At 40.5% G+C, this 144179-nt stretch overlaps 8 protein-coding genes across 11 annotated transcripts; 1 reads left to right on the top strand and 7 right to left on the bottom strand.

Moving 5' to 3' along the window:
* Positions 1-46453: 46453 nt before the first annotated feature.
* On the bottom strand, positions 46454-65782 carry klhl4 (kelch-like family member 4). Its single transcript, XM_084668949.1, has 11 exons — positions 65086-65782; positions 58383-58550; positions 57010-57146; positions 56560-56756; positions 54150-54362; positions 53502-53688; positions 52615-52839; positions 51168-51330; positions 49824-50036; positions 49095-49266; positions 46454-48945 (listed from the first exon to the last, which is right to left on the bottom strand). The coding sequence occupies exons 1-11, from the start codon at positions 65532-65534 to the stop codon at positions 48886-48888; spliced, it is 2184 nt and encodes a 727-aa protein (XP_084525075.1). The 5' UTR covers positions 65535-65782; the 3' UTR covers positions 46454-48885.
* Positions 65783-70929: 5147 nt separating this feature from the next.
* ahnak (AHNAK nucleoprotein) lies at positions 70930-103173 on the bottom strand. Of its 3 annotated transcripts, none has more exons than XM_084668918.1 (6): positions 102924-103173; positions 95666-95730; positions 89793-89848; positions 89499-89655; positions 89078-89277; positions 70930-88973 (listed from the first exon to the last, which is right to left on the bottom strand). In XM_084668918.1, exons 4-6 carry the CDS (start codon positions 89653-89655, stop codon positions 72114-72116), a joined length of 17217 nt encoding a protein of 5738 aa, XP_084525044.1. In that variant the 5' UTR covers positions 89793-89848; positions 95666-95730; positions 102924-103173; the 3' UTR covers positions 70930-72113. The 3 variants fall into 3 exon arrangements, with proteins under 3 accessions (XP_084525044.1, XP_084525052.1, XP_084525061.1); XM_084668926.1 differs by lacking the exon at positions 102924-103173 and adding an exon at positions 97345-97462; XM_084668935.1 differs by lacking the exon at positions 95666-95730.
* An 8272-nt stretch (positions 103174-111445) lies between these two features.
* On the bottom strand, positions 111446-116578 carry eef1g (eukaryotic translation elongation factor 1 gamma). Its single transcript, XM_084668895.1, has 10 exons — positions 116507-116578; positions 115426-115584; positions 115054-115117; positions 114741-114883; positions 114071-114214; positions 113825-113954; positions 113276-113480; positions 112949-113121; positions 112505-112629; positions 111446-112040 (listed from the first exon to the last, which is right to left on the bottom strand). The coding sequence occupies exons 1-10, from the start codon at positions 116516-116518 to the stop codon at positions 111882-111884; spliced, it is 1314 nt and encodes a 437-aa protein (XP_084525021.1). The 5' UTR covers positions 116519-116578; the 3' UTR covers positions 111446-111881.
* Positions 116579-117015: 437 nt separating this feature from the next.
* Positions 117016-119695, bottom strand: polr2g (RNA polymerase II subunit G). The gene is made up of 8 exons (XM_084668906.1): positions 119561-119695; positions 119027-119136; positions 118735-118894; positions 118202-118252; positions 117923-117988; positions 117731-117802; positions 117545-117578; positions 117016-117399 (listed from the first exon to the last, which is right to left on the bottom strand). The coding sequence occupies exons 1-8, from the start codon at positions 119570-119572 to the stop codon at positions 117386-117388; spliced, it is 519 nt and encodes a 172-aa protein (XP_084525032.1). The 5' UTR covers positions 119573-119695; the 3' UTR covers positions 117016-117385.
* A 336-nt stretch (positions 119696-120031) lies between these two features.
* pld7 (phospholipase D family, member 7) lies at positions 120032-125983 on the bottom strand. Of its 2 annotated transcripts, none has more exons than XM_084668851.1 (12): positions 125663-125983; positions 125169-125276; positions 124026-124961; positions 123688-123875; positions 123245-123428; positions 123009-123123; positions 122435-122562; positions 122007-122210; positions 121649-121788; positions 121292-121457; positions 120879-120978; positions 120032-120532 (listed from the first exon to the last, which is right to left on the bottom strand). In XM_084668851.1, exons 1-12 carry the CDS (start codon positions 125753-125755, stop codon positions 120336-120338), a joined length of 2559 nt encoding a protein of 852 aa, XP_084524977.1. In that variant the 5' UTR covers positions 125756-125983; the 3' UTR covers positions 120032-120335. The 2 variants fall into 2 exon arrangements, with proteins under 2 accessions (XP_084524977.1, XP_084524987.1); XM_084668861.1 differs by lacking the exon at positions 125663-125983 and adding an exon at positions 125501-125645.
* A 7-nt stretch (positions 125984-125990) lies between these two features.
* gpr137 (G protein-coupled receptor 137) lies at positions 125991-129936 on the top strand. The gene is made up of 8 exons (XM_084668883.1): positions 125991-126121; positions 126780-127343; positions 127469-127518; positions 127990-128221; positions 128436-128585; positions 128686-128814; positions 129039-129154; positions 129260-129936. The coding sequence occupies exons 2-8, from the start codon at positions 126966-126968 to the stop codon at positions 129354-129356; spliced, it is 1152 nt and encodes a 383-aa protein (XP_084525009.1). The 5' UTR covers positions 125991-126121; positions 126780-126965; the 3' UTR covers positions 129357-129936.
* Positions 129937-129950: 14 nt separating this feature from the next.
* Positions 129951-137288, bottom strand: syvn1 (synovial apoptosis inhibitor 1, synoviolin). The gene is made up of 16 exons (XM_084668872.1): positions 136884-137288; positions 135952-136100; positions 135770-135862; positions 134820-134972; positions 134500-134548; positions 133991-134094; positions 133760-133886; positions 133547-133646; positions 133155-133220; positions 132760-132876; positions 132482-132636; positions 132144-132296; positions 131755-131898; positions 131389-131572; positions 131057-131190; positions 129951-130846 (listed from the first exon to the last, which is right to left on the bottom strand). Exons 2-16 carry the CDS (start codon positions 136084-136086, stop codon positions 130656-130658), a joined length of 1905 nt encoding a protein of 634 aa, XP_084524998.1. The 5' UTR covers positions 136087-136100; positions 136884-137288; the 3' UTR covers positions 129951-130655.
* Positions 137289-138324: 1036 nt separating this feature from the next.
* smad5 (SMAD family member 5) lies at positions 138325-143750 on the bottom strand. The gene is made up of 6 exons (XM_084668838.1): positions 143071-143750; positions 141943-142221; positions 140273-140386; positions 139751-139972; positions 139305-139561; positions 138325-139113 (listed from the first exon to the last, which is right to left on the bottom strand). The coding sequence occupies exons 1-6, from the start codon at positions 143471-143473 to the stop codon at positions 138970-138972; spliced, it is 1419 nt and encodes a 472-aa protein (XP_084524964.1). The 5' UTR covers positions 143474-143750; the 3' UTR covers positions 138325-138969.
* Between the last annotated feature and the right edge of the window lie 429 nt (positions 143751-144179).

Here is a 144179-nt window from a genome sequence, read left to right as displayed (position 1 = left end):
CAATACAGTATGCATATATTGGTGAGTATCTGATTGTGAGAGTGTGTGCGCGCATTGTGTGTGCATGTATGTATACTGGCATGCACTTTGCCAGAACATCTTATGTACACACATGTATCTTGTATATAATCTATAGGAAATACCTGCTATATAATATATATGCTTGTAAAGTCATCAGTGAGTATAGGTCAAGGTTGCTTTGAGAGAAAGCTTATATGCTTGCCAGCAGTACAATATTGATCAATGAAGCTACAGTATGTGTTGTCATGCCTTTGTAAAATATCCCATAAAAGAATATGTGAAAAAAAAAGACATTTCATATGGTGAAATGATTTTTCTTGTCATCGACTTTCACTTGAAACATTAAATATTCAGTCTTCAATGTATGGTTGGACTATCCTTGTTCAGTTTGTGAATTGGTGTCCAGTCTTTTCAAGGACACAAACATAAACACACACACAGGCACACAAACACAGGCACACACACACACACAAGATCAAGTTATTTTTCAGTATGCCTACATACAAACTTTATAGCATGGCTTTTATAATGCACAACAAACAGCACCCAGTATGTCAGCATTACTGTAATTAGACAAATTTGACTAACATTTGAATTGTGTGCATTTCCCTTGCATATACTGTAGATGTAATAGATTCTAAAAGACTGTCATTGCAGATTTGCTTTGCCATAACAGAAACACTTTGTGCAATATTAGTTAATGGGCAATATCACTGGCTCATAGCCTAGGTAGAACTAGGGTGCTATACAATACCTGTGTTATTTGAACTCCATGTTTTGCTCATTCAATATATATATATATATATATGTAACCATTTGAGTAATGCCTAACTTACGATCACGTGTAGAGCACTACAAGAGTATGATACGTGACATGGTGTCTCTTTATTGACTTATTGAATGAATTACGTCTAGAGACACAATCTGTGTGTCATTGTACAGTGCTGTTTTGTATTTTGTTTCCAACATATCTTTGTACCCAGGAAACACGCAACAATAGACCTTTGGGATTTCTTTACTCGAAGTTTATTGTGATGACCAGCTCCTCTTCAAATGATGACAATACACACCTATGCCTGAGCAGAATTCCAGTACAAGTAGGATCTACAGTAAATTTGGAGTGACATTCATACTACACTCTTTCTGTCCATCCGCTAACGAGCTAAATTGGTATTCATTATAAGCCTACTTAGTTCTCAAGGTGTCATCTGTCTTGGAAACAGGCAAACATATCGAGATTGTCAAACAGCACATTCATTTCAAATGGTAATTATACTGGCCATCAGGTACCTTGAGGCTGTTTAGTCAACAGCAGGATACTAATTACTATAAGATGACCTTTGGAATAATATCTGGTGAATAATTCATAATTGCGGAAATTGCTTTGGAGACATGAGAACGACATGCAGGGGACACACGAGTGTACACTGGATATTCGGCAGAACGGTTCAAAGTATTCCCAATCTACATCTCCTTCTTCATTTCGTCTGAACTGCAAGCCTTAAAATGGTCAATGATTGTTTGTTTGTTTTCATCTTGAAACCACACTGTAAGATATGACAATTACATCAGAGACCATTTGTACATTTTTTTTTTATTCTTCAAAGGGGACTGATTTGTAAACTGACCAGCTCGAAACTGACTTTTTTTAGCATAGACTTTTAGATTTGTAACTATTATTGTCCCTGCAGGCCAAAAACAATAGTGTACCGGTACATAATGTCACCTGAGGAAATCAAGCAAAGTGAAAGTTCATTTTAAGAAATTCTAAAAACAACGAAAATACTACCGCATAATAAAAATCATACATTTATGTATAACATCATGTACCTACAGTATGCCATTTTCATGCTGTTCTCTTTTCAGACTTACCTGTCTAATAGTTGTAAAAAATAGGATAATGCTAAACATCCCCTGCAGCAATTCTTCCTTGTAACAGAGAAGAACAGTTGACAGACATAGTGCCAGACAGATAGAGCCGATTCAAGTTCAACATCCCTATGCATCTCTCAGGTAAGCAGGTCTCCAAACCACCAGCTACTTCGATATAACAGCACACTGTGTCAGATCTTTTCAGTTGACTCAGGTTCCTAAAAAACTACCGTAAATGTGTTGTTGTGGATAACACGGTAACCAATGTTGCCATTCAGTACAGAAACAGGATACTGTATACATATTTTAATTCTCTCATCTAAGATTGAGTCAAACCTCCCCGACGAAAGCAACCTAATACAATGCGATATAATTCCAATGACATTGCAGCCATAAATAAAACATCACACTCTTAGTTGATATACAAACAAAATTGAAAAACTTTTCATTACTGAAAGTATGTTTGGTCATCTAAGGTGAAATAAAACAGAATTTCAGTGCTTCAAGCCAAAATAATATTTCTGTTGAAACAAACTTATGAAACTAATGTGTACAACATCACACACACTCCCATCTCATAAGACGAACAGCGGCTCCCTCCAAAGTAACCATTAGTTTCAAGAGCATGTGTGGAACAATACCTCAAAAATGGCAGAGATGAAAAGAGAGACAAAAGTGAAAAAATCAATTGCAATTACGTGTGCAGATAATGGACATCAAGGTGTTATTTCAGGCCACCAAAAGGAGGAGGTGACACATAGCCAATTCGAACACGGCAAACATTTCAGTGTCTCACACATGGCACGTTTCACATGGATTTAATGTCACGAAGACTAGAAAAACAAATGATGTTTTTGTATCTTTCCCTTACTCAGCCATTGTCTTAGCCATGGCTTTGAATAAATTATTTTTTTACCAATGTACTTTATTACATGCATAATATGCACCCAGCTAAAACGTAACTTGATCAGCCGGTATTGTTTTATCACAATTTTATATATATATATATGTATATATATTTTTTTAAAGGGTCATTGTCAAAGTCACAATAATAGCCAAACTGATTTGAAAAACAATGAAAATGAGATGGCCCTCACCGCCAGCAGCTTTGAAGAGGTCACCTCTGCATCCATCAAGCTCTGCAGGTGGGTCAGAGATCTGGCTGATAACTAGTGAGAGTTTAGAAAGCAGTGATTTGACAAGCATGACAATGCTCTGACAGCCCTCATTGGGCTATGATTAATGACTGACGTCCCCATTCCCCTGCCTTACCTAATGCAAATCTGTAAGTGAGAAAATTTGCCTACTATGAGCCGTAATTGGTCGCAAAAGATATCCAGTAAATGGTACAAGTATGAAGATGGACAAACAAGTTTGCCCTTAGTAGATGTATACAAATCTTACAATGATTGTATAGTATCTGACCAGACAACTTATTGCTCATTCTATATTTTTAGCAAGCAAAAAAATGTTGGCTTGCTTGAGCTGAAATGAAAACTCTTCTTCTATCTGACAGTGAAAGTTTTCATTAAAGCTCAATTTTAGAACACCTGGTAATGCTAATGAATATTCATACCAGATAACATGTACTGTCATTTGTCACACAACTCTCTTTGCTGTTTTAACCTTATGTTCTTTGCTGTTCAAGTCTTTAACAGTTTTTCAAGGACTTTTAATGAGAAGTCATTGGTGTTCCTGCAGCAGATACATACTACACACTAGATGGACACTTCAACTGAAAGTGAAAAAGAACAGGAAACAGCTTGCCACGGAACCATTGTAGTCTTGCCCTATTGTCAACATGTTTAAATGGTGCTATGTCCTCGGAATTTAAACTATTGTTAAGCTCCCAAAAATAATCTGTATAGCTTTTATCCAGCTATTACATAGACCCATTTTTGTCATTAAGACTCACAAATATAAAGTACATGAGTGGAACAGGACTGATATTGAAGGTTTCTGCACCAAGAAGGCGTACTTTTACTTTCATGTATCTTTTACCAAATACATCAGTATGGATTATATTGCACTTGTTGGTTTCATTTCTGTACTGTTGTGCCACGAGTGGTTTAGAAGAGAGCACTTGTCACTCGTTTAAACACAACTAGAAACACCATATGAATACAAAAATTGCTTTTAGAAGAAATTGTATGTTGCATGATACAACCAGTGTTGTTAAGTGTTGGATGTTACTTTGAGAGCAATGGAATGTCTGGTGCAAAGCAGACTGTTGATGCAAATGGTGTGAACAGGCATCCTATGAAAATATGCTTGCATAGTAAACTTTCATTGCAACTGTTGTGCTATATTTTTTCAGAACCACTACTTAAAGAATGTCCTAAAACTTGACCTCATGGTACTTATTGAAAAATCTCCACTGTTATGAATTTAGTGGGTATTGTCATTAGTCTTTAGATAGTGAAACCTTATAGTTATTTTGGTTCTGTTTTCAGTCCTGGTAATGTCTTATTATCTGCCATCAAACGGCTTCAAATCCATTACCCAGTCCATCATGCAGAAAGACAAGGATACCATACATAGAGTTATATTGTTTTATATTGAACTGACCTTAATCCAATCGAGTAAGGATTCTATATGATGTTGGTTTCAACAATATTTATACAGTATATGATAAAGAATACAGAACCAAGATATGACAAATATGTCACAATCCAGACACTTTAGATGCTAACTGTATAAGGACATTTCACATACAACAGGGTTTCAGATGTAATCGCTTGTTTCTTTCAAGAAATTATCAGAGATGATTGCAAGTCGTGCAACTATGAGTCAAATGGAGAATGAATCAAGAGAAAGAGCAAACTAAAATGTAGCAGAATAAAAAATGTGCAGTGGTATTAAAACAATTCTCCTCTCATGATTTTCCTTTGATCGTGAGCGCAGACTTTCAAATAGGACAAGGAAAAAAACAACTTTGTCACAAAGCGACCAGTGAAATATCACAGTAAACTGACACATTTGTACAAGTCCCTCCCTCTGGTGGGAATAAGTGTCAAAGAGGATGTTTCTTTGAAGACTTCAGTATTTCTTGGGACAAACACTCACACAGAACTACTGTATGGAATTAATTGTTTGCTACAAGTCCATTACTGTGAATCCATCAATGCTAAAATCACCAGCCCTGAACAGTTTTCTTGAAGCTTACTTATTATCTCTGATGATATAATATATATATTCAAGCAACAATATACAATTATACAAGGAAAGCAGGCTCCAATTTACAATAGAAAGTCATAAATGGCCAATTGACACTGCTGAACCAGAGGGGTTGTGTTTTAATCAAGGTTTTAATGATGAATTGAAGGCTTTCGCAAGGATAAAGGGTTTAAAATGCCTTTTTGATATGGTGGGATGTGAACATATAGTACCTTTCCATGAGACTTGAGTGATTGCTTAATCCCCCACAGCTGGATGATTGCGGAGTGAGGTCAGCTCTCTCAGCTCTGAGGGTTACTCTGATTGAGAGCTGTCTATGGCCCTGGCTGGATGGGACTGGATGGTACAAAATTGTCATCAACAGTTCTGTAAATGCTTGTTGTTGGGTCTGTCCTTACCTCTTTCACCTCTACCATTAGCTTGCAATTTCACATATTTTGAATTGTAATGCATTTAAAGAAGCATACGGTTGGTTTACAGTTTTTTCTTCAATACTGTATCATTCTTGTAAGTAAAAGTAAATTGTAAAAATGTTCTCCTAATATAATTTTTATTTTCTGATGCCATACAGCATTTTGAAATGTCTATTCTCTAGTAAACACATCCAATTGATGGTTTGCTAGTATGGCTAATAATAGGATCTGGTTATTTGTCATGCTTTGCATCGCATATGGCCACAATTGGATCACCCTTGGATCACCCAAATACCTTGGGAAAGCGGTGCACATCAAACTCAAAGTCTTCTACAAAAATATTTTTGCAAAGACATTGCTATGACAGCTGCTTGGCAACACATGGGCCTGTGCGCCACCAACTCCCTAAGCTGACTGTTCAGATCAAGAGGGAAGAGGCAGCTATTCCAAAGAGGACAAAATAGCAGATCCCAGCAGCTTTCCAAGTTGATGCTGTGAGATTTACTGTTTAAGACGATATGAGGATAAAAGGCGGGGAGATGTACTTGCAGAAAAATCCTTTGAAATGTCAGACAAATCTTCATAAAAGTCACAAGGGGCATTATGCTTCTATAATGATGAAGTTGTTCCCATAAGTGCTGGAGGACTTAGCACACCACAACATCAGCATGCATATTTGTTCGAAAATGAGCTAATTTCATCTGTTTATGCGTCACAAAATCCTCATGATTTGTTCCCCTGATATTTTGTTGCTCTAATGTCTAATTCAGAACATGTAAAACTGCCATGCAAGTGAATTGGCGCACATCATTTAATTTGTACATAAAAACCCAGATTTACAGTTTGTGTCACAAGCAACTTCGTCATTATGCAATGGTTATAATGTGGATGATTCTGAATCAAATTACTAATCATGGTAACACTTTAGATTAAGGTTAAATGAACTAACATGTTAGCATACTGTAGAAATACGATACCAATATTAACAACTTTGTAGGTACATACTTTACCTGATTCTTTAGATTATCCTTGTAGAATGTATGTAAAAGTGTTCATATATTTCCTGTACTATTGCTGGTATCATATTAGATAGAGATGCATGCTAAACACTTTTAAGCACAATAATGTAAGTTTCAATTTCACATTTTCTCAAATCAGCCACCACACATAGAAGGGGTGCAGGCTCGTTGCACTCCAGTAACTGAGCCTTTAAAGAAAGGACAGATTGGTTCCAGCTCAATGGACACTCCACATCATTTAATGTATTCCAGTCTATTACCACCTTTGTTCTGACACCTCAGTCTTTTCCACCAATATATGAGGGGTCATTCGCTAACTGACACCTCTCTTCCATACTGTGGCCACATCTCTGTTGCTGTTTGAGCATGTGTCACAGCTGTGAAGACTTGAATTTTGAGATAAATCTGCTGACAGAGCTGTCCCATCACTCCTGTACAGACTATAGGAAAAGCTCCACTGTTAGGTGCAATGGCCTGTCGCGTTTGTCGAAACCAATTGATCACACAGCAGACAACACGTGTTGTCTGTGAGATGTGTGAGAGTCAATCTCAGGAGCAAAAGAGAGGATGCTTCTATTTCAGATAAAGGGTTTGAACATCCTTCAGTCACTTCCACCGATGAGAAAGTGACATGTTCGAAGAAAAACAGTCCTTCTATGGAGCTGACAATGCTTTGGTTCCCAAAAAACCCACATTTTAAGTGGGGTATATTTTCATGAACCAAAACCCCAACGATTTTAAGCTCAGGGCAAAAGAACAGAAAACTCTTGCCACTCACCAGACAGGTTGGCCGAATGTAATATTGGCAAGAAGGTTGGCAAGCTGTCATAGTGCAGGTGCAGTGGGAATTCCATCCACACTCAAAACAAGTACACCCTGGGACTGGGATGACTCTGATGTCATTTAATATTCAAGGTTTTCCTGATTCATTAGAGACCCACCAGACTGGGTAGTTAGCGGCATCTGCTGCAAAGTTCCAGTCCTTATGTATTCAATGTCCTTCTCTAATCAAACACCACATGTGTTTTACAATGACTGACAACATTTTAAAACTGCTGAAAGATACAAGACAAATTCTGGATAACAATGTCACCCAAACACATTGTGATGTACAGAGGTGTACATAATTGAACATTCTATGATGTTTTTATCATATTTCTTATTGAAAAGACTACATTTTAAAAGCTTGTGATGTGTATTGTTCATTTTACTAACAGTTGTATCCCAAAGCAGCTGATATCATGCTACATACAGTACCAGTCTGAAGTTTGGCATTGGACACATGTGCAACCCGTTCACTGGATTTACTGACTGTGTTCTTCTCGGGTTCCAAGTATGAGTTCAATTGGAGGTTGTCATCCTAGCTTGTCCTGTCTGTACACAGGGGGACTTGCAGTGTAATTGCCAGTGCCTCTGAACTTGACACCTTTGTTCTGTTGAATGGAGGAATGATGGAGGGACAGATGGATGTGGAGATCCCCAGTGTAAATAATGACTGTGTCCCTAAGCCTACAAATTACCAGGGGAACACATACAACACAGATTACCTGTGGAGAAAAGGAGCACTTAGGTCGTTTGGAAAACGGTCAGTTGGGTTAACAATATACTAGATGTTGGAAGATGTAAAAGAGGTTACGGTAGAGGTATGGCAATTTTTGTAATCCACAGGGAGGGAAAATTGCAGCATTACAGCAGTCCAGACAAAAAGGAAGAAATCAAAGTAATATAATAATACTATTAAACAGGTTAACAATATAAAAGAATAGCATGGGGGTAAAACACATGAACCAAACATTTAACGCAGGTGAAACATATGTACATACACAAGTAATGCACAAACCATATCAATTTAATGCAGGAGACACACTATAAAATAACAAATGACATGTTAAAATACAATGAAGGAACAATGTACATTAACAACACTAATGAATAACAAGTACCATATGCCGTACCAGTGTCATGCAATCTGCTAACATACTGTAGAGCATAAACCTGCAAATTCTGCAGATGATTGTCTGTGTGTAAATACATACAAAACCTCCACCAGAGAGAGGAAAGCCTATACCTACCACAGTGAGATAAACCTAGTACTAAACAACTCAACAGTGAATTGAGGTTAGGTTAAGATGAGGTGGTTTCCAACAACACTGCCAGTGATCCCATCCACAATGAGGCATTGTAGAATCTAATTGCCAGTGGCAAGAAGGACTTTTGATAGTGCTCCTTGTCACACTGAGATGGGATCAATCTCACACTAAAGGTGCACAACTTTGCCACAACCATGTAGTGAACCTGGTGACAGGCATTGTCCATAATGACCAGCATGTTGGAAAGGGTACTTGCGTCTGACACGTCCTCTATGGTGCTGAGGTTATTCCCTAGAAGAGAGTTTGCTTTACTGATCAGTTTCTTAATTCTATTGGCATCACCTACCTTGATGCTAGCGCCCCGACACACCCCAGCGTTGAAGATAGCACAGAATCCATCTCAGGAAGTAAAACCTGCTGTTACTTTTTGGAGAGGCCATGGTGTTATCAGCCCACTCCAGCTTGTTGTCTACCTGTGGATGTAGGTATTTCCTCTCGCACCACCCGACAAAGACATCCACCAGGCCCCTGTACTCCCCCTCCTGACCCTCGCTGATTCACCCCACAACAGCAGTGTCGTCAGACAGTCTTCTGCAGATGGCAAGTTTCTGAGTTGTATCTGAAGTCAGGTGTACAGATTGAACCGGAAGGGGGACTGTACTGTCTCACTACATGGTCATACACACAGCTCTGTAGCCACACAAATTGTGGTCTGCCTCACAGTGGACCACCCAGGAGACGAAGGGGGCTTCCACATGCATCTTCCTCTTCTTCTCCCACAGCAGCCGAGGCTGTGTGGTGTTGAAGGAAATAGAGAAGTCAATAAACGTGTTCTTCACCTTTCCTCCAGCCCCATCCAGGTGGGAGTAGGCCCTCTGGAGCAGATAGATGAGGATGTCGTCCACTCCAATGAGAGGCTGGGAGGTAAATTGCAGGGGGGGGGATTAATGTACAGACCAGGTGCCTGTGGTTTAAGAGGCCTCTCCAAGGTCTTCATGATGTCAGATGTAAGCACTCTCGGTCTGTAGTCACTCAGGACTGTGAGGTGCTCCTTCTTGGGCACCGATACTGATGTCATTCATGTTAATCTTTTCTTTGTTTTTTTTTTGGGGGGGGGGGCGAAAGTGTCAGTCACCGTCTAGGCCTGTGTGTGTGTGTGTGTGTGTGTGTGTGTGTGGGGGGGGGGTGATTGAGACCAAGTGTAGGAGATTACAGCATGGTTCATAAATAATTAAAGAAAGTGACAAAGTCAGTGTTTAGCATTGCCAATTGATTATGAAACATGTCTCATTCCTTTTGCTGTAACCAATGTTTTTAAGGAATGCTTTGTGCAGTTGGCAGAATCATACAGATTGAGGGCTCTGGCAGGAATACAATGGTTGTACATGGTATGGTTATATAGACAATGGTTTTATATGGTATGATTTCTCTCTGGTTGGTTGTGCAGCATCGGGGGTGTAAATGGCTCTAGACACGGTGCCAGACACACCTCTCAAGCTGTTTGCTGAGGTCTTCTACTGCAAAGAGGGTCTACCACATGTCCAGTTTGACATGGACAAACATGCATTCATATATCGGCTGGAAATCAAATTTTTATTAAATACTACAAAGGTTTGATAGAAGATTATGTGACCGTTTTAAATTGTCTGAACTACAATAGAAATCTCAAGGTTTTTCAAGCCGAGACGTCTCAAGATCTTTCTGTCTTGTCAACCTTTATCTCAGCAAACATCCGAATCCCTACACAAAAAAGCAGAAAATTAGCTATTGATTTTCTGTTTTTCTTTTTTCTTTTTCTGACTCTTATTCCCCCACAGTATTGTCATTCTATAGTCTAATTGAAGGTCAGTGTTGGTTTCCCTGTCACAGACTGTCCTCTGAGAGACCACATAGTATAATATAAAAATCTTGATTTGATTTCTGCACAAAGGTCTTACAAGATGGAATGTTTCTCTTATCTGTAGGGATTAATTGGTTTTGAAGGGTTCAGTTTTCACTGGAACTGTTTAGTAGAAGGCAAATGTGAATGTGTAAATGATGTGTGGCTACACACATACGCTATTCCTGTTGTTGGTGCCGTGTACCTAATGAAGCTAACATGTCCTCTTCTATTCATGATGCAGGATGCTCAATATGCTCTCTCATCCCAGTCTACACTGTACAAAATGTCCCAAGGAACAGGGATACAGTATAGTTCTACCATCATCACATACTGTAACAGCCTACTACTGAAGTGTACAGCCCAATCTGCACCCACACACAACATGACAGATAACGTGTGGTTTCATTCATTCAACAAATGTTTTCTTGCTATCTTGTAGAGGCGGGTACAGATTTGTTTCTAATCCTGTCTTTCATATTACTTCAAGACACTTGGTAATCAACAGTGCAGCACTGTTGACTTCTTGTGGGAAGGTGAAGGAGCCATCCCATCGGGCCAACTCTTACTGTACTCTAGACACTTTCCTTTTGCATATTCTTAACACTTATTTATGGTTTACTGAACAGGTCACTTCCTTCGGCTTGCTTCAACAGCTGCTGCAATGTTGACCCTGTCCCCCATTCCTCCTCCTCTCAATACAGGGTTTTGAAAACGACTCCAGTGCTGCTTGCTGTCAATTTCCCTATTGCTTATGAGGCTTGGTGGTGACCTCCTGTAAATCCTTTGTTGGGGTCATATGAATAATTTATTCTTTGAATTTAGCCCGAGCTCTGACATTTAGATGTTTGATACCCAAGGGCTTACGCTTTAACAGTGTAGATAGTGTTCTTTCCCTTGGCACATCATCTGATAAAGTCAAAAGTGCAGCAAGCATGCTCGATATCAAACCCTTTTCACCAGATCTGACATCCCTTACGTCCCCTCTATATTTCTCTAGTGCATTAACACTTTGAAACTTAAAATCCAAATGATGAAAACATGAAAAATATCCTATTAACTTGTTTTGCTCACATTCTTCTACAATGAATATATTTACCATTGTTCAGTCTTTGCATTCATTACTTTAAGTTGAATAAAACTAACCTTATCATTTTTTTAACATATCAAAGTTAATTTGATGGTTGTCAGGTCGGGACTAGTTGAAAGTTGTGATGGTAGTATTGTGAAATGTGCAGTATATATTTAATCATTTATGAATAGAATAAAATCACACAACCATCCGAGGGAGATCAATAATGACCTTGGTTGATTTTCACAGTGTGGCTTTAGATTACCATCTATGTGTCTTTTGAGTAAAAAGTAACTTTTGCCAGCATGTCAGCTTTAGTAGCTGGTGTAGCTTAGTAACAGATGAAAGTTACTATCGCGGTGGATACTTCAATGACTTCATTCCATCTGACAGTTTCAATGGAAGATGATTACTCATCCCCGGTCAAGATGTGGCAGTCTTCATTACTCACCTTACATCCCCGCTACTTCACTTTATGAAGACTTTGAGGGGGAAATGTTTTACTTTAGCATTTTTCCAATAAGATTTTTTTCATGTTCTTCAAGGACATTCTTCCTGCTGCCAAGACCTGTCAAACAGGAGCATCTCAGAGTAGAGAGGTGAGAGGACACCAATTAGAAAGCCATCCTCGGCCAGGTGAGCCAGCGGCACAGCTTGCCACAGGAAGTGGGATGTCTGACTTCCTGCGTGGGGTCACAGCTGTTTGCTGGGAGGCAGCGGCTGCCAACGAATACGTGGATCGTTTAGCATTGGATGAGGCAGGGCTTATTTGAATAGAAAAGAGCCTTCTCAATGTCACCAATACATTAACATTATGCCATACAGCTGCTACAAAAGCGAGGACATTGGATGGAAATAGAAGATTATGTGGAAGGGTTAAAAGGGTTCAGCAACAGCCTTTGAAAATGTAGAATACAAAGTTTCTCTTCAAGACTATACTCACATATACTTGTCACTAGAATGGCTGAGATATACAGAAATGGTATATGTGACCCATCTGACATAACTGATACTATGATTATTTATATTCTCTTCTGACACCATCAAACATGACCTCCTAAGCAGCGTAGACTAATGTTATTAAAACATCAACTCCAAGCAGTTCCTTTGCAGGCTGGACAAAAGGATCTTCACCTGAGGTGAACAACCAGGAGTTCTAGGTATGGAAAAGTGTGATTGGCTCCTGCTATGAGCAGCTGTCTGCCAATGTCCATATTTGGCCCAAACCAATTACATTCAGTGATCCCAAGTCAGTCTGCTGCCATGCAGTCAGACCCATTAATCTCCCAGGCTGAGTGCTGTGCCATGTGTTAACAGCCAGGTCCCTTCTCACTGTGAACCCCACCAATTCAGCAAGAACCGTGCCAATCATCCTGACTTGTGTGTCCCTTGGGCACATCATGATTATGGCCTGACCTCTGACCCCACCGACCCCCCTGTGCAACAGTCACAACCCAGGTTGCCTGTAGGACAATATTGGTTCAATGAGCTGCACTATGGGATGGTGGTCAGACCAAAGTTCAGGTATGAGTCATAAACATGAATTCAGCATTTCATGGAGAATTTCTTGGAACTTCAGTAAGTAAACATCCCAACTGATCTATTCCAAAAATACTGTTGCTTTGTGACAAATATGAAAGGCACATGAAAGGTATGTGCTGTATATCTGGGAATGTTGAACCAAAGTTGTTTCTTTGTTTCAATTCCTCTGATTGGCTGGCGCCGCTGTGATTAAAAGTCATAACAAGGAGAATTAATAGAGAGCGGGTCTAATGTTAATTTTGGAGCCGTGCCTTAATCAGGGTCTGAATAACAAGGTCCCACAGTTCCAGTTTTGCAAGCCCTTTTTGTTCGCTGAGATTAAGGGAGGGTCAGACAGTCCTCCATTGTTCTGCTGGGAACAGAAACTCATTTGCTCAAATGAAGAATGTCTTGCAAGCATAAATCATGTTTCCTAATCCCTTTACTAATGGCACATAATGCAAATTGTCTACCATTTAAAGATCACACAATGGAGACAATAAGAGAAGTTCAGAGCGCTTCTCTTGGCACTGCGTCTCATTTGCCATGTGGTTAGCAACACACATTTTACCTTTGATCCTGGCTTTTGAAATGGACATAACAACTGCCTTGTTTTTCCTGTAGGTTGGGGTATGGTGTGTATTTCAAACATCCTCCAGAAATATCAATGATACTATTCCAGATGCGTGCTGAATCCAAGCTAACAAGCATCAATTTAGTGAGTGTGCCAATGCTAGGTTTCTTTTTATGTATTTTGATCTTTCCATGTTTGTTACTGATGTGTTCCAACAGACTCAGTCTCTTTTTTCTCTCTCTTGTTTAAAGACTCGCCTGACCCCTAGCATACCTCTCGAGTCTCCACTCTAGGTGTAGCTGCAGTCACAAAGCCACTGGAGACATGCTGACATTTAGCTTACAGTCTGTGTGTGTACTATTTCCATCCCCCAAATCTCTCTTATAAGTCTCTTTAGAAACATACAAACTTTTCCATGGCCGTTTGCAGCTGCTGAAAACAAACTGGAGAAAAGAAAGTGATTCTTGAACGGAATAACAATGGTTCCTATGTGTATTTCTCATTCATGAAAGATTTACTTTGACAATCTTTTGAAAAAATTCTGTATGCTAGCGTGCTTCTTTCCGTTCCCAATATCTTCATGAAGATAAACATATTTTTGATTGACCAGCATAGCTATACATATTTGGGGAGAGTTGATCATGACAGGCATAAGAATGTTTCCCACAAATACTGAGCCACTGCTTGGTTCTCTTTCACACAGTGTGACCTACTAGAGCTTGTGTGTCTACATAATGTCCTTAGTGCCCCAAAAGCTTTCTACCCAAAATAGTGTGTTGTGTGATTGTGCCTGTTTGTGTTAGGAGGAGGGCTTGTTTGTATATTTCAGTTGGTCCTGGAGGATCATATTGTTTCAGAGGACCCTCTATGTTGTTGGTTGGCACCAGTGTCTGCTTGGGGAGGGCAATCAGTCTCCTCAGAGCTGCCACATAACAAGCCATGAGGGACTTAATTCAATGAGTACCTAGAGTGAAGGCCTACAGTATATTATGGTATTGCAAAGCTTCAAACAGTCGCGTGGAGGTTCATTTCACAGCTGGCAAGAAGAACTGTTCATTTAAGTATTTTTCTATCAATAGCAGTTGAATACTAAAACAAAAATCTCACTTGTGGATCTGAAACCTGGTCAGTGATAACAGAATCCTTGATGTTTTGAATTTCAATAGCAATAGACAAATTAGCCACAGCCAAATGACACGAACAATAGGTGCCACTGTATGCAGTAAATGATAAAGGATTCCCTTTTGAACAAAACATGCAGTTTTAGTAACACTTTCTTTCATCTGCATCATATGCAGAGAGCATTGCTTTAAAGAGTGGCAAGGCAACAACACTAGGATGGCAAGGGTTAAAAAAGACACTTTCATCCACTCTTTGAATAGAAGACTGTTTTTAAATGCCCATGGCCTTTTTCCAAGCTCCTAGCCTCCAGCCTCGGGCCCTAACAAGCATGATGCTTTGAGGATTGACTTGTGATGCAAGCCAAATTTACAGCAAGATTACTATTCAGCTGTTGAGTCGAGTAGAGACGATTGGGTCTACAAAAATTGCTCCTTATTTTTACCAACAATCTTTTGAATGTCCAGAGACATAAATGCGTGTGTTTAATGGGCACCAGCTGAACTTTGATGTAATTGATAAAAGAAGCTGTTCCCCTAATCCTAATGGCACAATTCCTTATGATCCTTTATGCACAGGCTTGCAGGGGATCAAAGAAACTGAGTTTTGCCCTGGGCAATAAAAGATGTATTAAAAATGAGTTTGCCTTGAACGAAATATTAACTGGGAGAAAATCATGCAATTTATTCAATTGATAAGTCCACACATGCAATAGCTGTAGTTCACAGGGCATTTTCATCATTCACAAGTATAACTGCTCCAATAATTACTAACTTAACTGTTTGTCTTTGTGGAGAGCAAACAGCAGTTTTAAGTGACCTAATGAGGGGGGATAGCACATAGGACTGGGGATAACACCTCATGGATGTTTTAAAACTAGAAGGTTGTCATCCCCCAGCACAAGGTGATGGATGTGGTTTAGAATAATTTGATGATACACTGCATGTTTTGTTCATCCAGTTACTTTTATCACTCATCACATAATCGTACAGAGCAACTAAAGAGTTCATCTAAACAATTGTTGTCTCACCAACAATGAGGATGGTCTCATGGATTAAACAACAAATCAATTACCCCCTACACAGGCACCATGACAAAGTAGGTGTTGCTCCAGCGAAACCGAATAACACCTGTAGGATTACATAAATATGCAGCTTTAGGGTTCACTGACAAATATCACATATTTTTCAATTTTGCTATTGGAACAATTTTAACTTTACAATTTTCACTGTGTAGTTTTTAATTAGTTCACAAGCTGTAAAGAGATTTGAGCAGAGGTCTTGAGCTACATCAGAGTGCAAAAATCATACAACCCTGTTGTCTTCTTGACTGGGCGAGAGTGATTCAAGTCACTGAGGAATGGGGTGTGACAGGCCCAGGTGAAATAGGGTGCTGTTCCCTTGCAGGTGATCTATAGTTTGTCAGCACCTATCAGGCAAGAACTGGAGAAAAGTCCATTCCTCTGCTCACGGCTTATTGAAGAGGGGGCTGGTTTTGAATTCCAGGAGCCCAAAGGTCCTTTTAGAAGCACTATTGGATTGAGCCTATTTATCTTCCTCTTTATCAGTTGAGAATGCACTTTTGATTTATATGACTTGCATTCTAATCTTGAAGAATCTCACACAACGACTAGGCTACAGCATTGTTTCCCACAACCTTTAGAACAAGAATCATTGCAATGTGTCAAACTGGCAATTCAGAGCTATCAAAAGGAGGTCTCCAAAATACAACTGCAATAGAGTAGTAGCTTAAAACTTTTTAATGATATGATAATGTATTCAATACAGCAGATGACCATTAATATATTTTTTTATCCACATACAGCCATGTGACACATGCGCAGCTTCATTGTAGGGGGTCTTCAGTAGGATGTTGTGCATCGTACCTTTACCTATACAGTAGGATGTTGTGCATCGTACCTTTACCTATACAGTAGGATGTTGTGCATCGTACCTTTACCTATACAGTAGGATGTTGTGCATCGTACCTTTACCTATACAGTAGGATGTTGTGCATCTTACCTTTACCTATACAGTAGGATGTTGTGCATCTTACCTTTACCTATACAGTATGTCTGATTTAGGATCCTCGAGCCCTCGGCTACACAGTGGCATTTGAAGAAATACTCGATTTCATTCAAAACAAGGAAATTTACTGCAGAGCCATAAAAGCGAGCAGTGCCAGAGAGGCACAATGCATGTTCAATAAAACAATATGAGATCATAAATGGTGAGCAATAACGCATCTCGGAGTGAGATTAAATGAAAATCAGGGAACCAATAAGGCTTGTTATAATGCACTTTGACAGGAATGCGATAAAAGTGAGAAAGCTTGCTTGCATTTTACTACAGCATGTAGCTTATTCCCCTTTTCAGAAAGAAACAGAGACATGAGTATGTCCTAAATATTATAGAGGTCGGTATTGAGATTTTAATTACTATCTTGTACTATAAAAACGTATTGATGTTGAAATGTGGGTTTTTAAAGCTGTTTAATTTAGCATCCTTGTTTGCAAATTACAAGTTGCAAGTCCTGTTTTTACATATCACTCTTAACTTTTAAACAGGGAAGGTAAGCAGTACAGTACATAACCATGTCATTGGTTTCATTTCATTTTATCTTGTGGCTTGGCAAAAAAATAAATTCAACAGTGGCTGTGATATAGTAAGAGTATTTTCATTGAACGTAACACTCTTACAAAAGGAATTTGGATGACACTCAGAAGAAACAATCAAACAAACTGCTACTCAAGGCCCTGTTGTGCAAGTTACTGAAAATAAGTAATGCGCTCGGTTACTAATTACTTATTTAAAAAGTAATTACGTTACTTGACCAATTACTGCATATTAGTTAGTAGGGACAGTAAGTTTTGCGCTACTTTCAAATGCTTGCTTTAATAATGTTATTGATGCAAACCTTGCTACATTATATGTATGTTGTTGTGGCACAGCATGGGACTAAACAACTGTCAAATTGTATCTATCATTGGACTCATTATCACTATGATGGAAAGTTAGTAGTGAAATGATAAAACACAATAGATATGTTTTGATAAGCATGTGGAGCCTTAGAGATTCAAATAAAATATTAGTAAACGATCTCTGGAAATGTTTTTTTCATAATAGTGCAACTATGTTTATAACTTCTACAGACATATTTCTTGAAATTACACCATATACAGGTTAACATTTAAGTCAGGGACTTTGTGTATCAAGCTGGATCTACAATTCCAGTTGGCGGTACATATAATTCTTCAGACAGTCCAAGGATAAATCAAGAATACTGATGGTGTCAAAAGATTATTGTAACCATTCACTGATCCATTCTTCAAATGGAAAAACAAGTTGATTGTAGGTGTATACTGTGATGAATAAGACAGCCAATGATGTCGATCATTTACTATATCCTTTCCTTCAGAAAATATCTAAATAAATTAATACAAAGAAAGTGTAATGATTCAGCTCCTAACAAGGTCAGAGGAATGAACCATGGACTTTCGGACAAGTGGGCGATATGGCAGCCTATTCAGTGTCCGCAATGCTATGGGAATCCTTGAGACATGGTGATCAATGTTCCAATCCTGGACTCATACTTGTATTCTGTCTGAAGGTACAGTATCTCAGCCCCTTGTTGTTTCCATGGAAACTTTGTAGGCCTTACATTTTCTTTGTCACTCATATCTGTTGGTTTTGTCCATCTCACTTAATACAGCTTTCTTCCATCTGTAAGATATTAGCTTGTATAACTTGTGAAAAAAGAGGACATTGCACTTCTGTTTTTAATTGACAGGCATAATCCAATGTCAACCAGTTTATACCTTGTACAAAACACATCCAGGTGGATATTCAAAGATTGAACATTCGAATGAGGCTTTAGAATTATTCATATTTGTTAAAGAAAATAGGTAGCCTGATCATCTAACATATTGGTATGTATATCAATGTATTGTCTCAATGTAAACTCTTTCAAACTTTCACCATACATTCAACAATGTTTAGCCACAATTACAGATGATCCCAAAGTCATACTTGAAATGTTTGGGGACTAAAAAGGTTTCAGTGACTGTTTCTTCCAACAAAATGTTCACATCTTCCAAATAATGATATCACTGTCATCTACTTTAAAGAAAATGTGTATATAATATTTAAACTGCACATTCCTGGTCACTTACTAAAATCAGTCTAAAGTGTAACAAGCGTGGTCAATGTTAAACTTTGAGGTAGCATGAGTTCGCAAATAAGAACCTCTTCGCAATCATTGTCGTAAGCTCAAGGTACTTAATTGCCTTCAAACTTGTTTTTCCTAGTCAAAGAAATGTTAACAAATGTGTGCTCATTTCTTCCTTGCTATTAAATACCTGTCTGTGTGTGTGGGTACAGGAAGAATACAGGTGAGGTGATGACATACTGTAACTTTCAATCACAAAACTCCCTCACAGCGAAACATATTATTTGTTCTCATTCAGAGGACCTCTTGATGCTGATTGCCAAGTGACTCATCATTTCGGAGAAAATAGGTTGGCAGAGCAAAATTACATTCAGTTATTTTGTGGACAGACTACAGAACTTCTTAAAGAAAAGAAGCATGCCGCAGCAAGCACACTGGCCTGCTTTGTCCTTGAAGAAATTGTATATAACACTAGGATCCTTACTTATAAATCATGTACTGTAGATTTGATCATCTTTTGTTCCTAACCCAGGAGTTATTTACAAGGATCAAACCTATAGAAACCTTTGGTTATGGAACATTCATAGCACCTTTATGCCCATTACAACCCCAGGAACCATACTAGAAAGTCCCTTTCATAGAGAAAATAATATAGTTATTTTATAAATAAAAGCTTTTTTTTTGCTGCATTTACAGTACTGAGTGTACTCAATACTGTACAGGGCTGAGCCAAGTTGTCCATTTGTGGCAATGGTTACATTTACATTTACATTTATTCATTTAGCAGACGCTTTTATCCAAAGCGACTTCCAAGAGAGAGCTTTACAAAAGAGCATAGGTCACTGGTCATAACAACGAGATTGTCCCAAACATTGCAAGTAGCCAAAAACATGAAGCATACATTGTGAAAAAGCTAAACAAGTGCCAAAAGGGAAGACCAATAAGAGCATGCAGTTATACAAGTTACAAATTAAAACAACATGAACCACAAAAAGTGCAGGACTGTACCTGTAGAAGACAATCAACAGTAACATATTTCACAGCGAGTACAAGACTTAGCTTCGTTATATCTAATCTAAAAGAGCAACGAGTCATTTAATAAGAGTCATTGTGATCCTGGAGGAAACTAACTGACAAGTCCAGCCAAGAATTCTTAAGTGCCGTTGTACTCCCGGAACAAGTGCGTCTTGAGCCTTTTCTTGTTTCTTGGTTCACATAGTTTTATTCTAAACACTTACTGTTCATATGTACAAGATATATAATAACATTGGCTTATGCCAATGGAACATGGACAATATATATGAGCTGTCGACTGTAGAGAAGTTTTGGTGAATCATCTTTGTGTGGTATCATGCAACTCTACCCAACATCGCCATCACCAGCATTAGGTGCAGTACCTGAGTTATCTGTTCTTTTTTCGGAAAAAAATTGATAATGAGGAGACGTTAGGCAGTGGATGGTCTCCTTGCCTACAGAAGTTCAGTGCTCGGTAGGGGGTAGAGGGGAGTTGTGGAGGATGGGGAGAAGCTTAGGGATGGGCCCAGGCAGGGGGTCTGTTAAGCCTGGGGGGAGAGCAGAGCTCGACAGACCCTAACTCAGCTGAGGCCCACAGGGAACTGATGCTCTGTTGTTCTGGTCAATATTGTGGGTGCCTGGAACTCCTGGCTATTTGGTCATTGTATCCAAGAATCACCAAGAGGATTTGGGACTATGTAACTGTACCAGATGAACTCCATTTTGCTGAGCTCATTCACAATATTAATAGTCAATCCAGCTGTGAAATAATAATATCGACCTCAATACGGCAAAACTCTTGTTTATTACATACAGTCCAAACACTACATGTTGTACATCAACTTAATCATGCAAAGCAATATACTCTAATCTTCAGAAAGGGTTCTTGTAATGTACTTATAATCATTTCATCGTCACTTGAGGGCTATTTTGCAAATTGGAGATGACTAGCGAGGGCTAGTGAACAAGTATAAATATTTAAAATAGAAAATTCTGAATGTATTATAATCTACATAGGTTATTGTGCATAGTAGACATTCCCTGAAAAACAATTACATTTTCCCCCAGAATGCTGCTAAAATGTTACTTCGATTTCAGAATAGTCTCAATTGACATACCGTATGTTCAATCAGACTCATTATAATCCTAACCTTCAAGTTTAGGCCAAATCAGTTCAAAATCATTGAATTGAAAATCAAGTCTTTCAACAAGCCTTCCAGAGTACAGTGTCAAAAGATGATAAGCTGTACAACAGCAAGGTCTCCACAGATGCCTGGCCACTTTACAAGAAAGAGATAAATAATAGTGTGAATAATATTTTACCTTGAACTGACACGACTTTGTGAGCATATCTCACAAGATATTCTTAGTATCTTTCCAATCCATCATGCCATGCCATATTATGAAAACTGATATGTCTATGAATATTTGCTCCTCTGCGTATGTAGATGCGTATTAATGGACTTTGACAGCCCTGTGGATACTATTGATAGCAGTGTGAAACGTAATGAAAGTAAAATTACAAGGTAACAAAGGGATGGCAGTTAAGTGGTAAAAATATTCACCCACTGAGACAAGTTGGCAAGTTTAAAAAAATTACCTGCCACTGCTTGACTAAAAAGTTTAATATGCTCTCATGTACTAATTGGAAATCTATAAACATCTTCTTTGATCTGCATAAAATTGCGTGTTGGGCCAACCAATAACCAACCACGGTAAAGAAAATATAAAATCAATTATGAATGTGAAAGATTTATACTTTATTTTGACATTTTAGAAACTATTGATGAGGATTTCAAAAATAAGTGTTTCTGACAATACTTTATTTTTTCTTTTCCGTGGAATGTAACAGTGTGAATTGAAATTCTGGTCATTGCTAGCTCTCTGGTCATCATTAATTAAGACTGCTGTGTTCTGACTTATTGACCCCCGTAGCTCTGGGGATTTTGATGGGTTGTGAGGAGCTCATAGAATCTGGCCCATGGCCCAAGATCCTTCCACTTGGTCATCCACAGTGTTTGATGCGTGGCAATTTAAATCCCCTCATCTAATTAAATGTGATCTGCACTTGTGCTAAATGACTTTTTTCCCTTACAGAAGGATATCAGCTGCCTCTCACACAAGGTGACATTCCACTTCTCCATTATGCAGGATTATAACAGGTAGGCAGGAATTGTGCACAGTGGGGCTACATAGGAAGTTCAATTTTATTTCTCTGGAATAAGTAATGGTGATGTGCAGTCGGCTAGCCTGAAGGAATCGAAGGGATTTGGGGGCTTAATTCACAGCTTAGCCACCCCATCTCTGGTGTCAGCACAATGCAAAGTTCAACTCTAAATCATTAATAAAATAATGCCATCAGTCAGCCAACAATCGTCAGATGACACAGTGAATTAAACATTTTTGGTCTATACATGAACTTTCGATATCATTCATCCTTTGAACTTTCATGATCTCTTACAAGCAACTCATGCTGCACTAGAAAAAATGCATGACACACTGTAGACAGTCAGCATTATTTAATTATCACTGACTATTTTAGAGACAAAAGGTGTCACTGAATAATTGTGCAAAGGAAATGTAGACGTTGGGTTATGTAATAATTTGCTAATTGTCTGATATATGATGAGCATGAACAAAGAAAACACTTTTTTTTCTTTTAGACTGGGCAGTAATCCAGTGTTTGAAGGGGGATTGTGGAATTTGGAAATTTCTAGAAGCAGAGTATGAAGAGTATGAAGTCTCTGATGAATAACTGATTTGCATGAACAAAGTGTCATTGTGATATGTAATTGTGTCATTATAAGACTGTGACTATGTAAATTGATTTTAATCTCACATGTGCATTGATGTGTACTGGTAGAGCCATCAGCTTCTCTTTATTTATCTATATTCTAGAGTTGCATCCACATTGCACAATGTTATCTTGTTACTCCACATTTAGTCTGCTATACTATGAGTCGGAATCACATTTCTTAATTTATCCAGATATTGCACTTATACTCTGTGTATTCAAGTCTTTTATTTGTCAGGTACACAGAACAACACAAGGTCAGACTGGGCACTGACATTCTTAAGACAAGACAACGCAAGCACCTGGCATAACATAACATAGAGTACATAGAACATAATTTACATCTTTGCTGAGCTTAAATAAATGAAACTTCCTAAATATACAGATAGCAATAAATACCAACTATACTAACCCTAATACTAAAACTTCCTAAATATACAGATAACAATAAATAATACACTATACTAACCCTAAATGCACACAATACCTAATAAAATCCTAAAACTTATTCTAACCTGGGTGGAGTACAGTACAATAGTGCAAAATTGCAGATCAGTGACTACGTAAATGACCATACAGGAGCCTGATGGCAAAGTACAGTGAGGTACAGTAGTGCAATGTTACTGATAATGCAACCATTACTGAAAGTGACTGCGTACAAGTGACTAGTGTCCAGTAAATCAATGTCCATATCAGTGTCGGGTAGGGTGTTGTCCAGTCTGCGTGTGTGCGACCGGATGCTGGGGTAACGCCTGCCAGAAGGCAACGGGGTAAAGAGACTGAAGGACGGTTGGAAATAGTCTCTTAGAATCCTGCCGGCTTTCCTGAGGCAACGTGTGTGGTAGGTGTCCTATAGGGCTGGGAGCTTCCTGCTACGTGTCACCTTAACATTTGACTTTTTCTTATTGTTTGACTGTGCACACGAGGTTACCTGAACAATTGAATTTCCTTCAGGAATCAATGAAGTGAATGTAATTGAATAGAATTTAACTGCAGCGTAAAGTGTAAGGTGCACTCACTATAGGTTACACAAAATGAAATACCACCAATCCCAATGGGCATCGTAAATTCACAAAATAAATGTTATTGTTGTTTAAGAGTGTTCAGATTTCACATCTAATACCTCCTTATGAGATCACTAGGCATACATTTTTATATAACTGAAAAGTTATTTTCCTCACATAAGATTGCTCGTCACATGTTTAACAAACTACTACACAGGGCTGCCTGAGGCTAGAGTATATAATAGCCTCTGGTTGACGAGACGGACATCTTTGCTCATTTTGAAAGCTTCATCTATTTGTTTAAATGGGTGAAGTTTATTGATAAGGAGAAAACCCCAGCCCTCTATAATATGTTGATATCTCTGCCTGTTTTTGTCCAGCAGGCATACAGTTATGACTCAAAGGCTGCCCTATTTTGATAGGGGCATCTTAAAAATGAACACACTGCCTCTTGTCTTTAGAGAACAAAAATATGCTGAAGTATGGTTTCATTCCACATACTTCAGTTCTCACATATGACAAACACACAGTAGGCCTGACAGTAAACATCACACACGCAAACAAATCATCAGCCAAACTTACTGGATTCAAGGAATTTCAAAATGCTGGCAGGGTAAGAACAATTCACAGTAACTCAAGTCCAAATTAATGTGTTAGATTGTGAGGCTATATTTGTCAAAAAACACTTATAGTTTAAAGTGTGCTTCATTTCACTGCCAATTTAGAAATGAATACCACTCTTAGTGGCTGATGGGTACTCACAACAAACAAAAAAAGGTTTGTGAGTGAGTAATTGGCTGTATTACTTGCAAAATTGGGTAAACATGATCTATCACTAGGTAGAAAAACATAAACAATATCTTCAAGTGTATGTCTGGTATTACGGAAAACTATACCAGATAGCATTTTAAGCATCCATTCATGACAACTGCACTCAGCACTTAAAGTTTCATCCTAGATTGACTTTCATGTATGGACTTCCTACCAACTGTATTTTAAATCTTTTAAAACTAGTTATTACAGAGTGGGAATGATTGGACGCTGTCTTGCATGCATGCTAATGTGATTAAGAACCCTTTTGAGAGTCCAGACTTGATTGCAATATGTATTTTGATTGCCATGTATTTCAGTATAGACTCAACTGACTTTTGCCCCATTATAAATTCAGATGTGTTAGCCATTGTTACTGCCATTATGACAGTTTAAAACCTCAAAGGTGGGGGTGTAAATGCAGACAATGTAGGTAGTCAGGGTGCACTGGGGCCCGTCGGCTATAGAGAGACCAGACCCTCAATGTGTTGGTTCAGATTGAAAAAACACCTATGTTCAAAAAACACCTAACTCAATCAAAGCTGCAGTAGGAGACATAAATTCAAATCCCGTACTCCCTTTTAATCAACTCTCAGAGGATCTTATTGGGTTACACAACATGTTTATAGGGGACATAACTGATTTTGTTAAAGCAGTGTGTGCCATCATACCAAATCATGGTTTTCATCAATGTTTATTATTTATTGTTATATGCCTTATGGTGTGTGTGTGTGTGCGTGCTTCATAACTTGTATCTAACGTGCACTTAGGCCGTCATAATAGCGTGCACAAGGGCCCGTCATAACTACCTTATTCCACTGCTCAGAGGGATCCATATCCGCATTGAATAGCCCAGTGAAAGAAAACAAATTGTTCTAATTCTAACAAATTGATACAACCCAACAGGTCTCTTCCCAGAGGTTCCTTTATAAATTGGGACATAACGCGACCGTAAGTCAAGGCATCCCTCATTTTTTATGGGGCCAACTCCATGATGGGTGGAAGGAGCTGGCCACACACTCACCAGTATAGTCTGCTCATGTGGGAAAAATAAATGGCCGGCAGCAGATCCATTCCCTGCGGGAACATAGCGATAGCAAAGCAAGTTCAAGGTATAATCTCGGTTGGCCCATGAAGAGGACTAATGAGTGACTGGGAAGAGGGAGGAAGATGATTATACTTTACATACTAACCTTGGCAACTGGGCCTGTCCTTTAATGACAGCATAATTCAGCGTTCACCTTGGGAGTCTGCCATGGATTTTGGTTTATGAGGTCACCTAGGTAACCTCAATCATTCAAGTGCATGCTCTGTCTTTGCTTCAGTGACTCCCACACTCTCCCAGTGTTGCAGTTACAGTATGCTGCTGTTGGTGTTGGTTTGACTGGGGTCATCTATCTGTTTTTCCTTTCTCAGAGAGCTCAGCTGGGTTGCTAAGTTATTTTATGTTGACATATGGTCCACATATTGAATTTTCTTTCAATATTAAATGACAAAAGTAAAGAGCCCAACTTTAGCATTGACACATTGTTTTATGTGTTTTAATCCTTTGCAGTGGTGCATTTCCCACAAGGCCCAATCCCCCCCCTCCCCCAACACCACCAAGACAGAATGTTTGAGTATAGTTTTCAGCATTAAGTCCTGTTACAAAACCTAGACTCCATTGCGCTAAATTTGGTACTTTAGATGGATTTAGTTACCTTTAGTAGCATCTATTCATAACACTGTGCCCTAGCTGTCCTGTTGAAGAGGGGCCTAATTGATACTGGATCCTATTATGTATTGATCAACGTCGGCTGGTTCACATCCGAGAACATGGTCTAATTAGATGATGTATATTTCATACTGCCTCTTTTGCTATACAATACAACACAGTCATGTATTAAAATGTCCATTATTTATAACACACGCCAATATTTTTGACATATTTATTTGCAGTCCACAGTGGTCTCTAAAGTCATTTGAGAGGATGCACACTCTGACATTAATTTCTTAGTGCATTGTGCAGATGAGACAGGGTGGCTCTTGGGTTTACATTATTAAAGGCCTTAGATGTGTTTTGCTTGTTTTCAGACAGTGCACATACAGTATATCCTCATGCAGTCTGTGAAGAGGTGGAGAAGCACAAAGACACATTAAAAGCTCCTGTCTGCTGCACTGCAAAGCGTGGACGGAACATACTTGAGTTGCCCAAGTCACACAACATAACATCACACAGTCATTTGCACCAGAGAAGAGGGGAAACGCTTGTGTGTCTGCAAAACAACTAAAGCAATTCTGGATTGCTGCTGTTCAATGAAAAACGATACCAGGGGCGTAGCCACGGGTAGGCCTGGGTAGGCACAAGCCCACCCAATTTGTTCTAAGGCCTACCCAAAAACTAAAACATCTCCGAAAAATTATGCACCGGGTGCACATCGCAAAGTAAATAAGTAAAAAAAAACTGAAAAGATACCTATCCATACTTTTCTAGACCTACCCAAAAATATTTTTTTCTGGCTACACCCCTGAACTATACATCTACACAAACTTACGTATACCTTTATGTATTTGTCATGGCTGCAAAAATGAACAGACATTTTCTGATAGTGTTTTTCATAGTGTGGAAAAGTGTTTGCTTGTTGAAAAACTTGCATCAGGTGTCCACCAAGCAATACAACATTATGTTTTTGTACCAAAATGCAACTATATATATAATGCAATGGCCTTTCAGTTATTTATTTTTAATAATTGGCAAAAATGTACATTACATAGAACTGAATGTATTCACTTATCAAATATGGCTGTGTTGGCTGGATGTTGTAGTTGCGTTGCATCTGTGAAAGCTTTTACCATAGAGGAGCATGAGAATCCCATTTATCCCAGTCCTTAGATCTGCCACCTTGTTTCCACCTGGAATAGATATTTTAGAGTTGATGCCATTGTCAGTTTTTGATTTGTGTTCCTTTAAGGGCAACTTTCAACTCCTCTTTAGAAATCACTGAAAGCTTTGACGTTTGCCAGTTCACCTCCCATTCCAGGATCTGTCACTTTTCCTGATTCAGGAGATGAGACAGAGGCTCTTAGTAGACAATCCTCAAAGTCAGCCATTTGGGACGGGACACAATAATGACCATCATTTCAAATAATCTCTAAACATTATTACCATATTGCCGGAGACAACTTCAAATCTTAAGGTTTGTACGAGATTATTTTAGATCCTTCTATTTATAATTGTCCTGCTAAAGTTGGATACCATTTTGTAAATAACGGTTCCTCAGTGAACGGTTATACATTTTTGGATGGACAGTGACTGCAACAGTAGTGATAATAGTAGGTGATGTTTGCAATTGTGCAATAATTACCTTTAAAAAAAAGTTTCACAAGCAAACAGATGCATATTATGCACTTTTGAAGATGTTCTCATCCAATATCTCAGACATCCTGTGTAGATTAGTTCCCAAACATCCTCCTATTCATCAGTATCATCAACTTAACTCAAAGGTGTGAATCTTCATTCAGAGTTTGAATGTGGCTTAATAGAGTCAATGTGTTTTATGTTACCATATTGCCACCTAGTGATACCATTTAAAACACTCACTTGATTCTGGAAGGATAGAATATGTTGAATGATGGAGACAGCTTTGAGCAGTTCTCCACTCTGGGCATAGGTTACCTTGTTTTCTTTCAACTTTAGTTTGTATTTAAAAAACATCACGTTTATGATAACCGAGACCAGATTTCCTGACATTGAATACATAACGGTTAAGGATGAGATTCCAGCCATAGGAAACATAATGAATGAATCCTTATAATAAGTAGCTGCATGTGATTGTATAAAAGAAGCCTTGATTATCTTGGTCCTGGCTAGTGGGATCTCTTTGTTTGTTCTATACAATATGATGTTTTGATAGTAATGATTGCACTCAAACTATAAACCTACAGTTTCCATGAAGAAATATACATCTGGCTGTGGTAATTAGATAAATAAACATGTAGCATAACACATTTCTCTTGAACAAGTATGGAAAATTGCTCCATTCATTAGAATTGTATCCAGTAGTGAAGCATTTAGAGTGAAAACAGGCTTCACGTTGTTGAGACTTCAATGGAGGACAGACAAATTGAAATTACTTAGAACAGCTTTTAACAGTGAAAAAAAGCAGCCTGAGTCAGATTCCCTTTGCATTTGACAGAGCAATAACACAGTTATTGTACAAGCTGTTGATGTACAAGCAAGTAAAGGAGAGATCTGAGGCATTCCCATCTGAAGGGGAAAATAAGAGGACTCCTTTTTTGCTTTCTTTCTGCTACCACGCAAATGAACCAATACTGAATCTGTACTGGCCCCACAAAAGCCAGACTATTGGATCTGAAAGACCCATTTTTGGATGTACCAACCTGTAGCTGTGGATGTTTATGTTTATATCATGCTGTGGCTCTTGTTATGCATTCTGGAACCATGGTGAAGAGAAGATGCAAATGTGGTCTGGACTATGGTAGCTATAGAGGCTTTATCAGAAACCAACTGTGATATTTTAGTGATAATAGTTTTTTTTGCAACAGATCTTGAGTTCATGTGAGTTTACAGACACTCTGAAGTGATTAACTAACCTTACATTTTTTCCCCATTCAATACATACCCAATAAAAACAGTTCTTCAAAATAAATTGCACACTTCTAGCATCTCATGTATGTCACGTTGTTCTTTGATGGTGGCTTGTCTCAAAACCACAAAGACATTTGAATAACTGTCAGTTTAACAGAAATGTGCGATGGGACTGTTAGAACAACCCAATAAGTTAAACAGCAGGAGCTAATTAGGGATGGGAAACTAGACCATAATTGTTAATGGCCTCCAGAGATTGCTTTTGTCTAAGGACAAGCTGTAAGGACTTTTTATCTTAGCTGTGATCATACTAGCTTCACAGAAAATGACCCACATAAAAATAGCTAGGTTAGTTATTATCAAAAAAAATATTTACCATTACTATTACTTATTTGTGTTTCCTGAGATGGATAAGACTTCTATGAGTTAGCCTGTTGGCTGTAGACGAACGAAAAATGCAATGGAGAACAATTTTCCCAGTTTAGATAGATCTGCATTTTAGTTTGACATGTTTAAATTCAGGTTTAATGTGTTCAATTCAGAGCATCAAAAAAGGAATGTGACTTGACAGTCAGCACATATTTTAGCAATCCATTGAAAAACGTTGTTCCTATAGACATGATGTAAGAACATCTGGTTTTCAACGGGTGCTTAATGATTTTACATTCATCTTCTTCTAAATGGCTAAAGTGAATGTAATTATATTTTTAATGAGCTTTGAATCTCTTTCTGTCAATTGCAGTGATTCATCATTCTTCTATGAAATATAAAGTGTCAGGTTACACAGGATGCATTCATTCAAATGTGTTCAAATTAAAGAAGTCTGTCTCATGTAGCGTTTTTATATTTATTTTTGTCTGCTACAGAAAAAAATCCTTAATACTGTTTTTGTGTCTATTTTCTCAAAGTTAACAATGGGGATGACTATTCAGGAAGTGAAATCAACAGACTAGAGGCATGTTTCATAAGTTTACTACTGCAAACCCATCCACCAACAACTCAGAAAACAAAAATGTCTCTTCATGGTCTCATCTGAATACTGTGTAACACTTCTGACTTCATAAAGACCTTTTAGACTCCTGGATGCAGTGCTGATGCCCATTTTTCTCCCAAATCACTAATACCTCATTAGAAATGATGAGCTTCTTCATCACCTCTCTTTGGAAAAGGTTAGGCCTCTGCCCAGAGGAGCAGTGATGGGGCCTTTTCTTCAATCTTGCCAGACGGCTTCACAGGCCTTTTGCTATTGATTAGGAACTTCATGTTGCCTCTTCACCAGTGTGGTCTGCCCTGAGGCATACTAAGCTGATGTAAAATCAGTGACTCGTAATACAGCCTGTCTGCACAAACTTACAGTAGCGGTCTAATATGCCATTTTGTTTCAGAAAGAAAGTAGCATTGCCGCATCATTAGTTGTAGTATAGGGTTTGGTCAAAACTTCCATTTGAAATTCCGCAAAACAATTGCTGATTTGTCTGTCGTGTTCCCAGCTAAAAATTGTACGTTCCAAGAACGTTCCCAGAACGTTCCCGTTGGTGTAATGGACGTCGCCTCATAACATTCCCAGAAGGTCCCATATTGGTCTCAATGTGGAGTTCTTTAAAGGGTAGGAGGACGTTATTTCGGGGCCTTTCAGGACGTTCTGGGAACGTTTAAGGGAACCATTATAGGACCTTTCCTCTGTATCAATGCTAACCTTTGCAGAACCTTTTAGTGACATATCAAACCTTCAGGGAACCAACTTATAATATGTTTTCGGTCCTTATCCCGTTACCTGAACCACTATTGGAACAATATTGCTTCATCTTTATAGAAAATGAACACGTATAGGCTACATCAACTTTGATAGGAATATAAGGAGACCACCATGGGCTATTAGGAGTATTGTAGCTACTTGATTCAACCTGGATTTTTGTGTGTGGGTATTAAAATGATAATAATAAGCAAATTAGGAGTTCCAAGCCATTCATCCAAGGATTAGTGGATAAAACATTGTTCTTGTGCAGAAGTTAGTTTAGAAGGTACACAATGTTTTATTTTGTATTTAATTTAACATAATTCTAAATGACATTCCCGAGACAAAGCAAAGTCATTTCCACGCTAGGGTACTAACCCACTGAGGAACGCAATTCTAACGTCTGTTAAAACCTCAGGAACAGTTTTAACGTTGATGTTTTCATTTTATGTTTCATTTTTTCATTTACAATAGTTACAATAGTAGTCTTTACAACTTAAACAAATACGGGCTAGTGTGTGATTCAATCTGCAGATTTTGGGCAATTGTAATAGGATCGTAGACGACGTTACATCCATTTCCATGTAAATGTTTGCATTTTGCTCTTTCCAAAACCTCTGTTTTGAGACTCCCCCTGGAATCTAAGTCTAGCTAATAACAGATGCGAGACATGGCCTATCCATGCACTTGGACGAGTAACAGCTCCAATGTGTCCTCCTCCACCTCTTCAGGAGCTGTAACTAGATGCGTGAGCACACTCCCGGGGCCATGTTTTCCAAGCATTTAATCCAGATAGAAACGACGCCGTGTTGAAATGTCGCCAGAGTCTCGCCCATCAGGATCCGTCTCTGCCAAGAGGGACATTTGCTCACCCTCAGTCTGTGTTTAAACTTTGCGGTGTGTCCAAATTAGAATACAATGATGCGTTTCGCCTTGAAGAAATTCTGTAATGGTGTGGTAAGAACATGTACAGTGTGTGTGTGTGAACTGATCAGTTCATTCCGTTTTTCCATTTAACTAAGTGATCAATAAACAAAAGGCCAATCAATAGTCAGGACAAGTTTATTCGTCAACCTTATGTTCCAGTACACAGTTTTTAACACTTGTTGTGAATCCCTCCCATTAGACAGTGTCTAATGGAAGGAGCCTAATCCCACACATCAACACCAGATCTTTACATGTAAAGAAAATCTGTCCCCCTATGGGTAAACTTCAAGTGAACACCATTAGCATTGAAACCCTACATGTGTCTGCCCTGTAGACAACCACACATCCATTAGTACAGTATTAATTACAAACGGGAGATTATTTTATTCATCAATCAGACAATTTCCCCTCCACTTGTCAAAAAGTAATTTAATGACACAATGAACTGGGCTCAGTCTGTTCTGTTAACAACCTCATTGTGTTGACAGACGCTGCATAGAAAGGATCTGCCTCCTGTTTCTTCCCCAGTCACACACCGCGGCGCCACCCCGCTGAGCAAAGGTTCGTACAGGCGCCTCAAATAAAGCAGACGCAAATTATCATGTCAAGGTAGATTAATTGCAAAGATTACTAAGAGAAACAATCTTGCTGCTGTCAAAATGCATACAGTTAATAATATACACAATAATAGAAACAGTGTTTACAAAGCCACGCTCAACATGTGCTGGGTGTTTTTCTCCAGCTAGCCTAAGATGTTTACCTAATGGAGATCCAATGACAGTGTTCCTATACAGTAAAGTCCATTATCAATAGAACAAACTCCTCTAATGGATACTGTGTCGCATATCACTGTAACATTATCATTATCATCATATTAGAATGTGTTATTCCATTGTAAGTGTATAAAACCACTCTACAGTAGATAGAGACAAAAAGGTGTCGTACCTAACACAGTATTGTCGTTATGACGTGTCTCCTCATTAAACACAGAGCAAAGCAGTACATTACAGAAAGCTTGGAATTATTTCTCCAAGTTAATTCTTCAGTACATTGCAATGGCCTTTCCTATGAATGCAACAAAGACAGGTTCATAAAATTCATGGTTGGGAAGCAAGCTGTTTTGACGTATGACAGCGGAATATCTCCTGAAATGTACATCATAATGGAAAGTCTATTCTCTACCATAGGTCATAAACAATACTGAACAGCTCCCAGTCCTGCATATTTTTGGTGGTAAGCCACCTGACTCAGAAAAGTCAAAGTGGTTAACAGCATAGGAAGCTTTGGATTCCCAGTGCTGTGATATGAATATCCTCCATTGATTGAGAATACCCTGTAGGCTTAAGCCGGATGACAAAGGCAAGAGTAAACATTTCTAACTTGTCTGGGCTCTGCACCACATCCAGGTTCAGTTCAGACAGCGGCCTTTTGTGAATACTGCGTATGATACCATTGACACAGATTATTGATTTTTACCTGTTGGAAAATGCAGAGTGTGGAGTCGGAAAATGTCAGGCGTCGAACAGAGGGGGAAGATTTACTGGGAATTTATAGATCACCAACAGTATTCTCTTAGGAAGGTAAAAGGAAAGGAAATAGAGAGAGATAGAGAACCCTATGCAGCTCCTCAGAATGCAACCACTGTTTCCCAGTTTGCCTCGAGCAAGGACTGATATCTGGTAAATTTGCATATACATGTATTTGCACAGATTCAATCAAACATCAAGGTGCAGATACAATTCGGGGATTCAAAGCAGAATACCAACTAGTGGTGGTTTGGCTATTACTAACACCCAGAAGCCTTCCAACAGAGGAGTAGGGGTGGGGGAGGAGGGAAAGGAAGGGAGAGGGCGTCATCTTTTATCTTCCTAACCGATAATATTAAAACCACAGATAACTTTACAGCAGCAACCGGACTGTATTGTAATGCCAGTCGGATCACGGTCCCATTGCGGAGCAACTGGAGAAAGTGTCAGGCAAGAAGAATTGATACAGTACTGAACCACTGCAACTAATGCAACAACTGTGCACCTTCCGCTTTCAGCCAACACTCATGGGTGATGCATACGACACAATCTGCAACTTAATGAATGAGAAACCAGTTTTTATTATGTATAGCTGTATGTCATATCTGCATTATTATAAGCCATATTCCAAGATAGTGTTGGTTTCTGCATCATAAATGTAAATACATTTTCATCCTAGCAATCGGACCCACAGCCTAGTTGTACATCCTTTCATTCAATAAACATCAACAGATAAACAATTCAAATCCCCTTTCTCTCAGAGGTGCAACCTATACAACATTAAAAACCAAATGACCCGGTAATATAATACCTTTGGAAGAACCAGATAAGTTAACTGAGCATGTGTAATTATTGATGAAATACATTCTCATGCCCACATCAACAGGTGCATCTAGGAATCTCTGCCTTGAAGACCTTGAAAAAAACGATGTCATGTTCATTTCGTGGTGGGTATAATTGCCCCCAACTGTGTTCTTCTTCCAACAGCTAGAGTATCTCCAGAATTACAAATATCTCTTTAAAAAATGTGGATACTCAAATTCACGTAATGCCGGTCTGTTACAATTTCCCACATCTCTTATCTCCAGAATAGTTGAACTCTGCTATAATTAAAGTGTAGAAAATACAGAGAGGAAATAAAGAGCAATGGAATATATTAAACAGCTGAAAAGGAGAGAAAATGTTCATCATTCGAAGGCTTCAGAATGCGTTATTAGGGAACAATTTCAACAGGCTCTTAGTACCTCTCATTAGATGGTGTATCAAACCAGAACAAAACTCCCTTCTCCTAACTATAGGAAGGAAGTGGATTGGAAAATTAAATGGAGAAAAAGGGAGGATAGTGAGCAGCCTTTGCCATGGTCTTCTCTCCACATCTCCCTGCTCCCACTAACAAGTCTGTTCTCTCTGCTCAACTCCTAGTTAAATTCATTCACATGGTCTCTAATTTCTCATCATTGATTGAAGTTTTAAGCTTTGAATATAGCAGTCAGGTATTAAGATTATCTCTATATTAAACCAAGGTACGAACATTTGTTAAATTGCGGCCTGGTCAAGCCTGACATTTTCAGATTGCAATATTGCTTCTGAAAAGTTTATTACTGACTCCACAATCGAAAATCAAGCTGAATTTACACTTGATGGGTCGACTTTGTATCATTCCAAAAATAATGAAACTTAAGGAATGGATTTACCTAATTTAAGCAGAATGATGGAAAATATTTGAGTATACTTTTTGATCAGTAAGAACAGCATTTCATTTATCTTGACAGCCTGCTCCTGCCTAGATAGCAGATACAGAGGACACAGCTGTCGAAATAATAAACACGCTCATCGTTTTTCACTTTTTGCATCCTTTGTATTGTTTTTGCTGGTACACCCAAAGACCCCGCTACATCTGTCAACAGACCGTGATTTGCATAAACATCAAACTCTTATTTCTGTCTTTCTGTCAGACAGCTTTTAAAAACATGCAACATATTAGCATATCAAGGTTGGGATTATGTTGAGACAATGGCAAATTTGAATATAATTTAAGTATACATTATTTCATTATACAAAGCATAAAAAGTCTGTGTTTTCCTTTCGTTCAAGGTTGTTTTTGTCTGAAGACAAATACAAATACTTGTACTAACCACCTAATCTTTGTGAGTAATGCCATTTTAAGAAAGATGCAGTGCATTCATTTAGACAAAAACAAAGAAAGAAGTATTATTCTAGGATATCAAACACTGATCAATACTGAAATAAACAGACGACCAGCAAACCAGCCTCTCATGAGCTCTACATGGTTGACCATGGCTGAGGAATACATTCGGAGCAGGGGATAAAGAAATCAACAGTGCTGGGAAGTATAAACACTATTCCATTTCAATTCACTCAACAACGGGCACTGCAATCACATATTGAAATGGAAATTACAGTTTACAGAAGTGCAAGGCTGTTTTATGGATTACTTCTGGCCTGATTGTATATGTCTCGTGTAGTCGGACAACTTCAACATTATGGGACTGCTGTTAACAGTTAAGGTATGGTAATGTCAGTGCAGATTGGGTGTGTCGGTTGTTGCGGCTTTTGAGAGTGGCCAATGGAACACTCAGATCCCATTTGCATGATTTTAGTTGCTATTACAAATCAACATGCTCATTTTGTACCCTGGGATTGAATGTTGGGTCTGAAATGACAGTAATAGACAGAATAGATGACTAAACAACCATCCTTCACATTGGACAAGCTGTAAGACTGGATGGAAAACTGGAAGGAAATAGGAAGGCCAGACAAAACTAGGCATAAGCCTGCCACTTTACATAGGCCAGACATAAACATGGCTTTCCAAAAAATATTTGTGCAAGCACATTTTTACCAACATAAGTTTAACAATGACAAAAAAAGATCTAATTATGTTAAGTGTTATTTATTCCAATTAGTCACACATTAACACATTTTTGGGGGGGATAGATTGGACAGTTGATTAAAGCTATACTGATCATTATAACATCATCGGGATTCTCAAGATTTGCAATAAGGTGGATTTATCCCATATCTCCATAGATACACAAACACTCTCTCTCACACACACACACACACACACACAGACACACACACACACACACGCATGCAATATAGTCTGGGAGGTATTTTACTTTGGTGCTGTTGCTTGATCAATACTCTATGAATTTTAAAAGCTCATGTCTACAGAGAACATACTGACACTTTACACTATACTGATTTAAGCTCAAACTTGGATGTTTGTAAACATTGTTTAAACAAATTGCACTAAATTTTATTTTGTGGCAGAAGATGATGATGAGAGATGTCAAAATGTCCATTAAGACTGTTGCTTTCAAGATGATCAATTTGCCTCTGCTGTCCATCTGTCTGAATCTTTGCAATAGATGCAGTTTGCATGCAAAAATAATGATTTGGCAGGAACAAGCAGGTCTGATGTTTCTTGGAGTGATACCGACTGATCTGGGCTCCGTAATTGCATGTTTTGCACTTTTCTCTCACATTAAAATTATACTTTTGTGCTGACAGCATAGCCCACTCTAGTGACTTGAGTCACGTCGGGAGAGAGCTGTTTAGAAACCCGTACACGGATTTGAATGTTACGTTTGTATGCAATGAAGCCGTTCAGGTGTTGTGTTGTCAGTTATTTGTGGACACATGACCTTTGATAACTGGAATTCACGCTCCTTGACTGGCAGGTGGCATAATTTTATAGAACTGTTGTAAATGATTTATAGATGTAGCAAAAATGGGACTACATTTGTTCCATCTTTCCCCTCACCTATTCAAATCGAAACGTAAATATTGGGTCTCAAGTTGTGATATCTCGGTGCGGTCCAATCTTTTTTTAAATATTGAAGGTTGACATGGCCAACTGAGGAAAATTTACTTTCGACCCACTATTGTTTAATTCATACAAAAATCAGCAAAAAATGTCATGGAGCTCTGTAAATTTGGTATCTGTATTGGCGTAAGCCCAAGCAGACAACCAAAGGCACCCAAATGTGGAACTCTCTGTTAGCATCAAAGGATTTAAGTAAACTCTGAAACAGTGCTTATTGCTCTGTTATCCACTTCTGCGTTAATGAAAAGCATGTCCTGAATCTGTCAAGGGAGATTAGGGGAATATGATTACTATTGTCCTTTTGCCAATGTAGATTTATATCCACAGGGATTACAGTCATACCTATTCGGGTGTGTATTACCTTTTCTCTGCCAGGACAACTTGGGAAAGGTTGAGTCGGTGATAAGAAGTTGAAATAAAGTGTCATCATCATTTCAGCGGTTGAGCTGTATGAAAGTAATTCTTTTTCGACCACACCAAAGCAGTATGAACACACAAATGAGCTTTCACCAAGTTGTCTCTCATCTTTTAGGATCTTTTAGGGATGTTTAAATTTGCATTTCTTAATACTACTTTAGTTGAGTTATCTGTCTTGAAGGGTGCTTATGGAGAGGAAACGTTTTCAGACTTGTCTTGAAAGTTGGCAAAACATTCATCATAATCATACTCTCATTCACCTGTTCACATGTTCCCTCAACTGCATCATACCCCTCAGCTCTATTCAGAACCTTTGGATTGATAGAGGGCTTCAAGGGTATTTGTCGAATACATTCACTTTCAGTAGCACTATAATACCTGCAAAGTGATTGCACTGAACGTCAAATGAAAAGATGATGCCATTGGAAAATATTCACCAAATAACAGGTAAAGGACTTGAAAACCAAACGCAACAATCAAAATAGATCAAAGGCATCCTCGAGATTGATCTGAAGTATTCAGTTGATCGTTTATTCAGGCCTTAATCACAGATGCTGATTAAAATGAGTCATGATGCTCCCAGAAGAGGATCTCGGGCAGGTGGAGGTACTTGATGAATAATCTGATAAAACATTTATACAAATCGTTCATTAAAGTCCATGCTTAAAAGAAAGAAGAACTGTGTCAATGTCAGTAGACTCATTCTCGATCTTCCTTTCATAATTTTATTTTCCTTATTTTGCCTGTTCGTCTGGAACTTAAGAGTCATGGAGTGACTTCGGCATTAACCTCAGCTCAATGTGTAGGGGGAAAGAGAAATATAGCATGGTTTTTTAATTAGCTTCATCTGAGGAATTATCAACCACTAATATAATGGCTCGATTCATCTCTCCCACCATCTGGTGTGAAAGGAGTGCACCTCTGGAGTTGATTGCCTTCCCCCCGGTGCGGTGTGGAGGTAATAGGCTGTTCAAAGCCTGCTCTGCCATGGACAGCTGAGCAGAGGTGGGGCACAAGCAGCTGTGGCAGCCTGGCTCTGTCACCTGCTGCTTGTCAAAGTCTTTGCACCTTACTTCCGAGTCAACTTCAGGCTATTTCACCCAGCTAGCCATGTGCCAGACCCAGACCAGAGTAGACCATTCCCCCGAAGTAGCAGTGTGCATCATTAGAGCAACATCTGGGAGTGGCAGGATGGGGGATGGACAAGTAGATGAATCATTTGCATACTTAAGTTGGTGTGCACCTCTGTCTTTATATGAGGTCTGTATAAGAGACATAAACTTGAACTATGCTTTTAGACTTCAAATGTTTTGTGCATAAAGCTATAAACGATGTATAATTGGAGTGTATCAACTTAAATCCACCTTTAAAAGTTAGGTATCACGATCCCAGTTCATGAACTGTATTCTACCCCGCAACCTCAATGGCGTCGAGTATGATTGAATTGTAAATACATGGCTCCAAAGAGCATTTAGCGATGTGTACAATATATGCTTCATTTAACCAATGTGTAACCATGACCGAATCCTTCATCATACAGTGCTCTCCACCACAATTAAACAAGGCGACTTTCACAAGGGAACTCATTTTCCCTGGCACGCAAAAATGCACTCACACACCAGACACAAAATTCATGTTTCTTAAAACTTGCCATGCATACAGAGCACATTATCATTTGATATCAATCCAGAGTTCTCAATTAAAATTGTACAGAGGTTGCGTTTCATTACTTGAGCTCTGGGGCACTTTGCAGGCCATTAAGTCCCTACCTGTAACAGTGGAGATGTTTTAGAGGTGAACATCTGGGTTTGGGGAGACAGAGCATGAAATGAAACGCCTCCAGCTCCCACCACTGCCTTTTGTCCAAGAGGCCAGGGCTAACAGAACACCCTGCATAGTGAAGAGTAAGTTACTGGAAATGCGACAAATTGAGTCCACCACTAAAATTTGAGGAGGGAAGATTACAGTGAATCTGCCCTTTCTTTGTCACCCAGAGACAAACTCACAGTGTTTCAGATAATCCTGTACATTCGGTATGATGCCGAACTGTAGGCTACACGGCCTACTATTCACATTTTAAAGAGTGATAAAAACATACTTTTTCCCCATTTCCTTATTCACACATACTGTGTGTCTGATCTTTATTACAATATTACTTCTGTCTTTCTGAAAGATTTTGATGTGAATTATGTACTAAACAGTAGACTTTTTATACTAGATCCTCCCACACTGAATCTGAAAACAATCAACGATCATGGCTTCTGAATCACTGTGGCTGGAAATCTTACACCAAAGTATCTTACAACCGGGGTTGGACTGGCCGTCGGGAGAGTCGGGAGATTTCCCGAACTGCCGGTCAAACAGCTGTGGCATAATGCAAAAAAAGGAATATATAATAATAAACAGTTGTAGTCCGGTCTGCGTTTCAGTCCCGGGCCGTTTTTCAGTCCCAGTCCAGACCTGCTTACATTTAGTCGACGCTCTTTTCCAGAGCAACTTACGGTAAGTACAAGGACATTCTCCCCGAGGCAAGTAGGGTGAAGTGCCTTGCCCAAACGTGCACCGGCCGGGAACCGAACTGGCAACTTTCAGATTTTTAGCCCGATGCTCTACCCGCTCAGTCACCTGACTCCACTGCTTACAACTGTATACTCCGTAGCCCTGACAGCTTATATAATTTCAGATATGGATGTAAAATAAGCATCCATTGTTATGCAGGTTACCGCCTTATGATGGATGATAAGCTCTCAGTTGGTCAATTTCGAGAGATGCTCATTGTATTCCAGCCTCATTATGTGAGAGCGCTTTCACTGTAGACGTAAGTCCAAGTCTTGTAAAATGCAAAACGTTCCACCTGGAATAGAGCAATCAGAAAAGATTTCTCCTGATATAATATAATTGGTTGTTGTGCCACGGAATAATAAAATCAGATCATGGATTTACTATACTTTGGAGAATCCTCTATTCCTCTAACAGACCCTCCATCAGGCTTCATTTTGTGTTTGAGTCAAAGCAATTTATTAAAATAAATGGTAAGTGACAAACTGTATCAGTCAAATATAATTGCATTTGTAGACTTTTACAAGATGTGCCACCTTTTAAAACTCTTGGTGACATTGCTATGCAACAATACAAATCCTGAGCACTTTTTTCCTACCGTATGTGAAATGAGTTACTATAACAGTCTCTGTAATTTGTTGCCAGACATGCGCAATGAACAATTTGATCATTTTTGTGTTGCTACCTAGGCATTCCAGTTAGACTTAATGATTCCCCTTGTGTTGTTAAGGTCAGGCATTACCTTGTAGTTGGGGATTGACACAAATGAAAGTAGCACAGAAAAAAGAAAGAAGTTCAGGAGTGTTGCATTGCAAGCAGCTCAGACAGTTAATATTCAAACAGGCTAGACTTAGTTTAGTTTGGCCTTTTGGTGATATGTAGTATTTTGCGTGACTGAGTTATGGATATATTCAGAGACCTCTTATGATACCTGGAATGGTTGGCACTGGTTTAGTAATGTATAGTCAAGAAGTTAGTTTAACAGAAAGCATTATCCTTGCTGGTCAGCCTAAATATCAGAGGTTGTAAAGTACAACTTCCATAATACACTCCACATATTTCACTATTTTGATAAGCATTTCTCATTACAGCTGACAGTTAGTTGTCAGACAAGAAATTGCTTTTGACACATTAAGGTGCCAATGCAATATCTATGCAAAGGATGTTTCATCCAGTGCAGTTGGGCGGTGCTGTATGCCATGTAGTATGGCCCCCAGTATTTCTCTTGAAATAAAGAAAAACTATACAAGTTCAATGCTTCATACAATGTCATAAATGGTTGAGTTATATCAAAATCCATACTGTAAATAAAAATGTGTCTTTGTGTTTGATTATGTGTCCTTGCTACTGGGTGTTCCAAATAATTTTGCTTGTGACAACCTGAAATGTCTTTCAGTTTTTCAAATAACTGGAAGAGCCTAGTACTTCTGCACAAATACCCTGATCATTTTCCCAGGCCATTGTAAGTCTGCTATGTTACGAAGCCCGTCTCTCTTCATGTCTGTTATCATACTCTGGCAGTATTGAGAATCTCACTGGAGATTTAGGCGGTACAAGTTGCATGCTGGATGATATGCAGTAATCAGGCCCTTTGAGTCTCTCTCCCTCTTCCCTTCTCTTCTCCATAGCTTGTGCGCATAACTCACTTGTGTCTTCCTGTTACATCATTCTCCACATGGCACACTATTAAGCTTTTGGGGGGCTGGAAGACAGCCAAGCTCCTCAGATTTGTCATAGCAGACGAGCTACATTGTTGCCCTGAGCAGATGAATCGAACACCAACCAAAATCAACGTAAGCTGGGAGGAAATAATTTATGTACAGTTTTTGAAGTACAGAGCACGTCCTTAGAGTTGACATGCCTCATTTTGCTCTGATCTCATCCCCTTCTTGTCTAACATTTGTGACACATGTTTATTCAGTGAGGGGCATGGGGTTTCCAAAGTGAATAGGAAAAGAGGGGGAAGGTAGATCGTTGCCATGTTACTTTGAGTTTTTTTTTTCTTCTCACTACCACGTCCCGTAAAATATTCTATCCAGGTACAGTGTCATGGTGAAGCTTAGTTACGGGGTGGAATTTATTGTCTGCACTGCGGCAGATTACCATTGCTTAACATGCCACACAGGAGACTTAAAGAGGCAATATCCTTCATGGAGTAGCATCTTACCCGCTGGCTCTGGCCATGTGCATTATGTGAACCACTTTTCAACATGCTCAAAATCTCTTGGAAGGCCTGACAGGGACAAAGAAGGAACAGACTGAACATACTGAAGGTCACCTTACTTTCTTAGGCAATAGCCTATTTACATGTATGTCTTACCTAACAAAATATACTGTAGGGCTGCATAAATGCACATAGCCCAATCAATGATTGCTTTGTTGGTTCACTTCGCCATCAATTGATAATAGATGGACATGCTTCATACTTTAGAAAGTTGATCTAATGGTCCCACAATCCCATTTATCCTGCTTCTCTTCAATAGACTTAGGATAGAAACCTTGGGGTTTTGTTAAAATTCTATAGAGCTATCTATGAAAAATACCAATGCTTGTTAAATGATTGAAACATACTTCTGTCTGGCTTTTTGGGGGGGTTAGAGCTCAAAGATTAATTTGAAAGGGAAACCTCTTTACAAAGCTAAAGGCTATGAAACAGAGTTATAGCAGGGCAAGGCCTACCTACAAAACGTAAAAAAATTGAATTAATCTTTGAAGTTGTAAGCTGCGACTATGCCTCATCCTATATTCAGATACCTGGGATATAGTGGGATAAGAGAGGTTCAATCTTCCTCAGACTTTGGCGTTCCTCTCGGCAATATAGCTGCTGTGTGGGTATAGTCCCTGTGATGCCGTTTGCCTGGGGTGATGCAAGAAACAAAATGTTCCAGAAATTGATTAAATCAAACCGGTGTGCTACTGCTCAGATCCAACCAGCTGGTAGTTTTAAACTCTTGCCCAAAGCAATCCTTCTCTTACCTGAAACCTTACTGTTACTTGTTTACATCATTCTCGTGAGTAATGTATGGACTTAATATTTGCCTTTACTGAACCTGTTATACATGGCTGTTCAATTTGAATACCACTGTTACACTTAAACAAGGATGAGAACACTGCTCATCTTTACAACTACAATTATCACCTTTTATTAGATTTTCTTCCTATTTTACATGGTTTATAACATAAGCAAGTATATTTTAAAAACGGGACGCAAACAAGATCAACCTTGAGGTAAAATAAGGTTGATATACTGTATATTTCGAATCACTTTCGCATTAATCATTTGAATCGCTTCATGTTGATGTCTAACACTCTTTTCAACAGAAGTAATTGCCCACTGCTCTAATTGCTGAAGGTAGTTCCTCTTAACTTACAAAAGCAGTCAGAAATGGTTATTAAAAAAAGAAAGCCAAACACTATGACAAAGGAAGTAATTTAGTCCCTTGTGTGGAATGGTAACAGAATGTAGTTGAGGGAATTGATCATGCTGGGGACAGATTTATGTTAGGTAACTGCTATCAGACACAAAAGATGTACAAAAGTAACAATGGTATTGGACTATCCTTTGAAAATCTACTGAAAGTTAAGCCATTCCGTCCTTGAAGAAAAAATGACACAGTACATTATTTAGGTGAAAGTGATGTTCTTTGAATCAGAGAAGTCAAAAGAAGTTTGGCTTTGAAACTAAGCTAGAAAATAAACTCTTGTTCACAGAATAGCAGTCAATCTAAGCAGTAAAAAAAAATAACGGCCATTCAAGATGAAGTTTACAACAAAATATTAGTGCTTTAACAGGATATTGAGCTGGACATATACTTTTCATTCTAAAAAGAAGGCATCTTTTCATTTAAAAAACATAATAGCTTTTTTGCTTCTCCTCTACAGACCTTACTTCAAAGAGGGGAAGCTCTTAATTGAAAAATATATCACTGATGGGCTAATGGTTTGCTGTTTACAATAGAAGACAAAACTAAAAATGTGTGTGTAGTTTTATTAGTGTCCCCTAGGAAAGTTGAAGCCCATTAAAATGATAGATGTTTTACACCCACAAAACTGTCTAATTGCATTCATTCCTGAGAGAAGTTGTTGAATGTTGAATTTAGGTTTTCAGGCATTTTGGCAGCAAGCTCAAAGCGAGAGAAATGTAAATCTTGACAAACAGAAAGCCAGTGTCCATACCACCTCATGCTGTCTGACAGGCTTCCCATGCATATATTCAAAGCTGGTAAAAAAAACAACATATTGCTGGATTCATTTTCATTTCATACCGGTCGTGCACATCAACAATTATATTTTAGTGCACTCCAGTATTCTATAATGTTTCAGTTCATATCAGCCCATGTTGTCTTCATTCAAGATCCATTCAAGTAAAACGGGTACAATGAAAATGTGCTTATATATCCAAAGATAATAAAGGTTCAAAATGCATCCATCAAGTCATTGGAATAATTTGTTATTTGTGAAACCAATGTCCATTTGTTGTTTACCAGTGTGTCATTCCAGTCAATACTGAATGAAGATGAGTGGGCTGCACAGCATAGCTCTCACTCCACATGATAAGATGATCATTTTCTCAGCCAATCTCAGAGCTTGTATCATGGCGAGAAATGGGCCGCCTGTTCATACTGGAGGTTCTCTTTGTCTTTATACAGTAGATAATGAGATAGCAGTGTGTTCAACTTATCTTAGAAAGACAGAATTAGACAGAGAGAGAAAAGGGGAGAGAGACAATGGAGATGGGGGGGTTCAAAATGTTCAACAACACTTATCCACTGTCTTTGATCAGGACAGAAAAGCAGCTGTCACTTCAGTGGAACCATGAGAGCTTACTATCCTATCACATCACTGTGTTCATTGATAGCATTTGCAGACCTCTCATACAGACCATTTCCATCATACCTCGACAGACAGTTGAGGAGGAACACGCCTGCCAATACTGACGTCTCAACCCTGTTGTTCTTCATGTTAACTTTGAGGATTCCTGAATCCAAAAGACCACCAAAATCAAAAGATAATGAAATATTCAACATTTTCACAATTCTTTGTTTTTTGTGTCTAAGAAATACATTTTGATCATAGTCCCACGAGATAGGCTTCCCCTTTCTTCCACTCACTTCAACATCTCACAGACGTTCCTATGAGAAGGTCTATCACCGGCTTTGGTACACAGAGATCCATCTGTTCCATCTGTTAAGAAGCTGAGATGATCCCCAAAACACTGGTTTTCATTCTTACTTCTACTTGTTACACATTCTTTTGACGCATGAACAACATACTATACTGTTGTTAAATGATCATTCTAAGATCATTAATTTCCACTTATGTCTTCAGTTGTATTTATTATTTATGTATATATTATGTGGAGATAATGTCATGATCTCAGGAAAGTATATAACTACGCATGAAGCAGGGATACTATGTTCCATGTCCTCCTTAAAGACAAACTACTGGATGTGTAATGTGTTTGGCAAAGTCACTATAAGTCTTGATGTACTATCTACTCTCTTGGCTTTGTTGTACACTACGTTTATAACTCAGCAAGATGCTTATTTAAAAGGAAATGTTTTAACTTTCAATTTCCTAATATTTCATCATCAAGGTTATTAGCGCAAGTATTTGTCCTTGGCATTCTTAATACATGTTGACATTTATTGTGAACAGCAATAAAAACTGAGTTATAAGATTTTTATGTTTGTCTCACTGGTGACTTCTGCAATCCAACAGTGCCCTCTGTTGCTCATTTACAATGTTACACCATGAAGTGTTCATACAATCACGAGTGATAGAACAATGTTTGGAGAGGAAGAGCTGAGCATCCAAACAACTTGATCTCACAGGTTTTTGTTGACATGCATGTGACATAGTAGGAAATTAGCAAACTAGTAACCATACATGGAAAGTCAGTGGGAAGGTACTGCACAGCAAGCTTTGTTTTCATTTACACTGTAGCCATGCTCTCGATTCAGTATGGGTTGGGAAGTAGGGCAAGCAGATGGGAGAACAATCAGCTATTCCACCTCCATCCTCATCACCCCTACCTCCTCACCTTGTCTTCATGCAGGACTGTGTTTTCAATCTTTTGACATGTTCCACTATGCAACAGGGACCTGCCTACCGTGCATCAAGGGGAATGCCACTGCTTAGTCGAAACAGCAAAGACAAAACTTAAAAGTTAACCACTTTAGAGCTTGCTGGGACATGAACAGATCTTCAATGTTCTGGCATAAACGTTTTGGATCGGTATGGGTAATATGTTTTTCATGTTTTAGTCAGTTAGATAGCATATATTTATTACATTCCTTTTGTTTATTTGTTTGTTGGCAATAGTAACAGTATCCGTAGTGAACAAATAACCAAAAAAGTATTCATACATTGTATCATGTTGAATTCACCATGCAATATAAAATCATGATAGAAATCAATATTTTGGCTTAAAGCGTGTCATTATTATTGTTACAAATCATCCTACTCAGAAAGAGTTTCATCATTAATGTTCAACTTTCACAATCACAATGTCTTTCAGTAAATACAAAAAACGATCCTATAAACTAATTCCTGGAGGAATTATGGCCTCTGATGCCACAACACTTCAAAATAGTATAGGTCAGTATAATGGGTAGTTACTCAAAAATTACCTTCTACATAGAAGACCCAAATTACCTGGGGAAAGTAGCTATACTGTAGTTCCGTAAAAGACGAGTTGTTCTCAAAACATGATTTTGTGACTGACAAAACTTTTGAAATGACCTATTTTGACCGTTTTTGGGACACTGTTTAGTTGATTTGTGGAGCCAAGAATATTAATAATATCGAATAAGTTATGAAAATTGTTATTTAATTGACAAGGCTACTTATTTTCAGAAATCACTTATCAAGCCATTGTCATTCCATAACACACCCATACTTCTAGGCTATGTAACTGTAGCCTGGTTCATAATGTATTTATTGCCTACAGTACTAAGCATTTAGGCTGTATCAATTTAGACAGATTTTTTCTGTTTTTGGAGATCATTGGAAAGTTATGGATTTCTTATATTTCTAGTAGTCTGTAACAAGATAAGAATAACAAGAATTCCAAATAAAAAATAAACGTCACTGTTGTTGTTTCTTCATACATATAGACATGTAAAGTCATGTTTGATAGTAAGGGTTAGCATCAAAAGTAGAGCCAAAAGCTTTTCACTCAGTTTGTGTAATCCGGAGATTCATCTGTCCTCCACATCTCCCCCACCACCTTCACAGCATTTGCTGTTTTGTACACAATGTCTCCCATTTGCGCACATACTGTGTGTCCAAGATGGAACATGCTCTGAAACTTAACCATGTTAAAATAGCATCAGCAGTTTGAAGGGAAATGTGAATATAATTGAATTTAACACAGCAGACGTTTTTGTAAATAGGTTGTACTTAACCTAAGGGTTCTGGTTTTGATCCCAGTAAAGTGCTAGCGATTTAGTTTCGCTATTGGGTCCTGGAGTTATTCTAACCTTAGAAACCCTCACCAACTGTAACCCTTACTCTAACCAAACAGACAGTGTAATGCCTAGTTGTAACCACAGAAGCTTAATACCTAAGTGTCATAACTAACTTTCTTCATTGAATCAAAATTACATTATAGGTTACTGTTATTTTGTTCCAATGGGTGACAACAATTTTGACTAGTGTGATTAAATTTTTGGACTTCATGACCTCATGACCAACTGCTAGCACATAACGGGGATAGAAAAGTACAGTGTGTTTATCATTGAATATGTTCCCAATGAAATAAACTGTACATAAACTCATTCCTACACATAGCTTGTGTTTAATTCCTGATAATGGTTTAATGTGTTGCCTCTAACCCTACCAGGCAGGCCCAGCTCTAGAAAGTGTATAAATATGACGTACTTTTGGCAAGCTTGCAAATAACTTTAAATATCAATATGATATACTGCATTTCTTATCCCCACGATTGTGTAAAAGTTTTTTAGGTTTACATGACTAATACAAGCTAATTACTTTGGTGTTATTTAGCTACAACTTCCATCAAGAAACATTTTAGTAAAAGTCCGTTAGGCCATTATTTACAGACTAAAAACTAAGTGTTGAGCAGAGTCCTGTGCATGAGCAATTTCCTCCAATTGGAGACACAAGTAGTGCAATAGCAAACTTAACCATTACAGTGTTCACAGTGGTCCTTCAAAAACACTTAATTCAAGAATAAAAAAAGAACGTATTCACAGAGCATCAGCTAATGAACTCAAATGAAGTAAAGTCAATTCAATCATTTACAGAAGCTTCAAATGTATTAAAATTACACATACTTTCCAAGTGGCTAAAAGAGAGGAATACAAGGGAATTTATAAACCTCAAAAATATATGGGATGAGACAAATATATAATGTCACTTTACTTTATAAATGTAAAACTAATCCTCTGATAGGATGACCAATTTTAAACATAGCTTTATTTGTCCTATGTTTATATTTTACAAAGGATTTCAGACAACCATACTGACAAAAGCATGGCACTGTTTCTTACAAATCGCATCTGTTCAGTATGTTGAGAATTTATGTTGCATTCTTACTAACAATAAAATGTCCAAGTCGTCTGAAAAGCTGTTAATACAAAACAATGCTTGGTGTGTTTCTAGTGTTTTCAAAGTAGAAAAACAAAGAAAAGTGATTCTCAGTGGAGAATCTCCTGCTTGCATGTCCAGTGTAGAGTTTTGTTTTGTACCTCTTCCCAGAATTATTTCCTCAAGGCAGTTTCACTACAACAACACAGGCACCAGCTCTGCCAATGTTGAGCGGCACCTCCTGTTGAGAGACAGAGAAGGTGAATGAACAGTCTGTCTCTCAGTCTCAAACTTTTATGGAAATACAGCAAGAGGGTTGTGAAATTACTTTGTGGCAGAAACGGGAATCAAATTGGCTTTCGGTGTGAGTTCAAACACATCCTGGGTTACCTCAGTCCATTCGTTGTTCAGCGCATCATAGGACTCAACGTTGTGCAGGTAAGACTGACCATCATATCCTCCCACAGCGTAGAGCCTGTCTCCCAGCAGACACACTCCAACAGCGTCTCTGGGGACACTGAGGGACGACACGGTTGTCCATGTGTCCGTCTTTGGGTCATACCTGCAAGGGGCAGACAACGACAAAACCGAGACAGTGGCTATTTTGGAGTCTGAGAGATGAAAGTAACTGTACGTTACAGTACATGATATGCCATGATATTTTAGAACCCAATGAAAATATTTTAGAATAAAAGCCCATAGGACTATAGTGCAGACTGTATATTCATAAATGTCACCAACATATAGATGGTTATTTAGTAAGAAGCTAGTTTCCATGTTGGAAGAAATCATAGTCACTCTTGTAAATATAAACAATGGATTTTGTGACCAACACTGCAGCGATATTAGGAGCTTGAGCATACTGGTTGCAATTTACTATTTAGCCAGCAGAGGGAACTACACACCATACTATGCACTGCATGACGCATACCCTGCCAAGCAATGGCCCAAATATGCTAAAAATTGAGAAGAGAAAATGGTTGGGGTTAAATCTTCCCACCCATTTTCTTGACATGCACCTCTGAATTCCATGTTGCACCAGTGTTGCAAACAAACAAAAAATGTCTGAAACATGCTTTTTTCTTTACCCAGTACGTGTTACATTTTGACATCTTTTACCTCTCTACACAATCGGAGAGTCGAGAGCAGTGATTTGACGCTGGGGCATCATGCCCTCCGACCGCATACAGGAAACTGTTGTAGGTGGCCACACCCACCCCCCCTCGCCGCTTTGCCATGGGCGCGCACATGCTCCACTTGTTGGTGTGTGGATCGAAGCATTCCATGGATCTCAAACATGAGCTCCCATCTCTGCCTCCGACTGCAAACAATCTGGAATATTGTAAAATGTCAGATATGTTACAAAACTGGTTTTACCAAAACCAGCTTTAAAACCAGCTTTGTAACATTTCTAATATATTATGTAACAAATATTTTGTTATCATATTTGTTTCATTTGTTATTATATTCTATCGAACGGTTCATCTTGATGCCAGGTTTTAGGGATTTTTTTAAATAAAAATGAATACGATTTCATCTCAGATGCAGAACTAAGCCTTGAGCGATGCTCATTTCCTTGTCTTTGAAAGCATCGTCCATCAGCAGGGTCATATTATAAGATAATGTATCCTTCCCATGGCCTTTCAGGGAAGTGTAGGCTGAGGAAACAACTTCCTTGTTGTCTATTTTTGACCAAGTTGCAGAAATAACTTTAGGACCTATTCAATGTGAGAATGCTTTGTCAAGTCTCTGTATTTCTGTATTTTCTATCTGGCTCTAGCTGAGGCTCTTAGTGTGAAATGATGAGGACATCCCTGTTTGACTGACCGAGGACATTTATAGGTGTGTGTCAATGTGTCACCATGACTGCAATAATGTTGGTGCTGTTGACACTTGTGTGCTCATATTACTGTGAAACCCACCTACACTGCACTCACAGCAAGAATCGCAGCCCTACCTTACCATAATGATAGCCCTCAGCGGAGTGTAAGTACAGTATGATGTGGATTAAGTACAGAACCTGCCACACTCCACAATAGTAATCACACAGAAATACAGATACTTGTGTAAAGTGTTCACCATAAAATTATAACCCTAGACAGTACAAGTTTGCCTCTTGCTTTGTACACGTGGCTTTGAGGTGACTTAGGAAGGCTCACGTTATGCCCTGCATCAGGGCCGGCCCAAGCCTATAGGGTCTTAAGCAAAATTGATTTGGTGGCTCCTCTGCGTCGCTTATCGTTGCCGATATAAAAAAAAGAATATATATATATTTACATAATACATTAAACTGTATTTTCATTTGCTCTTGGGGGCCCTCTGGTAGTCACAGGGGCCCTAAGCAGCCGCCTAGTTCGCTTATGCCTTGGGCTGGCCCTGCCCTGCATCTTAAGCAGACATCATTTTCCAACGGGTTAGCATAGAGAGTATGAAATAGCCATTGGCTTTAGTTCTGTGACTTACTTCCCATTGAGTGCAGTAACTCCTACGGTACTGCGTGGGGTGGACATGCTGGCCACGTAGTTCCACTGTCTGGCCTGGGGGTCCCACCTCTCCACCGTGTTCAGATAGCTCCATCCATCATGGCCCCCCACAGCATACATAGGACCCTCTAACACAGCAATACCTGTGGCGAGGAGAGTAGATATTTAGTCATTTAGTGGGAAAAAGGAGCGTTGCAAATAATGTAGACGACAAGGTTGTTCGCCTTTCTAACCTTTTTATATTATTTTCCAGTGGGATCGTTTGGGAAATTAATGACTTTTGCTACATAGTTTACTTAATAGCAAAATCACATACAAACACTCCAGACACCGATAAAATGTCATGTTGTTAAACCCCCTCCTCACTACTGTATAATCAATAACAATAGAGGAGGACTGCCATCCAGATTTCTAAGGTATCTTTTTCTTTGACAGTTCCTACAGTACAGGGAGTTCTAACCAGAGGCTATAGAACTCATTTTTAGAACAGCTCGAATAGGCAACAGTACAGATGAGTCATAGCTAGGGAGATATGAAACTCTGAATGTGTTCCGCAAAAGGAATGTAAAATGGATTGTTATTCCCCATGCTGGGGTCACAGAGGGAAGTGGTTTCAACAACAACAATACAAAGGATGCAGTGAAGTAATTGGATTAATATATTGCTGGTCATTTACGTAAGCAGGATGGAAACCATTGTCTTGATGGGGACTTCAAAATGTAAACTCATGCCCTCAACATTATAAATATGTTAGAACCAAATGCTTTTCCCTGAAAATGACATTTTTTACTGTATGACCAGTTGATGTGGCTTTGAAAAACGACAGCACAGCTCTGTCTGAAGCACACAGCGGGTGAACCCCAAGGCCGGGAGAAGGATCCACAGCTTTAGTCAAAACTGTGCACAACGTGAGCAAAATAAGAGAGATATCTGCAACAGTGGAGATCAGAGACCTGCAGGTAATCTATAAGGTGTTATCTCTTGGGCAACCATGCTCACCGCTACCTTCAACCACACAAGGCGAGCGAGTTGAATACTTGACAAGATATCCCTGTTATACTAGTTCAGCTCTGTCCAACTGTGTATCAAACCATTTCTGACATAAAATAGAAAAATATGTGGGAAAAGGCAGAGATAAGTTATCAGAATACCCACCATGACAAAGTAGAAGTAAATCAAGGTCTAAACTATCAATGAATAGCTGTCTAATGAACCGTATGTCATTAGACCTATAAAGAAATGTGCCGTTAGATCTACCATGATAAGTAGAATTTCAAAAATGGTTTTAATAGATTAATAATTGACTGGTTTTTACTATACTTTTAAATTAATGTACATTGTTTGTGTTCTGTTGTATTTACAGATATAACACTGGCACAAGAACCACTTCAAAGTATAAACCTAAAGTAATGAATTCAAAAACAGACCTAAGCCATGCCTGTGTGTTGACATGGGGGGCATTGTGGACCACACTTTGTTGATGGGATTGTAGCACTCCACCATGTTAGATGTCTTGAGTCCATCTCTGCCCCCGACCACGTAGAGCTTGTTATCGATGACCGCCACCCCGAACTGAAGCCTGCGCCCATTCATGATGCCCACCTGTATCCAGGTGTTGGTTCTTAGATCATACTTCTCAATGGTTGTGGAGCCTATGCAGGGAGAATCGTCATTTATCTCTGGTGATCATTTAAAACAAAGCTTGTATGAAACATAAGAAACAGATATAGCGATTCCTTGATAAAATGAAAGAGAAACTTTTAAAACGAGTCAAGCACATCAACTTGTTTGTCTTAAATTGTGAGACTTGTTACTGCTCCACAGTCAATATTATCTACTATACTGAAGTATTCTGCTAATATATATATATATATATATATAATAATATGCTCAATTTCCATTAAATGTGTAGACCCTGTGTGGTACTGCAGGACAGAAGAACATTATAGGCTTGTAGTCTGTAACTGTAAGAGCATGCCCTGACATGTTGACATCACTTCATTACAGGACATCCATCTTCTTAATGGCCACATTGATAAAACCTGTGTGTCTGTAATAATAGTCCTGAGCCATTAAGGAAAAGGACATGTAATGGATTTGGCAAGAGGTGGTCAGGACCGTACAAAGATCAATGACTTGAGACTATATGAGGTGCACTTGCCTTTTTTCTGACTTTACACTTTTGCTACATTTGTTTCATTGGACTTGGTGAACCAAATCAATTGTATATGGCATTGTAAAAAATTTGCACAATTTTCTTTACAATATTCACAAATATTATAATATTGTATAATATTCGGAACTACAGGCTCACCTTTGGTAGCATCCATTCCTCCAACAGCGTAAAGAGCTCCGACAGTGGACTTTCTTGGTTTGGTTCTGGGGCTCTGGAACATTGGGCGACGTTCCGGCAGTAAGTGGTACTTCATAGCCTCCATAAGTAGCTTTTGGCATTCCAGGTCATCTGAAAACATCTTGTTGTTTTCCAAGTCGGCTAGGAGCTAGATTGGAAGAGGAGAGTTATTTAGTGAATGTGCCGAGTATGAAATGGTCCTTGCAGATACAATATGCCTGAGACAGAGGACAGGTGGAATCAGAGGTATGGTAATGAGAGATGAATAATGAACTAAAATCAAAACCTTGTGAGCACAGACAGAATCTATAAACCAAGGCTAGTCTGGCAATGTATTATATTACATGCTATAACCTTCCTTGTAGTTATTTTATGTCAACATGTTCAACAGACTGGGGTCAGATAGATTAATTCAAAGTACTTGAGAAAGCTTGCCTGTTGTAATAAAATCAGTGTTGAATATTATGTTCCTCACAAAGCAACCTCCACCAAGAATGCAGTCTACATGGCTGGGGAACAAAATAAATTACTGGATTTCATAGTCCCAGGTGCTATTTGACCAAGGTTTGGTGTGTGTAATTGTACACCATATGCTGCATGTGTCTGTACCTGTGGGGGTAGAAGGGGTAGACGAATGTTGGCCAGCAGCAGCCCCAGGTCTTGCTGTCGCTGCTGAACGTCGTACCTAACCCACATCATCAGCGCCTGGAAGATGGTCTCCTCGTCGGGGACATTGATGTCATCGCTGGACAGCAGCTTGACTATCTCAGCGGTCGGCAGCAAGAGGAACTCCTGGTTCTGGATGACCTCCAGAAAATGCTCCTGGAACAGAGATGAGGCACAGAAGAACTCAGTTGGTTCTTCTTGTGTCAACGAGGAAACACAAAGCTCTGATTGAGTCTGGGGTTTACCATGTGGACAATGCTGAATATCATCGGTGCAGCTTTGAGGAGTCCACTCAACAAAGAGACTCTCATAATTTAAGTCATTACAGACAAATATCTCTGGCAAAGCCCTAGTGTATGGTACAGTAAATGTAGAAAGGCACATGCAGTTGGTGACTAATCATGGTGTGTGGGTTAATAGAAAGAAGGTAAAGCAGAAACATAAAGAGTTACATTGAAGTAAATGTCCAATGAGGGTTTTGCAGAAAATGAGTTCTGTATAATAGCTACACATATTGCTAAAGATTGATGTCCCATCCACTGGCCCTAAGCTCAAGCAATCGTACAGCTCCGCTTCAATGCCTCTACAAGGACATTGTCCCTGGACACTTTCATTAGAGATGATGCCATATAAAACACTACGCTTTATACTGCTTTGTAATGTTGGACAGAAAAACATAAAGAAGTACAGGGAAAGCCTTGGCCCTGCACCCTTTGAAACAAGCCTTCTGCACATTATTTATCACACAACAGGAAAAACAAAACCCAACGCTCCTTGATGCGAAGTATGTTAACAATTAAGAAAAACAGGAATGCTATTGATCATTAATCTGTAACAAATTACAGTGGCAGATCTGTTGTGGGCAGAGGCTTTAAGAGCTTAACAGTGACAGGCTTAATGGGATGAGGCCCATTCATTGATCCACCGAAGGAGATGTTACATCTCACTGTTTAATATATGTATAGATTTGTTATGTGTAATTACCCTCCTCAAAATGCTGACGAAAAAAATGTATACATGAATTCTACCACACTGCAAACCAGTGATTTCAAAACCATTTAAAGGCATGTACTATTTGAATTGGTTATGTGGGGAACTGAGGATATTCACATTGATCTCTGGTAAGGGATGATTAGATAAGAAAGAAGGAGGTACTTTACAGCAGCAGAATATGTAAACCTTCTATCATGTTATTGATATTATAATACTGTGAAAAACTTGACTCAGAACTGAATATGCTTTGGCTGCTCTTCACCAACACAACAAACATCACATGATTACGTGGGCGTGCTGGTATGGGTAAATGTTTCCAGTCATCTGAGGATAACCTGGGACCTGGTTTGGAACTATGAAATGGCTTCAGTAGGGAAAATTGCACTTTTACAGAAAAAGAGGATGTTCTATGTTCCCCCGACGTGCAAAACCAGGAAAAACAAAGCTTATACAAACAGGGTAGTTCTCTTGGAACCCGAAGGACGAGGGAGAGTTCCAGGAAGTCCCTGCTCTCTCCGTGGTCATTATTGAACCGATTGAACAGGAAGCAGTGGCTCTTGTGCTGGATGATTAGATTAACCTCCTAGTCCTGGAAGGGCCCTGTGCAAACAGGCTGAACAGATGTCCTTCAGGAGATAACTGCTATCTTTCCAAAGTTGTTTCCGTGCTGGTTGAAGACGATATCCGGCAAATATGTGCTATAGATCTCAATATCACCACACAAAATAAATCCTGCGAAAGCATTGGGGAAGTCTATTCTTTACTTAAATAATGCAATGCTCAGTATCTCGAAACAACAGCTATATAGTGTGAATAGATTCATTTCAAGCAGGAAATTGAGCTTTTTTTCCAAATAGCATGTTGTCTTTTTTATCCCTGTCACAACGCCAACTAATCAGAATTTAATGGCATGTTTACAGAAAATAGGAAAATGTGTTGGCTCTTAAAAAAAAAAGAAAAAAAAGCACTGTTTTCATTTTATACAAGTTTTGGTGTGACACAATGCATTATACTTTCAAATGTTTGCTGTTCATATCAATATTTTTAAGTATTTGTGTGTTTTGAAACTTGAGAATACCTAACCCTATCCATATAATGATTAAACACTTACAGTTTAATGGGAAGATGGTGTCTATAATGTTCTAAATAGAAGGTACCAGAGCTATTAATCTGGGCTATCTGTAGCATTAATACAATACATTGCAATATCTCATGCTTAAGAAAATGTATCGACACAATTTAGTATAAATACAGTATACACTAGATGTTTTGATTCACACATGTATAATGTCCTGACATTCTACTTACATGAACAATGTTTACAATTCATGGTAAGACGTAGTGTGTGAATATGTTTTACCATGGTGTAGGTGTGGGCCACATTGAGCAGGTCCACGCATCCCTGGGCATCTGCGAAGGAGCGTATCCCCAGGCAGTTGGAAGGATGGAGCTGCTTCATGAGAAAGTTACAGCAGACCTCAATGACCTGTGAGAGCTGGAGCAGGCAGGCAGCTGCCAATAAACTCTCAATAGTCTCCTCCTTCAGTTCAAGGACACCTGTTCAGTAAAGTAGACAATACCGGTTCTGAGAACACACTTAAAGCATTTGGCAAAAAACAGACAAACAAGAGATGACTAACCCAGAGATCAAAATAAAAATAAAACTGGTCAGTTTCCAAAACATGTATAGTATTACCAAATAAATACAGTTAAGTGTGACATGGCTTTACTGGTCTTTTTAATCATTGGAGCACACAAGAAGCCCAATAACTACTTATGGGACCCAATGAGTGGTTTTACAAGCACTCACCAGTGTAAGCAAAATGAACCAATGATCTCAAGGCATCAGGATCCACACCCTCCATCTTGATTTCCTCCTGTTTTGCCTCTCTCACATCATTGGTAAACATGGCAGCAAAGTAGTCTGAGACCGCACTTAGGACAAGTCTGCATGAATATTAAAAGGGGCAGAGGAACCAACATAAACAATTATATGTGACCATGTTTTATTGTGTTATTTCCTCATCCCTATGGATTTGCCAGTGCCATAAATGCGGTTTCATTTACATTAACAGGAGACATTGGCCATTCTAAACGAGATGTATGTGTTAAGGTTCTAGCGTTTACTGTTAGAGACAGAGACCTGCTGGGTTCTGAAGTTGTTCTAGTGTGCATGAGTTGTGTATGTGAAAAAACCTTTTCAATGATTTTGCAGGTTCTTGAAACATTATTGTTCAATCAGATAAGTGGAATTATCTATAAATTCTTGGAACCAGGGTCGGACTGGTCGTCGGGAGAGTCGGGAGATTTCCCAAACGGCCGGTCAAACGGCCGCGGTATAATCCTTAAAAAAATTAATATATATAGCCTAATATACACGGTCGTGGGCCGGTCTGTGTTTCAAAGTCCCGGGCCCAGTCCAGCCCGGCTTGGAACTATAGATAGATGCACAGTGCCCGTAATGAAGTAGGTGACACACACACAATGAGTCCTGGAGGGCATTATAGAGAGGGCACAGTGCCCATGATGCAGTCAGTAAGTAAGACGCACACAGATTTCTGGAATTATAGAGGTATAGTTCATTGCCCGTCATGCAGCTGGTGATGACAGTTCTTCTCGGTGGCTTTGGTACCTACATTTCTTAGATCACAATTGAAATTCTCAGTTGAAGTACTTCAACCTCCACATAATCTAGTCACTTATGCACATCATGAATGCAATTTCTCATTATTTTAAACAAATTGCCAATTATATGGTGCATTCATGCAAATGATTATGTAGCCTACAATTGTATGCTGTTTCTTGCATTATCAATTGCTTATGAACAAAATGTATTGAACTGTCTTACCCCTACAACCATCTAGACAATTAGTTTAATACAAAAGTCATTACATGCACAATGGTTGAGCCAGTTGTCATACACAGACACAAACAGAGTCCATGCTTTATAGTATAGATGTCTCTGCCTTGTTTGTTGATAAGTAGACCAACGTATGCACAAAGCGTGATCTGTAATTGAAACTGATCCTTAGTTTTCTCCCTGATTTCAGAAAAGCGAAAGATCACACTACTAAAGTTAATCAATGAGCCTATGCCTGTATTGACAACATTATGCTGTTGATCTGTGAACTCTGAAACCAAAAGTGAAGGTGGGTGCAATTCAATTAAAGTTCAGTCACCGACCTGTGGGCTGGGATCTTATGATCTCCTGCGATCAGGAGAACATCACACAGCTGTTTGTGCTGAAGATACGTCTCCATCTTGCGGAAGGTCTGTTCCGCATGGTTCGTAGCCTGGAAGAACTCATCAGAGCAATTGGAGCTCATCCTTGAGTAGCTACTTAGAGTCAACCTGTAAAGAGAAAGAGGAAGAAATGATGGCTTACATGACCAACTAACCTTTGATCCTTTTTAAGATGCTTTAGAAACTCATCTTAAATCTGTATGTTTTTTTGTTTAACTGAAGAATTAAATGTCCCATTACTCTTCAAGACTACATTCAGCTCTTTTTTACTTTCTCCAAACACATCAAGTTTGAGTCAAACTTGAATTTTCATTAAATTAATAAGGACAAATGTGATTCTTAGATTCAAGTTTGTCTACAGTATGTGCATCCTCTTGGTCATTCTGGGCCGAAATTAAAACGGACAAAAAACTCCTTAAATAAGTGGATAAAGACCCAGGAAGTTCCAATGGGACTTGAATACAATCTGGCTAATTCCAGTCGTTGGAGCACAATATGTCTTTTGGACAGATAGGGATTTTGCAAGTGAGCTGGCATCTTCCTCACAGTATTGTGGTAAGGCTGAGCCCCTCTCCCTGAAGGCAGACAGATTACATGCTGTTATACAGTTCCTAAATAATCCCTCCTACTTGTGGAGAAATAACCTAGGCCAGTAACACTGGTGTGTCCTTCACGGAGAATAATCCACTTGCTGACATTTAGGGTTGTTTGTTACACAGCATAAATGGATCAAACTGTCTGGGGGAATTAACTGAAGTCGAACGCTGCCCCTCTTTGGAGAATTATAGTTTTCAAAGTTTTTTTGTTTTTCTCCCGGCAATGCCAATGAACAGCTGTTAACATCTACTGAGTATTGGCTTCATGATTCCAAGCCACACCACTATGTTATAATGCGGTTTATACCATATACATTACTGTAGTTGACTCAAACCAATTTGATGATCTTTTTCAAGTTTTAGCTTACTATTATAAACATGTGCCTTTGACCAAAACAACATTTAAAGGAAAGAAGAAGCAGTGTCCCCACTACGCTTACAAAGACAAACTGCCACAACGTTTCAGCGTAAAACTTTGGTATCTTGATTTTAATCATCATAAGAAACTACTCCTCCATGGGGAATCATTTTTATGACATGTTGTTTCTAACCGTACCCAATAGTTAGGCCTTTATTGGGATGCTTTATGCTAAATACAAGCATAATTTATTGCCCTGTCATGATAATACCCATCTGACTCAGGACTCTTGGATAGGAAAACTGAACAAGACTGAATACGAAATTGGGCAGTAAAATCTAGATGCATTACCTTTGTGACCGCTGCAAGGCATGCTGTAAGGACTTTTCATGCCCACCAATCTCGGGGACACTAATTGCTTTGGTATCACATTCTTGGGAGCAGTAAATTTCTTTGAGGTGTTTATTTTCTTTGGGTATAGGGTTGTTCATTAAGACCCCGGCTGGCCGTTAAATGTAACAGTGAAACCAGAAATACTGTCTCTGACTCCACAGAGAATGCAGTCTAGACAGCACATTACAGTCACAGGTATAAGTTAAACAGTAACTCAGTCTACACATAGGATGTAAGTTTACAAATAAATTCATCAAATAAGATGAGTTTTGAAGAGACCCAGACACTATTCACTCTCACATCCTGCAAGAATGACTTGACTTTCAGAAAGAGACATTAATGAGATTTATCCAAACACCTTGTCTACACACCTTCACGGGTAGCTTTAACACCTGAACCCAACTAATTAAATCAGGGAACAAATCTTTGCAGGCGCATCCAAAATACATCTTAAAGTGTCTGAAGATGTTGTTAGTCCGCTCTTATGCTAATGGTGTTGTTATCTAAAGAAGGCTTTATGGTTTGGGGCCCTGATGTTAGATGTATTTGTCATCCTCGGGGTAGCCTCCAGCAGGAAAGGGCATGAGTCATAATTCCTATTGGGACAGTGAGTCTTATTCTAACTAATGTGTCAACTCCATCCTCGTACGAGCGGGGAAAAACCCTGGGTACAGCGGGAGCTCGCTTTCAAAATGGATTACAGAATCCCCATTGTCCCTCAAGGCAGTTGAGTTGGTTGAGAATCAACGCAGACAAAGACCCATGCAGCATGCCAAGTCCACAATCCACATACAACAGTCTATAATATCCTGCTGTTTCTGTCCTTTTTACCCAATATGTTAGTGTTCAGGATTTGCACATACAGAGAAAGAGGTAAATTCATTCACTTTAAACCCCTCCCCACCAACCAGCAAAACTGACATCTAATCTCTATTCCTGATTCAATTTCTTGTACATCTACATTTGAAACATTTGATAGTGATAAGGAATGTGGGAAAGGCACTGGTAACTGTAGGCCTGTGACTTTAGATGGAGTAATGTTTGATGTTTTGAGGTATCAAGCCCCAAAAATTACCAACCACATGCTTTTTTTCTGTGGTGGCCCTGGAGAAAATTGCTCAAGAGATTTATGGAAATGAGTTATTGCCTCCATGTATCTTTCTCTGCTATTACCAATCCCCATGTGTTGTAAAGAAACCTAGTAAAGTCATGTTGTAAAGTTATGTCAGCATAATTTCACCCCCAGGCGTGATAGATGATGTACTACGTTGCTGGTAAGTTATTGATTCATATTTTGAATATTGAATATAACATCAGGGAGGATGAAAATCTAGGGAGGCTAGAATGTTAAGTGATCAATCAGAGGTTCCAAGAATTAGTGAGATTAATAGATTTGACTGTGCAGGAAGACTGGTGTCAGTTCTCAACATATAAATCAAATGGGCTGGGAGAGGTGAAACACTACGATAGTAACATAGGAAGAGGAAATGTGTTTTTAACAGCTGCTTTTTTTTTGCCGTTAAAGCATAGAGTACTATTTTGCAGTGGTAAGGCCTACAGTTAATTCCTTATAGAGATTTGGAATCCCTTCCCGGAGATTACCTGTGATTATACTGCTGAGGCTGCATCATAATGCCGAGGGAATTTTTCTGGAAAGTGGGAATTTATGTTTAAGTGAAAATTGTGCTGGTCTCAGCTAAATGTTTCCCTCTAGCCAGTTTGTGGATTGAAGTCCAAGGCCTCCAGTATGAGATCTAACGCAGAGCTACAATATGTTACTTACAATTAATCAATGTCTGGTGTAAATTAGAGTCGCCGACAGATTAACACACTTACCTATATATTAAGGTAAGGCACCACTGTTGAAAAAATTGTCAAAAACAAACAAACATTGGATCGATGTGACTAGATTAGACCACATATTTCTCATAGCTCTACTTATGTGATAAGTTGCCCATGGAGTGTATTAGTGCTGAACACATACAGTACATGGTACAATGACTCTTGCTTAGAGACTTGTTGCTCTTGTTGGTTAGTGGTAACTGATTTAATGAATACATTTAAATGTACAAGGTAAAGAACCTTGGTACACATGGTAAAGCAAATTGTCTGTTGAAAGAGGAGAAATAAAATAAGTGAAATTGAAGGGGAACATCGACACAGCATGTGTCTGTCTCTCATATTTTGAATGTTTTTTTATGCCGTCCATATTTTCTACACCAGTACTGCACACCAGCCTCCTAAAGCCAAAACTCTGTTATTCAACTGTGAATGCAAATGATTGAATAAGACTGCTTAGGGGCATTGGTGGACTAAGCTGTGGTCTTTTCTAATTCATATGCATATGAAATACTTGGAAAGCTGTGTCAGGGATTACATTATTGGATTCAAGTTTATTCCAGGAAAATTCTTTGAACCCTATTATACAAGAACATTTGCCATAAGATGCAGTCTATTCTGTTATTTCCTTTGTAGGATGGGAAAGCAAAGGGGCTGATCACAGTGATTTCACTGTCCTTCACTTCAATATACCCTCGAAAACATTGTTATCATAAATAAATTAAGTTGTCAGTGTTGACAACAAACCATGACATAGTATGACATCACAAAAAGTGTACAATAATTTCTTGCTCACAAGGTTGCCATTCCTCAACATACAAAAAGTCAATTTTGTCACTTAATGTATTATGCTTTAACAGCATCTATCTAAGTGTCAGCTACCAAGTCAGACCTTATAAACCTTGTGGTAGGTGAAGGAATCAAGGAATGCTCTGAGTTACAGCTGTTGACAGAGGAAGGTGTGGTCTGTCTCCTACTTCAAGGCAATCGAGAGGGAATTGAGATATCATTCAAACGAACAGCTGCTGACTCTAACCTCTGTTGCGCTCTTTATATGGAGAGGTCAGGGTTCCTATTTCATTTGGGTTGAGCTCCATCATATTTCTTCAGAGAAAGGGAGGTGGGAGAATAATGCACATAACACAAACATATTATTAAGTATGCTGCAAAATATTTAGTAGATTATGTCATATGGGCTTTGAAGGCAAATTGTCATACTTAAAATATACTGTCACAAAAGGATTACATTAATTAAAGTAAAACTTCACCTGAAAATGTATCTTATTAAACAAGTGGACTTTCAGGGCACCAACTCCAATTTACTTTCTATGCTAGTCCCAGAGAATATGATGAACATATTTTGCAAGATTCACGCAACACTTCTGTATTCTACATATAGCCTTGTGAGATTGTGACAAATTACGTGTCAACGATTTATGAAGTGAGACGTAATGGGAGCAACCGGCAGTTGGCGCAAATGAATGTGTATATCGTAGTCACACACACACATCTGCTTTGGCTGAGGATGAACATTACAGCAATAACTTGTAATATAGACATGCTTCACACTTCAGAGCATCGAGGTACATACCGCGGATGATAGGACTAGCTTAACTTCATGTTTACAATATAGTACCAATTCATTAAAAAGCTTACAAATATGTTTCTCACGATTATGTTCCATGTTGAAAATGCTTTGCAACCCAAATGCCATGGTTTACTGATTCAATAAATGCTGTGGTTGAAAAAAATCTCCCTTATTCAATGATTATGTAAAACAGATGCTGACAGCATAATCAATTCATCTGTATAGTAGCAAATGGTGATTTCAATATCTTTCTATGGTTTAAAATATAGCTGCTCATTCATGGAGGCTGTCATCCAGAACCTCCATAGGCTTTTTCTATTTGCATCTCCTCTCATTTTAGAGTTATAGATATATAGAGTCATATATATAGCATAATGTCAAATTATGTTGGGACAAAAGATAAGGATGGGCATGAATTTGATATATATATAAAGTTACATAAAGTATGGTCATAATGTTTGTTCATGTTCTAATGAGTGAACTCAATGACCCGGGAGGAAAAATTGTAACTGGAAACTATTATTAACTGTAAATAATTCCAGCATGGAAGATATTTCCAGACAGTATTTTCTAGTCTGAATATTATTCATGCACGTCTTGTGTTATTTTGTTTATGCACTCATGTTGAGCACATAAGTAGCTATCAATATAGGCCATTGGCTGGTTGATTTGAAGAGCAGCTGACAATTTCATAATAAATCATCATATTTACAGGAGTCGTTTAGGATTATGGAAATTTAAATAAAGATTATCATACTGGGGCTGAAAATAGTTTGTGATGTTGATGATGACGTATCAGGACATACAGAACTCTCTTGTCCCTGAACAAGGAATTGGACAGGCGTTCGTTTGAAGACTCCATCATCCACTAAAGAAAATAGTAGTCAATCTTACACAGGGCCAATCCGCCTAAGTGTGCCAGATAACAGATGAAAGGAGTGAAGTTCTTTTCATCCTGGTGACAGGTGCCTTTAGTGCACCCCAGACATCACACAACCTGCTCCTACAACACCTGTTTACCTCCAAGAACCGCGCGAGATCACACAGGGGAAAATAAGATGCCATATGAACAGACCGCATAAAAAAACAGCTAAAGTATATGAGGGCAAGAGGAGGATGTCGGCATTGGAATGGATTCTAGTGGTCAAACCGCTGAATGTGGGTTTCATGTGAACTGTGGTATTTGCTCTGGTGTGGATAATTAATGCGTTTGCTCTTTCCCTCTCTTCTGCTTTCTCTTTTAAGCAACCTGCACCAGTGTTCTGTGACGTAATGGTGTTCTTCCTGTAACCACTTCTTACTCTGGTGGGTGAATACATTCTGTGCAAAAAGATGTGCAACTCAGTAGCTGGGTGACATCATGAATAACTCTAAAGAGCTACTGTAGCTTCTAATAGTAACACGTTATCTGCAGAAGAGCATAAAGTAACATGCGAAACCTTGATGTCCCTCCAATGAATAATTTAGAAGATGTTTTATTGGCTTGCCTAGCTAAGCCCAATGAACACTAAATAAACTATCCCCAGGTGAGGGATGGGGACAGCTGCTTCACTAAAGTTAATTGGAAAATGATAGCTTCATGCAACTAACTGGTTAATTACTGAGACAACTTGCAAAACATCATACGTACATACAAGTTCAACGTCGGTATAAAAAAATCTGGTACGTGGCACAATTCAAACGCCTGATCAAATAACAATTGGTAAAGTAACTCCTCAGATTGTATAATTAAGAATCAGAACACGAGCCCATGAGTTATTCTTTACCATCACTGACAACAAGGTGTTATTTTCAGAGAAATCTATATACTCTCCTTTAGGACATCTAACCTGTCTCTTCCCAAGTGAAATTCCTTGAGTAATGTCGTACCTTTCCCCTGCTTCCACCTCGGAGAGGTCCTCTGTGTTGCTATTCACATTCTCCAGGTTGCTCTTGGCTTCCGCCTCCTCAGTGTTGTTGGAGGAATCACCTCTTTTTGGAGCCTCCTGGCTGGCTGCCAGGTGGTAGATGGGCCTGTGCAGGTTGTGCCATGATTGACGGCCTGCCCTGACACATACAGGTGTGGGACCAGGAGTCGGCACCAGGATACTATGGACTGGACTGTTGCTGCTCTTCCGGAGCCCACCTCTGTCCCGGGAGTGACTCTTGAGCCGACTCTGGACTGGTGTGCCCCTGTGGTCGAAGCCCTCTTGCTGGATGTAAGCTCCTCCACCTCCGCCTCCCCCTCCAGCAGAACTCTGGGAGGAGTGACTGAACCAACGCCAGCGTAACCTGAGGATCTGCTTCACGTCAAAGTCCTTCTTCCCCGACATGGACATCCTTTCTGTTTGGAGATGAGGGCAGTCGAATGCAGGTTCCCAAAAAAAACATGGAGAAAAAGCCGCTCTGGATTCAGTGTCACTGTGCCTTTCTATTGTGCTCCTTTACCCCACTGCTCTTTTTTTAGAGGGCATAAGCTAAGACCATGAACAGTCTCTGCAGCTTTTGTTCTGTGACCGAGCTTATCTTCCCTCCCTCTAACTCTCTCTCTCTCTCTCTCTCTCTCTCTCTCTCTCTCTCTCTCTCTCTCTCTCTCTCTCTCTCTCTCTCGTTTTCTTTCTCGCTTTCTCTCTCTCGCTTTCTCTCTCTGCTGCTGTTTCTGCCTCTGCCGCTGCTGGGGCTCGGTTAATGCACATGCATGATATACGCTGTATTGCTTTGTCTCTCTCTCTCGATCACTCTTGCACTACCTCTCTCTCTCTCTCTCTCTCGCTCTCGCTCTCTCTCTCACATAGACACACACACACACACTCCCTGTGTCTCTCCTACACACACGCAAGCAAGCACACATGCGTCAAACTAACAGGAATCAGAGATGTCTCACACAAGCCCTGCCCAGTTTCTACCAGCTGATGATGTTGAGGTGGATCCTGCCTTGGGGAGGTGGGGTATCACACAGCCTGGATGATGAGGTCACACCTCAGACAAGTAAATCAAATCTCAGCAAAGGAGGGAAAGCAACCCCAGCGAACTACAGCATCACTCTCTCTGGTAGCAGGGTCCACACTGGGCTATCGCGCTCGTATGTGGAGGATACACCCACACAGGATCTCTTCCAACATGTATATTAAGTATTAACGCAAGCGTACAAGCAACTGTAACCATCATACACATAAATCTGTACACACACTTTAAGACACACGACCATACTCTATTGTACATCCACATATGCTCAAATATTTTCATACATGAACTAAAAAACACATGCCTTCACAATAACACAAACAGGTGCACACTCTCATACTGGACATACACGGACACACACATACAGACATACAGGTTAATGTATACACTCACATGCATTTCCACCACTGCCTCCACATTTGACAAACTCCCAGGAGAGAGAGACAGGCACAATCTCCCAGAGCAGGTAACCCTGCAGAAGGATTATTATATCTCCATCATTCTTAAACCCGGGTGAATGATAAATGGTGATAAAGCCTCAAACACACAACACACTTGTCTTGCCAATTTCCCCAAAAATCTTAACTTCACACATTTCGATGTCAGAGGTAAATGCTATTTCATTTCAACTTTGGATTATATACAGTAGGAAGGCATGCAAAGATGTTTTTATCACAAGGGAAAATCAGTTATCTCAGTTATCAGTTATCAACAAAAACAGGAACTGAAATATAGGGGGTTGGGATTAGTGGGAAAATGTGGACAGTTTAACTGATATGGAACATCTGCTGGAGTCCATGGGACGTAATACACTGAGAGGTGAAAAGGAGAAAGTCCTTGGACACAACTACACATACGAGCCAAATAGCCCTTGTTGTGTGATCAATAGATTTTGACCATCAATAATACGAAGCTGGAATTACACAGCCCAGTAATGGAACATGTTAGCAAGTCAAATGTTTGCTATTGTATATTTTTATTTTGATATATGTTTATAATGATGTCTGCGCAATACATAGAAATTTGAGGACATCACCCAAAGCTGATCGGTGAATGGAAAACCCCAAAATATGTGAGTGTGTGTGTTTTTCTTGTCCCATTTGTATCACTTGGGACTTTGGTAGCCCACACACTACGGCTGAGAGAAGAAGTAAGTGTAACATGCATACTGTTGAAGATAAATGTCAATATGCTGCTGTGTATCTCATCTGCCTCATCTTCTTTCCTGCTGTATACAAGGGATTTGCTGCTTCGCTACCACTGGTGCTATCTATGGTTTATTCATATCCTGTGTGCACCACTTGACTGTTGAATCTTTGGGCCAAGAAACATTGAACAGTTTGCCCATAGCATTAGCGTTAGCCCATAGCATCTCTGTACCATTCCTGAAATATGAATGCCCGATTTGCAACTCTGCTGCTCATGCTCAGGAAAAATAAAGTCCAATATTTGACTACTTTTCTACTTTCAGTAGTTTAATGAGTGTTAAATAGAACCCTGTGAAGTCTGGCCAATACTGGCTAGTATTTACCAATACTGTTTTCTGAGTGTTAAGGAACACTCCAAAATCCTTGCACTATAGCTTAATTCTAACCATGTGCCCTTTTCCTAACTGTCAACATGCATGTGATTATAAGTCAAGGCTGAGAAATACATTACATATTCATGCCACTCAGTCACAGATTCATGTACAGTTCAACGTTTTTTTTTCAGATATTTCTCGGGCTAATTGGACTTTCACATTCCCCTTGCTAGGCTTTTATTTAACACCTTGGATGCACATTAAATTAATTTCTAGTTATTATTTAAATTATGAGGAAATAGGCAAGTAACAGCAGGGGGTTGGGGCATAGTGTTGACTGAATGGATCATCCTTTGTTTTCATGCAAATATTTTTTGTAAATAAAAGACTGATATTTCTGCTCCTTTGTTTTCACATTATCTAAGAGTATTAAGAGCTGTAATTATTTAACAGTTATCTGTTTATTAATTCCCGTTGTACATTGTTAAAACTAAATACAACACTAATTTCTCATATTCTGTGTATATGTCCATTTGCCCTGTCCAGCAGGTATGTTGTGATCACTTCATGAACAACAAAATGTTGTGTTATCAAGTTGCTTCTTTATGGAGAAACTTTAACTGAGCAGGAGACCAATCACCAATCACCATTTGTTACATAGAAATGTCACAAAATATAATATGCTCGTTCTTGTTTTTTACATTTATTTATAGTATTTAGTATCATATTTAGTACTATTAGTATAGTATTTAGCTATATTAAGCAAAGTGAATAATAGTCTAACTTTGAGCATACGTGACTACTCTAATCCAGTGATCTAGTTTTGTAAATGCAGAAATCATTGCCACATGAGTTCTCAACCACTTACAGTCCAAAACTGAGGTGATTAATCACAAGGTGTCCTTATCTTGCCTTAATCACCCCAGGTGGCCTTAACACTATGCTAATTTATGTACTGCATATTAAATACAAAAGGGCCGTGCTCTCCCCTTATTCTAGATGGAGATGTTACACAGCTCCACGAACAATCTGAGATAGAATTGTGGATACAAAATAAAAATATCAAACAGATTTTTGGTTCAGCGCAGGGTTGATGCTGATTGTATTGCATTGTACAGTCATTTCACTTAATCATCTGCAAATGTATACAAACGTTTCTTGTTCTGTCTTTGTTGTACAGAAGATCGTCAGAATGAGCATTTAAGTGATTTACTAATATTAATTATAACAATGCAATAGGACTCAGTATCCACCTTTTATTTCTGCAGGAGTCAAGGACACCATCTGCTTCAGCTCCACATGACACAACATGACAGTCTGTACCAGTGCTATCCAAATTATCCTCAAACATCTGTCTCACTGGGGACTGTCTTTCATATCTTGTAGGCCTATATGCACTGTAAATAATGAAAGGATCCTATATAACCTAATACAAAATAATTTAAATGCAATACTTTCCAAATACAACATGTCTGCACAGTTAATACACGTCATAAAGCAAACAATGTTTTGAAAATGTGTATAATGCCAACTGAAATATGTTATATTTGTATTTATTTTGTGTCTTGTTCATTATTAGAAAAAATATTTTGTATGAGATTAGGCCCAGAATCAATAGCAGATATTTTGTCCTTTTAGTAAACATCTAAAAGACACAGAAGAGCAATTGTATTTGAACTGGCATAGTCAGTTTTGCAGGAATTTATATTCTTATAGACAATGCAATGTGTTAAATGAAAATCCCTTTCTTCAAGTCGTTCCATTTTATGTTTTATGTTATAAGTATAGTATACCATTCGTCTTAACCCAACATTCACCACACATCTGAGATTTTAACATAAATGGTAAGTAGCATTTGAATCAGCAAACAATACTTCAGTTACTGTACAGCTTTCAGGCTGTCGTTGAAAATCAAAACAAGAATTGGTCAATTTTACCATAGTTTTCAGAAAGAAACTTGCAGTTAATAAGAATTATAAACATCTCCAGAATATTTTTTTTTTGTAATATAGTACCAAGTAGCAATGTGTATTACTTTGTCTACTTAACACACACACATACACCATGATTGTTTTACCTTTTGAATGATTCCAGTCACTGTAATTCCTCCAAACTCTATCTCTATTTAATGACGACAGCAATAAACACATTAATGTGCTCAAACTCAAAATGTCTACAACATTACTAAACCTCCAACAGCGTTCCTCCAATGTTTCTTTCTCTTGTGCCTCTTTTTGCGAACAAATATTTTCCTTTGAAAAGGAAAGGAACACTTTCCTCTTCTAGAGGAAATTCCTGACAAGTTCCTTCCTCACCGCTACCCCAACAATTGCATTCAAACAACCAGGAACATAGGGATCCTTTCCTGTGTTCTTGGCAAAACAGTGCTTTGACAATGGTGAGCCACGCTAAACAGAACTGGCATGTTATTTCTTGACTACCTTAAAAAGATGTCCATGGATACACTTATTTTATCTAGTGTAACTTGAAGTGAATTGTATGTGTGCACTCTGAACTTGAAATATGATCAAACAGGAAAGGGATAACATGCAGTCTTAATCTGATGTTGATTTGAGTGTGCTGGATGATTTCTGCTAAAACGGTATAAATACTGCAAATACTCAATTGACAGCACAAGTACCTAACCATGACATTGCGGAGACTAAAATAACAATGAGGTAACTTCGTGGAATGACATTTTGTTTTGGGTGGTCAGATATTGTATTGTATTTTAAAATATAAATACATTCCAGCCAGGTAGCCTAGCAAGCCGTTGCAGCTGAACAGCACATAATCACTTTATTCACCTGCCCTTGTGTCACCATGGAAACATCATGATCTTATCATACATACTCTTCATTCCAAAATGTGTTTTTCCATATTTGTGCCTCTAGTTCCAAATGGAAGTGGTTGTTAAGATCTTGCATAACTCAAAATGTTCTTTATTATCTGTGTCAATGAAAACACAAGTTGCATTATTCTACCAATGTATGCCACTTACCAAAAGACCCCACAGAATAGAGGGGTGATGTTCTAATACAAAAAGACAATGTAACTTTCTATTCATCCCCACAGTCCATGAATGTTAGTAAGTAATAAGCATAGAATTCAATATCTAGTTGCTGTTACCTAGTAAATACGGTGCTTCCTATTGTCTAATTATTTAAAAAAGAATATTAACAGAGGGCTGATTGTGAAAGCTATTGCTTGGGGATGAAGCTAATTACACAACATTCAAGAAATTCAGCGACTGGTGACTCATTAGTTTATTGGATTTGTTTTGCAGAATGCATACATAAAACAAAACACTCATATAATTCATCTCAATGTCTATCAATTAAATGAAAGACAATTTGCAGTTTGGCAGTTTGTTTCTAGTATAAACACTGCAGATAGTTTCATTCTCTATACAAGTGATTGTAGCAATGTGTGACTTTTTACTTGTGACAATTCCTTTAATCAAACAGAAATACACAAAAAACTTTAATTAACAGAAGTGTGAATTAAAGAGACTGAAAATGAAAGAACAGAACCATCCATGTGGTCAAATAAAGATAGGAAAACAACCACACAACATTAACACAGTATGACAAAGTGATGCATTGTTAGGATCAACCTCATCTTAGCAGTTCTGTAACAGGAATTGTTCTGTAGATTGCAATGTTTGAGTAAATCTCAATTTGACTTTTGAGCTCAATTTAATTTTTACAGTCAAAGTACAGTATATTAGTTTTGTGTTAAATGAAAAGAGACATATTGCAAAAAATAACATTGGTGTATTGATTATCCATACATTATATGATTTTGTTTTGACAGCAGTAAATACAATTTATAGTTTACAGAAGTATGAAATGACTTTGCTATTATGATCTCTAACGGCATAACTTTAGGTAGAATGTCAAGGTCCAGCTCTGAGGTGAGTAAATATGTCTGCATTGATTATATATTCAAAGCTTCAAAACAAAAGCAGATGTTTTTGCTGTTTGGTTACATAATCAAAGTAATATACATTACAAATGATACCATATCATTTCTGTGCAAAGAACCCGGGATACAAAAATACCACACCTAATCCATTTAACAGAATTCAGTAAAACACTTGGACTAATCATGTGAGGCACTATTGGTGGTTTTTGTAGAGATTTTGTAAGATGGTTTATGTTCAATAAATTTTGACTATGTACAAAATACAATATTTAATATTACAATACAAATGTATCTTATTTACAGTTAAATGTTATTCAAAACGGTCTCATGCATCCCTGTGAAATTTGGGGAAAGTTGAGGGGGAAATTATTGCTCTATATTGATTGAGATGATTGTGAGCTTTCTGTCAAGTTTTGTAATACTTGAGCAGATGTGAATGTTCTATGTATGAAACAGAGTATTAGGCATTACATGAGAAGGTTTAATTTTATAGCCTTATAATTAATTATTTCTTAGGTGACACGGTCAGTTCAACTTTCGGAAAACGAAAACCTCCTCTTGACCCACTGTCGCTACTGGAGGATGAAGACATTCTAGATTTCTTTGAGGGGAGAGAAACACCTGCACTTCCCTCTACTCTTGATTCACCATCTTCACCTAGTGACACTTCATATGAGCCTTTTGACTTGGAGCCAAAACCTCCAAAGGTCCCAAACTTTAACTTGCCTTTCTTTCCTTTCACCTTAGCCCCACCCAGGTCCAACGAAATGTCACCACCCTCTGCCTCTAAGTGACCCGAAGGAGAAGAAGAACCAAGATCTCCCTCATCACTTAGAGAAGTAGAGCGATGCCTTGATTTTTTAAACAGATCCAGTGAGGCAGATTTGCTCTTTGGTGACACACTAAGCCCGGAACCACCTTCTGCTTCCAACTTCCTACTTAACAATTCCCCAGAACTTAAACTTAACTCTTTAGAGACTTTACCACCCTTTCCACTGCCACTCATTTCCAGCTCTGGCCCCTGGAGGCTTAAATCAACTGCACTGCCACCCTTTGATTTATATTTTCCAAAGAACTTTGGCATTTTCCCCTTAACTTTCCCACCACTGTGCTTCAATTCTGGACTCTGGACCTCTACACTCTGAGACGTAACTTTTCCACTGAAAGTGGGGGCTTGAACTGTTTTATTTTCACTTGCTGATGCACCAGACTCCACATCTACTCCTACTTCTCGTCCCTCCAACTGAGGCAAAGCAATGCCAAACTTTGGTACCTTAAGTTTTGGAAATGTTACATTCCCCTCTGGGTAATGTAATCCCCCAGCTGAGTCCAACTCTGCCTCTCCCTTAATGTCTAGTTTTGGTCCTTTAAAATCCCCGGAAAAAGATGCATCTCCTTGTCCATTTAAATTGATGTCAGTATCCGGAATTGTTGTGTTCACTTTTGGCATTTTGATTTTGGGTGTTGATAATTTTACATCTGGGCCTTCTAAATTCAGATCCAAGTCCTTGACATTTGATTTTAGGCTGGCAGATGGCAAGTCCAAGTCAGATGATTTCAATCCTACAGCCAGTGAACTTTCATTTTTTACTTTTGGAGATTTTATATCAAATTCAACATCAGGAAAATGAAGCCTTCCAAAAAATGGCTTTTTTACCTTTGTTCCTTTCAGTTTGATTTCAGGTGACTCTACATCCATATCAACATGGGGTGTTTCAACATCAATATCAGTTTTCCTAACCTTGCCTTTCATTTTTGGTAGTTTAAACTTGCCCTTCTTCCCTTTGACACTGATGTCAACATCGGGGGCTTCAAGATTAGTATCTATTGATGGAATTTTGACTTTCTGGCTTTTCATTTTCCCATCTAGACCTCCAACATCAATTTCTGGTCCTTTAATGTCAACACTGGGGGAACAGACATCAATGCCAGCTGTAGGAAGATGAACATCCCCATCAGAACCATCGATTTTGGGTCCTCTAAATCCAAATGTAGGGATTTTAATCTTTGGCATCTTGAATCCACCTTCAAAATCAGCATCTGACCCCTCAATGTCTACTGCAGGGATTTGAATGTCTCCTTGGACTTTGGGCAGGTCAACCTCTGCTTTCATCTTTGGTCCTTTAAGATTGAAATCCATATCAGGCATTGAAATATTTGGACCTGAGATTGACGGCATTTTGAACTGTGGACCTTTCATTTTACCCTCTGGTCCTTCAATATCAAGTTCAGGTCCTTTTAAATCAATGCTCGGCGCATTGATGTCAAAGTCACCTTTTGGTAAGTTCATATCTACATCAGGACCATGGATTTTAGGTCCTTTGAATCCAAATGAAGGCATCTTCATTTTGGGCATTTTGAATCCACCTTCAGAACCTTCAACGTCAATATCTGGGCCTTCAATGTTTACTTTCGGTGTCTTTAGGTCTCCCTCTATCTTTGGCAGTGACACGTCCATATCTCCCTTCACCTTTGGACCTTTCAAATTGAAATCCACATCAGGCATTGAAATATTCGGACCTGAGATTGATGGCATCTTGAACTTGGGGCCTTTGATTTTGCCATCAGGTCCTTCAATATCAAGTTCTGGTCCTTTAATGTCAACACTGGGTGCATTGATGTCAAAGTCACCTTTCGGGAGGTTCATGTCTACATCAGGACCATGTATTTGAGGTCCTTTGAATCCAAATGAAGGCATCTTCATTTTTGGCATTTTGAATCCACCTTCTGGACTTTCAATGTCAATATCTGGGCCTTCAACCTTTACTTTCGGTGCCTTCAAGTCTCCCTCTATCTTTGGCACAGACATATCCATATCTCCCTTTACCTTTGGACCTTTCAGATTGAAATCCACGTCTGGCATTGAGATCTTTGGCCCTGAGATTGATGGCATCTTGAATTTGGAGCCTTTGATTTTGCCGTCAGGTCCTTCAATATCAAGTTCTGGTCCTTTAATGTCAACACTGGGTGCATTGATGTCAAATTCACCTTTCGGGAGGTTCATGTCTACATCAGGACCATGGATTTTGGGTCCTTTAAATCCAAATGAAGGCATCTTCATTTTTGGCATTTTGAATCCACCTTCAGGACCTTCAATGTCAATATCTGGGCCTTCAATGTTTACTTTTGGTGCCTTCAAGTCTCCCTCTATCTTTGGCACTGACATATCCATACCTCCCTTCACATTTGGACCTTTCAGATTAAAATCCACATCAGGCATTGAAATATTTGGACCTGAGATTGATGGCATCTTGAATTTGGGGCCTTTGATTTTGCCATCAGGTCCTTCAATGTCAAGTTCTGGTCCTTTAATGTCAACACTGGGTGCATTGATGTCAAAGTCACCTTTGGGGAGGTTCAAGTCTACATCAGGACCATGGATTTTAGGTCCTTTGAATCCAAAGGAAGGCATCTTCATTTTGGGCATTTTGAATCCACCTTCAGGACCGTCAATGTCAACATCTGGGCCTTCAATGTTTACTTTCGGTGTCTTCAGGTCTCCCTCTATCTTTGGCACTGACACGTCCATATCTCCCTTCACCTTTGGACCTTTCATATTGAAATCCACATCTGGCATTGAGATCTTTGGCCCTGAAATGGATGGCATCTTGAATTTGGGGCCTTTGATTTTGCCGTCAGGTCCTTCAATATCAAGTTCTGGTCCTTTAATGTCAACACTGGGTGCATTGATGTCAAAATCACCTTTGGGGAGGTTCATGTCTACATCAGGACCATGGATTTTAGGCCCCTTGAATCCAAATGAAGGCATCTTCATTTTGGGCATTTTGAATCCACCTTCAGGACCTTCAATGTCAACTTCTGGGCCTTCAATGTTTACTTTCGGTGCCTTCAGGTCTCCCTCTATCTTTGGAACTGACACGTCCATATCTCCCTTCACCTTTGGACCTTTCAGATTAAAATCCACGTCTGGCATTGAGATCTTTGGCCCTGAGATGGATGGAATCTTGAATTTTGAACCTTTGATTTTGCCGTCAGGCCCTTCAATATCAAGTTCTGGTCCTTTAATGTCAACACTGGGTGCATTGATGTCAAAGTCACCTTTCTGGAGGTTCATGTCTACATCAGGTCCATGGATTTTAGGTCCTTTGAATCCAAATGAAGGCATCTTCATTTTTGGCATTTTGAACCCACCTTCTGGACCTTCAATGTCAACATCAGGCCCTTCAATGTTTACTTTCGGTGCCTTCAGGTCTCCCTCCATCTTTGGCACTGACACGTCCATATCTCCCTTCACCTTTGGACCTTTCAGATTGAAATCCACGTCTGGCATTGAGATCTTTGGCCCTGAGATGGATGGCATCTTGAATTTGGGGCCTTTGATTTTACCGTCAGGTCCTTCAATATCAAGTTCTGGTCCTTTAATGTCAACACTGGGTGCATTGATGTCAAAGTCACCTTTGGGGAGGTTCATGTCTACATCAGGACCATGGATTTTAGGTCCTTTGAATCCAAATGAAGGCATCTTCATTTTGGGCATTTTGAATCCACCTTCAGGACCTTCAATGTCAACATCTGGGCCTTCAATGTTTACGTTCGGTGTCTTCAGGTCTCCCTCTATCTTTGGCACTGACACGTCCATATCTCCCTTCACCTTTGGACCTTTCAGATGGAAATCCACATCTGGCATTGAGATCTTTGGGCCTGAGATGGATGGCATCTTGAATTTGGGTCCTTTGACTTTGCCATCAGGTCCTTCAATATCAAGTTCTGGTCCTTTAATGTCAACACTGGGTGCATTGATGTCAAAGTCACCTTTGGGGAGGTTTATGTCGACATCAGGACCATGGATTTTAGGTCCTTTGAATCCAAATGAAGGCATCTTCATTTTGGGCATTTTGAATCCACCTTCAGGACCTTCAATGTCAATATCTGGGCCTTCAATGTTTACTTTCGGTGCCTTCAGGTCTCCCTCCATCTTAGGCACTGACACGTCCATATCTCCCTTCACCTTTGGACCTTTCATATTGAAATCCACATCTGGCATTGAGATCTTTGGCCCTGAAATGGATGGCATCTTGAACTTGGGGCCTTTGATTTTACCGTCAGGTCCTTCAAAATCAAGTTCTGGTCCTTTAATGTCAACAATGGGTGCATTGATGTCAAAGTCACCTTTGGGGAGGTTCATGTCTACATCAGGACCATGCATTTTAGGTCCTTTGAATCCAAATGAAGGCATCTTTATTTTGGGCATTTTGAATCCACCTTCAGGACCTTCAATGTCAACATCTGGGCCTTCAATGTTTACTTTTGGTGCCTTCAGGTCTCCCTCTATCTGTGGCACTGACACGTCCATATCTCCCTTCACCTTTGGACCTTTCAGATTGAAATCCACGTCTGGCATTGAGATCTTTGGCCCTGAGATGGATGGCATCTTGAATTTGGGTCCTTTAATTTTGCCATCAGGTCCTTCAATATCAAGTTCTGGTCCTTTAATGTCAACACTGGGTGCATTGATGTCAAAGTCACCTTTGGGGAGGTTCATGTCTACATCAGGACCATGGATTTTAGGTCCTTTGAATCCAAATGAAGGCATCTTCATTTTTGGCATTTTGAATCCACCTTCAGGACCGTCAATGTCAACATCTGGGCCTTCAATGTTTACTTTCGGTGCCTTCAGGTCTCCCTCTATCTTTGGCACTGACACGTCCATATCTCCCTTCACCTTTGGACCTTTCAGATTGAAATCCACGTCTGGCATTGAGATCTTTGGCCCTGAAATGGATGGCATCTTGAATTTGGGGCCTTTGATTTTACCGTCAGGTCCTTCAATATCAAGTTCTGGTCCTTTTATGTCAACACTGGGTGCATTGATGTCAAAGTCACCTTCCGGGAGGTTCATGTCTACATCAGGACCATGGATTTTTGGTCCTTTGAATCCAAATGAAGGCATCTTCATTTTTGGCATTTTGAATCCACCTTCAGGACCTTCAATGTCAATGTCCGGGCCTTCAATGTTTACTTTCGGTGCCTTCAAGTCTCCCTCTATCTTTGGCACTGACATATCCATATCCCCTTTAACCTTTGGACCTTTCAGATTGAAATCCACGTCTGGCATTGAGATCTTTGGCCCTGAGATGGATGGCATCTTGAATTTGGGGCCTTTGATTTTGCCGTCAGGTCCTTCAATATCAAGTTCTGGTCCTTTAATGTCAACACTGGGTGCATTGATGTCAAAGTCACCTTCCGGGAGGTTCATGTCTATATCATGACCATGGATCTTAGGTCCTTTGAATCCAAATGAAGGCATCTTCATTTTGGGCATTTTGAATCCACCTTCAGGACCGTCAATGTCAATGTCCGGGCCTTCAATGTTTACTTTCGGTGCCTTCAGGTCTCCCTCTATCTTTGGCACTGACACATCCTTATCTCCCTTCACCATTGGACCTTTCAGATTGAAATCCACATCTGGCATTGAGATGTTTGGCCCTGAGATGGAAGGCATCTTGAATTTTGGACCTTTGATTTTGCCGTCAGGTCCTTCAATGTCAACTTCTGGTCCTTTTATGTTAACACTTGGTGCCTTGATGTCTATGTCAGCTTTGGGAAATTTACCATCAATATCCGGACCCTCCATTGTGGGTCCTTTGAATCCAAATGAAGGCATCTTCATCTTTGGCATTTTGAATCCACCATCAGTACCTTCAATGTCAACATCTGGTCCTTCAATGTTTACTTTTGGTGCCTTAAGGTCTCCCTCCATCTTAGGCACTGACACGTCTATATCTCCCTTTACCTTTGGACCTTTCAGATTGAAATCCACATCTGGCATTGAGATGTTTGGCCCTGAGATGGATGGCATCTTGAATTTTGTCCCTTTGACCTTGCCTTCTGGTCCTTCAATATCCAGATCAGGGATTTTCAAGTCAACATCTGGAAGATTTACATCAATGTCCGGCTTTTCTATTTTAGGGCCTTTGAAGCCAAATTTGGGCATTTTGAATTTTGGCATCCTGAATCCTCCTTCAGCACCCTTCACATCAGCATCTATTGAGCCAGTTGGTGATTTTAAGTCGGCCTCGCCAGTTGGGATTGAGACGTCGATGTCACCCTTTACTTTTGGACCTTTAATATTGATATCTGGTTTAGGAACATTTACATCCATATCGAGGCCCTTCCCTTTGCTACCTTTAAATCCAAATTTGGGCATTTTAAACTTAGATTTTTTTGTTCCGATTTCAGGGCTGTCAAGGGACATTTCACCAGCATGAATTTCAGCTTTAGGACCACTGACATCACCATGTATTTCTCCTTTAATCTTTGGCCCTTTAAGATTGAAATCAACATCAGGCATTGACAACTTTGGTCCTGAGATAGATGGCATTTTAAATGTGGGTCCTTTAAGGTGTCCTCCTGGTACTTCAATGCCAATGTCTGTTCCTTCAATGTTTCCTTTTGGTGTCTTCAGGTCTCCCTCCATCTTTGGCACTGACACATCCACATCTCCCTTCACCTTTGGACCTTTCAGATTGAAATCCACGTCTGGCATTGAGATCTTTGGCCCTGAGATAGATGGCATTTTGAATTTTGGACCTTTGATTTTGCCATCAGGTCCTTCAATGTCAATGTCTGGACCTTCTATATCAACATTTGGTGCTTTGATGTCAATATCAGCTTTTGAGAGTTTAACATCGACATCAGGACCCTCCAATTTCTGTCCTTTGAATCCAAATGAAGGCATGTTTATTTTGGGCATTTTGAATCCACCTTCATGACCTTCAATGTCAACATCTGGGCCTTCAATGTTTACTTTCGGTGTCTTCATGTCTCCATCTATCTTTGGCACTGACACATCCACATCTCCCTTCACCTTTGGACCTTTCAGATTGAAATCCACGTCTGGCATTGAGATCTTTGGCCCTGAGATGGATGGAATCTTGAATTTTGAACCTTTGATTTTGCCGTCAGGTCCTTCAATGTCAACTTCTGGTCCTTTTATGTCAACACTTGGTGCCTTGATGTCAATGTCAGCTTTGGGGAGTTTAACATCGACATCAGGACCCTCCACTTTGGGTCCTTTGAATCCAAATGAAGGCATCTTCATTTTGGGCATTTTGAATCCACCTTCAGGACCTTCAATGTCAACTTCTGGGCCTTCAATGTTTACTTTCGGTGCCTTCAGGTCTCCCTCTATCTTTGGAACTGACACGTCCATATCTCCCTTCACCTTTGGACCTTTCAGATTAAAATCCACGTCTGGCATTGAGATCTTTGGCCCTGAGATGGATGGAATCTTGAATTTTGAACCTTTGATTTTGCCGTCAGGCCCTTCAATATCAAGTTCTGGTCCTTTAATGTCAACACTGGGTGCATTGATGTCAAAGTCACCTTTCTGGAGGTTCATGTCTACATCAGGTCCATGGATTTTAGGTCCTTTGAATCCAAATGAAGGCATCTTCATTTTTGGCATTTTGAACCCACCTTCTGGACCTTCAATGTCAACATCAGGCCCTTCAATGTTTACTTTCGGTGCCTTCAGGTCTCCCTCCATCTTAGGCACTGACACGTCCATATCTCCCTTCACCTTTGGACCTTTCAGATTGAAATCCACGTCTGGCATTGAGATCTTTGGCCCTGAGATGGATGGCATCTTGAATTTTGAACCTTTGATTTTGCCGTCAGGTCCTTCAATGTCAAGTTCTGGTCCTTTTATGTCAACACTTGGTGCCTTTATGTCAATGTCAGCTTTGGGGAGTTTAACATCGACATCAGGACCCTCCAATTTGGGTCCTTTGAATCCAAATGAAGGCATCTTCATTTTGGGCATTTTGAATCCACCTTCAGGACCTTCAATGTCAACATCTGGGCCTTCAATGTTTACCTTGGGTGCCTTCAGGTCTCCCTCTATCTTTGGCACTGACAAGTCCATATCTCCTTTCACCTTTGGACCTTTCAGATTGAAATCCACGTCTGGCATTGAGATCTTTGGCCCTGAGATGGATGGCATCTTGAATTTTGAACCTTTGATTTTGCCGTCAGGTCCTTCAATGTCAACTTCTGGTCCTTTTATGTCAACACTTGGTGCCTTGATGTCAATGTCAGCTTTGGGGAGTTTAACATCGACATCAGGACCCTCCACTTTGGGTCCTTTGAATCCAAATGAAGGCATCTTCATTTTGGGCATTTTGAATCCACCTTCGGGACCTTCAATGTCAACATCTGGGCCTTCAATGTTTACTTTCGGTGCCTTCAAGTCTCCCTCTATCTTTGGCACTGACACGTCCATATCTCCCTTCACCTTTGGACCTTTCAGATTGAAATCCACGTCTGGCATTGAGATGGATGGCATCTTGAATTTTGAACCTTTGATTTTGCCGTCAGGTCCTTCAATGTCAACTTCTGGTCCTTTTATGTCAACACTTGGTGCCTTGATGTCAATGTCAGCTTTGGGGAGGTTCATGTCTACATCAGGGCTATGGATTTTAGGTCCTTTGAATCCAAATGAAGGCATCTTCATTTTTGGCATTTTGAACCCACCTTCTGGACCTTCAATGTCAACATCAGGCCCTTCAATGTTTACTTTCGGTGCCTTCAGGTCTCCCTCCATCTTAGGCACTGACACGTCCATATCTCCCTTCACCTTTGGACCTTTCAGATTGAAATCCACGTCTGGCATTGAGATCTTTGGCCCTGAGATGGATGGCATCTTGAATTTGGGTCCTTTAATTTTGCCATCAGGTCCTTCAATATCAAGTTCTGGTCCTTTAATGTCAACACTGGGTGCATTGATGTCAAAGTCACCTTTGGGGAGGTTCATGTCTACATCAGGAACATGGATTTTAGGTCCTTTGAATCCAAATGAAGGCATCTTCATTTTTGGCATTTTGAATCCACCTTCAGGACCTTCGATGTCAACATCTGGGCCTTCAATGTTTACTTTCGGTGCCTTCAGGTCTCCCTCTATCTTTGGCACTGACACGTCCATATCTCCCTTCACCTTTGGACCTTTCAGATTGAAATCCACGTCTGGCATTGAGATCTTTGGCCCTGAGATGGATGGCATCTTGAATTTTGAACCTTTGATTTTGCCGTCAGGTCCTTCAATATCAAGTTCTGGTCCTTTAATGTCAACACTTGGTGCCTTGATGTCAATGTCAGCTTTGGGGAGTTTAACATCGACTTCAGGACCCTCCACTTTGGGTCCTTTGAATCCAAATGAAGGCATCTTCATTTTGGGCATTTTGAATCCACCTTCGGGACCTTCAATGTCAACATCTGGGCCTTCAATGTTTACTTTCGGTGCCTTCAAGTCTCCCTCTATCTTTGGCACTGACACGTCCATATCTCCCTTCACCTTTGGACCTTTCAGATTGAAATCCACGTCTGGCATTGAGATCTTTGGCCCTGAGATGGATGGCATCTTGAATTTTGAACCTTTGATTTTGCCGTCAGGTCCTTCAATGTCAACTTCTGGTCCTTTTATGTCAACACTTGGTGCCTTGATGTCAATGTCAGCTTTGGGGAGTTTAACATCGACATCAGGACCCTCCACTTTGGGTCCTTTGAATCCAAATGAAGGCATCTTCATTTTGGGCATTTTGAATCCACCTTCAGGACCTTCGATGTCAACATCTGGGCCTTCAATGTTTACTTTCGGTGCCTTCAGGTCTCCCTCTATCTTTGGCACTGACACGTCCATATCTCCCTTCACCTTTGGACCTTTCATATTGAAATCCACGTCTGGCATTGAGATCTTTGGCCCTGAGATGGATGGCATCTTGAATTTTGAACCTTTGATTTTGCCGTCAGGTCCTTCAATGTCAACTTCTGGTCCTTTTATGTCAACAATTGGTGCCTTGATGTCAATGTCAGCTTTGGGGAGTTTAACATCGACATCAGGACCCTCCACTTTGGGTCCTTTGAATCCAAATGAAGGCATCTTCATTTTGGGCATTTTGAATCCACCTTCAGGACCTTCGATGTCAACATCTGGGCCTTCAATGTTTACTTTCGGTGCCTTCAGGTCTCCCTCTATCTTTGGCACTGACACGTCCATATCTCCCTTCACGTTTGGACCTTTCATATTGAAATCCACGTCTGGCATTGAGATCTTTGGCCCTGAGATGGATGGCATCTTGAATTTTGAACCTTTGATTTTGCCGTCAGGTCCTTCAATGTCAACTTCTGGTCCTTTTATGTCAACAATTGGTGCCTTGATGTCAATGTCAGCTTTGGGGAGTTTAACATCGACATCAGGACCCTCCACTTTGGGTCCTTTGAATCCAAATGAAGGCATCTTCATTTTGGGCATTTTGAATCCACCTTCAGGACCTTCAATGTCAACATCTGGGCCTTCAATGTTTACCTTGGGTGCCTTCAGGTCTCCCTCTATCTTTGGCACTGACACATCCACATCTCCCTTCACCTTTGGTCCTTTCATATTGAAATCCATGTCTGGCATTGAGATCTTTGGCCCTGAGATGGATGGCATCTTGAATTTTGAACCTTTGATTTTGCCGTCAGGTCCTTCAAAGTCAACTTCTGGTCCTTTTATGTCAACACTGGGTGCCTTGATGTCAATGTTAGCTTTGGGGAGTTTAACATCGACATCAGGACCCTCCACTTTGGGTCCTTTGAATCCAAATGAAGGCATCTTCATTTTGGGCATTTTGAATCCACCTTCAGGACCTTCGATGTCAACATCTGGGCCTTCAATGTTTACTTTCGGTGCCTTCAGGTCTCCCTCTATCTTTGGCACTGACACGTCCATATCTCCCTTCACCTTTGGACCTTTCAGATTGAAATCCACGTCTGGCATTGAGATCTTTGGCCCTGAGATGGATGGCATCTTGAATTTTGAACCTTTCAATTTGCCGTCAGGTCCTTCAATGTCAACTTCTGGTCCTTTTATGTCAACACTTGGTGCCTTGATGTCAATATCAGCTTTGGGGAGTTTAACATCGACATCAGGACCCTCCACTTTGGGTCCTTTGAATCCAAATGAAGGCATCTTCATTTTGGGCATTTTGAATCCACCTTCAGGACCTTCGATGTCAACATCTGGGCCTTCAATGTTTACCTTGGGTGCCTTCAGGTCTCCCTCTATCTTTGGCACTGACACATCCACATCTCCCTTCACCTTTGGTCCTTTCATATTGAAATCCATGTCTGGCATTGAGATCTTTGGCCCTGAGATGGATGGCATCTTGAATTTTGAACCTTTGATTTTGCCGTCAGGTCCTTCAAAGTCAACTTCTGGTCCTTTAATGTCAACACTGGGTGCCTTGATGTCAATGTTAGCTTTGGGGAGTTTAACATCGACATCAGGACCCTCCACTTTGGGTCCTTTGAATCCAAATGAAGGCATCTTCATTTTGGGCATTTTGAATCCACCTTCAGGACCTTCGATGTCAACATCTGGGCCTTCAATGTTTACTTTCGGTGCCTTCAGGTCTCCCTCTATCTTTGGCACTGACACGTCCATATCTCCCTTCACCTTTGGACCTTTCAGATTGAAATCCACGTCTGGCATTGAGATCTTTGGCCCTGAGATGGATGGCATCTTGAATTTTGAACCTTTGATTTTGCCGTCAGGTCCTTCAATGTCAACTTCTGGTCCTTTTATGTCAACACTGGGTGCATTGATGTCAATGTCAGCTTTGGGGAGTGTACCATCGACATCAGGACCCTCCACTTTGGGTCCTTTGAATCCAAATGAAGGCATCTTCATTTTTGGCATTTTGAATCCACCTTCAGGAACTTCAATGTCAATATCTGGGCCTTCAATGCTTACTTTCGGTGCCTTCAGGTCTCCCTCTATCTTTGGCACTGACACGTCCATATCTCCCTTCAACTTTGGACCTTTCAGATTGAAATCCACGTCTGGCATTGAGATCTTTGGCCCTGAGATGGATGGCATCTTGAATTTTGAACCTTTGATTTTGCCGTCAGGTCCTTCAATGTCAACTTCTGGTCCTTTTATGTCAACACTTGGTGCCTTGATGTCAATGTCAGCTTTGGGGAGTTTAACATCGACATCAGGACCCTCCACTTTGGGTCCTTTGAATCCAAATGAAGGCATCTTCATTTTGGGCATTTTGAATCCACCTTCAGGACCTTCGATGTCAACATCTGGGCCTTCAATGTTTACCTTGGGTGCCTTCAGGTCTCCCTCTATCTTTGGCACTGACACATCCACATCTCCCTTCACCTTTGGTCCTTTCATATTGAAATCCATGTCTGGCATTGAGATCTTTGGCCCTGAGATGGATGGCATCTTGAATTTTGAACCTTTGATTTTGCCGTCAGGTCCTTCAATGTCAACTTCTGGTCCTTTTATGTCAACACTGGGTGCCTTGATGTCAATGTCAGCTTTGGGGAGTTTAACATCGACATCAGGACCCTCCACTTTGGGTCCTTTGAATCCAAATGAAGGCATCTTCATTTTGGGCATTTTGAATCCACCTTCAGGACCTTCGATGTCAACATCTGGGCCTTCAATGTTTACCTTGGGTGCCTTCAGGTCCCCCTCTATCTTTGGCACTGAAATATCCACATCTCCCTTCACCTTTGGTCCTTTCATATTGAAATCCATGTCTGGCATTGAGATCTTTGGCCCTGAGATGGATGGCATCTTGAATTTTGAACCTTTGATTTTGCCGTCAGGTCCTTCAATGTCAACTTCTGGTCCTTTTATGTCAACACTTGGTGCCTTGATGTCAATGTCAGCTTTGGGGAGTTTAACATTGACATCAGGACCCTCCACTATGGGTCCTTTGAATCCAAATGAAGGCATCTTCATTTTTGGCATTTTGAATCCACCTTCAGGACCTTCAATGTCAACATCTGGGCCTTCAATGTTTACTTTCGGTGCCTTCAGGTCTCCCTCTATCTTTGGCACTGACACGTCCACATCTCCCTTCACCTTTGGACCTTTCAGATTGAAATCCACGTCTGGCATTGAGATCTTTGGCCCTGAGATGGATGGCATCTTGAATTTTGAACCTTTGATTTTGCCGTCAGGTCCTTCAATGTCAACTTCTGGTCCTCTTATGTCAACGCTTGGTGCCTTGATGTCAATGTCAGCTTTGGGGAGTTTAACATCGACATCAGGACCCTCCACTTTGGGTCCTTTGAATCCAAATGAAGGCATCTTCATTTTGGGCATTTTGAATCCACCTTCAGGACCTTCAATGTCAACATCTGGGCCTTCAATGTTTACCTTGGGTGCCTTCAGGTCTCCTTCTATCTTTGGCACTGACACATCCACATCTCCCTTCACCTTCTGTCCTTTCATGTTGAAATCCATGTCTGGCATTGAGATCTTTGGCCCTGAGATGGATGGCATCTTGAATTTTGAACCTTTGATTTTGCCGTCAGGTCCTTCAATGTCAACTTCTGGTCCTTTTAAGTCAACACTTGGAGACTTGATGTCAATGTCAGCTTTGGGGAGTTTAACATCGACATCAGGACCCTCCATTTTCGGTCCTTTGAATCCAAATGAAGGCATCTTCATTTTTGGCATTTTGAATCCACCTTCAGGACCTTCAATGTCAATATCTGGGCCTTCAATGTTTACTTTCGGTGCCTTCAGGTCTCCATCCATATCTCCCTTCACCTTTGGACCTTTCTTATTGAAATCCATGTCTGGCATTGAGATCTTTGGCCCTGAGATGGATGGCATCTTGAATTTTGAACCTTTGATTTTGCCGTCAGGTCCTTCAATGTCAACTTCTGGTCCTTTAATGTCAACACTTGGTGCCTTGATGTCAATGTCAGCTTTGGGGAGTTTAACATCGACATCAGGACCCTCCAATTTGGGTCCTTTGAATCCAAATGAAGGCATCTTCACTTTTGGCATTTTGAATCCACCTTCAGGACCTTCGATGTCAATATCCGGGCCTTCAATGTTTACTTTGGGTGCCTTCAGGTCTCCCTCTATCATTGGCACTGACACGTCCATATCTCCCTTCCCCTTTGGACCTTTCATATTGAAATCCATGTCTGGCATTGAGATCTTTGGCCCTGAGATGGATGGCATCTTGAATTTTGAACCTTTGATTTTGCCGTCAGGCCCTTCAATTTCAACTTCCGGTCCTTTAATGTCAACACTTGGTGTCTTGATGTCAATGTCAGCTTTGGGGAGTTCAACATCGACATCAGGACCCTCCACTTTGGGTCCTTTGAATCCAAATGAAGGCATCTTCATTTTGGGCATTTTGAATTCACCATCAGGACCTTCAATGTCAACATCTGGCCCTTCAATGCATACTTTGGGTGCCTTCAGGTCTCCCTCTATCTTTGGCATGGACACGTCCACACCTTTCACATCTGCATCTCCCTTTATTTTTGAACCTTTCAGATTGATATCCACAGCTGGACTTGAGATCATTGGCCCAGATGGCACATTGAATTTTGGGCCTTTGATTTTGCCCGTGTAACTATCATTGTCAAGTTCAAGGCTGGGGGCATTGCTACCAATTTCTGTTTTAGGGAAGTCACCAGGACTCTCCACTTTGTTTCCTCTAATTCCAAATGAAGGAATTTTGATCTTTGGTATTTTAAAGCCATAATCAGGACTTTCAATATTTACATTTGGCCCTTCAATGTCGCCTTTTTGTTCTCTGATGTCTCTTTCTATCTTTGACGCTGACATATCCACCTCTCCCTTTACCTTTGGTCCTTTGACATTGATATCCACATTTGGCACAGAGATCTTAGGTCCAGAAATGGTTGGCGTCTTGTAATCCGCCCCCTTAAGTTTTCCATCACGATCTTGTAGATCAACATTTGGCCCTTTGATATCTACTTTAGGTGCCTTGAGCTCCACGTCGCCCTTCATTTTGGGGTCTTTGAGATTTATATCAACATCTGGCTTTGTGATCTTTGGTCCGGACATGGAGGGTAACTTGAATTTTGCGTCTTTGATTTTAGTGTCATGTCCTTCAATGTCAAGTCCAGGGTCTTTGATATCAACTTTGGGAGCATTAACATCAGCTGTTGCAAGATCAATATTAACATCAGGACCCTCCGCTTTTGGTCCTTTAATTCCAAAGGAAGGGACTTCCATCTGTGGCATGTTAAATTGACCTTGGGGTCCTTTGAGATTGATATCTTGACGTTCAAAAGCCATTGTTGGGGCATTCACATTAATATTAGCTTTAGGGAGTTTAACACTCGTCCCTTCAAGTTTGGGTCCTTTAATTCCGAAAGAAGACGTCTTAATTTTTGACATGCTAATATCACTATATTCGGCATTTTCAACTCTTGGCCCTTTAATGTCAATCTTGGATGACTTTATGTCACTTTTTATTTCAAGAGCTGGAACTTCTACAGTCCCTTTTACTTGTGGAAGTTTGACATCCATACCACTTTCTGCACCTCCGATGTTCAATCCAAAGGTTGTCTTTTTGATTCCACTTGTCACTCCATTTTCACTCTCTGGTGCTGTGCCCTTGTTTGAATGTTCTTTGATGGACATTTTAAATGAATCACCCCCCTTAGGTTTGCCCATTGAGGAGATTCCTGAGATATTCATATCTACAGTAGGCAATTTTATTTCTTGTGACATTTTACTTCCATTCAATTCTGTGTCTATTACTGGTAGGCCAAATGTGGAAACTCCACCTACTTTGCCACCAGGAACACTGACACCTCCTGACTTGAAATGCTGGTCTCCAATATTGGTTTCTGATACTCTACTGCTGACACTAGGGCCATGCAGGTCTAGGTTTTGAGTTTTTTCTGGCAGTAAAATGCTGACTGGTCCTGACTTCCAACTGCCTGATGGCATATCAACACCTCCTACAGTGTCATGCTTGCTGCCCATGCTCACATTCTCTTTAACCTTCACGTTTGACACACCTGAAACCTGAATGCTTTCATCTCCCTGCTGATACCCTTTTGAAAAGCCAAAGCCTGTCTGACCTTTACCCCCTGACATTCCAAAGCTGGGTCCCTTAAATTGGAGCCCTGCACCATCCCCCTCCACCACCCTCGTTACTGTTGTGGTCTTCACCCCGCCAGTGCTCCAGTGTGTTTCTGAGGAGCCACCAATATGTGGCCCAGTAAAAGAGACGTTGCCATGCTCGAAAACCCCCTCCTCTGCACTCCCTTTACCTGAGGGGCTTAAAGATGAGGATCCTTTTATCTGAGTGGGGCTGTCCACCGATTTTCGTAGCCCCTTGAACTCTGGGCTTGAAAGTTCAAGCTGCTCGCTCATGCCCCCTGGCATATCTACAGTGTAGGTAGTAATTCGACGAGTGATGGTTGTAATTGTGCTCCCATCGCTGCTTGTGCTGCTGTGACGCTCTGTTCGCACATCCACCCCTTCTGCCAGGTCTTCTGACTTCAGACGTGGTTTGATTTTCTTTGTGTATATTCTCTTGTAGTCTTCATCATCTCCACTCTGTTGGTACAGGAATGTGACGTAAACAAGGAGGAAAATGACTGACAACTTTATGACAACTTTAAACTAAGTAAAGCTGTGATTTTTGCAACAAAAAAACATACTAGGATAATGTCTGGGCTGGATCCTCCAAATCGACTCCTACCCTCCAAAGACAGAGTGCCCATGGGTGAGCGGCAAGGTGACTTGTCCTTGTTCTGTAGTTTCAGTCCAACCTTGTGTTTGTTTAAGGTCTTCAGTAGCTCTGATGTTTCTTCTGAGCTCATGTTGTCAAAATAGATAGTGGCTCCAACAATCTGATCACCTACACAGAAAACATGGTAGTATATTTAAATCCTAGTATTTAAACGAATTAAACAAAATGGAATACTACTACTACAAGACAAAACTCATTGGGTGATTTAATGTGACATTCCACCATGTACTCACTATCGGTAATGTCAATAGCAGGAGAGGAAATGTTCAAAATTAGTGCTTTCGTTTCAAAGTATCTACAACTTATGTATTCCATAAATGAACCAGTACCTTCATGCACTCTGCCTGTGCGTGCAGCAGGGGACTCTGTCTTCACCTCTTTGACAAAGATCTCTCCTCCACCTTTCTGCTCAATGGTTAGTCCTGTTTTGTCTGCACCCATCCATTCTGAAAAGAGCACTTCCCTGGTGTCCTCCTCCTCAGCCATCTTTGAAAAGGTGATGAAGTGGCAATATAAGGGTTAAAAATGAGTGAAAGTGCTCAGTGCCTGCCCTCCACAAAAGAGCAGCATTTTTAAAGACATAACAGCAGAAAGAAACAGAGGAAGAGAATGTTGTGCCATACCTTTGATAATCTTTTTTTCTTGTTTTACGCCCTGGTGTGATGTCTGCTTAGGTTACCTAAAAAACGCAGTGGTAAAATATGTTAACATAGATTTTGCAATTAGCCCTGTATGAAAAATATTCTCTCAGATGTTCAAATATGCTGACATATCATTGTCTTTATGTAATGCCAATATGCATTATCAAACTAACTACACAAAGAATGATCCATATTAAACACTAGATGTCGCCATAGCTCTTGGTGGTGAATACCACCATGGCTTATTTAAACCACAATTTTTTTTGATCCTGCATGTAGAAATTTGGGTGGAGTATAACCACACCTTGTCCTGTGGAAAGCTCCCTGATTATGTGCCTAAAACTCTGCTCCGATGTCAGTATTGAGAACAATAATGCCTGTGGCTACCCTTTCTTCTTAACACACAGGCACATGCATCAACCTATTTATCATTTTGTTGACACAGTATTCAGACCTACAGATATATACTATACAGCTGGCCCTGTCATGTGTTCATTTGGGGTTAAAATTACAAAGTTGGACATGCTAAAACTGTTCAAGGTAGGCAAGGACCATATGTCATGTGACCGCACATATTGCTAAAAGAGATTAATATGCAGAGTCTTTTGATTTCACAATTTAAATTAAGGAATCTCAACATCAGAATCAGAATCAGAATTGTGTTTAATGTGTTAAAAATGCTACGTAATTTGGAAATCATCAAACAATAGACTGCAACAACTGATGATCACATCAGCCTAAACCCTCATACTTCACACAATAGGACTGTATGTTTAGAAATGTAAAACTGCTCAAATTAATCATTCATGAATATTTTGTATATACATTCATGTAAGAGTGTAAAAAACTAGGCATGGCAGCATCAAAACAAGACAACAGTGCAGTACAGTATGTGTTTAATCAGGCACTCTAGTCTGGGTCTCTACGCAACAAATATGCTGACTAGTCCTGCACTCTCTGTCAGAACAGACAGCCTATTGTTTTATTAATGCCAACTTCTAACAACCCACACCTACAATTATACAAGTCTGAGCTAGCTGTCTCTTCCTACACCAGACACGGATCTCAGGCCATACTTCAATGTCATCGTACTTGTTTTCATAGGCTCTCTTTGGAGCAAGAGCAAAGTAGGGTTGTGAACTGACGAGTTACAAACATTACAGTTTTATGTTCACTTACATATGGTTGAACAATACAACAGCATTTGATACATATCATACCATACTTTGCGTCTTTTAATCGTTTCAAATTGCAGTGATATGCCCTTTTGTCTATGATACACCTATATAAATGGGAAGTCTGTTATATTAACAGGATAGAACAAAAAACAGGATATGAGTCACAACTATGACTAATTCTCTCTGTTTTCATGGAGCTGGAGGTTTCATGGTATGCGAATCAGTTTAAGAAATTGCTGACTTTTTTTCAGTTTCTTGACCCATTTTCTGATTTTACTCATTATTGTACCAAACTTACTTTGATTCTATTTAACCACTTAAAGGTAAGTGCTTTGACCTTAATTATGTATTTTGGGATTCCATCGATAATGATCTCAGACTAAAGAATGTGGGGGATCTTTCCAGCATAGAATAGTTTATTTTCACAATATTCTCGAGTCTAGACCTTTCTATAATTTAAATTTCTCGATAGAATTAATGAAAGCTGCGTCAATATTGTTTCAGTACTATTAAAAATACAACAAAAGCCATGTGTGAAAACTGTTGTAGTGCTGTGACATAAAAGTTTGATAACATCATCTCAAATATTTCCTCAAAAGCAAGACCGGGTTTCAGAGAGCATTTTGATAGGAAGAGAGGAATAGAGGGAGGTACAGACCATGGCGTCAGATCAGCCATATAATCAGACACAATAATTAAAACTGTCTGTCGGCTGTCTTAAGTCTTGGGAGAAGCAACCAAGAAAAGCTCCTTGACTGACAGTCCCGGTTTTGATGTATTGCTACGGGCATATTTGGAGCCAGATATTATCTTGGGGATCTTTTAGAATGGTTATTTACAGATGTGACAGACTTAAGTAGACATATACATTCCAGGAAGTCTGCCACCCCTAAGCATCATTGTATCCTCCTGTTTATCACTTTCAATTCCTTTTAGATATTCCTCCCTATATGCAACTTACCGGTATTGACACTCTCAAGCTTTAGAGTACAATATCCAGAATCCCTTTCATCTAACAAAATGTCCCAGTCACAAATGCAACTGAAAGTGTCTTATCGTCATAGCAGGCGAGTCTCCCAATGTACACCCCTATTAATAACATTATTGCAAAGCCAGGCCGTGAACCCCTGTGTGGGTGAAAGTGACCCCTCCATTTACTGATAGTTAAACTGTTTGTAGCTATTATGGTACTCGCCACACCACACTGTTCCACAAGATAGCCCACAGCTGAGAGAAAGAGGAACCCAAGGAAGAGATAGAGAAACAGCTGTTCCTGTCTGAAATTGGGATGGAATTCTGCACCCTGCAACAGCCCCACACTCTTCTCTCACACTACTAACATGCCATATTTCTTCATCGTAGAGTAAACACAAGGTGTGAAAAGATGCTATCTGGTATGTTTCTTTAAGACCTTGAGGATTTGAAAGAAAAAAAGTTGAACTGTAAGTCTTAGCGTGTGTACAAAGACTCAAGTGTCAGGCACTGGAATGTTGTTTACCCCCCTCTCCCTCAACCTATCCCTGCCCTGAAACCATGCAGACATTGGAAATAATATATTTCTTCACATTTGTACCCGATGACAACTCTCAGAATCTTCAACACGTACAGTTTGTGTCTAGTGACAGCATGTTTATCATGACTATGTAAGTCCAAAATGGATAGGATTTACAATGGATTGAAAATTAAATGTTGTTGGTAGGCCACAAGCTGAGAGTCATCATAAGTTGTGTCAAGGCAACTTAATATAATGAGACCACAATTGACCACCTCCCTACAAGCAATGATATCATTCCTAAAAAGAGAACAGTGAAGGGAGGGCTTGGTGGAAGGTTCCATCAATGAGAGAATCGTTTTGGTCCCAATTATATTTTCACAATCATTTCCATTACATCCATTTTCATATACTAAGCAAATGCATTTTCAAAATACTTCATTTACTGCATGTTTTATATGCCCCACAGATAGCACAGTCCTGGTAAACAAGCATTCATCTCATTCAGAATACAAACCTTTGATCTAGCAAAAATTCCATTCCATGCTGAAAATAAAGTGACCACCAAGGAGCAAATACAGAAACATGGTAAAAGCCCTGGGACTTATTTGACAAAGGCCTCTCTGACCATATGCATATGGAATGGATGGTTGGGATACCAAAATCTATTGGTGACCTTACTGTCCAAGGATGTATTATGAGCTATAGTCCAATTAACACAAGTCATAAATAAATAGACATTGGTGTCCTGTGACTACGAATACTGCAGAATTTGTGCAATGCCTAAAGGTAATTTAAGAAGCTTTCTAGAATAGACATTTGGCTAGCCAGTCTAAAACAACAAAAGGACCGTGGCCATGGGGGAAGTCATCCACACATCACACTGTTCCTTATGTTTGGCTTAAAGCTGTAATGGTATCTACTGTGTTGTCTTGCGGTTTCTCTGAGGTTGTTTCTATCTCTCTTGCTTTCTCTATTTCCCTCCTTTCCGCCACTCCTCCTTTTCTCTTTACCCCGTTGACACAGATAACAAAAGGTTTGTGTGATACACTGAAAGTGGTTTCATCAGGACGTATGAATGGATGTGAGGAATGGAAACCACATCGGCACTGTCAAAGAGTCTCCATAATCAAATGATCTCATGAAGTTTAAATTGCACTCAAGTCAACTGACACCGCTATTAACGAAACCTAAATTAGGCACTGTAGGACCATGAAACAAATCTATTTGGCGTACATCAAAACTATGTTTTTCCACACTCGATGCTCCATGTGATAGCCTAACATGTGATGAGACACACCTGGCAAGCTTTATTTATAGTTGAAAACAACTAAAAGACAGACTAAAAAACAGACTAAAATGTCAATTTAGCTAGTTTGTGTTATTTCTTGATACTGACTGACAACTGAGACATTTTATATAGTTTTTAAAATTGTCCATGCTTTACGGGGGTTCTCTTCATTGTGTAGGAACACAGGATGTGAGGGACCCATGAAAACGAAGAGCTTTGACTCTGAAACAACTCCTTATGTTATTGTTGGCTCATTCAGGTATTTACAAAAGCATGGTCTCACAGTGGGGGGGGGGGGGGGGTGTTGAGTACACTCACCAACAGTTGAGTACACTCACCAACAGTTGCCCGTACTCAACAACTCCCTGTGTGTAATTGAAGGAGTGAGAAGGACAAACACATTGTTATTATTCCTCCCATCTTCGATTTGAAAAATAAAGGAGTGCCACACCCAGTACGCTCCCTCTACTTTTCACTTTGTCATACTTAAGTAGTCTTACTTTATACAGTACAAGCATATTTTCTTCAGCCAGTTTTAAGGCTTCAGGATCTAGAGAACTATTCATCCCGTCCTTGTTCTCACAGCTCTGACATATTCCTGGCAGCGAGTTCTGGGTGGGGCAGAACCCAGCGCTCGGAGAAAGAAGAAATGAAGATGGAGGAAATGGGCGAGAATAATTGGGAAAGAGAGAGAGGGAGAGAAAGATGAAAAAGGGAAGGAGGAAGAATTGCCCAGGGTCAGTTCCTGTGGAATATAAGACTACGAATGATGGGCGGAAGGGGAGAACAAAAACAGCCAGCGACTAATAAAAATACATTATCCAAACCAGAGTCAAGCTAAAACTAGGGAAACCTACTGTAAAACTAGTTTTTCTGCTCAACAGTCACCATTCACCTATAAACCTTTCTTGAAAAAAAGAACTGTAAATGGTAAGGAACCAGACAAACTGAAAGGAAGTAACAAAATATAACAGGAAAGTACAATTAAATATCTTCATGAGATAACACTCAAAAACACATTATCTGTTCTTCGGATCATAAGATAGGGAGTCACGGCCTCAAAAGGTTAAAAACAACAATAAAACAATCCCATGGAGGAGGGAGAAGAAATCCGAAAGGCACACGTTTTGTAATCAAATCACTTAATTCATCACAAAGGCTCAAAAGGCAACACTTGAAACTGTTGAAGAAAATAAACAAGGGAAGGCGAGTCAGTTAAGTGCCGGTTAAGATCCAATTCATATATTTTTTGTGTATTTTTTTGTTTGGTATGTCAGTGTGGTGTGCCAAAGTCTGCAGGGGACTTTGGGACGACCCACCAGAAAAAGAAGAAGCCTGGAACAAAAGCTGCTCCTAACTGCCTCCTAACCACAGAAACATTTCAGGATCCGCCCCTTCTCCCTCTGCGCGACATCCACTACAAGGCCTGCATTTGGTCAGGGTTACCACATCTACAATGTCGTCTAAAGACTAAAAGATTAATCTCCTGCAGCTGCTTCTCACACACAGTTCAACAGTGTGAACTGGATTGGCTCGACAGCTCCTTTTGTAGTAAGGGGATAGAGGTGTGTGTGTGGGGAGGTTGCGTCCAACAGGTGGTCAAACCATTGCTGGGGGGTGGGGGGGGGGGTTAGTTTGTAGTGTCAGGTTTCCACAGGCAAGCCATTCACGGCTGAAGGCTGGAATGACCTTCCAGGTTCAAAGGAGGCAAACATTCCTCGACTGTTCCAGAGTTCAGTTTTTCCAATACTCTACATAGCATGTTGATCAATGAAAACACTGACACCTACTTTTTTGCCCTCATAATACAACAACACAAGAAAGTTACTGTGTATTTGGGTTTTGTCATTACATAATTGTCTTTGAAGGCTATCGTTGTATAGAGGACACTTACTGTGGTTTGGTTTGCTCAAGCGAGGGCCAAGGGCTCCTAGTCTTAAACTTTAGTTTCCTTGATATCTGATAGAGATAGAGAGGACAAACAGGAGAGAACAAAGATCAAAATTGATGTCATTGACCAATATTTTTTTTACATTAAAAGTTACTAATAATTAACTACAACAAATTGAGCATCTCTACTTAGTAGTCAGCAACACAATCTGCATTGTATCTGTCAGAGTACCTTATCTCATTTTGTGGCACACTGGGCTTGTTTATTCATGTCAGAGAGACACAGAAACAAATTGTACTAGTACAATGTAAACACCTTCTGGTATTCAAAGAGGGTTATCTGCCTTGCATAGATATTTACACTTTGCTTGATCTGTTTTGACTTCACAGGCATAATGGACCTTTACCTTAAACACAAATTTTTTATCAATCACAGCACCCCAAGGTTGCAATGATAAATCTTAGAGCGGGAGATATTGATGTAGGCGTGCAACGGGATTGAACACCCCCCTAAAGTAAATAAATGGAGCTGCTTTGGTTACGCTTCAACAGTGGTGCTTTCACATCAAGTCAAATACAAGTCTCATGACTGAGCCCAATAACAAGAAATGCATCTGTGCAGTTTGGAGACAATTAAACACAATTAAACCCATTGAACACTGCAGAGGACTGTGATATCCATTTTAACTCTGTTGTTTAAAGTGTTGTGGTTTTAACTAATCACGAAAGTGTTTTTAACTAAACATGAAAAAAAGTTTTGTTTTATTGCTAGATCTAAGAATGCACTTTTAGATCCAGAGATGTACATCTTCTGGCCATCGTAGCACAGTCACCCTTTGGTTAAGAACACACATACACGTCACAAAGATGCAGGGAAGAAGGTGTTGTTGAGATGTTTTATCCTAGCAAGACTTGCTGTAGTGAGATTGTGATTTCATATGTAGGTAGTTTTACAATCACATCATGAGAGTCATCATATCACGTGGCAAAAGGTAAAAGGCCTTCTAAACAGCCACTGCCAATTGTTACTGACTTCTTCTGTTTTTCTTGTGTTTACACAGACACAGGGTGTGTGAACACTAAACCTCCACCTGTTGCTTTTGTTTCTTAAAAGGTCTACTGTTTGCTAATAAATGTTGGTATATAGGTCAAATGGCTTGAGGTAAACTATACGAAGACAAACCAGTAAATTGCTTACATCATGCAATGTTTTGGCATTCCAAACACTCTCATAATAACATGAGAGTGTTAGGAACTTTCGCTGGAGCTGAAACATCAACAAAACAAATGAGCAATGATTGTACAGGCAGGTATTTGCTGGTGACAGCAACATAACAACTATTATTAGTCTCCTCCCTTTAAGCTATATATCCTGAACAGGTTGTAATCTCAAAGAAACTGGTGGCAAATAACTGTTATAATAAAATGTTACAAACTGCACATGTCCAAAAGTATTCCTATACATTGATAGGCCTGTAATTACAGCGATATATTTTGTCAACAACCAAAAGAGAATAAAGGAACGCAAAATAACAACTTCCATAAGTTTACTGGATCAGTTTATCTTTACCTGTTGAATGTTGCACAACCCAAACAAAGCCTTTCACTGATGCATGGCATCCACAAACAGAAAAGTGAACCAGTCCTTTCACATTATCCTTTTACTCGTTGGTTATTTCATACCTTTATTCAAATGTGTCATCGCAACTCCCAGCTAAAACTTCTACCAATCTTACTGCTTTATTTTCTGTTGGCGGTTTATTTCTGTACTTGGGCTGGTACTGTTGACACTGAAATAGACAGAGCACTGTCACGACAAATGCCAAGCCGTGCGCGGTTGTCCCTGTGTTTGCGTACAGCAACGTGGGCCATAGCAGCTGTGTACACTCTAAGACATCAGACCCCAGGCAGATTACATCAAGTTGGCTGTCACAAGAGTACAGAGAGACAACACTGATGAGCTCTCTATTATTCAAGATACACTGAGAGCTATGTGTAGTTATCTGTCCTTTGAAATGTACAGGTGATCTTTGACATCCATGATCAGTTTTCGTGTCTGGCATGACAGTTTAGACATTTCAGACAAGATAAAAGCAACTGGATGAGGTTTAAATAGTAAGTGATACCATGTCAACAACGTGTTGACTTGTGTACTTTTGATGCATGAAACAGGATTTAGTTCAGAACTTTTTTTTTCCCTTCCTGTCCACAGAAAAACAACAATGCAATTTTTTTATATACAAGCACACTATGTCTTGTCTGTTTAGAGTCATTGATGAGATATTCCTGGAACTGTTTGAACAGGAATAAGATTCCAGGTACAGTGAGGAAACTTAAGCCGAGGCTCAGATCCTACGCATGTCTAAGGGCAACATCAAAAAGAAAACAGTGTAGCCTACTGCGCTGTTTTGACCATCACAATTAAACTCTTCCCATTCCACACACAAACAGACATGCACACTTGAATGAGGAATTAAATGGGCAGTGGTTAGTACACACCCATGTAGAACAGTACAGGCAACCTCGGTTGGGGATAGAGAGGTGGACACGCCATCCCGCTCTCTACCTAAGAGCTGCTTGCTTAGGGAGAAGTACTCAGAGAGCAGAGCCCCACCCAACCCTCCAGTCACACACATTCCTTGATAGAGCCGTCAGGCCAGCTGGAAGAGAGCCCAGCCTCTCCCCACGGTGACTAACTCCAAAGAAATGTCCTCTGTCTCTGCTCCCCAACTCTCCGCTCTACCCGGCCTCACTCAGCTCACCCACACACACTGCAAGTCAGCACAGGGTTCATACCAACACAGAACAGGACACATTTTTCTTAGCCCTCAGGGCTTGTGCAATCATCACTGCCATCATACCCACCGGCTGCCTATACCTGTATGACATAAAGATGTCACACCCTGCCAGCCTTTGGAAACACCTAGGGAGATTTTTTTTTTACTTGTTTATCATAACGGCTGAGGAGACGGCCAATAAGACATTCAATCAAAAGATTTGGAGCAGCCCATCATGGTGATTAACTTAAAGGGAGTAAACTTAACTGGAGAAAAGGCTACAGCATGACCTTGATTAGAGATCAAGCATTTTAGGAGCCTAAAACTGTGGCAAGCACCAATTTGATTAAACACAAATAAAGAGACTACAGTTAAGAGGACAGAGAACCATCTTGAACATTTTCAAACAAAACTGTCTCTGTGCGTTTGTCTCCCTTCCTCCAAGTGTTTTAAGACAGGGCTTTTAGTCAAGATGACAAAAGCCAACTTGGAAAAGACCATTTTCCCTGAAAGCACAGATATGAGATGTGTATGTGACGCATGTGGGAAGAATGTAAGTCAAAACAAATGCTGGTCCGCACCAGCAACCACAGTCCTGCTGAAGACCAATGTCTTCCCACTGACGCCAACCCGACTGCTCCTGATTAAACTATTGTGACTTTGGCAGGACCTAGTCACACACTTATGGAAATATTAGGGGAAACTTTGTTTTTATGAGAACTTTGTTTTTAGGAGAAAACAACAACCGCTTGTGTAGAAGTAAAATTTGACAAAGAACTCCAACTGAGTGTTTCTAGATCTTTTTTGTGTGTAGATTGACCTACATACTTGCTGAGTTGCTGCTGTGCTGTTTTAAGTGGATGCATAAACAAAGACTCTTCCAAGTTACTTCTTAATGCCCCCCCCCCCCCAGAACAAAAAAGCATATTGATTATTGTTAAAGGGAAGAACTTAAACATAGAGCCAGTGATATGAAGACACAATCTTTTTTTAAACATGCATGACTAGTTTCACAACAGAAGAGAGAGAAAGAGGAAAGTGGAAGAGATGGGAGAGAGGGAGGGGAAAACTTGTGTTTCATCCAACAGCACTATATCCATGATTTGAAAACTTACTGGAGCAGCCCGGGTTCAATTCCAACCCAGTCCATTTGCTGCATGTTATCCACTTATTATAACACTTACCTGAGACAAGACAACATTGCTTTTGCTTTGTGTGCTCTTTGTAATCAAGGAGTAAAACATTTGTAGTAGTATTTACTAAGGTACAGTAGGAGTGTCTTTTGTTGCCAGGCTTGCTACAAACTAAATTAACATTTCCACGGCTACCCTGGTATTTCGGGCCCTTGTTTCAAACAACCTTTACGGACACCACACGTCACCCCTTCTCCTTAGTAGAGGAGGGTGGGTAGAAGTCGGTTGGAAAGGGGGAGGGGAGCAGATGAACACACCTAAGGTTACATCAGGTTTATAGCTTGTAATCTTAGGATAATTCTTCTGCAACACAGGAAAAAACCCTTGGGTCATGCAGATACAGACAAAAAGCCCTCATGCCTTTCTTATCCATGCCCATGCAAAACTAGCAGCCAAGTCAATCCTTAAAAGGAAATTAATTTTAATTGATTAACAAATCGTGCCAAAAAAATACATCGTAAGCATATCCCCAAAATGGAACTTAAGCTTCCAGTCAAGAGAGTAAGAACACTTTTTGGGTGGGATCAGAGTGGAAAATCTGAACTACATAGGTGACATGAGGATGTTGATAGGTCCTAGTAAAGTCTGTAACACAGCTCTGTGATTTGTATTTCTCAACATCCAGACAGGGCGATAAGTGCTTTTGGTGCATACTCAAGACATGTCAAAGCATTCCATACCAACTGTGGACAAATAGGGAGTGGTTCTACAGTTTATCCAAGTCTTTTGCAATGGTCGTTCACTACCTTCAATTGCAACATTTCACTTGGAGCCTACAAGGCGTTGGGATCTCCCAGATGCACTTCAGTTGTACTAACTTTCAACTACTTCTATCCTGAAAAACTGTCAGATTTAATACTGTATTTTCAAATCCCTTCTGCAAAGAGAAGTTTGTTTTTAGTTTATCTTGACAAACAGACATAGTTTTCCTAAAGTGTCACTTGTGAGAATAAGAATGCCGTTACAGCAAGATCATTTTTTCTTTATCCAGCCCTATATGCTGGGGCCAATTCATGTGTGAATACAAACTATGGTAAGATAACACACTTTCACCCGATAGGCATCTGAGTCCCCCTCTTCTCTTGTCCTTCTCTATTTAGTCCATATCACACCAACCTCCTTCAACCACATGCTGACACACCCCTGCTACCCCCCCCCACCCCCCACCCACACACACCACACCACACACACACACACACACACCACACACACACACACACCCCGGAGGATGTAACAGAGGAAGTGTGCTGCTCCAGGCTCTTTCCGTTTCACACTGGCGAAGCCCCAGAGTGCCACTCCTCTCCCCTCTATCAACACTCAGCAAGGGCCAAAACCATGGCAAGCTTGGTAGGGCCCTCTGCCGAACACCTTCTACTGACTGTGTTTATGAAAGCAATGATAGACAGCAAAGCATCTCAAAGCATGAGGAGAGAGAGAAATTAATTGATGGCTTTGTTTGCTCAGTTAGTTGAAAAGTAAAGGATTTTCCTAAGGTTTATTGGGAATAGCGTATCTTGTTTGGCTTTGTGTGGGCCTACAGATACTGCTGACTTACTTTGGATCGCACAATTGCAGACACAAATTCAATATAGGCCTACAAGTACTAGAAAAAACTACAAAACATTCAACATACAATATTTTACCAAATTAAACTTTGTAACTATGTATCATCCACCACATAATGCCTTTAATTCCTTTGAGAACAGCAATCTCAGAAATTCCAGGCATCTTTGTGGCACTAAACATGAGCTTGGTTGATTTTCATGACAGCCTTAAGCTAGCTTTCTAAGAAGCCTTCCTGACTCCTGAGAGTTTAGGGTGTGGCACAAAGGGGGATGGGTGGGGAAATTCGAATTTATGACCAACTAGTCTAAACACGTCTGGACTTGTTAAGGCTGTCTTATTCCATATCTGTAAATTATCAGAATTAGTGAGAACATGTTGTTGCGCAATTCTAGTAAAGTTTGTCTATCACAAAGGACAGACAAATGACAGGCAAATTGCCCGGAGTCATGTTTGAGTTGTACGTGTCAATCAACAAAAGGCATCCTACTTTTCCTCATTTTAAGATGATAAATCCCCTCTTTTTCTCAACTCTGAGTCTTGCTTTTCCCCCTTTTTGCCTCAAAGCTGGTTTCAATTAGTAAGTCTTTCCAAACCGCTGCATTCCATTACCCCCCACCCCCGCCCATCCCCCTCTCCCTTTCTCCGCCTCTCTCTCCCTCCCTCTCCACACCCTGGCCTGCAGCCCAGGTTAAAAGAATCGAGGTAAAACGGACAAGAGTTCCCAAACTCCACCCATATCCACATGTTAAAACGGGTGACACAAAAACACACAGCCTAACCTAAAGTATAAACTGGTCTAGAAAATGGCAGTTCATTTAGAATAATCCCATTCTTTCATCGCCTATACTACATCAATGCTGATGCATAGCATTGGTTAGTGAGGACGAGGATAAGTGAAATCGTTGTCTTGAAACGACTGAACATGATTGCAGCCCTACTTTTTCTTTACCCTTGGGCGTGTCTCTCGAAAAGGAGAAGGAGGTGAGAGTAGACAGAAGAATATGCACTAACAAGATTTAGCCGATCCATCGCAGTAACTATTCACAACACCTAATATTACTACTCATGGAAAAATCTTCCTGTTTCACAACTGTAGGTCTCCAATCAATAGAGCATAATATGTGGATAGGCTTTGAGTAGGCTTCTTAAAGTAAACTTTACAATCTTTGGGCGTTTTCTCACTACAATGCGAATAGTTTGTGGGCGAGGTTTGGTGGATCGACCTCCACGTTGCACAGGCTCGATTAATCTGCTGTAGCCGATTAGGCTACATTTAGAAAGTTAAGGTTTACCACAATTAGGCAATATTGCCACGCGATGAACAGTTTCTTTCACTTTTACAAATGACATCGTTCTTTTATCCCCAGGCGCAATAATCTTCAGTGCGCAATAAAACAGCAGATCAAAGTGGGCAACCCTGTTCCCAAATTCATGTGGGTGTGGATACACACCCACTTCTCGTGTCCAAAATTGTAGAACTTCGAACAATAAATACAATTGCAAGACAACATCAATCGTCTTTTTCTCAGTAGTAAACACATTACTCCGCTATAATGACCATTTTAAAATTTCCAACGTATCAAAACAAACTCAAATCAGAACTATTGCCACGCCATGTGCACATTATACATACAATGACTTTCTATTAGTAAGTTATTAAAACAAGTAGGCTAATTTCCGAGACAAGATCGAAAGTTTTGAATACACACAATTCTAATGTTCTTACCTGCGCAGTCTGTGCTGCCAAAACTTTCACACCAGCTTGAGCATCCTTGGTAGTGTTGTCTTCTCCGTCCCTGTCAATAAAAGTACTTCTTCCCAAACTCAATTTTCTATCTGTAACAGATTCTCCCTCTCTCTAATATTTATGTATCGACTTTCTCTCTCTCGGGCTCCAGGGCGTTTTTTCCTCCCTCCACCCTTTTTTTCCTCCCCTCCGAGTGCTTTTCACTTTTTTTCAGGTCTGCGTGGCTGTTACTCCGTGCAATGAAGAATGGATGGACAGGAGCAAGGGTAGGGCTCCTGGTTGCAGAGGGAGGGAGGTAACGGTGTACAGGGAGTGGTCGTCCAGCGCTTTAGCTCGGCCCACCCAATGTCTGAGTCATACAGCTACAGTGCTCAAATGACATGTAATAGAAAACCTTTCTATCCCAAAAGGTTGGGACAAAAAGGGGCAGGAATAAATCTAAAGAAATTAACAACAGAACATCAAATCTATTGATATGATTTGGTCTACAAACTGGATGAATGTTTAACCATACAAGCAACAAGTGGTGAGAAGGTTCATGGATAAAACTCTTGACTTTGGATCAACTGGTCCTAGGTTCAAATCTCCCCATGAATGTTGCGCTTTGTATGATTTATAACATGTGTCCTTTGTAGTTTTTGTCATGACTCTTACCAATATGTGATTTTTGCTCTTTTCTACCTGTAATATCTTCATGATTGCAAGCAAGTTACCTTAACATTGAACACCTTGCCCTTTAACGTCTTTGGGACATTTGTTTGAAACAGAGAAAAAATATTGTTACAACTTTTTAACGCTTCATAAATCAACTGTAATATTAAACTGTCACTAATGTAGATTCTTGTAAATTATTAGTATCACACTCTTTTAAATGGTTTCTAATATATGTGCAACAATAGATTTGATTGTGGCTGTACTACAGTTTTTGCAATCGTCTTACATCAGTACATCAAAAAAAAATCATACTGCTGTGGCTGCATACCCAAGAATCCACAGTTGCATCAGACTGTGTTACCTGTAACCAAGTCCAGTGGAATGCTGTCTCATCCCATGTTAGAAGCCTCTCTAGGTCAAAAATTCAAAGCAGCTCAAATGTTACATGTGAAAAATATTTTATTAAAACTATGAGGAGCATCACTTAAGATTGATGTAATCTTACTGTGGGAAAAGAACTGAAGGAAAGGTAAGTGGAATTACAATTCAAATAAAACTTTAATGTGTGGGTGTGGGTGTTTGAAGGCATATATGGGTATGTTGACATTTGCATGAGTATTTGCTTGCAAAGTTAGGCTGTATGCATACTGTATGTTTGGGCGTGTGTTTGTGTGGATGCCTTTATGTCTCAAGATGTATCCTTGAACCACCCTTTTTTCATATACAGATGTCACGCCCCTACTCACTGAGATGAAATAGCAAACAGGAGAGCAAACAGGGAGGAAGTAGCAACATGTCTTTGTGGAGAAGAACAGGGTGTGGCACACACTACACTGTGGCACACACTATGAGTCATAAGAGATCTGTTCTGTTTTCTCACCAAAACAGTCTGAACCATTCAACAAAAAACACCGTCTGTTTTGTTTGAAAATACCCAATCATTGCATGCCGAGATTAAAGTGAAAGAGATAACACCAAACATGTGTAGGATAGGGGGGACTCCAAAAGTTCTATGTGGAATTTGTGTGGCCATTAATCTTTCTGGACTGCCAGTGTCGAGGACTGTGAAGGAATTCTCAAAGCAATAGTCATATAGAATAAGGTGTTTTAAGAATGTATTTTTTACAACCCACAAGTAATGTTGTGAACATGGTCACACACTCTTCGTCAGACAAATGTGGATTCCCCCAAAAATAATGATTCTCAAAAGTAATGTTGATTGCATAAAAAAAAAAAACATTTTGATGTTAGACTGTCCTCAAACTCAACAAGGGATTCTGTCAATGTTAGTGTTAGAAAAATATAATATATAATTTCTGTCTAGGTAAATATGTATCTGCAGCCTTCACTTGATGATGGCGCTTCCCTGCACCTGTTGACTGAATACATGTTTGACAAACTCCCTTTTAGGGTGTGGCTGTAGGGGTGTGGCTGGGAGAACCAGCTGAATTGTATGTTTTTTTCATTGCTTGGCAACTACATGTCCTTCTTAAAATGTCAGCAAACCTAAAACATTTTCTAATACTTGTCTGTACTTTGCGTTTTAAATTTCAAAACCTACCATTGAAATGAGTTTGAGTGAGCAATCAATGTTGAAATACTACAATGAATAGGAGGATATCAAGGATATGTGGGAATGGGTGTGTTTCCTTGTCGGTCTAGGTGTGCCTGCCTGTGTGAACCAGTGCAAATAGTTGGGGATAGAGTCATAGCCCATGACTACGATGCAAACAGAATCACTCAGGCTGGCAAGTAGGGAAAGTCATGGGATTCCAGCTCGAAGGCTGGATTGGCGATTGTGATGGGTGTGCATGTATGCCGTAATCAATCACACCCAGGATTAAAACGGCAATGTAGACTGATAGATCCGAAAGAAAACAATATCTAGAATGACACTCATGTTTATGACATTTTACAGTTTGAAGATGATACAGGCTGACGTTTCGATTGAAGATGATTATGTACTGTAGTGAAAAGTACACAATGTCAATAGTAAAACTGTGGAATGAATTTGATGATAGCCAGCTGAAATTCCATCTGACTGAACAATACTACTAGTGTTTGGTGGAGAATAGTAAGTGTCTGTGTGTCCTTAGATCATTTGAGAGATCATGGGATGGAATCTACAATTTTCCTGGCCCTATCTCTTACTTTTCATCTTACTATTTGACCCACATGTAAATACGTATATTGTACGACTGAAAAGTCTGTATAAGTTGTAAACACTTGCACAAAATGTAAATGCTTTGTCTTGGAATGATTCCCATGAAATGTCATAATACAATATTTTAGAGTCCCTTCAATAGCTGCTATGCTTTGTGACACATCTTTATTTTACTGAAACTGAGTCTGACATGTTTGCTGCTATTGTGGTTGCTTACAAATGTTGTTAAACTAAAATGGTTGCTTTTTGAAGTCCACTTCAAGGACTGGCAAAACAAATCTTGCATGCAATAAAGATTGTTTGCACAGTTAGCTCTTTTTATTCATTTTTTCAATAAAATATATTTAAGGCAGTGTGACATTTTTCACTCCCTGTGGTCTTATCTTGAATTCCATTAAGCAACTATTTAATTTTCACAAAGTTTGTATATTTTGGAGAGGTATTTTGAATATGGTCATGGTTCTGTTAAATGACCATTAAATTTATGGGCAAAAAGGATTACTACCAAAGCAAAAACTTGCAAGGTATATGATCACATAATTTCCAAGTAACATTGACAAACAACAGTAATCTGTTTATTAAACTGTGTCATGTGTACATGACAGTGTGTACAACACACGAGTTATGATTGTTGCCATGGTTACACAGCTATTTCCTAATTTTCCTTGGGGTTTCCCTGCACGCATAGATGATACTGATGGGTAAAAGCGTACTTCTAGTACAGAAAGAATGCAGAGAAAAAAAGGCAATGAGAGACAGATTGAGTTGTGGTTTCCACTGCGAGTTGTGAGTCACGAACACGAGGGAGGGACAGCGTGAGTATGAAAAAAAGACTATTCTGGTATGGCTGCCATGGCAACATAATAAGCAAGGGGACCTGTTAGGGCAGGGATGTTTCCATAGCAATGCCCTGTGTGTGTGTGTATGTGTAAATATCAGAAGCCCAAAAGTGACATAAAATGGAACAAACAATTCTGAATAAGGGCTGTCAAGTTATAATTGTCTTTACTGGTACCTAAACAAACTTGGGTTCTATCTTTATGAAAAGCCTTCATGTCTCAGTGCTTTAGACTGGCAAATATTCTCATTGTCAACTGCTACTACATGTTTGTTCTTGTCCGACACTCTTTGGTAATTTAATAAAGTCAGGACTATGTCTCATGTACAACTATGTGTCTCCACCTACAATTTCAACACACAAAAAACATCTGTGGGTGATTCAGTTACTTGATTTGTAAGTATTTCAGGTAATTTCATGAAAGCAGTGCAGCATTCAGATTAGTTAAGCAGTTTTCTAAATGCATATTTATTTCTCAGTTGTGTCCAATGAGTCCTCATTGATCCATCGTGTGATGGATCAATCAAAACAGTATCTCCTCACACCCCTCCTCTTGTATGGTTCACCCAAGACAGATACCTCCATGTAAGCTAAACATTCCAGTCATAGTTGTAAATGTTCCAAAAGTCTAACCCTATGATAGGGTGGGTTTGAAAATCAGCCTTACCACAGCAAGTCAATACATGAAATGGCAATCAATCCTCCATACCAGGGGGGGGATATTTTACCATTCAAAGAGCTGAACCACGACAATAGCCCCTCACTCTCTCTTTCTCTTTCTCTCTCTCTCTCTCTCTCTCTCTCTCTCTCTCTCTCTCTCTCTCTCTCTCTCTCTCTCTCTCTCTCTCTCTCTCTCTCTCTCTCTCTCTCTCTCTCTCTCTCTCCCTCTCTCTCTCTCTCTCTCTCTCTCTCTCTCTATCTCTCTCTCTCTCTCTCTCTCTCTCTCTCTCTTTCTCTCTCTCTCCCTCTCTCTTTCTCTCTCTCTCAATCTAAATGATACTTCTGACAAACAGCAAAGTCTTAGAAAAGAGACAGAGAGAAAAATTAGCAAGAAAAAGTGAGAAAAATAGTGAGACAAAAGATAGGGAGAGGGGTCTGACATAATTGAGAAAGATTGTGTTGTGCTAATTGAGTTCCTCTAGTAAACTCCAACTGGCCAATTACGTAACACTTACCAAAAAATAACTACATTGTCTGACCTGGAACTAAATTGTACAATGCATAATTAATATTCCGTCATAAAAAACACTCCAGCGAAAATAGAATTAATAAAAAAGAGAACAAAAAGTGTGTGGTTTTCTTCAGTCCACCCAAATATCGTTTTGCGTACAAAGTGTTTGCACATAGCTTATTGCAAATCTATATTATTGTTTGACTACAGTAGTCTGATAATTCTACATATCTGCATACAAGCAATCAAAGTCAACACATTTGAAAAGAATAACTGACAAATAGACAAACCCAGACCAAACTGTCAATAACAAAAGTTTAGTTTGCATTGATTGGTGGCAAAATGTACAATTCAAATGCCAATGTTTGATTGTTTTATAGAATTTCTGAGCATTGTAGTACAACTTTGTTACACAAAATCCTTTCCACTGTCAGCCCCACCTCCCAACTCTGGTAATATGAGCCTATAACTATGGGGTCTCATGTCCAGAAATGCAGGGGCTGTCTGTTTTCCCTCTCAGTCTCTCTCTTCTTTCTTCTCTCAGGGACACCATTTCTCTTCTCCCTCAAAGGTTTTGTAGGTAGACAGAAAAAAGTCAAAGGAAATGAGAGAGATGGAGTGGCTCGAAACAACTTTGCAATGTGGCTGAGCCTGCCTGATGATGACACCTATGTTATGTTCATGTCAACATCGTAACCCTCCTCTGTCTCTATCAGCTATTTTCATGTAAGTTGACCTTTGACCCTCCTCATTCCAAACGAGTTCTGTATTACCATGCTGCATTTGAGTGCAAACAGCATTAACCCTTTCTAGTGCGGAGACGTCAAACAATGCTATACATGTAAAGGAAACACTATTAGGCCAGTAACTGATATAACTGGATAGCAGAGCACATAAAAACGATGTGTTCCAGTTGTCAGCCAAAGAACATCCATCGCCTTGTTAAACAATCTTCTTGGTCTGTACTAGCAATCTCAGACCTCCTTGCTTAGTCATAAATCTGTCAGTTGAGGCAAGTCTCCAAGTTGAGCCCTATGTGTCAAAAAAACACATGATAACAAATATCCCCATAAATGAGTGACTCCCTCCCTCCAGCGATGACAAAAATCATCCTCGTGGAGATGACAGAAAATGATGAGAGCATATCAACAAAATGTATATGTTTGACATGAACACTGATCCACAAGTCTGTCTCCAGTTTGGTTGGAGAAAAGAAGAGTGTGCAATTGTGTCGCAGAAAAGGAACGGTTAGGTTTAAAGACGAAGGGAAGATAGGAAGGCAGGGAGTGGAGAGAATTTTTGGGAGAGGTTGGCCTCTGACTAAACAGTGTTTGTTCTTCTCCCTGCTCCAAGCCCTCCACCACCTCACTCTTTCCAGATGTGTGGAGCGACGCAGACGCCGAGCACATGCGTACCACTCTCCAGCCCACACATGGGTCTGACATAGAGGATCGGACGACAATACCCATATAAGCTTCCCCGCTCTCCTCCGCCGCTTTGTTGCCCAGTCCCGTCAACGACCCGTCAAGGACTGAAACAAAATGTCTGAAGAGAGGGAGAGGCAAGAGAGGAAGGAAAATAGTTAGAGTGCAAGGACAAGAAATAAATAAAGCAGGAGTTGGAGGGCGGGGGGGGGGGGGGGGGTCTTTGGCAAGGTTGGAAGAACAGAGTGTTGCTATTGGCATATTGATGTGATTGTTCTTGGGCTGGTCTAAGTTTTAAGTTTATACATACTGAACAAACTACAGTCATGGAAGAGGTTGTCCTTGTTATGGTCATGCTCTGCCTGTGAAGAGGTAAAGAGATAGAGGGAGAGAGAGAGAGGTTGGGGAGAAAGCCCACATACTCCCCCTTGGATTTAACTCAGGTTCTTTAACTTTGGGAGCAAATGAGTCAACTGAAAATTTAACCCCACTTGTGAGTTAACTTATTACTCAACTTGTTAAATTGAACATGATTTTGCAACACAGTTGCACTGGCACTTACATAGTAAGTTAGTGTATGTGGGTTTGCATTAGAGAGAGATAAAGCTACAGTGTATTTGTCATCTCATATATTTAATACAGTTCCATGAACTGGTGTATAATAACTATGACATGATTGGATAGCTTTTTTTCAATAAATACAGCAACACTAGAAGCTGCTGTTAGGACAGTAACATTTTGTATGTGGGTGAACTTGCTTACTCAAGTTACAGACATCCAGAAGGATTCAAAGGATGGGTGAGTCATGCAATAAGGCATGTGGGCACATTTCCATATTCTCATTACCATGAGAGCTGAAAGGGGAAATTCAAATGTCTATTCATCTTCCTCAGAGGTTAAATATCTGGATATGATAGTCACTAGTGGTGGGTTTGTGTGTGTGCATGTGTATGTGCATCTATGGGCAGGTATTGTTCAGAGGGGCATCAAAATCTGACAACCATGAGTTTTATCATTTGAAGTATCTGGTGCACCAACACCCTGTGAGTGGGTGTGTTAGTAAACTCAGTGCACACCATGGTAGTTGGACCAACAGGAAACTTAAGTGCAATAAGTCATTTCACTAGTTCCAATTCAGACCTGTAATGTGCATATCATGATTTTATCAAGTTAGTGAAGTGGTATTAGAACTAGAGTCCGTTCAATGTGCCCATTTTGCCTATTGCTGACAAAAGAATCAAGATTATAATATTTGCAGTGCACTCATTCTCTCAATAATCAGTCGTATAAAGGAACTGGGCATGACCTCCTAACAAAAGATAAGGTGTAGGAGAACCAATCCAAACAAATCAAATGTGTGTATAAAATGTTGTGCCTTGTGTATTGGAATGCATGTCAACATTTGGTTTGTGTGTGATGTGTTTGGTTTGTTCACCACTACACTGGTAGGACACTACTCAGGTGTCTCTGATTTTTTTTAGGAGCCTATCATAATTTCAATTAAATCCAATAGAAGACATATGGACCCTACAGACAAAAGGGTGGAGAACAGATTCACTGCATGTCCCTGAACCCGAGGCTATTGTGCAATTCTTAGGTGAAAGCAGCTCATTCTCACATCAGGTCACACAGTTCCCTGGATGGAATCCTTTCCAGGCACTTTGCAGTAGAATGACATCACTTAGCATTAGATCATGAACGAAAGGCTCACCTTTCCATACAACTTGGTTTCAAAGTCTGTCCATAAATCTTTTCTCTCAAAACGTATGCTCATGTCGAGGTAGAGAGTCATAAGGCGTGTCTAGTAAGGTGCAATAAAAACCCCTGTACAGCCACTTGTCTCATCAGCTTGAAAGTGAAATCAATACAAGGCAAAAGAATGTCTGTCCAACACAAGTGATCCTAAGTATTACTGATAAACTGCAAGGGTGGCTAGGCAATTGCAGTACTGCTGAAAACAGCACCCTAACAGGACTATTTAGACGTGCATATTTGCAGGTTTAGAACTCCCTCTGCAGGTGTAAGAAAATATGGCACTCAAATTTGACACACCTATTCCCAATAAAAGCCATTTAAATACCAGTGCTTCCATTTTGTTGTCTGTATTAATACGTGTACACTGATCATGGAACAGTTACAGAACAAACAAATCAATATTCGCTTCCAACTGAAAACTGACTTATCTGGTGCCACAACAAACATTTAAGGAGTAAAGTATAAAAATCCATTAATTATATAGTTGAGTCAAGACAATGTTCAGTTGCATTTATTGTTCATTACATGTTCTCAACCATTATTTTTTTCTTTTCTTAATGCATGTCCCTCCAGTTCCAGGTAAGCCCAACAATTACCATAACTAAAGATTTGTAAAAGTGAAATAGGTATGTCTTATTCTGGTGGTCTACAACTCAAGGCACACAAACATGTCAAAACAACATCTATCCAATTGGAGTTCTGAAACAAAAGCAAATCTGAAATTGGCATTGTGGAAAACTTTTTATTTCTTAACTCAAAAACAACCACTTCGGGGTGACCAAGACAAGCCACTCCAACTTGAATCTCCCCAGTTCAGCCTGAGTACATTGGTGGTTGAATGTCCAAGTTATAAGTGCCGACAAACGGCTGACGTATTGAGGGATTGTAAGGGTGGGGGGGAGGATGTTTATGCCATGCCAGTCGATCCCGCTCACTTGAAGACCTTGCCCTGGTTGAAAGGCTTTCCTACGTGCTTGAACTCGCCCTCCCAGGCAAAGTACTCCTTGACCATGGTCTTGCACTCCTGGCTGTCCACATCAAGTTTGCGCCAGTCATAAGACTCGTAGTCAATCTGCCAGTCTTCAGACAGCTGTATGAGAAAGAACAGTGGATCAGATCCTCTTTGAAACTCAAGACGTTCAAGAGCAACTGTGTTGGGTTCAACTTAGGACCTGAACTATAGACCACATTCATAAAAACATGCAATTACAGTTTAACCCACCTATTATTTTAAGAAATACTAACACCTATTATCTTTGAATCTATAACCCAGAGTCCAATTTCTCTCAACAAAATCTTTGGATACTAATGGAAATTGGGTACAATGTTATAGCTGTTAAGTGTACAACACAACTAAACAGTCATTAACTTCATACTTTGTTTAGTTAACTCATGTGTCCCCCAAAAGATAAAGCTATAAATAACTTCTCAGGTCATTTTAGAAAGCTATACACCATGTAGATACGATTAATGTTTCTTATCATTTTGACCCAAGGACAATAGGAGGGTTAAACTAAATACAACCCAATGATGTAGTTAGTCTGAGCTACTAACAGTGAAAGCCAGGTCCTGTCCTCTGAAGATCCAGATGCCGGAGATGGTGCTGTCATTGTTGCCGCCGAAAAGGATCACACTGGCAAAACCATTCTTGCGGAGCTTGTCGAGACGCTGGAACATTCCTTGGTAAGAGAGAAGGGGAAGGTTTGGAACACAGGTTGACCTCACAGGTCAGTCACCCCCCCCCCTCCAAAGAAGAAGATGGCTCACATTATGTTCTGAGTTTCAATAATCTGTCTTTCTGAGATTGGAGCAAAGGTCCAGGGGTCATAAATACCCCTGGAGAGATACAGTAGTCTCAACTATAAGCTGTAAATTGTAACAGAAACCATAGAATTATGTACAATGTCTCTGAATGGGAATCTATACCTGAAGCAAACTACAATGTAGCTGGGTCTGGGGGGTACGAGTAGTGGTGGTCGTGTTGATGGTGCTTCTCACCTGTGATGAGGTTGCAGCTCATAAAAGTCATGGCAAGCTCTTCTGGGAACTTGTACTCGCCATACCAGATAGAGTAACCCTCGCGGTCAAAGTTTTCCCAGAAGTAAGGGATGGCGACAGAGAGGGTGTCCTCGTTGGAGTACTTTCTCTTAAATTCATCCATGACAAATGTGCTGGGAGGAAAAATAAATGGTTTCAGATGTGATCAAGGAAAGCTTGGACCCACACCCACCAATAACAGATACATTAGATACTGACAAGGTAATGCAAACTAAACTCATGGGGCCAATCAGGCATTACGACATGGGGTCATTCACTCATGCCTACCTCTTTGGAAGGTGTGCAAAGGGATCCTTGGCTTTGGGTTCTGAGGCCAGAGCTGCTTCACATTCATCCATCTCCTCAACTGCGGGAGCAGCCTTCTTCTCTTCCTTCTTCTTCTCTTTCTTTTCTTGGGGCTTGGACTCCTTAGGGGCCTTTTCTTTCTTGGGAGCGGTTTCCCTCTTGGGCTGCATGTCTGAGAACTTCTTGGCTGAAGAGACAGAATTGGGTGAGATTCCTGTTCCAATACTGATCAGAATGTGTTTATTTCTGCTACCCCAAAAATCTCTTAAGTAAAAATTCAAAATCTACTTAATGTCCTGTTCTGAAATCCAGGGAAATAGACACCTAAATTGAACCCTACATTGCCCGGTCTTGAATCCAGTCTTAAAACATCTTTATTCCACAGCGTTTACCTCAGTATGAGAGTTGCCCTTTTGTCTAGTAAACTGGTCCTTGCGTTTATATCGTGTCTTATGCTATTTTGACAATACAGCACTTTGGTCAACTTGTTTTTAAATGTGGTTTATAAATAAATGCGACTTGAAGACACACCATCAAACTGAGCCATCTTTTCACAAAGCTTGACCTCTCCGAGCACGGCCTTGAACTGGGGCTGGTTGATGCAGGTGACAAACCAACGAGTCACATTGGAATATGGCTGAACGAAGGATGGCTCCAGGACCTACAGAGGGCAGAAGGGTTAGGCTCTACCAGCAGTAAATGAATGGGAACCACAAGCTCAAGGAACAAGAATGTCAGGTTGGAGCATACAGTTTAAGTAACAAGTGTCACACTGACCTGTTTGTAGAGCCAGAGCATGGAGCAGGCCACACTAATGTCTGCCAGGGTGATCCTCTCCCCCACCAGGAAGGTACGGGTGTTCAGGTGCTGGTTCAGGAGTGACAGCACCTTCTTCACCTCCTCCTTGGCCTGCTCTGTGGCCTTGAAAGATGTTAGAGGAGTATGAGACAGGAGGGTATGCAATCATGGAAAATATACCAGCCATGGGGTTCAGGGGTCCCAAAACAGAAGAGATTAGCTTATGTACAGATTTCCACAAGATCTTGGTATGAACAGGTCAATGTGTTTTAACTAACACCAAGTAGGAGTACACTGGAGTATTAACCCTCAGGATGGGGAGGAGGAAGCTGTGGCAGTTGGTCTAGTTGGCAGCTCCAGCAGGTGACATGTTGGGCAGACAACGTAATGTGATACATCTGCGCTTCACAGTTATGGAACTGTCTACACGCAGACTTTTGTAGAACCGGTAAAAACGTGACGCGAGTCTTAACATAAGGCACCATCATAACTAACCGTGACAAGTCCAGAGGTTTTATGGAAACCTTGGAACAGCTTGAAATGTTGCAACTTCCAAACACTAGTCTTGCATCTTGGGCTTGTAGTTGGACAAATGTCATCTACTGATCTTGTACACAATTTAAATGGTGGGGTAATATTTGTTGCATACCTGCTTGTTGAACTGCATAATTCCCAGGGTGGGGAAGACCCATGCACTAGCGGGAGGGATGATCTCAGCATCAGCAAAGCTGACCCACTGCAGCACCTGGGCAGCAGCCTGGGGGCTGGCACCACGCAGAGCATCATTGCTCACTGGAAGACGTACACAGAAATGTAGTTGAGAATCACACTTAACAGGAAACGTTTTTGTGTCTGTCAATCTTTGTTCCAATCTTTACGTTTACTAGGCTGTGCCATCTCAGTTCTTTAAATCATTTGAGCTTGTTGCTAAAGGTGCCAAATGGGGAAGGGGTAATGCTTACGGTAGTGAGCAATGGCATTACTCTCAAACAGACAGAAGCCGTCATCTCCCTGGTACGCTGGAACCTGGGGTAATAGTTACAAGAAAGTGTCAAACTAATTTGAGATTATACTAGCCAAAGTTACAGGATGCAACAGTATCCAAATAGTTCACATATATATATATAGTTCATATATATCCAGTGTTAAGATTCCCAACATTCATTTTCTTCCACCACCAGCTAAATTAATTAAGAATGATCTATGTTCGTCACTCAGCCAAATCGGATATGCCGTTTGTGGAAGAGGGTATTCCTCCCTAGGGGGCTTCCGAGAATTTCATTTTCAGAGTTGAGTGTGACTGATAATCCACAAAAAGGTGTCAGATAACTGACCTTGCCCAAGGGAAAGTTGTTAAGGAAGGCTGGGGTACGGTTTGTCTGCCCGAAGGTGAAGGCGGGGGCGTTGCTGGCCACCTTGAGGCGAGCACCACTGTACTGGGCTGCAATCTGAGCCTTGAAGGCCCGCCAGTTCTCTGGGTATGTGTAGAGAGTCTGGTGAGGAAAGAGAAAATTAGAACCACAACATTTTTCACAACTTGAATTTTAATTTGTGTACAAATTGATAACTTAGTTTTAAGCCTTCTGGTGCTACATTCACAGTAGTAGATGCATCAAGTCTCTGATATCAGAAAGAAGATGCTGACTCCACAAGCACATCTCAAAGTAGGTGAATTGGTCCACAACCAACCAATTGTATTCATGTTTTATACACATTTTAATGCCTACTTGGCACGCCAATCGATTTTTTTTACAAAAGGCAAGACAAACTCGCTTTCACATACAAGCATTCAGCCAGTGCTGGCTTTTTAAATTCAGTTACCTGGATAGACATGACTAGCAAGCTACATACCCCATTATAGAAATCTGATGAGATCAAATATATTGTTCTACTTGGAGACCAACATTCGCCGAGTACCTCCTAAGACAACACTTGGTAATGACCCCGAATATAATGTTAACATATTAGTTTGACAGAGTTTCATAAAGAACTATGGAATATGCCACATTAGCTTGTCAAGCTTGCCAACACAATAGCAGCCTACTTATAAGTGAAATGACATAACAGTTAAGTGTAAAGGTTTCCTCCATAACCTTAAATAATTTCACGACTGCTATAATAGAGCGTTGATGTGGAGCCGATACCCACACCCCTGAATAAAGCATAACGTGGCACAATGCATGGAAAGAGGCGTCATTCGATAGCTTGAACGCTACGTCAACACTTTGACGGCTGGGGCAATCCTAAGCATATTTCTGTAATAAATCTGACTGGTTAAATCGCTATTATGTTCGAGGGGTGTTAAAGACTAACAAACATATGGTATAGAGTGTAAGATGGGGTAGATATCCATTGGATTGTATCAGGAAACACCAACAAGTTCACGTTGCCTGAGCATCTCTCCATCTTACTCACCCCTGCCGCCATCTTCAGGACGAGAGAAAGGAAGAGCGAGGGCGCGCCGCAATGACGTATTTACTAACGACCCTCTCCAGCGTCGCTGGAATAAAACGTAATGTATACAAATTTACAAATCGTTTAAAATATATATTTTAGTATTTTGGCACCCTTCCTCTTTATTGCAACTATTTTTCTTATTTGTTTTAACCATTATTTAATTAACACAAAATAGACAATTGATTAATTATTAGAATCAAATGTGTTTGATGGGTTGGACAGGAAAATCTTTAGTACAGTCGTTTCTTCAAGTTCAGTAATCTACATGTAAAAATAAACATGTATGCACTTTTAATGAACATTGTATGAGTTGTGTCCTTGCCAGTACCATCAAAAATATAATTATCTTGTATGGATCGCTGCTTATAGTACAAAGACATAACAATAACAAATAAACTGACCTGATAATCGTCATACAAGTCTTCATCTAATACAACTGATTTTTAATTCAAAAGTCTTACACAACATTAAAAAAAAAAACTACTTTTATTAAATGTAAATATAAAAGACGTTGGTAAATTATATTCCAGCGAAAAGTTTGAACATTTTTGTAATATCAGTTCTGTCACTTTATAACATGCTTGAATCAAAGTTTTAAACTGTCAAATGTGCCCATATTAGGTTATTTACTTCATACACATTCATTAGTTGTTAACAAAAATGTATCATGGTATGTTTAGATAGTAACATCATTTACTATTCCTTTGCACTACAGGAATCAACGATAACCCTGATCACCACATTCTGAGTGTAGAACAATATTCATATTGACAATACAATTATGAACTTTGTAACATCTTGTTTATAGTCGTATATCAGCAGACGCCTTCGGGTAAATCAACTGACAAGACCTGTCAGGGGAAAAAACAGAAAACATGGAATTTAAAGAATCGGTTATATTATCTGGCCAAGACATCCATTAGATGGGTCTAGGTTAGCTATAGCCTGAGAGCCCTAGACCCCCTCCCAAAAAGTAATACACATTTTTCAACATACCCAGATAATCATCCATGAGGGATCCAATGGCAAACTGAAAAAATGGGTCAGAAACATGAAATTATTGTCTTGAATTGTGTGAACTTCAAGCATAAATTCATGCTTGCTTTTCATATCTCCCAATACTTAAATAATATGTATTTCATTGTACATCAATAGTTGGTGTTGGTTTGACAGTATACTTACTATATCATTCTTATCCACTCTTGTGCCCACAATCTTGAGCCGAATTTCATCATCCTGCTGGATCACAATGTCCTAAAGGGAAAAAATACATTCTAATTATTGAAATTAACTTTGCAAGATTAATTATTAATCTACAATTTCTCAAAACCCACACCAACACTGTCAGCCATGCACAGACCAGCTAGACCTTACCTCATCGACTGTTTTATAGCAAGGTGGATTTGAGTTGGGGTCAAACTCCATTTCAGAGGGAATTGACTGCAAAAGGAAAAACTTTAGTTTAAGAAACAAGTAGTAATGAGGTGGATGGGTTGAACTTGGTCCTCAGTATAAATATCACCCACCCGCAGTTGCATAGCTGGGTTGAGCAGTGTTTATAACAGGAAGTTAATTGTTATGTATGTAATTTGCTGCTTTTCAAGTTGCAAGATTTTAATTGAGCAATAAATGGAGTCATTGATTTTGACTTACATGGCGAGAAATGAAACAGGACATTGGGCCAATTTCTGTGAACAGTCCAACCTGAAAGAAAGAAAAAAAACAGTAAAACATCTATAAAGGGTCATATGTTAACAAGCCATTTCTTGGCATTGACAGACCATATCAGTTAATATGACCTAATTGTATTGGGGCTTAAGGACCACTTTGTTCACCCTTTATAATGGAATCACAAATACAGAGACATGCTTAAATTTGCTGGTACCCCTCCACAAAAACAAAACATTCTCAATTTCAAACAGACTAAAGTCATTTACATCCACCATTGTCTATTCCATATTTAATATAAATCAGACTTTGCTTTTGAGTTTCTTGTTTTCCAACACAATTTAATCTAATAAATAAATGATGAAACAAATGAAAATGCCATGGACTAAAATGATGGGACCTTCAACCTAATATATAGTTGCACAACCTTAGAGCACATTTGTACATGCCTTGCATTTTGTTACTCCATGTTTCAAACCTGACTTGATAGGCATAGTTAATGGCAGCTTTGCACTTACTTTATTGACCTGCGTGACCACAGCATCTACAACTTCTCCTTTGAATGGGCGGAACACAATGGCCTTGTATTTGACAGGGTACAGGACAAACCCCCTGCCTGGTTGTATAACTCCAGCCCCAATGTTGTCAATGGTGGTGACAGCAATGACAAAGCCATACCTGCAAATAAGAAAAGGCATGAATGAGCAAGTGCAGTTTTTGCATTTTTCCTGATGTGCTGTTGCTGAATATATATTGGCAGATAAACAAGACCACCACCAAATGGTGTGATGCTCGCCGAATCTTACTCACTTTCCTGTGCATGTTCCCTCCACTTCTGTAAAAAGCTTCTGTTTTACAGTGTTTAAAAGGTTTGGACCAAAGTACCGTGGGTGGAGCAGGATTTCATGCTCCAGGGATATCTATGAATGAAATAATTTAAACCGTAAGTAAACCGTGGTAGTATTCCATGTTTAAAGCTCCATAGCTTGCAGGTTAAAACGGCTTTACTGCTACCATAACTGTTAAGCAAGCCAAAAACAGCAATGGTACAGTAGCCCACAATGTTAAAATGTGAGTAGCCTATCTACGTTGTGAATGCAATATCATGTTGACAGTTAATAGTGGTTTTCCACTATTTACTAGTCAAGATCGCAACTACAAACATATAAGATCGGTTTTAACTTTTCGATCGACAATGTGTGAAACGCTGGAACTAGCAATGCTAGCATAGCTGTATCAAAGCTAGCACTAAATAGCCAACAGAACTTCGGCAACCATAAGCAACCCTAGTTGGCTAGCGTTATCCCAGTTACCTCGCGTACGAAATGACCACAAATTACTCACATGATAAAACATTTATCAAGTCCTCTGTTTGTTCACAAAAGTCCAAAAATGTGGGCCAACACTTCCTACCTCCCCGCAAATTTTTGACTTGAAATTAGATTGTTTACTGAAGTACTTCCAGGTCACAAATTGTTGCGTTTTTTCAAAATAAAAGCACACAAATGACTTAAGCATTTGCACAATGCACATTATTGGTCTACATTTCAAAAACTGTAGACACAAAATGCAATATTCTATTTCTGAAATGTACAACCATAATGATATAGATGGGAATATTCGAATATAGTGTTGTAGGGGTAAAAAGCTAACTTTGTAATAATGGGTGCCACAAAACTATGCATTTCATGACACAGTACCACAGTACTGCAAAAATAAATCTATGATAGTTACTTACCATAATTATTTTTGGTGAAAAAAGTTGCAACTGTTTTTAAAATTATTATTCTATTGAAATTTCATGGGAAACACAACTTTCTCAAACACAGAAATCGTTTATTTGATTCAAACACAAGTACATTGTACACCTGCCATAAGGTATCGTCAAAGAAGCTAAATAAGAATGGTGAAGAATTACATCTGTAAAAATAAAGTGTATAAAAAAAGACATCATAGCTGTATGGAAACATGTATACAGTAAAAAACCCATTGTGAAAAAAGCACCAAAAATAAAATAAAAAGAGGACGTGAAGAGAATGTAAAGCAACTTTACGATACCGAGGTCAAATGCAGTATAGGAGAAAGCCAACATGGTTTGTTTTTGCTGGCATAATATTGTTCATCGTCTTCCACAGTTCTTGACATCATCATTTGACAGATGTCGAGCATTCTCAGATGTCCAGTCCCTTTGGAAAACCTCTTGCAGTTGGCTCTGCAAAGTGCTCTGGCCTTCACTTATCCCAGAACCAGTATGGTTCACCACCAATCCCACACCTGCAGTCTGAGTAAAGTAGTTCTCTGACCAGTTTGAAGTCCCTGTATAACAAGAGAACAGCAGCTGATATCAGTATTTGGATGTCAAATCAAACCATGCTCAGTCTAGCTCAGGGGTGTCCAAGCCTGTTCCTGCAGAGCTACGTGCCTGTTGCTTTTTGCTCCAACCATACTTATTTGAACTGAATAAATTAATACATGTAAAAATGAACTGATTCAACAGTAGACACCTTATCAACTAGATATTTATTAGAACCAGACGTGCTAGATTAGTATTGGAGCAAAAACCTAGCTAATCCTGCCTACCTCAGGAACAAGGTTGGAGACTCAACGGTCTAGTTGATCTTATAAGAATAAGTAATTGTTTTGGAACATTGATATAAAGTACCTATGTAGACAACTCTGTCTGTAACCATGTACTTGGCATGGTTAACACGGGCAAATGGTATTTTCTTCTGCTCAGACGTGGAGGGCACTTCAAAGACTTTCTGTAAAACACCAACCATGATAATGACAATATATACCCCAACTAGACACTGGAGGTGAATCAAAATCAAGTGAATGTACTTCAAATGTTTCAGCACTTTCAAGCACAAAATCTGAAAATGTCAAGACTATAGAAATCTATATCCTTTACTCCTCATATGGAATCTTCATGCGGATCTGAATAAAAAGGTAGTCCAACATTTCCCTCTAATAGGCCAAATATTTTTCAGCACATTCATATCTACACAAGGGTCAATAAAATACATGATCAGTCGAAAAAAACACGACAAAAAATGACGAGGACATCCAACATACCACGTTGATGTTGCACTTCAGGGGGGGGGTGTTGAGGACGGTCAGAGACTGCAGGAACACAAACATGGAGCTTCGTGTGTGCGCCCAGCAGCTCACCAGCAGGTTTACCTCGACTCCCTTGGTGCATGCCGAAGCCCGTATAGCAGAGTCAATTGCAGGCCAGAACCTATAGTATTTTTATTTTATTATTACACAAACACAAGGTAATGTTTTCACAATTGGGGCATTACAAGTCACATTGAAGGTGGGACTGTGTGTGTGTGTGTATGTATGTATATATATCCTGCTTTGTTTAAAATTGCATACAAACACAGACTGGGAGTGAGGCTACATGTACATAGTGAGCCGTTAAGTCACCTGATGGGCTTAGTGAACTCTGAGAGGGGAAGAAAATCCATGACTGAGATGTAAACAAACTTCTGAGCGTCAGCGATGACAGACAGAATGGCGGAGAGGTCGTCTGAGCGCCCCCGTGCCGATATCTGGGGAGGAGCGCTCTGAAACATAACAGATACACACAATAGGGGAGTAAGATTATGAGAACGTTCAAACAGGTCTTCTCACCCTCTCTCCACTGATCACACTGAAATTATGAGATTTTCAGGGCTGAACCTTGGTTTCACCAATTCAGTCGAGTCAGAGTTATCACATGAGGGAAGAGAAGAGTAGGACTCTTCTAAAGACCAAACTCAGTCAGCCAGCCTGATAAACTCACAGACAGATAGACTTGAGCAGGGACTCCATTGAGCTTAAGAGTTAGGGGCTGCTCGGCGCTAGACAGGGCAGAATAGCGAGCAGGCCAATAGGGAGGTAGAAAGCCATGCTTCTGAGCGCCTATGCTCCAGTAGATCCCAAATATCCGTGATGCGTCCTGAGCCAGGCAGCTGCAGTCCTCCACAGCTATTCCAACTTCCTTCACCTGAAATGCACGGGAAAAGAAGATTTAAGAAACAAGGAAATTCAAATCAGGTATTGCTCAAGGAGGTCATTCGTGGTGTGTGCAGTACTGATTCCTCACAATCTTTCTGATGTCCTTAAACTAAAACTAAATTACAGGTTACACAGACTACAAGGTGTTAAGTGTAAAATGGGATTTCAGGTGCATTGAAGAAAACAAAGTGGAAGCACTGGTTCAGAACTGACCTGGGTAAGGGAACGCCAGTCCATGTTTGCACTCCCAAGGTAAAGGTGTTTCTGATCAACCACCCATAACTTGGTGTGGACGATCCCTCCTGTGATGGACTTGAGATCTACCTCTCTGACCTCTGCACCTAGGACAAGAATAGAGATGAATAAAATAGGTTTAGAGCACCTATTAAAACAGTCAAATTACATTAAAGTTTAATAATTCACAGAATTTCTCAATTATTATAGCTACAATTCACATATGTGGGACATTTTCATTTAAAAGGAACAGCGACTGTTTCTTGAACATAGCCTGCCTACCTACCTAGAATGGTTAATTAATCAATTTGAGAGTTACAATATATAATTATTATGAAATATTTTATTATTATTTTCTGAAGGGTACATAAATAAATAAGAATGTCGAATAGGAATATTTAAGGATTACGCGTCTTTGCCATCGTTATTTACGTCTACACGGACTTGACTTTGTTTATACTGTCTACTCTAGACTGTTTATCAATATTGTATTTGAGATTGTATACCATCGTTCTGTGGTGTGTGATGACTAAATATAAATGACTACTACTACCTGTTGCAGACAAATCAGATGTGTCTTGAGAGGAAGACTGAGGACCGTTGACAGCTATCTGAAGTTTCAGCCCTCTGGACTGAAGTTGCATCAGCTCTTTAAAAACGTCTTTACCCTGCAGAGTACATGTATTCCAGAAGGGAATTAATTAAATTGTTATGCCAAGACAGGCTATATGACATATCTGAAACAATTATCTCACTAAACAAATGTTCAAAATGTATACCATTCTATACCTGTGAGGCAGTAGGCTCTATTACACCTTGGTCAGTGTCTCTGAGAGTGACATAGAAGGCAGCTATGTCGACAGAGCGGTTTGCCTTCTTTAGCAGATCAATCCAGGTGTTGTAGATGCTTGGCAAGCGTGTGGAGTATTCTGATGGATAGAGACCCTGAGGGATGCTCTCCACCAGACGGACACTGAAGGGGAGAGAGGGAACACACTTTTTTTTGAAAACCACTATGGTGCCTACAAAGAAAAACATGATTTGGTGATCATCTCTTCTAAGAGAGCAGTAGTGTAAATTGCCAAATACAGTAATACAATGTAAATGTAGTTTTGTACAAAATGTACAGTTATTCCATGAAAACACTATACGTACAACTGATTTTGTACACAAGACAAACAGGCCATCACTTTTAAAACAAAAACAGTACTTGACATAAGTGGCTCTCTCACCGACAATCTGTGCTGCACACCTCTTGTGACATCAGAAATCCCTCCAACCAGTGGAGCTGCAACTGAGCCACTAAGTGTGACACTGACGATGGAGGCCCATAATGCCAGACATGCTGACCAAACCCACCAACAAGCAGCAGAGTAGAAGGTAATAGGCAGAAGAGTAAAAAACTCCAGCAGCCCGATGTCTGAAAAAAAGAGTCACAGTGATAGTTAGACACACTGATACAGTGGCATTTTACTGGGAAAACAACCAGCAAAAAATGGAATTGAACACAGTAATGTAAAAGCAAAATGCCTTTTTTTATGCCTCTCTGTAATGCCACATAACCCCTGACCTGTGCTTTTCTGGGTGCGGATGTTTTCTCAGCTGCTGACAGGATCCCTGTAGTATCTGTACAAGGTGTTTCAGAAACATTCCCATGGATGGCAGGTTGCTTTTGAGTCTCACGAGCCGTCTCATGTACACTGAAGTTCTCCACACTGGGCTTCTCAATAACAGACTCATCAAGGCAGGTGGAGTCAGAAGCACAGTCCTTCAACACAAACTCAATGTCCAGAGATCCATCCTCCTTACAGGGAGGTAGCTCATCACAGTCCCCCACATCCTCATCTATATTTAGATCGGTTTGGTCCTCCTCGTTAGCATCAGACATCTCCGAATGTTCTATGTTTTCAGCTCTGGACATGACCTGTGCCTTAGAATCTTCCTCTGTGTCTTTGGGTGCAGTTTGGGAGGGAACTCTCTCATTTGTGTAATGAGTCATAGAATATTGGGCCTCATCGGGTAGGTCGGGGACATAGTCCCCCGATTCTGCCCTGAGGGCTGGACGAGGGTCTACAGTCAGGAAATGAAGCTCTTCTGAAGCCTCCTCTGTCAGGAGATATGGAGATTGTTTTTTTGGTAAAGCCGGAGTAGGAACATCACCAGAAGGGATTGTTTGAACTGAGCTGCTAGTAGGATGCTGCGCGGATGCTGCTAGCACGGATGGTGGAATAAGAGCAGTTTCTCTCACATTTGGCAGTTTTGATTTTGATATGTCTCCACTGCTGCTAGCTTTTCCAGTGAGTTGGCTCATCTGGTTCTGAGCCTCTTTCTTGGTAAAAGATGGAGCAGTTGGCTCCATGCCGCCGGTGGTTTTTTTCTTGGCTAGCGTGCTTTGGAAAGTGGGGATTCTTGAGACAGGCTGTTTTCCACTTTTGCGTATAAGGTCTTCTTTTTCTTCATCTTCAGGATTAAGTCGGTTCAACACGACAGCACAATCCTTCAAACCCTGTTGAAATAAATTTCACATTTTATTTCTATAATACACACACACATACATACATAGAAATATACATACACCCAAACCCATGACATAATTCTGACAAAGGTAGCTGTTTTGAAAAAAACGTTACACAATCCGTATTGCTATTTTTAACTCGTTTTGGTATGTTCCTTTGAAGACAATGATGAAAGAGTAGGTAAGTAAACACCTTACCGTAGCTTCCTGTGAGACACTCTCTCTGCCTTCCTCTTGTACCTGAGGTGAACGCCTATCATTGTCGCTATCGGAGTCACTCACTTGCTTCTGGAAAGACTCCGAGTCCTAGCAGTACAAAGTCAACAATTTGAGGTAACTTCAAATTTAACAGGACACACTTGTCAGCGTTAGTGTTCGCTGAAAACGCCCGCACTTCACAGTTGAGTAGCCTTGTCAGGAAAGGTAGAAACGTAATGTTGTTCCATGGCAATAATTTAAGCATAACAACATATTTCAGTTAGCTAAGCATAACATTTTAAAAGTTGATCTAAGCTTGTGTAGTTTCTTACCATTTTTCAGATTTCTTATGTGTTCGTTGTGGGTGCACGAACAAGGATGGAGAATGGGTGGCCGCTCACTTTGTGCGCCTGCCAGCTAACTACGTGGCTATGCAATTTCACAGGAAGAGGAAGGCGGGAGAGTTTGGTTAAGATAAATTCAAACATACCAACCTCCAAACCTGGGAACCCACGTCTGTGACGGGTAGACCTTCTCGCTGGCGATCTGTTTCTTTGGAGAGATCTGGTTCGTAGCTCCATTGGCATCTTCGGATGTTCTTTTATATATTCCCAGTAAAGCTGATTGAAGTACTGTTAACTAGTTTGTTAACCAAACGTTGTCAATGTAATAGACAGTTGGGTGGCTAGCAACGTTACACAAATTATTTTCTCAAATAGTTGAGAATGAACAAGTAATCACCTTTGTTGCAGCTAATTATTGCCAACGTAATATATTTAACAACACGAAAACTCAGAAGTAAACAGAGAAGTTCCTGCGCGTGGACTGTAAACGGCAAACAAATGAGTCTTTTTGCCCCACCCACAATCGACTACGTCACAAAATACGGAAATGAAGGATTAAAGGAGTAAACAAACATCTCTTGGGCGAGAAGCAGAATAACTTCGGACAAGGTAAAGGTTTAAATAGGAATGTATCTTATATATAGCTAGTTTACATATAGTAAAGTAACACACATTAAAGGTAGTTAGCGGAGACTAGGCTTAATTAGATCGTCAACGTTGCGTTACAACTAACGCTAGCTCCAGCTACTTACAGTGTAAGTTACACTAGCTACAGTACACACTAACGCTAATCTTTTGTAACTATTGTCGATAGAAGTAGGCTATTTAAGTAGAAACCGTTAATAACTCGAGGGAACTCCAAAAGGTTAACGTAAATGAAATAATTAACGTTAGTCGCTATGTAGCTAAGGATAGTCTTCACCAAGAACAATTGTAGTATTGTCACTGTGTCAGTGTATGTCACTGTTTTCATTGGTTTTCTTCGATGTGCTTTACTCGGCAAACGTCATCGGGCAAGACAGATTGTGTCAAACGAAATTACTTTTAGGATTGGACAAGTCTAAACAGATTCGGCTATTTAAAAAATGCCATCGACATTTTCACTTTCATTTGGGAACATGGAGTTCCCCATTGCATAACGGATGTCTGCTCATTGTAGTGCTGGTACTTGCTGCGTTAACAAAGATAAGAACCGTAAGCTACCAATGAGCGATGTCTAGCTATCTCTGTCTGATAAACTAACTCTGTGTTTTGTATGTCTTCACAGGTCAAATGTGCTTGCAAGAGCATTTAACCTAGCTCTTTGCCTGTTTTATTTCATAAAATGGACCTACCAAGGCGCTTGCAAGTGTTTTGTGCACACTAGCCTATTAGATGAGAACACTGCTGATTGTATTCAAACAGAGGCGCTTGTTTCACTTGTGACACGTGTTTGCAGTGGGCCTGCACATAAATGGAAGCTCCAGTTACACCTCCATTGCTCCCCAACTCATCCCTGTCTCCCCCTATCCCTCTGCATCCAGCAGTTGCCCCGTCAGTAGAGCTTGGAATCACCATACTGTACACTGTTCTGTATGGGAGCCTCTTTCTGGTAGTATATGCCCAGCTCTGGCTCCTCTTACTTTACCGACACAAGCGCTGGAGCTACCAGAGTGTTTTCTTGTTTTTATGCCTACTTTGGGCTGCCCTTCGCACCACTCTGTTCTCCTTTTACTTCTGCAATGCCCTGGAGGCTAACCACCTGCCCACGCCCATTTATTGGCTGCTCTACTGCTTTCCTGTGTGCCTGCAGTTCTTCACCCTCAGCCTCATTAATCTCTACTTCACTCAGGTAAGACAGGCAAAAAGACAAGTTATCACTCCTAATATTTGAATTTGGGCTATGTTTGTTTTCATGGTATTGCATTCTGTTCGAAGTATTGTGTTTCATAGAAGTGTCTTTTACTCTTTGTGTAGGTGTTACTGAAAGTGAGAGAAAAGTTCAGCTCAGAGCCTGGCAAAGAACTGTGAGTACCAGCCAATGGGTGGGTTTATCACTTGCAACCCCCCCCCCCCCCCGGGAGGAAAAGATCTTGTGCCACCCCCTGCCCGATGATGATAGATAAGAGAAATCCACGCAGAGTTCGCCTTTTTTTTTCTTTTTTTTATGCTCGTGCGCCCCCCACTAGACATGAAAAAATGCCGCCCCGGGCGGCTGCCCTGTCTGCCCGTGCCTAAAACCACCCCTGGTACCAGCTTCCTTCACCACAGTCATAATTACTTTGATAATCATGTTTCCCATTTGAGAAAAAAGGTTGCTTTTCTCCCTCCTTCCATCCATTTCCTGTCTCTCTAGATTGTCACCGTAAAAAATAATTACGGCAGAAAGGCCCCAAAATAAATGTTTTACAATATTTTTTTTCTTTGAAAAAACATTATTGTCACAATGAAACCAAGTGCCAAGACTGACCTTTGTCAAACCCTCCATTTTCTTCTAGGTGTTTGGCACGGTGTATGTATGCCACGTTAAGCGTCTTGTTCTTGTGTGTCAACGTGGTGTGTGCTGTTCTCGGCCAGCGCGGGGAAGATGAAGGCCGGACATGGAGTTTGGTTCTGGTCCGGGTCCTGGTCAACGACCTTCTCTTCATCCTTGAGGCGGTATGCCTCGCCGGCCTGTTGCTTGTTCTGGCTCGCCGGTCACCTACCACCAACCTTTACCTACACAGTAAGGTAGGTCCTGAATCAAGATTAAAAAAGGAGGATTATATAAAAGGTTTGATGTGTGGCTTCAAGAGTCACCTGCATTTGCACGATTGTTATTCAAATTGACATACTGGATACAAGAGGTACAGCACAAAGTACACAGCGGTGATTCAACTGTGGCAATCTTGCATCTGGTAAAGTCTTTGTTTGGTCTGACATAGCTTTCTGGGGTTTTCCACAGGGTACGACACTGTGTCGTACGGCAGTGCTGGGAGCAGGTGTTATCCTGCTGTTCTCCAGTAGGGCCTGTTACAACCTGGCTGTCCTTATGCTGTCACACAGCTGCAAGGTGGAGTCGTTTGACTTTGACTGGTACAACATCTCTGACCAGGTAATACACTCTGAAAGTTTCTAAACGTTTGTGCCAGCTTCAAGTTCTACAGTGAGATGCATCATGATGATGACGGTTTTGTGTTTTGGCTGGGCTCAAGGCTGACCTTCGTAGTGAACTAGGGGACCGAGGCTACCTGGCTTTTGGGGCCATTCTCTTCATATGGGAGCTGCTCCCCACCAGCCTGCTCATCCTCATCTTCAGGGTTCGACGGCCACCTCAGGAAGCGGTACGTGTCAGCAGACCCTGAATCCAATCTCTAACCCGTTGCGTCTTCCATTCATGATTTATTTGCTCCCATTCAGTTCTCATTGTAAAGATATATCTGGACAGTATGGGACATGGAGTGTAGATATAGAATCCTCTGATAATGAGCATTTAACCAATGCTAGCCAACTGATAGACCTGGGGCCTTTTTCTTATGAGTTCCTCTGTTTTTGTTTTCTCTCCAAGGTCAGCAGCATCGTCATCAATAACAGACTTCCCCGCCCGTACTTCTTTGATGATCCACAGGGAGTGGACGGGGAATCGCCTGTTCCATGGGCCCACAGCGCCCAGCCACACACAGGGTAGATGCACTTCACTTCTACCCTGTGTGACCTTACTTTTAGTCAAGTTTGCCAAAAAGCTGTTTGCTAATCCCAAATCATGAATTCTGTTTTTTTCTCCTGTAGTTGGTATGGATCAAAGGAGACAACTCCCCTTCTCTTTGCCAGCAACACAGCCGAAAATGACCAGCACCACTCTTTCTACTCCACCCCTCAGAACTGATTCCTTATTTTGGGGGTGGAGGGGGAACGAGAAGTGGTTGTGAGCCGCTAAAGGGAAATACAGGAGGCTTGTCACCACCCATTGGACCAATGTGTCTTTGCACTGAACTCAGGAAGTCATCAACCAGAGTTGATTATGCACCTTGATCAAAACGCACCATTTTATAGTCATTGCTACGCGTTAAAAAGGATAGCGTTAATACCACTACCCAGCATTTTAGCATGACCAATCAATGTATTTATGTCTTTGTATACCACACTATAATGTTTTATAGAAATTATGCCCCTCAGAACCAATTACCAAATGGAGGTGAATGAATTTTCCTTTTAGGTAGGCTAGACATTACTGGAGATCTGCATTCTCAGTAACCTTTGTAATATATAACTGATCGTTGTACTTGTTGTGTTTTACAAATGTAACTTTTTAAGGAGGTTAACAGCTTTTAAAGGGCAAATACATATTTTCACCTGAAGAAATAAATGTAGGGAATTACTTCATTTTTTTTCCTGATAGCTAAACTTGAATATTCCCTCAGTTTTACATTACTGTCTATAAAGCAAATAAAAAATTACAACAGAAATGTTTACACAGTGCCACAGCGCAATTCAATTTTAATGGTTTATTCTGCGTTATGTACAGATCATCCTATTAAAACTCTTTATACAGTATGTACAGGCTCATTCAACCCACTTAATTTATATAATACCCTTACAAAAAAAAATCTAGAGATCACAGACAGAACAAAATGCCAACTTCTATGTCCATAAATCCAGACACTACATCTAATTTGACCCAAATCGTATTTGAACAGTCAGACCTTATGTAACGTCAAGCCAGGCTATAAAGAGTGATAAGATTTACAGTAAACAAAAACAAAAAGCAACAAATCGCACGGCTGGGTTAAATCCTTACAAGGAGATGCAGAGGTGAAATTTTGTGCCAGTGACCCCCCCCGAGATTTAAAACAGTCTTCATATCTAGTCACTGTCTTAAGAATTATGGCCTGCATTTTGAACTGCAACATCGTTCCTCTAAATTCGCAAGACTTGCAAGGACCTGCGTACAAGTTTGTATGAATGTCACTGAGGAAAAAAAAAATATATATAATGGTATACATCCCAATAAAGAATATTCCAGAAATTACTGTTCCTTTTTCCCTGACCTTCTGGGTTAATCGCTCAGGCATCGTGTAGGGCTGGGGGAAGGGAGGCACGCAGAGCCAGAGAAAATGGAGTGGGGGGGAAGGTGACTGATAAGTCATTTCCATAGTCCATAAGTCCTATAAATCAGCAGATGTGATCAGTGATCTTCTGGAGGTGAGGTCTCCAACTTGCGAAGTCTGCGGCGCCTCAGCTCTGCAGCATTAGGCTCACCCCCATCCACAGCCGCCGCCTCCTCCTCCTCCTCCCTCACTTGGTCATTTTCGCCGAGCGCAGTGGTGGTGGAGTCCGCGGGCTGGGAAAAGCCTTCTGCCCCAATTGCAGGTTCAGCTTGGGGTTGGTGAGGAGAGAAAAGGAAGATCTTAAGTACAGCATCACTGCAAAGACTCTTAACCGATGCTGGAAACACACAACACTAATTGATATAATCACACCATAAGAGAGGAGGCTCACATCATACCACATTCTTTGCATTTATCTTCCTACACATTTTCCACCAATACTCCAATTATTTGACCTTCACTGGCAGTTCTGACTTACAGCTCTGGGAGCTGTCCTCCTGGGTTTGGTCCTGGGTCTGATTCTGGTCATCAGGACCGCTCGCAGAAGGGGGGGAGGAATCTGCCACTGTCGACCCGTTGGCCGTTCCGGTGCTGGACTGAGGCCGTGGGGGACTGAGGAGAGAGCGGAAGAGCTCCGTCACGATCGAATCAGGCAGCAGAAGAGAGAGAGAGACTGTAACAAACTGACCTCCTCTTCATTCTATGAGTGTATTCCATTGAGTGCTGGAGAGGAGAAAGCATGTGGAAAGTGTGTGTGTGTGTGTGTGTGGGGACGGGACAGGACGGGGACGGGGGAGGACAAGAGCGTACGTGAGTGTGGCGACGGTGGTCAGGTAGTGATGGATGTTGAGCATGGCGGCGTCCAGCAGCGTGTGGATGTTGTTGAGACACTGCAGCCTGGCTTCCAGGCCTCTCCGGCCCTCCTGCTCCAGCTCCCTGAGCTCTGCCTCAGACAGGCTGGACAGGGACGGGGGAGGGGGCGGCATCGACGACACTGGGAGACACGGAAACGCACACGTGAAACAAAGACCACACGCCTGAGTAAGTCATTTTTACGTTGAATGCTTGTAATATTTCAATGCTATTCCAATTACAATGATATCAAAAGGTTATTCAGAAACAAAGAAATACATTTTTTTTCTTCTCCTAAGTAGTAAAAAAGCTGGACATGCTCACCAAATGGAGGGGGAGGCGGCATAGGCAACCACGGGGCAGATGGGAATGGAGGAGGGGGGAAGGAGAAGGGGAACCCTGGGATAGCTCCTCCAGGGTTACCAGGAGCAGCAACGCCTCCATCCACACCAGTGGGGCGACTGGCACCTAACGAGCGCGCACACACACACACACACACACACACACACACACACACACACACACACACACACACACACACACACACACACACACACACACACACACACACACACACCATTAGGACAGAACTCGTAATAAATGTGGTCATCCTTCAGAGAGATTCCCCATAATGTGCCTTTCGGCTAACATCATTGTCAGTAACAAATGACAGCTGCTCTGAATCTCAGTTCATTTCAGTGTGAATGTCTAACCTGCTCCCTGAGTTTGACTCGTGTCCGTGTTAGCCTGTGGGGTGTCTGCGGGGCCCTGGGCGCCAGGAGCCCCAGCGGGGGGGGCTGCCCCAGGGAAAGGACCCCAGAAGGGGAAAAGGCCAGGGGGGAAGTGAGGCATCATTCCTGGGGCCACTGGAGAAGAGAAGGTAGGCTCTTTAGAAGCTGCTTGGGAGCTCACAGTTAAGGGAAAACATTGTAAAAATAACTGTAAAATGTGAGAGCGTGATAACATGTCATAAAAGGTACTGGTGATAAAGTACTTAGATACTAATTAAGTACTCGGATGCTACGCTTTGATATCCTGTGCTTCTGCTCACCGTTCACAGGAGGGGCCGGGGCGTTGGCGGGGGCAGCTGGGGCAGCGGGCGGGGCTGGGGCCGGCACAGGCGTCTGATTGGGGTTGGAGGCCCGGAGAACATCCATGCGACAGGTGGGACACGTCTGCTGCCTCTGGAACCACGAGCGCAGGCAGCTGGGAGACCAAGAGAAGAGAGACGGAAAAAGGAGAGAATAAAAGAGATAGATGCTTATCAAATAGGAGTGAAAACCCAAATAAACTACGACTGGGAAATCTTTCCAGTGTAAAACGGCATACCTCGAGTGGAAGATGTGGTTGCAGGGAAGTTTCTTAGCTCCAGTGACCATCTCCTCACGGCAAATAATACAAACGTTGTCAGAGGCCTGAAGATCTTCCGGGGTTGCGTCCGGGTAACTGGTGACACACCGGGGCAAAAGGTCATTAACAAGCAAGAATACTGATGTTAACTGAACCTAGATACATAGATGGAACTTTATTGATTCCCAAGGGAAATTGCACAGTTACAGCAGCAGTGAACAAGGACAACGAGTAACTTATTAGCGACAAAAACGTAATAATTACAACCTAACCTTGACAGTGTTAGAGTGTGTGTGTGGGGGGGGTTAGAGAGAGACACAAAACAGGAGAGATTAGAAGACATTTAGTGACACCAAATCAGCAACACCACTCACAGCGTATTCATGTTGCGGATAGCTCGTCTGGACATGATGGCGTCTGTTACAGCTTTCTTGAATTGCCTGAGAAAGGAGGAATAGTTTTTATAAATATGTCAAACAGCAATATGTTTTGGTTTGGTGGCAACATATAAACCCTGGAGGACATATTGCCCAAAGAATTGGAACAATTTCAGTTACTTATCTGAACTTGATACACCAAAGACCGTATGCCAAAACATGCAACTCCACCCCAATATTGCATTTGACTAATGTAAACTGTAAAGCATTTCAAAAGACTACAAATCCAATTGCAATCCAGCTCCTGATTGTACACAGGCAGCATGCCAAGGACAGACATCGGCTGCAATCAGGTTATCCAGTTGTTCCGCAGCTTCCCCAGAGCTCACCTCATAGCCAGGTACATGGGTCGGATGGCAAAGAGTGGGAAGGTGTGTACTTTGATCATGATGGTCATGAACGCCATATACAGGAGTACTTTGATGAAGCCTAGATAAAGAAAACACTGTGTGTTAAGGCTTTGGGTCCAAAAAGTGGGCAATAAATGAACTAACATTAAAACTAAACAGGAATGCCAGACTGGTCATGAAATGTGTCTGTACCAGTGAATAGCTCTGTGTATAGCATGTAGACAGCCTTGTTGTCCCAGGGGTTTTCACTCTGAAGGTCTACGGTGTGGAGGGTGTACTTGATGAAGGTGGTCAGCACCATGGTCATCAGGATGGCATACTGAGGGGGTTAAAAGAGTGTTTTTTACACCGTCTCTTCTGAGTGCTTTAGCTCTTCTAAAAAGTGCAGAATCAAAGTGAGGAGGATCATTATGGCCTACAAACCTCAAATCCAAAAACAAGTTGGACAGAGGCTCCACGAGTGATGATACTATGGCAGGCGTGGTTGACAAACAGGAAGTCCAGGACTGCGAGCAGCACCATGAGGGCTGTGTGCAGAGCAAGAGAGACAATGGATCAGACCGGAGACCAGTCAAAAACCTGTGTGTATGTGCTGGCTTCTAGAGTAGAGAGGTACTTTACTGATCCCTGAGGAAATGTCACATTATTGTGAGAAAGCAATTTCAGTAACTCTTACTCAATTTGTTGTAGTTTCTTTTTTTCCCTGCTGAGGATATTTTCAGGAAATGTTTTTTGTTGTTTAATTGTGTTTTTGGTCACTTTCTTTTCTTTTCCTTGGTGCACTGTGACTGCAACAGGTGCAACCTCATGCATTTGCATAGCTTAATTTAGAAAACCGTTCTGTACTGAAAGTATCAATTGAGCATATCATCACGCCCCCTTAAAGCAGCAGTATTGCAGTAGTGTGGTGGGTCTTTTTAAGGTATACTCACATAAGACTCTGAAATGAAAAACCCAGGATATATTTGGACTCCTCTCCATCTGAGAGAAGAGTTTGAAAAAAACATTAGGTTTAGAAATCTACCACAATGGCCCAACGACAGACATTCCATGGCAGTATCTAAAAGAACATGTGAAACCACACCAGTCACGTAGAAACTATGTAAATCTGACAGTCAGGCACATCAGGTACAATAAATTTGACAAGCACTCTTAGAATAATCAAATCAATCAACAATGTACAAATCCCACCTTCCCAGCACAATGAGCTGAGGTTTATTTTGCACTGAATAAAAGCTTTCCAGTCACTCACAAAGTCCACCCTGTCTTCAGCGAGCCAATGGAAGCACTTAAGGAAGAGCAGCAAGGTGAAGAGAGCCACGAAGCGAGGGGAGAAGTCGTCCCTGAACACTGTGAAAGCCAGGCACGTCTCTGTCACTGCGTACCAGGAGCGTTCAATCAGATGCTAGACAGGAAGAAGGAGAAGTTCAGACTGGAACAATAGCTCCATTAACATACTGGTGTGGAAATGAAAAGCTGAAATTACAGATAGGGTGTAAACAACATGATAAAACTCGCACTCAATCTATCACCAGCAGGGACAAATTATTACTACAACTGATACGCAAGTTTCCTTGCTGATCAACCCCAGTATGTAAGTAACTGGGATGAATGCAGGCTGTTAAACCCCACTGTCTGTTTCACTTGCCCGCTCGGTCAGGCCGCACACTTATTCATGAGTTTGGCCCTGAGGGCTAACTTTGTTTTGCCGTATGGTATTTTTAATTTGTGAGAAAATTAGTTTGATTCAACAGTCTATGATCATATTTTGGCAGAGCTCATTGGTAGGTATCCAATTACTTTATTCAGAGCTAACTAAAGTGAAGACAGGAGTAACACAACTGGTTAGACAGAGCAGAATAAAAAGTCTAGGCCTGGGGGTATAAACAGAATTATAAGCAACAGCATACATTATCAGGGACTCAAGCCAGTTATTGAGTCAGATGGCTGAGCGGTTAGGGAATCAGACTAGTAATCTGAAAGTTGCCAGATCGATTCACGGCCATGCCAAATGACGATGTGTCCTTGGGCAAGGCATTTCACCCTACTTGCCTCGGGGATATGTCCCTGTACTTACTGTAACTCGCTCTGGATAAGAGCGTCTGCTAAATGACTAAATGTAAATGTATTGAGCAACGCATTCATTTAGGCAAGAACAGTTTGATGTAAACCAATTGTGACATGTGATAGGATGACACTGACCTCCATCTCAGCTGCTCTTAGCTGTCCAAAAAAGACTTTCCTCATGAACTTTCCCAACAAGAACACCAAAACAAAGGCCTGAATGTATAACACCTGACACGATAGAGGGAAATCAGCATTAGATAGACATAACATCATGTTCTCATTTTCGTGTGTGTGTGTGTTTGCTTCTCTGGACTCACCGCCATACTGGGGCTGCTCTTGGTGAGGTACACCACTGTGGGGTAGAACTGGTGTTTAAGAAAATAGGCATGGGCAACCACTGCTCCAGTCAGCACCAGACTGGTGGCAGTTACGAGGGCTGCACGTACCATCATGGGCTCAGGCACAGCTGTTGGGTAGAACAAATTGGAATATGACAGAACAGTCTAAACTATATCAGTAACTCAAATAAACTGTGAGATAGAAACAGTTGAAGTAAATTAACAATCTAGCCAGCCTACTAGATGTATGGTGAAACTAAAAGAACAGATATTGGATTAAAATATGCAAGGCAGGAAAGGAAAATCCTGATGTTTAACCTGACATTAGAACATAACGTCAAATAAAAGGCATTTTCCAAAAAGACCCTATTCTGTTAGTGTCCAATACATAAAAGTAGAGTTGCAAAGTTAGCTCTACTGGGAACAACTTAACGTTAGCCAACTTGCTTTAGCTAACATGTAAGGTTTAGCTATCAGGGTATCAAACAATTTAACACCTCCAACATTACTGGCAAGCCGTCTCGGCACAGGTGGTTAGCTAGCTAGATAGTTAACTACACGAGTAACTCGAGTATTAGTCGACACTACTCTACACTAGTAGCGCTAACAAATGTACGCTAGCTAGCTACCTGGTTAACTTGACAGTGGTAATGATAGCAACATGTCCTGGTTTGAGAGATAAACTTGACACAAGTCAGAATGTAAATATGTAACGCTAGCTAACATCGTTAACTGAGGTTAGCAGTTAACGTTTCTCTAGGCTTACTACAGTAGCTAGTGTAATACTTGCATCCAATCAAACCATCATAGACTTTATAGCTATGCTTGCTACGTTAGTTAGGCTAGCTAGCCTACATTAGTTAGCTAAAATAGGCTAGCTACAGTAGCTGTCACTGCACTGCGAAACTTACCGATCTTTGTCGCTTTCACAGGAATGCACTTGATTTTCTTGCCCAACACTTTGTAAAACGCTTAAACTCGGGTAACCGAATATATCTGCTCAGCCTTTATTTTATCATCTGCATGTACTATTCCATGTTCCCAACCCAAAATGCTGCAATCCCCTTGCTGAAGCCTGTTTCTGATACGTGTTTATCTTTGGCTTGCTCCTTGAAGTGGCCACCTCATATCCGGGGCACTCCACACCAATGATCTCAGTGTCGAGGAAACATTTGATCGAGGTATTACTGTTATAATGTCATATGACATCAATATTGAACGTATGTTATCTATTACACAGCTTTTAATCAATGTTGTAGTTCTTGACACATTACTCTAATATAATTGAATATAGCTTTGGTACTAGCATCAGTGATTGTGGTGCGACAGAATGAACTACTAGTGCATAATGTGTGCGCTTGGTTTGCAGGCTCATGCATTCCGACGGCACAGTGATACACGTATGCACAGTAAAAAATGTTGGTCGATGTGTGTAAATAATCATGACAAATTTTCGTTTTTAAGCTCTTTACCTAATACAGTGCAGGGTATAGGTGACATTGTGGTAAAGTGTTCTATGCATGCATGCCTGTCTGGAATTGGAAGATCATGGTCAATTGACTCGTGTAACAGAATTTACGGTAAAAAAATATATATATATAAATATATGAAAAAATGTAACTTACGAACCACACAAACCCGACGCGGACCAATCGTTGTTAAAAGAGGATTGTTACACCTATCAAAGCCTTGCAAGTTGACTTCCTTTTCACCAATCATACTGCTTTCCGAGCTATGGATGTACCACCTCTTCATTCAAAGGAATATATAGGAATGGGTAGGTTACTAGGCTACTTAATTAATCGCACGGGGAAACTCCGTTCTTGACGTTATTGATTAAAAATAGAGATCATATTTTCACGACAAGATTGGATAAATACGTTAAATATATAACGCTGCCAATTAAAAACGTATAACGTGTATTCACTTTGGATTTGTTGTATACATGAAAAAGAGCAATACAAATACATTTTGATTTGATTCATTAGCCTATACCCTTTCATCCAATGAGTTACTGTCAGATCTAATTGAAGACAAGTAAGCACAGTCATTGTTACCAGTAACCTGTTTTATTTCATTGTGCTAGTGATAATATAGATCATCGTAATGCCATGGTACCCAATCAAAACTTACCTTACATTAAAAAAAAAAATCCATGTGTGCAACAACGTTGTTAATAAAGCCGAGTTAAAGCCTACAGAACAAATCTCACTTTAATGTAGTAGGACAAAAACTGGACGTAGATTTTTTTTCAATTATAATACAAATGCTAACTTCTTTTGAAAAAATGTCACTGAAGTTTTTTTCTTAGCTTACCAGCTGTTTGAAACATTCAGTAATTGCTCTCCCATATCAAAGTTAATAGTTAGACATACTTTATTTAAAAGGCAGTAACTCAAGAGTTTTGTTACTAGCAATAGAAACTATAAAAAGGAAACATTTACGAGATTTGAGTCTGGTAAACATATAATGGCAGCTATACTTTATGTCAATATCTGGCATTGGACAAACCGTAGGGAGGGGCTGACACTTTCAGACTAATTGCAAGTTGTTTGACTGATGTAAGATTTGAGTAGTGAGTGATACACAATTAATGTTTCTTTCAAAAAACTAAACATACAGAAAGTTAAAATCATTCAAAAACGATGGAAACATTTTTTTATGCAAAATCGGAACATTTTCAGGTACATGCTTTCCAGTCTACTCTCATTCAATGCAGAAGTTGGTAGCTAGTGTGTGAGCAGTAGTGTGTCCATTTCATGCTGCTCCTTTCAATTCGCTTGTAGCCCCAGTTTCTTTCACAACATAATTCTGCTGATGCTCTAGGGTTCAAGAGCCCTTCTACAGTCAGCATGTAAACAGTTTGGCCTTTAAGACCTCCTTTTCTCATAGAACATTGCAAAATAAAAAAAAAGTAACGATAAAAAAAAAAAGAAAAGAGAAGAGTACAAGAACTCCCTATTGAACCCCCTCCCTTGCCCTGTGTAGGAGCCATTATTAGGACACAGAGGAGATGGGATTGAGGGGAGAGCCCATCTGTGTCAGCACTTTGTCTAGCCACTGGAGGGGGCCGTGCAGGTGCACCTCTATCCAGCAGGGGGTGCTAGTCACATCCTGTCGGTGATACTCTGCTCCCCAGCCCTGTGGAGAACGGAGAAAACACCATTGATACAAGAAATCCCTGAACGTTTGGCAAAGGACAGGAACAGTAAATAAATCCAAAGTCATTAGTCAAGGTTCAATAACTTCATAAACATAAAGAGCATTACTGGTTCAACTCTGATAATTGACAAAAAGCCTCAAAGGGATCAAGCCGCCAACTCCTCCAGTACCTTGACAAAACTCATTCGGATGGTACACATCTTGGTGAGCTCGTAGACGGCCTCGAAGCCGTGGTTGACGGACTGGGCCAGCAGCTGGGCGAACTCCTGGTTGTTGAAGATCTTGAGGCTGCAGCCGCTGGGGATCTTGCACACGGTGGTGGGGTGGAAGCCGTGGTGGTAGTTGCAGTTGCGGCTCTGGACGAAAATGCTGGTGTCGCTCAGGCACTCGGCGTACACCTCCCCTCCCACGTAGTACAGGTGGACCCCTGCAGAGGAGGAGGGACGACAGACGCATGTGCACAGACGCTTTAGCCGCCTCCCTCAAATTTCATTCACGAATCACATCGACTCGTTCCTTTCCATGTCCCTAATTATTATCTCACTGACGAATGTGGCTTCTAACCTTGGGAGCTAGACATCAGTTCAAGTTTGCATTTGATTGCGTCATCCTCTACCTTTGCCGATGTGCCGGCGTGTGTTCTCGATGGTGGAGTTGCGGTTGACGTTGGAGAGCAGGCCCAGGCAGAAGCGGTTCTTGTTGTTGGAGGGGTCTGTGAAGCCGTCCACCAGCACGCTGGTGGAGGAGGCATGGTAGGCTTCGCCCACCCGGTTGTTCAGCTCGTAGTAGACAATGGAGCACCAGTGGCTGGGCTCCTCGTACTCCACCGGCTGAACATCTGGAGAGACAGACGAGAGAGGCCGAGGAGGAAGGACGAAAGACCACCGGGTTAAAGTACAGCTCTGCTCAGTGGAACGGGTGCATAGATCATTGACCCACAGAAGAAAACAAAGCGTGCATATAGAACACCCCTCATAGGCCGAGCGTATAAAATCAACCAGGGTTTTGTTTATTTTACTACATTTTGGATGAGGCAGAACTTTCTTTTTAAAAGTGGATGTTTGGCTTCTGTAGCCTAAACATTTCTGCTTTTCCTTCGTGTGACTTACAGGAAGACACTTGCTGTGGGATGCCTTACCTCCTCTGGGCATGTTTTGAGGCACCACCATGCTGCTTCCGGTCTCCATGGACTGAGAGCCATCCTGGCCCATCTGCTCATCAGGGGGCCTGTAGGCCGGGGGTGGGGTGTCAGCTGGGGGAAGGTGTGGGAGGGGAGAGGAGGGGGGGGGGTGACACACAACAAAAGGAACAGTTAGAGGAGACCAGCTGCTGCTGATGACAAATGGCTGCACAGGCGCACACACACATTCTCTTCTTTGCCTGTGGAGGAGTCAGACCCCCCCATCACAAGATCTTTTCCCGGAAACGGTGTCCAATGTCACGTCTTACACTTCCCAAATAAAGTATACACAGCCCAGGCAGACTTGCATAACAACTAAAGCCTCTTGAAGCAAGTTCACTGATTTGATTTGAGTCCCAGCAACAGTCTGAAATTGTTGTCACATTATGACTGAGTGAGTCAAGATAGGGAAGTAATGAAAAGAAATCCTGCCTAGAGTATTACCCTACCCTTAAAAGGGGCACTTTACTTAGATTATTATAAACTATATAGCATTACTTGCAGTAAAAAAGGTTTTAAAGCACATGTCAGAGAATGTTTGAGGAGGAGGAAGCTCTAGAGGGGTTAATGGATGCTTATATTGATTGAATATTCAGCTGTACTTTTGCCACAACCACTTACCCTTGGAGAGCCCCTATCCCCTATGCATTGTCATATGTAAGAATCTAAGCTAAATTGCTGTTGCATGTATTGTGATAGTGATTTAATTTGTGATGTACTTACATATACACAAATACTTTATAGTAATTGATTATGTACCCTAAGAAATACAATAAAATAGACAGGCTGGAGGGTTTTCTACTTAAGAAGTCTGTATCAATCTAAAAAACAGGCTATTTATCTTTCCTCCTGTTACTCCCTTGATGACGCCTTCAGAAACAGAGACACCAGTGTTGCATGGATCGACACTAAAATCAATGACGGGGCCAATTCAGCACAATAAAATACAAATAAAAACACAGCATACTGCATCTAACCTGCATTTCCCCCCCCCTACCACCACCATTACCCATCAGCTTCATTATGCCTGACTGGCTGCAGACCATGGACTGGAAGTGTAGCGTGCATCAGCAGATCCGGAGCTTCTGCAGAATGGAGGCCCCGGGCCTGTGCCCAGCTCATGGTAACAGCCCACGTACGCGTGCACAAACTCTCTACAGACTCACCCCAGACGGGGTGTGGGCCTGGTTCAGTCACCCTGGCTTTGGGTGCTCTGCTTGGTCTGCATTTGCATTGTTCTGTCTGGGATCTGCTTTAAATGGCCAACCGTCGTAACTTAATTGGATTTTCATTTAAATGTAATGAAACCGAGTGTTCTGAGAATTTGTTTATTCCTGTCCCCAACTCAAACGCATGGGCTTGTTTACTTTTCAAGAAAACATGGAGTATATGACATACTCAACATGGCAGAACAAAAGAGACAACCCATACCACTCAGCAGAGATTTTAAAAAGCACATTGTTTCTAAAGCCTAACCACTGCCTGTTTGTGATAAAGATGTCACCGTTATTCACGCATTCAACCAGATTCTTGAACTTAAATGACCGGAGTGTGCAGTATATCAATGAGACACCTGTGTGTGCAACAGCCTTACAGCCAGTGAGCTGACGGTAGAATTTGGTGTCTACCTGGCAGCTGGAAGGGGCTGGAAGGACCCGAGCTGGCGGGGGAGTTGGGGTAGGTGCCGCTGCTGGCCGGCGAGGGGGGGTAGGGCGAGTTGGGCGAAATGGGAAAGGAGGAGCCTCCGCCACCACCTCCATTGCCACCGCTGTGCTGCTGGAAGGACTCTGGGAAGGTGGCGTTGAGGGGCATGTGCGGCTCGTTGTGGGTGAGGTTCCGGAACTGGACCAACAGGCTGTGCTGGGGGTTGAACTCGCTGTGTCGAGGCACCAGGACAGGGGGGAGGACTGGAGAATTAGAGGGAAGGAAGAGAAGGAGGAAAAAAAAATAAAAAATAAAAACAGCAATAGAGAAATGTGAAGGTTTAGTCTGCTTACATGGACAACATACTGGACAATAACTACACCCTGTCATACACCATCCATAGGATGGGGGCCACAACTCTACGCAGGCTAAATACACAAACCCACAAATTAGTGCATAAAAACAAGGGCCAATCGGAAAGTAGAGGTCCTCCGGCAATATTTTCAACATTCCAAGAGAACTATATCATTGACTTTGTTGTGCACATACTGTCCTTGGGGCTTCAAGGCCATTAATTTAAAAAAAAAAGTAGTTGAGGGCAAGAAGTGTTTTTGCCTCCTCGGCTGAGTGACATATGATATCTGGCCTTGGACTGTTCCTTTGGAGACGACCATCAACATGTCAGTCAGATGCAAGGTTAGTAAGGCCTTCCAGTAGGACATCTCTAGAGTTGTGCTTTTAGTTCGGCTAACTCCTAGCACGATATCCCACTGACATCTCTGAAGCCAGTAATGTAATAGGATTTCAGTATTGATTCTCCACGTAATGGAGGAGATTCAATAAACTAATGCTGCCAGTCTAATGAGGAGCTTTGCTTAAGAGAACATTAGCTTCAAGAGCTAGCTAGCGCATGTTTACATTGAATCATGGCAAGCTAATGCAACATTTCTACTGGTTTTGAACCTGACACAATTGGTAACACCAGCTCCTATACATTTGTAGGGCCTCAGTTGAAATATTAACTTTAGCAACTTGGGGCCCATAGCGAAATCTACACTTGAGTTTTAATATTCCCTTTAAACATGTCATTTGTGTACTCTGTGGCTACCTACCCGGACTCTCCACCCGCGTGTAGTGGTAGGGGTTTATGCAGACTTCCTTCTGCTTAGAGCCAAAGGGGTATTCGCAGACCTCCAAGGGCTTGAGCTCGTGGTGAGACTGCAGGTCGGGCCAGCGCCATACCCTGCAGTAGATGACGTGGGGCAGCCCTTTCCTGTGAGACACCTGGAGCCTGCCGTCCAGAGAGCGTGGGATGGTCACACACTTGCTGGGCTGCCCAGGGCTACTGAGGGCCTTCTCCAGGTCTTCCATGGCACCCTTCTTCTTCTTCAGCTTCTTGACCAGGGCGTCCACCGCCTTCTCTGCCCACTTTTCCTCCTCGTCCCCCTGTTTCCAGCCCAGCAGGCGCTTGACGGCCGGGCTGGTGAAGGAGAACAGGCTGGACATGGAGGTCATGGTGGAGGAGGTGGGGGGGAGAGAGGATGCGGACAGCAGGGATGCACCTGGATGGGTATGGGAGGCGGGGTTCTCCTTGAACCGCTGTCAACAGGGTGGAGGATGGTGTGTGTGTGTGGTCAATGGTCAATAGGGTGTGTGAGTGGGGGGGGGGGGGTTGAGGTAGAGAGGAGGATATAGCCTTGTCCAGCCAATGACAGGAAGTTTGAGGCAGGATGCAGCTGCACAGCGCTCAGGAAGGGCCCTCAGCGAGGTGGACGTAGCTGGGTCAGCACCACAGAGGGGTTTGGGGGGTGGGGGGGGGGAACGCAGGAGCTAGCCAGCCACAAACCTGGGGAGGGAAGGGGTGGGAGCAGATGGGGAGAGGGGGGGGGGGACGGGTTGAGATCAGGACGTCGCCGTCTTCCAAGATGCTTGGATGCAGCTCGCGGAGTGAAAGCTGCAGCCGGAGGTCCCGACGCGTAGCCTCAATGGAAGATGGGAGAGAGCAGCGCTTTGCTATTCAACCTCCTGTTCGGTTTTCTGTTGCTTGTTTGTGTCTCTCACCAGCCTGTGGCCCCTGGCCCATGCCAAGCTACGGGAGAAGGCCAGTCCCAGAGGTTGTAGGAAGAAACCTGGAGAGACAGAAAAATAAGTTGCTCGGTCAGAAACCTTTCTTGCACAGTAGGCTATACAAGTATCCTAGATAGGCAGCCTTTAGATGCCC

Source organism: Hypomesus nipponensis, chromosome 1, assembly GCF_054491055.1.
Source record: "Hypomesus nipponensis isolate SF chromosome 1, ASM5449105v1, whole genome shotgun sequence".
Classification (NCBI taxonomy): domain Eukaryota; kingdom Metazoa; phylum Chordata; class Actinopteri; order Osmeriformes; family Osmeridae; genus Hypomesus; species Hypomesus nipponensis.
Note: the sequence above shows the minus strand (reverse complement) of the source record. Positions and strands in the feature narration are given on the sequence as shown.

Bases quoted from the DNA above. Each gene is read 5' to 3' on its own strand.
- eef1g (XM_084668895.1), bottom strand. The intron at 113,481-113,824 runs GTGTGTCTTCAA...CTGTCTCTTCAG, and splicing joins AAAGATGGCTCAGTTTGATG to CCAAGAAGTTCTCAGACATG. The intron at 112,630-112,948 runs GTGAGAAGCACC...TCTCTTACCAAG, and splicing joins GAGCTGCAACCTCATCACAG to GAATGTTCCAGCGTCTCGAC.
- klhl4 (XM_084668949.1), bottom strand. From the start codon at position 65,534: ATGTCCATGTCGGGGAAGAAGGACTTTGACGTGAAGCAGATCCTCAGG. The intron at 57,147-58,382 runs GTCGGTGACTGA...ATATTCATGCAG, and splicing joins CATAAGATCCCAGCCCACAG to ACTTGTCCTAAGTGCGGTCT. The intron at 49,267-49,823 runs GTAAAAGATGTC...TGCCCCTTGCAG, and splicing joins CTCTCCGATTGTGTAGAGAG to GTATGACCCAAAGACGGACA.
- pld7 (XM_084668851.1), bottom strand. From the start codon at position 125,755: ATGCCAATGGAGCTACGAACCAGATCTCTCCAAAGAAACAGATCGCCA. The intron at 121,458-121,648 runs GTGACTTAACGG...AAAATACTATAG, and splicing joins GAGTTCACTAAGCCCATCAG to GTTCTGGCCTGCAATTGACT. The intron at 120,533-120,878 runs GTACTTTATATC...CTTGTTATACAG, and splicing joins AGACAGAGTTGTCTACATAG to GGACTTCAAACTGGTCAGAG.
- ahnak (XM_084668918.1), bottom strand. From the start codon at position 89,655: ATGGCTGAGGAGGAGGACACCAGGGAAGTGCTCTTTTCAGAATGGATG. The intron at 89,278-89,498 runs GTACTGGTTCAT...TTTTCTGTGTAG, and splicing joins CACAGGCAGAGTGCATGAAG to GTGATCAGATTGTTGGAGCC. The intron at 88,974-89,077 runs GTATGTTTTTTT...CTGTACCAACAG, and splicing joins CCAGCCCAGACATTATCCTA to AGTGGAGATGATGAAGACTA.
- syvn1 (XM_084668872.1), bottom strand. From the start codon at position 136,086: ATGATGGTACGTGCAGCCCTCGTAACTGCCACCAGTCTGGTGCTGACT. The intron at 134,549-134,819 runs GTGAGTGACTGG...CTCTTCTCTCAG, and splicing joins CTGAAGACAGGGTGGACTTT to ATGGAGAGGAGTCCAAATAT. The intron at 131,191-131,388 runs GTACGCTCTTGT...CTCTCTCCTCAG, and splicing joins ACCACCGTCGCCACACTCAC to TCCCCCACGGCCTCAGTCCA.
- smad5 (XM_084668838.1), bottom strand. From the start codon at position 143,473: ATGACCTCCATGTCCAGCCTGTTCTCCTTCACCAGCCCGGCCGTCAAG. The intron at 140,387-141,942 runs GTAGACACCAAA...ACCTTCCCCCAG, and splicing joins CAGCCCCTTCCAGCTGCCAG to CTGACACCCCACCCCCGGCC. The intron at 139,114-139,304 runs GTACTGGAGGAG...CGTTCTCCACAG, and splicing joins TCCGAATGAGTTTTGTCAAG to GGCTGGGGAGCAGAGTATCA.
- polr2g (XM_084668906.1), bottom strand. The intron at 118,253-118,734 runs GTAAGTGCAAAG...TCTTTCTTTCAG, and splicing joins TGGTCACGCAGGTCAATAAA to GTTGGACTGTTCACAGAAAT. The intron at 117,989-118,201 runs GTAAGTCAAAAT...TTCCTTTTGCAG, and splicing joins CCTGTTTCATTTCTCGCCAT to TCAATTCCCTCTGAAATGGA.
- gpr137 (XM_084668883.1), top strand. From the start codon at position 126,966: ATGGAAGCTCCAGTTACACCTCCATTGCTCCCCAACTCATCCCTGTCT. The intron at 128,586-128,685 runs GTAATACACTCT...GCTGGGCTCAAG, and splicing joins GGTACAACATCTCTGACCAG to GCTGACCTTCGTAGTGAACT. The intron at 129,155-129,259 runs GTAGATGCACTT...TTTCTCCTGTAG, and splicing joins AGCGCCCAGCCACACACAGG to TTGGTATGGATCAAAGGAGA.